This window comes from Dryobates pubescens, chromosome 1 (assembly GCF_014839835.1).
Source record: "Dryobates pubescens isolate bDryPub1 chromosome 1, bDryPub1.pri, whole genome shotgun sequence".
Taxonomy (NCBI): Eukaryota; Metazoa; Chordata; class Aves; order Piciformes; family Picidae; genus Dryobates; species Dryobates pubescens.
The window spans coordinates 60,359,665-60,503,843 of record NC_071612.1 but is presented as its reverse complement, the minus strand read 5'-3'; the positions used below and the strand labels follow the sequence as shown (position 1 = coordinate 60,503,843).

Here is a 144,179-nt window from a genome sequence, read left to right as displayed (position 1 = left end):
ACCACAGGTTGCCAGGTTGGAAGGGACCCCAAGGATATAATTTCCAGGCAGTAGTATCTGAAACAGGATGGCCCAGCACCCTGTCAACCTGAGTCTTGAAACTGGCCAGTGTAGGGGAATCCACTGCTTCCCTTGGGAGATGATCCCAATGTCTAACTGTTCTCATTCTGAATCTTCTGGAGTCCAATCAGAACCTTTCAAGGAGTAACTTGTACTCATTACACCTTGTCTTCTCCATGTGAAACACTTTCTATCTGATTGATCTACCTATATATCTACAAAGCTTGCTTTGTGGTCTTGCTGTCCTCCGCAATACTTTGGTCTCTCAGCGTATTTGATAGGTAGCTATGTATGGAATATCTTTGTCTTCAGTACAGCCAAACCAGCTAAAAGCTAAGTGACCTGTCTAGCCACTTGTGACAATGGGAACTTGGATAAGGGACTTGCAAAAACTAAATCTTGCAAACTTTATTTATGTGAGTAACTCTAACTGGTCTGGATCCTAATTTCATGCCTTACTGCTTTAATCACAAAATGAGCCTTTCTCTGGGCAACAAAGAGGCTCTGGAGAGAAGAGAGAAACATAAAGCCTCTTCACAGCAGCCATAATGTGCATGCTTACTGCCCTCCAAGGGAGAGGGATTTCAGCCTCACTGTCCTGAGGAGCCATTTTGGGTCTATAGTAGGCATTCATTCAGACAGCCTTCTCCAGACTTCCAGTGGGGAATGTTTTATCTTCTGGCCATTTGTTTGGCTGTGATTGTGCACAGTTTGTTTTCAAATGAAGTTTACAATGTAGAATTAAAATACAGTGTGTTCAGAATGTAGGACAGAATGGTAATTTAAAGGCAAGAAAAGGTCTGGAAAGCCTGTAAGGGATATCAGAGAGGAAAAGTGGTTGCCATGACAACAAATCCACCAAAATCTTTGCATTCATATTGATTCTAGTGATGGATGAGCCAAACTGGGGGCAGGGAAGCTAAAAAGGAGAAAAATATTTAACCCTGATGAAGAATGCAGCTTCCTGGAGTGAGGGGGGAGGGCGGGGGGAGGGGGAGCAGAATAAAACTACAGAAGTCTTTCTTCCTGAATACTTAACTCAGCTCCAAGCTACGGTAACACAAAGCCTGGCTAGCCTGGCTGATTTCTCTGGTACAGGTTGTAAGGTATTTTGTTAGTTGTGCCCTGCAGCTGAGCTAGGCAAGGCAGAATGATGGTGTACATAGAGGGACTAAAACAGACTGAATAGAACCACAGAGGATGAGAGAGATCTGTCCATGTGACAGGACTCAATGCTGTGTGACTCCTCTGAGCAGCAGGGACTGGGGCAGGAAAGGAGCAGGGCAGGGAGGAGCTGTTTGTGCTGCAGCCAAGCAGCCTAAGGACAGCTCTCTGCTGTGCTCTCTTCAGAGAGGATTTTCTTCCTTCATCTGCGTCGTTTTGCAGTTCATGCCAGGCAGGGAGTGACACACTTGCCCCTATGCCAGCATTTCTGTGGCTTTTGTGGTGCTCCATGAGATAGGTGCTCTATGAGACAGGTAATCAGAAGTGCTTCAGGAGCACAGGCTCAGCTGGTGTAATATCTCTTCATTCTTGCATTGTGATGCCATTGGAAATTAGCCCCTTGTAGACTACATAGTTCTGGGCTTTTTTAAATCTTCACTGCTCGTGCCTTTTAAAAAAGTGTGCTGCTGTAGGTCATGGTTGTCATGTGAGGAGAAGGAAACAAAGAGAAATGAATCAATGGGTCTCAAGCCTTTAATAAAAAAAACAAAACAAAACATATCAAGGGACAGAAAAGGTATTTTGTGCTGTGTGATCTCATGTGGATACCATGTGTGCTTCACATAACACACTGTGCAGTCACTGACAGAAACCAGCCTGAGTTTCTTTAACCTGTATACAAGTTCAGAAAGAATCCTTTCATTATGACCATTTGCTCTCCAACATTTTGCACTCTGTACATGTCTCCACCACCACTGCTCTTTTAAAGCAACAGCCACCTTATCTTTTCAGTGTGTGACCTGAAACAGCCACGTCATCTTTTCAATGTGTGACCTGCTGTGGCAAGGGGACTGAAGTCAGTGGAGCTTTAGGGAAGGCTGCCTGGCTTATCATTCCTACTCCATAAAGAAAAGGCAGGAAGAGCTTTATTGTGCCATAGTACTGAAAGCAAAAGCAGGAAAGCAGAAAATAGTGCTACTATTGCTCAAGGCAACCAGCAAAAGCTCAGTGAACATACAGCAGTTCATTGCTGAGATCTCTGAAAACTCCTAGAGACACCATAGAATCATAGGGTTGGAAGGCACCTCATGGATCATCTAGTTCCAACCTCCCTGCCATTGGGCATGCACATCTCACACTACATCAGGTTGCTCACAGCCACATCCAGCCTTGCCATAAAACCCTCCAGGGATGAGGCTTCTGCCACCTCCCTGGGCAACCTGTGCCAGTGCCTCACCACCCTCATGGGGAAGAATTTCTCCCTAACATCCAATTTGAATCTACACACTTCTATTTTTTTTCCATTCCCCCTAGTCCTATCATTAGCTGATACCCTAAAACCGGCTTTCTTGTAGCCCCCTTCAGATACTGGATGGCCACAATAAGCCCCAGCTCTCTCAGTCTGTCCTCATAGCCCAGCCTGTGCTCCAGCCCTCTGCTCATCCTTGTTACCCTTTTCTGGACACCTTCCAGCACCTCCAGATTCTTCTTGTAATAGGGGCTCTGGAACTGGACGCAGTAATCCAGGTGGGGTCTCACCAGAGTGGAGTAGAGGGGGAGAATCACCTCCCTCAGCCTGCTGGTTATGCTTTTCTTGATGCAGCCCAGGATGTGATTTCCAGAAATCAATGCCTGGGTTGTAATCTTATTCTGCATGCTAACACCCATTTCTTTAGCAGCCCAGTAACCAGGTGATATAGGTACAGATTAAGGGAGCTATATGGTGGCTAAGGACTGTTAAGTCAGTAAGAAAAGGCATAGGTGTAAACATAAATGTTGATGCACAAAGCTAGCATTCAGTGAAGCACTGGGCTGAGAGAAGGGTCACTTTCTGGAAGGCTTTTTGAGTTCAAAACACTCACCAGATTTCTCAAGGGTGAGAGTAAGGGAGAGACAGAAGAGCTGCTGACAAGTGATTTGCTGAAGACTGGCTTACCAGGAACTGAGTAGCTAGAAATTGTAGGGACAGTGCAGAAGCTTTGTTTTCAGAGAGGCATGGGAGATGAAAGATCTGGTAAAACATTTTGTTTGCAAGGTAGGCAGTTCATAAACCCTACTGTCCAAAGGCTTTTGATTTCCAGGTTGAATTAATATCAGTCCTTAAACAGATAATAAGCTGAGACACCAACACATCTTGTATTAAAGATATTGCTTCTAGATGCTGTTGAAAACAATATGGGGACATGAAAAGTCTTTAATGTAGTGTTTGTCATTTTTGTCACCATAACCTATGTTGGCATGTTTGTTACCAAGACTGGAGCTGTAGAAAGAACCTCTTTAGTCCAATAATTTCCATGGAACATGTTTTAAGTAGCTCTTTGCTATATTCTTACTGTCTGCCTGCAATATTCTTCCAAACCTCTTTCTGTGGATTAACTGACAGAGTTTCACATCATCTCCTATTCTAATAACACAAAGGAAACAAAGCAGGTAGATGAGGGGACTTACAGAAAACCTCAGTGACAAGTCAACATCAGTGCCCTGCTTGCACCATTTAATTAAGTTTTAGGAGGAAAAATCTTCCCTTTCACAGAGAGAGAAAGTGAGAGAGAAATGGAAAGGAATTCAGGTCTGAGGTAAAATCCCTGGGCATCTGATGTCTAAGTAGTGAATAGGTTTTTACTGTCTCTTTGCATATAGAGATGTTCACCTTTATGTAACAATTTCTCAGAAAGTTTCTGATCAAACAGAGCAGAGATCTCATCTGCTCTAATGACACAGTTTCCCTGAAGTCAGTGGATTTAACTAGGGGAGAATCTAAATCACAGTGGTTAGCACTGCTTTGAAATTCACAAATTATGCTCTTGAAATGGATACAGAAATCACAGCTATCCCTCAGGAGAATAAACAAGGGCTCTCAAAACTCAGCAGGCATTAGGCAGTGCGGCAGAGTGGTTTCAAGCACACTGTTGAACCTAGCAATGGACTGACTCCAAGTCATTCTTCACAGCAGCTCTAGAAAAAACTTCTGTCATTTTGTCAGGTTTGTCTCATAGATAACCTGGGCAGGTTGTTTAGCAGCAGTGTAGTGACCTGATAGTGAAGCTGACTCTAGGAAGTGATCAATTCCTGCTTCCAAGAATTAATTTTTTGTAGCACGCTTTACATCTTAAAGCACTCTGGGAAATGAAGAATCCTCTAACTTCCCTGTGAGGCAGGTGACAAGTATTAAATCTTCTTTTTACAGCTCTGAGAACTGGGTCACAACCAATCTGTCAAAGCCTCTCAGTTGACTAATGGCAGAGCTCTGCAGAACTGAGAGCAGTAGCTGACTGCTGGCCCCAAGCACAACACATGGGTCACATTACAGAAAAGTATTCTCCCCTTGTTTGGGGTCCAGAGTGGGAATGAGTCTTCCATTCATAATCAAGCATACCATCAGCATATTATGTCAATACCATAGGGATCTGGACAGGCTGGCTTGATGGGCTGACATTAGTTGCATGAGGTTTAACAAAACCAAGTGCTGGGTCATGCACATGGGTCACAACAACCCCATTTGATGCAGAGGCAGGGTGAGGCAGAATGGCTGGAAAGTTGACCAGCGCCAGGGGGAGAGGAGGGTGTTGACAGCAGTCTGAACATGAGCCATCAGAGTGTTCAGGTGGCCAAGAAGTTCAACTGCATCCTGGCCAGAATCAGCAATAGTGTGGCCAGCAGAAGTAGGAAGTGGTCATGCCCTTGTACTCAGTACCAGTGACGCTGCATCTCAAATACTGGGTACAGGTTTTGGGTCTCACACTACAAGAAGAACATCGAGTTGCTAGTGTGTGTATAGAGAAGGGCAACAGAGCTGGTGAAGGGCCTGCAGAACAGGTTTGGTGAGGAGCAGCTGAGGGAACTGGGATTTTTTATTCTGGAGGAGACTGAGGGAAACCTACCTCTACAACTCGTTGAAAGGAGGTTGCAGTGAGGTGGGGGTTGGTCTCTTTTCCCTCATATCAGGTGATAGAATGAGAAGAAATGGTTTGAATTTGTTCCAGAGAAAGTTTAGGTCAGATATTAGGAAAAATATCCTTACCAAAAGAGTGGTCAGGCATTGGAACAGGCTGCCCAGGGAGGTCATGGAGTCAGTGTCCCTGGAGGTGTTAAAAAAACATGTGGACATAGCACTTGGGGATGTGGTTTAGTGGCCATTAGGTTCACAGCTGGACTCTATGATCTTGGAGGTCTTTTCCAAGTGAAATGATTCTATGATTTCTGTCATCCCAATTGGATTTATTCTTTACTAAAACATTCTTCTGCAGACAGAATATATTCTGCTCATTTGTTTATTTATAAATTAGATATATTATAGGAAGCCTAAAGATAAGACTTTGCCTTAATAGTGAATGTGGGAAAAATTTGTCCCTGGGGAATTCTCTGTCCTCATAAGGACAATACAGCTGTGTCCTTCACTAGCTGCTGTGTGGGAAACAGCATCTGAGGGAGGGGAGTTGGGGTAAAGGGAAGGTAAAATAAGAAAAAAATCCAAACAGAATGGTTTAAGACAGTCTTAGTGAAAAACAGAGCACTCTGCCCTGGTGAGTCCTCATCTGGAGTACCGTGCCCAGTTCTGGGCTCCCCAGTTCAGGAAGGGCAGGGATCTGCTTGAGAGGGTACAGCAAAGGGCTACAAAGATGATTTGGGGACTAGAACATCTGTTATGAAGAAAGACTGAGGGACTCGGGGCTGTTTAACCTGGAGAAGAGCAGACTGAGGGGGGAATCTTATCAATGCTTATAAATATTTGAAGGATGGACATCAAAAGGATGAGGCCAGATTGTTTTCAGTGGTGCCCAGCAACAGGACAAAGGGTAATGGAAGTTTCATCTAAACATGACAAGGACCTTTTTTACATTGAGGGCACTGGAACAGGCTGCCCAGAGAGGTGGTGGAGTCTCTGTCTCTGGAGACATTCAAAGCCTGCCTGGATGCCGGTCTGTGCATCCTGGTCTTGGTGAAACTGCTCTGGCAAGAGGTTTGGACTGGATGATCTCCAGAGGTCACTTCCAAACCTACCAGTCTGTGTTTCTGTGAGATTCAGAATCAGGAGCCACAAATCTGACATCCTCCAGTAGTCCTGGAATTAAGCAAGGGATGCATGCAAATTGTTGCCTTTTTTGTAGGGTAAATCATGTATGAGACAGGAGCTCCTATCTCAGGCTTTCAGATGTGTGCTCTTAACTTTCATGAATCAGTGACTCTAGGGAAAATATCCTCATCAGTAACTGCTGCAGGAACACAATGGAGAACCCAGCAGTCACAGACTTTCAAAAGTGTCCAAGTATGTTGAAAACATGTACATAAAGTACCTAAATGAAGGTGCAGCTATGTCAAAGACATGACTTTGAGAGTATAATTTTTTTATCTGTGTTTATAATGCTGACTGACTGTGTGACACAGATGGTAAAATCTTAGATATTAAGCCAATTACTAAATTATATTCCAAAAGGTAAAAGATTGGCCCTGAAGAACCTTGTGGGTTTATAATTTAATGTAGATACAATCACAGAATCACCAAGGTTAGAAGAGACCTCAAAGATCATCAAGTCCAACCTGTCACCACAGACCTCATGACTAGACCATGGCACCAAGTGCCATGTCCAATCCCCTCTTGAACACCTCCAGGGATGGTGACTCCACCACCTCCCTGGGCAGCACATTCCAATGGCAAACAACTCTCTCAGTGAAGAACTTTCTCCTCATCTTGAGCCTAAACTTCCCCTGGCACAGCTTGAGACTGTGTTTCTAAGACAGTCTCAATGTTTCTAACAATGTTTCAGCTGATATTTAGTAAGTTCTACTTTTCTATACAGAAGCTGGACACTGTGCAAAGACCTCCCACAGTATCACACAGTATCACAGTATAACTAAGGTTGGAAGAGACCCCAAGGATCATCAAGTCCAACCTGTCCCAACAGACCTCACGACTAGATCATGGCACCAAGTGCCACGTCCAATCTCCCCTTGAACACCTCCAGGGATGGCGACTCCACCACCTCCCTGGGCAGCACATTCCAGTGACGAATGACTCGCTCAGAGAAGAACTTTTTCCTCACTTTGAGTCTAAACCTCCCCTGGCACAGATTGAGACTGTGTCCAAAAGGTAAGCACAAAGCCAAGTCCATCCTAATTAAAACAAATCAAGTATTAAGCCACGTTTTCCAAGCTGAGTGCTAGTGGATTTTGGAACTTTGCTAGTGGATAGTGCTAACTGGATTGTAGTCCTCTATGCTTGCTGTTTGTGTCTCGGTCCGGAGAGGGAAGGACACTAAGTTCTTTTTATTCTTCCCGTGTTGTGAAATTAAAGGCACAAGCGAGGCCAAAATATCAACAGCTAGACTATTTATTACATAAATAAAATGGAAATAAGAAGGGGAGAGGGTGGAGAAAATAGAAAGGGAGAGAGAGAAGAGGAAAGGAGTTAGGAAAGGGATTATATTACCAACGGTCAGAGGTGGAGAGAAGGTTTTCAGAGTCCAAGATCCGTTGTCTTGCCCTGTGATGTTTCCAGCGTGTGGTGCCGTCTTCTTTCTTCTATCTTGATAGTGTTGTTCAGGTCTTTTTATACAGTTTTTTAGTCCTTAGGCAAGTGTCCAGGTGTTGGTCCCCAGGACATTGTTCTGGGAAATCATCCTTAGGTAAGTATCCAGGTATTGTCCCCCATCAAATCTCTCCAGGAAATCATAAGTATCCAGGTATCGTTCCCCAGGAAGTCTTTTTACACATTCATGTGAGTTTGGACAGTGGTCTGGATGGGGGGGGGGGGGGGGGGGGGGGGGGGGCCTCCGCCTCCTTCCTCTCCATCTGCCTGCCTACCCACTTATCACACATCAGGAGACAGGTGGAGAGTCCATTGTCTCATCACCCTCCCTTCCTGGGGGTATCTGATAGCTAGGAATGATCTTGTCCTGAAGGTGTGATGGCTGGGTCCTTGGGCCATTGTTGTAGGCCACCTGCAGTCCAGTTATCCTTTGTTGGGGCACCTCTTGATCCATGATGCAATCACAAGGTGATTTGCATCTAGGATTGGTAGACAGGATTCCTACAGGTTGCTGTTTCAGTAGAGAAACATCTGGCTGAGCCAGGCACCAGTGAGATGGCCATGGTGGTTTTAGGTTGATGGTTGGACTTGATGGTATTAGAGGTCTTTTCCAACCAAAACAATTCTATGATTCTATGTGCTCTGCGTAGATGACTGTTCCTGCTTCATGTTAACCACAGTGTACTGGGAATTTTGCCCAAATAGTCACACCTGATGCCAGCTCATAGCCTAGGGAATGCCCCCAATGTTATGAAAGGAACGGGAGGTAGAATACTGACCATACTGCACTACCAAAAGTACTGCACATGAGAAATATAAATTTGATGCATAAAGTTATATTTAAAAGGTTTAAATCTACAGAAGAAAAGGCCTCAATATTAGTAGTGATAATGAGAAGTTGTCAGATGAGGAAAAATTGGAATCACTGTATTTATCAATACTTGGCACGTCCCTTAAAAAGTGGGATTTGATTTTATCTGGTTGTTTTGTTATCTCTTTTTTTCTGGTTTGTTGGTTGGTTGCTTGGTTGGGTTTGGGTTTGGGTTGGGGTTTTTTTCATGTTACCACTGGTATGTTTCTGAATCCCTCATCAGGTGATGCAATGATTATATTTCTGGCTTTGATGAAGTCATTTGGAGCAAAGTGCATCTGTTGATGCACGCATTGATTGGATTAGCACAGAGGATAATGGATTTAGGGGAGAAGTAACCAGGATTTATGTTATTTTTAAGTCTATGCAAATCACTTACAGTAAAGGGAAAGAACATACTAAGTCAAGACATTTCATAGAGCGCTGAGCTCAGAAGCTGATAACACTATCAGGGCTGGTAGCTTTCAGGGCACGGCTGGCAAGCAGCGTGCTTTGCAGCTTTCTGCAGCAATGAAGTCTGAGAGCCCCGAGCAATGAGCACCCTGTGAGGGTATGTAATTGCTACCTTCTGTGGTCCCTGAGGTTTTGATATCAGCTGAGCAGTTATGTGTGTGGCTCAGCCTACTGCCAGGGACTCAGATTTGCATTACAGGCTCAGAAATGTGCAGCACTTAGAGTCAATCCACACCCAAACCCCGGAAGACTATTTGAGTGCAAAGTCATTTCCAGATGGGAATTTAAATGCTAAATTTCATCTCATGTTATTTAGCAGGTTAGCTTATCCCTCATTTGTTTGCCATCTGTCATTATGCCAGAAAAAAATAAAAATGCTTGCAACCCATCAGAGAAGATTGCTACCTCAAACCAAAGATGATCACTATAAGGTCAAGTTACGACATCCAGCTCTGGTGCCTCCAGCATATGAAGGGCATCAAACTGCCAGAGAGGCTCCAGAGGAGAACATGAAGATGATCAGAGGCCTGGAGCACCTCTGCTGTGGGGACAGGCTGCAAGAGTTGGGGCTGGTCATCCTGGAGAAAACAAGGCTCCAGGGACACCTTATAGTGGCCTTCCAGTACCTGAAGGAGGCCTATGAGAAAGCTTTGAAGTGACTTTTTACAAGGGCTTGTGGTGATAGGATGAGAGGCAATGGATTGAAAATTGAGGAGGGAAGATTACACTGGATATTTGGAGGAAATTCTTTACATTGAGGGTGGTGAGACAGAGGAACAGGTTGCACAGGGCAGTTGTGGATGCCCCCTCCCTAGAAATGCCCAATATGTTTATTTTATTTTAGTCACAAAATCTTAAATACTGGAAGAACTATCCCAAAAGGATGCCCTTCACATATAGGAGCATGCAAATGACACCTGAAGAAATCCAGTTGTGGATGCCCCCTCCCTAGAAGTGTTCTAGACCAGTTTGGATGAGGCCTTGAGCACCCTGGCCTAGTGGAATGTGTCCTTGCCCATGGCATGGGGATTGGAAATAGATTTTAAGGTCCCTTCCCTTCCAACACAAACGATTCTATGAATCCATGAATAATTACAAATTATGACACATTCTGGGAACATTTTGCTTTGCAGTTGCTGTGGTTAGTAAAGTCAGGACCACTACTCCAACCTTGATTATCTTTTTTTGGTTTGTTAGGGCTTTTTTGTTTGTTTCTGCACACACAAGTGATGAACTGTGAGGTTGGGTACATCTGTCTGGCAAGTCCATTCTGAACAGATCGTAACCAACAGGCACAAAAGTGGAGCAAGTGGACAATAAACTGGCTCCGTTGGCAAAGAGTGTTTCCAGCCACTTTTATGGTTTGGCTTCTCTTGCTGCCAGTCAGGCAGTGATATTCTGTACACAAAACCTGAGCGTGTCTGAAAAGAGAGCAGCTGTTTATCTGCCAAAGAATAATGAACTGCTCTTTCCTCACCTGAATTTAATTAGGAAGGAAAAAGATGGTGCCTTTTCCACACAGAAAAAGAATGCAAAAGCCCCCCAAAGCACTCTAAAAGAAATGCAGTGGAACAGAGTGTACCTCCTATTTATAGGTATCCCTCTACTACATGTTGAAAATTTAGGTAAATGAAATAAACATTATTTTTTTTTACTTTCCCTGTTTTCTTGTGGAATAGGCATAGGAAAAGAGTTTCTTAGACATTGAGGTCTTACAACATCTTTTATTCATTATTTTGTCCAGTTCTGGGCCCCTCAGTTTAGGAAAGATGTTGAGATGTTGGAATGTGTCCAGAATAGGGCAACAAAGCTGGGGAGGGGTTTGGAGCACAAACCCTATGAGGAGAGGCTGAGGGAGCTGGGGTTGCTTAGCCTGGAGAAGAGGAGGCTCAGGGCAGACCTTATTGCTGTCTACAACTACCTGAAGGGAGGTTGTGACCAGGTGGGGGTTGGTCTTTTCTCCCAGGCAACCAGCACCAGAAAAAGAGGACACAGTCTCAAGATGTGCCAGGGGAGGTTTAGGCTACACGTTAGGAAGAAGTTCTTCATATAAAGAGTGATTTTCCATTGGAATGTGCTGCCCAGGGAGGTGGTGGAGTCACCATCACTGGAGGTGATTAGGAAGAGACTGGATGGGGTGCTTGGTGCCATGGTTTAGTTGATTAGATGGTGTTGGGTGATAGGTTGAACTCGATCGTGAAGGTCTCTTCCAACCTGGTCTATTCTATTCTATTCTACTCTACTCTACTCTCTACTCTATTCCACCACTCAGATGTGAGAATCCTGCTGCACTGAATTATATCTTGTCAGAAAATTCCTTTAAATTTCTAGGACCAGAGAGACTGTTATGATAATCTCCAATGTAGTTCAATATTTGATTAGTTGATTCTTATTATTTTCTGGTCTGCTAGATTAAACTGCTCAAAACAGGCCATGGTCAAACTGTCAGCATCACTATGATAATCGTGTGGTAGCATTGGTGCTTCATGACACACAAAACAACACACAAAAATGTTTTGAGGTTGGCTTTTTTGTTGTTGTTTTGTCTGTTTGTTTTATTACTTTTTCTTTTTTTTGCCCTTTTTTGCAGTCACTTGTGCATGTTCACAATGAGTAAATACTAAAGCTACCAGGAGTAGTATTTGATGCCAATAGAGAAACATATGAATTGAGTCATCAGGGGTGACCTCATTGCCCTCTACAACTACCTGAAAGGTGGTTGTAGCCAGGAAGGGGTTGGTCTCTTCTCCCAGGCAACCAGCACCAGAACAAGGGGACACAGTCTCAAGCTGCGCCAGGGGAGGTTTAGACTCGAGGTGAGGAGAAAGTTCTTCACTGAGCAAGTCGTTTGTCATTGGAATGTGCTGCCCAGGGAGGTGGTGGAGTCACCGTCCCTGGAGGTATTCAAGAGGAGATTGGATGTGGCACTTGGTGCCATGGTCTGGTCATGAGGTCTGTGGAGACAGGTTGGACTCGATGATCCTTGGGGTCTCTTCCAACCTTAGTTATACTGTGATACTGTGACCATATAATAAAGCTGCCTTTAGAAAACTGAGAGATTTTAGAAGTGCACGTGCTTTAGAAAAGCCTTTGATACCATGTCTCACCTCATCTTCCTGGAGAAACTGGCTGCACATGACTTGGATGGGTGGATGCTTTGCTGGGCACAAGGGAGTGCACCCTCAGTAAGTTTGCAGATGACAGCAAGCTGGATAGGAGTGTTGGGTGCCGCTTGAAGGCAGGAAGGCTCTACAGTGGGTTATGTACAAGCTGGGGGTCAATTGTAGGATGTTCAACAAAGCCAAGTGCTGTGTCTTGCATTTGAATCACAACAACCCTATACAACTTGACAGGCTTGGGGAAGAGGGGAAGGGAAGCTGCCTAGGGGAAAAGCACCTTGGGTTATTGGTCAACAGGTGGTTGAATATAAGTTAGCAGTGTGGCTAAGAGGGCAAACAGCTTCCTTGCCCGTGTCAGCAATAGTGTGGTCAGTCAGACTAGGGCAGTGCTCACCTCTCTGTAGTCAGCACTGGTGAGGGTCTACCTCAAATGTTGAGTTCAGTTTTGGGGTCTTCACTACAAGAAGGACATGCAGGTATTTGAGTGTGTCCAGAGTTAGGGAATGAAGCTGCTAAAGAGTCTAAAGCACAAGTCTTCTGAGGAGTGGCTCAGGGAACTGGGGTTGTTCAGCCTGGAGAAAAGAAGGCTCAGGGGAGACATTTTCACCTTCTACAACTCCCTGAAAAGAGATTGGAGCTATGTGAGTACTGGTCTGTTCTTCCAAGTAAAAAGTGATAGGATGAGAGGAAATGGCCTCAATCTGCACCAGGGGAGGGTTAGAGTGAACATCAGGAAAAAATTATTCCCTGAGTCATCAAGTCCCAGAACAGGCTACCCAGAGACATGGTGGAGTCCCATTGCTGGAAGGGTTTAAAAGACATAGATTTGGTGCTGAGAGACATGCTTTAGTGGTGGACTTGGCAGTGCTGGATTAATGGTTGGACCCAATGACCTAAATGCTTCTGTTGTTGTAATTGGGAGAACATATTGCAAGTGGCAAAAATGAACTCAAAACTGTTAAAAGAATGCAGCTGTAGGGAAAAAAAAAAAGAAGCAGAAAATGAAAGAAGCAGTGAGACTGCATGAGTTGTATGTGTGGGAACACATGTAGGAATTGATCCCTTGAGGAGATATGTATCTTCAACGCTACTAGCTGAATACAAGAGCTTCATGCAAAGTGCACTACTTTGAGGTATAAATGATCTTTGCTCTTCTCTGCCCTAGCTTACTCTGGCTGACTTTATTTCCCTTTCCAGTCTGGGAGAATTATGTTGTCTAACCTCTGCATTTCTGACCTGTACTTTGAATAGCAGTAATTTACCTCGGGTTGTAAAGCCCATGCGTATTCATCAGCCCCACAAAGCTCCTGCTGTTCAAACTGAGGGAAGTCAAATGCTGGGTTTAGAATGAAAACCTGACTCTAGCACTGTCTGCAAGAGGTGAAGATCTCGTGCATCGGTCTATGCCTGTGTCAAATATACAGAGACTTACTGCTTCCAGAGGAATTAATGGATAGGACTAATTCAGCCCCTTTATACTGATGACCATTTCAGGAAAGAGTAGAACATGACCTCAGGAATCAGAATTTCACAGTATCATAGTATTGCCAAGGTTGGAAGAGACCTTGAGGATCATCGAGTCCAACCTGTCACCAGAAACCTCATGACTAGACCATGGCACCAAGTGCCACATTCAATCTCCTCTTGGAGAGGATATCTTCTTATTTAACAGAACTGCTTTACTCACTTTTCTCTTCTTTGAGTCATCTATTTTGACACTGGGGGTTCAAAAGGAAATGGAGGAAAGAACTTTCATACATGAAGAGCAGATCTTTGGATCTCAGACCTGCAGATATGTGTTGGGCTATGTGTTAGAGCAGAGTACATGTACACCTGGGGGTTATGGCCTTCCTGGCTCAGGAACTCTCTGGTGTACACCCACGGTGATTCCTGTGATGTACCCATACCCTGGCAGACACTGGTGTTTGTCATTACCCTCACTGTTTAGCAGCCAGCACAGGCTAATGTAGAGCTGACTCTCCTATGTAGAATATGCTACATAGCAGGGCCTTATGCTTGATGATAGATTCTTCCCTGCTTACCAGCTGTGCCCAGAACCAAGCTTCTCTCCCATGAAGATGCTTAAACTTCATAGAATGGTTTGGGTTGAAAGGGATCTTTAAGATCATCTTGTTCTAACCCCCACATAGGCACAGGCAGCTCATACTAAACCAGGTTGCTCGAGGCTCCATCCAGCCTGGCTTTCAACACTTCCAGGTTGGAGCCTCCACAAGTTCTCTGAGCAACCTGTTCCAGTTCCTCACAACACTTATGGGGACAAATGCCTTCTTGATGTGTAATCTAAATTGACCTCCTTCCAGTCTGAAGCCATTATGCCTTGTCCTGTCACTACATGCCTTTATAGAAGGTCCCTCCCCATCTTTCCTGTAGCCTCCTTCACATAATGTAAGGCTGCTACCACCTGGAGCTTTCTCTTCTTCAGGACAAACAACCCCAACTCTCTCAGGCTGTCTTTAGGAAAAGTGCTCCAGCCCTCTCATTGTCTTTGTGTCCTGCTCTAACAGTAGGACTTCTAGAAAGGTTATTTATATTTTATACTTTGTAAAAATAATAAACAGCATAACAAGGCAGAGTTCATATTACATTTCCTGAAGAACTTATGTAAGGATATGTTAATTCTGCCATTCCTATCAAAGCAGAACTCAAATGTGACCTGATGCCCCTGAGGAAGGAGAAATGGCTCTGAGGATAGAGTCTGAACAAGAACTAAGAAACAGAGATTCTGCTTATAGACTTTCTCAAGTCTTTTTGATTCCTCAGTGCCTCATGTTCCCAACCTGTACAAACACAGGGTTACAAAATTCAGATGGATTAAGGAATGGGATTTGATCATACTAAAACAAGCAGAATAGAAACCTCTTCCTTGGGATTTTCATCTACCTAGTCATATACATTACAGTCATTTCTACATTAGGTTCAGAAAGTAGTTGATAACACTAAGGCATAATAAAAGAAAGGAAAAATAAAAGAAAGGACTGGAGGACTGGGTAGAACATAAAGTGATTGTGGTTTCCTGAGACTAAGATATTGCACAGAGGGATGCAGAATGAGGGTGTTGTGTTATTGTGTAAATAAAAAGGCAAAGAGGGGGGTCTAAGTTGTAATGGAAACAGTGCTTCAGGGCCAAGGACTGCTGCGACTCCAGATGTCAGGAGTTTGTTAAACATAATACAAAACAACATAAAATGTAAAAAATGCAACTGGAACAAAAGGTTAGGCTGTCTCTCTCCATGCCTCAGTGACAAGAATGAGAAGAAAAACAAAGTCACTTGGCAGCTGGGGTTTCTCAAACCGTGCTGGAGCTCTGTGATCTTCTCCATTGCCAAAGTCAATGTATCACTACACAAGCAACAACCTACCACTAAGCAAATAAGGTCTCTCTTATCCCAACACTACATAAACAGTCCCCTACCATGGCACAAGCCTCTTCTCATTGCTGTGCAGCATCTTGCTCTTTCCAGCACAGCATCCCACCATTGCAATGCCATTACACAACAACCTGCCAGCAAACTCTCCTTAAGTGGTAAGTTTAGGAAAGCATTACTGAACTAGATGCAGGCCTCTCTTTGAAAGCTTCTCCAACTTTCTTTCAGCTTCATATCCTCCATCAAAGGGCTAGACTGACTTTGTACACCACCACTGATGGGGGAGCAACATTATGGATGATCTTGGGTAACTATGTTCATAGATCTTATAGAAGCATAGAATTATTTTGGTTAGAAAAGACCTCTAAGATAATGGAGTCCTATCATCAACCTAAGATAACCGTGGCCATTAAACTGTGTTCTGAAATGTCCACATTTGTTGAAAACCTCCAGGGATGGTGACTCCACTGTCTGCTGTCTTGGGAGAACACAGACTTCATGGCCTAACTGTCCACTTTGCTTTCCCTAGCACACACCTGAGGCCACTCTAAGTAAGAACATTCCTTCCAGGAGAATTAGGGTCATCAGATGAGTCATTGGACTCAGCTATTTTAATGGAGCTGACACGGTTATTTGTTGCCTGGACTGTTTGTGTAGACCTAGTTTGCAGTAAATATATATACATCAAAGACAGTCTTAGAGATGCTCTCACTAAAAAATCAGGCAACAAGGTAAAAGGATCAGGACTTGTATTCTTACAGCACTCAAACAAGCATTTCATTCTTGGTCTTTGCTGATGCTGTTTTTGCAGTCTGCTCTCACAGCCATTTATTTGGTTTCAAACATTTTTTTATCTGCCAGCCTATTTATATCATGCCTCCAACTGCCAGCACACCTGGAGAGGAATTCACAAAGTTCTGACATCCAGTGAAAACACTCTCGACCTTGACAATGTGGGGGTTTTGGGGGTTGTTTTGCTTTTTAAACTACCACCTTCCCACATTTGTTTTTCCATCACACAAGCATGTATGAGTGCATTTGTGTGTGCAGCTGCTGAGGTCAGAGAAGGGGGAACAGGCTTTTTTTAATAACTAAATATCTCCAGTTCCAAATCCTTTAACTAAAGAAAGCCAATCAATATGACGGCAAAACGAAGGAAGACAAAACAGAGTCTAATAGAAGCATTAGGACAACTTGGATTCACCAACTGACCTAGTGGGGACTGCCCCTCCTTATCACAGATGGAGGACTTGGATGGATCTAGCCTCAGGATAATTTTCCCTGGGGAGAGGCCTTACCTAAAGGCAGGTGATTTCTTTCATGAGGAGAGTCCTTACCTAAAGGCAGGTGTGATTTATTTCATCAAGTTGTTTTGATTTTTTCTTTAATGAAACCTAGGGTTTCGATCATCCAAAATGACTCCTTACTCCGGGGTGAACTTGGGATATTTTCTACAAAATGAAGTTATATATGAAAAAAAATGAAAGTAGTGCTTTGACTTTCCTATCATGAATCTTATTTGACACTGGAAATTGTGTAGTGCATAAGAAAAAATGCAGAAGTACATGCACCCAAGTCTGAGGGAACTGGGGTTCTACAGTCTGGAGAAAAGGAGGTGGCTGAGGGGAGACCTTATTGCTCTCTACAATTCCTTGAAAGGAGGCTGGAGCCAGGTGGGAGTCAGTCTCCTCTCCCAGGTAACAAGTGATAGGACAAAAAGAAATGGTGTCAGGTTGCACCAGGGGAGGTTTAGGCTGGACACTGGGAAAAATTTCTTCCCCACAAGGGTTGTCAAACCCTGGAACAGGCTGCACAGGGAAGTGATGGAGTCACCACCCCGGAGGGATTTAAAAGCTGTGCTGCTGAGAGACATGGTTTAGTGGTGACCTGGCCATGCTGGGTTAATGGTTGGCCTAAATAATCCTGGAGGTCTTTTTTTAGCTTGATTCTATGATTTCATAAAGAATTAGCACAGTACTTCTTTAGTCTTCTTCTGATCCTACATCTCATAAAAATTAAAGTTAGGTTCACAGGTTGCCCTCAGGAAAAGGGGAGTCTGGCTCATTTGTTTGATTTTAGAGAGAGGTGAATATTATTTGTCATTATTATGTTATAAGGCTAGATTTCTTGTCAGCTGGTGCTACACTTCCTTCATCAGAAACACACTGAAGTCTTTTTAGACAGAAACTCCTGCAGACAGTAACCAAGAGGAATGAATGCTTAACATTACTTAATCTTATCGGAGAGCACATGCATTTGCCAAGTCTTACTTTTATGACTGATAAAGAGGTAAACAAGCAGGAGAAGGGATGAAAGTGACTACAAAAGTATGATAATGTCAAACCAAGAACATTTTAAAAGAGCCAAACTGAACTCCAAACATCACTGGATGGCAGATGTTAGACTATGTGTAATGTAATTCATGTTTGGTTTGAATCTCTTTTTATGCTGCCACATGAAACCAGAACGCATTAGCAGGAACAGCTCTGCTGCCTTCCTTCCTTCACTCACCCTCACAAGGAAATACTTGGAGCTAGAGGAACTTTTGGAGTTACAAGTTAGAGTTTAGAAGACTTCCTGCACACTGGTAAAGCCATAAACTATTACAGTGTAAGAGATACCAGGTTTGCCTATCTGAGGGATAAGATCAATCCCAAACTATGTGACTTTCAAAACCAGAAGCGCATTGGTCATTTTTGTCTTAGTTATCAGTCTTCAAACAAACTGGTCTCATGAGAATGCCATGGCTGCCCATCAAAACCTGGAAATAGTCTGGAATCTCAAACATACTTTTGTATTATTCTTTTTCCACATGAATAGCTAATTAATGTTATCAGCATAGGTTTCAACTTATCTCCTACCTACAGGACATTTATTTTAAATGCCCTTATCAGAGCAAACCAGAACTTATCTTTACATTGGCAAGCACTTTAGTATAGTAACAGCATTTATATTTTCTTGCTATAAATTACTTTTTTAAAGCTGCTCTTTGACTTCCTCTAATAATTCCTAACAATTACCTTGAATCTGAACTTGATCAGCCATCAAACAAATCAGTTTGAAAGTCATGGAACTCCTGTCCTTCTTCAAGAAAGGCATAACTGCATACTCTACAGCTGTGTGTCACACAGCCTGCAAGCCTTTCCAGCCCTTTGTAAAACAACATGGGAAATCTTTTCAAAAGAACATAGCAATTTTGGAGATCTAATAGGTTTTCATAGCACTGCTAGAGAGCAGTCCTTTTCTGATCTCTTGAGGATAGACTCTTGAGATCACAAATCCCTTTTAACAATCTTAGCTTACTTTATATCTCACTAACGAACCCAGTCTGTATTACAGTAAGTGTCCCACTGATGCTTCTCTGGCTAGAATTAGAATAAACATCCATTACTGTTTGAAATTGCTTAGTGGTTTTGTCAAGGGTTTGGCCTGGGCTGGCCACTAGACAAGTAACAGACACATTATGAATCCCTCTGCCTTCCCAAAGGGAAAGAGAAAGGAAGTAAGAGAGAAAGACTTGTGGGCTGGAAAAGAAAACTAAACCTACTTCAATGAAAATAATAACAATAAAATGTAATAGATACAGATATATACAAAACCAATATAGAATCCCATCCCTGATGGCAATGACCTTACCATCACTGCTGATGCTGTGACAGACACCGAAGGAGTCCCAGACTGGACTCAGCAGCAGATGGGAACCAGATTCAGGAGCTGGATTCAAGAACTGGATTCAGGAACACAGGGATAAGGGTCGGAGGCAGAAGGGACAGCGTACTTCTTAGACACTGGCCATTGAAAAGGCTTGACCCTGGTGATCCCCCAGTTTTATCCTGAAGATAGCATCCACGGGGTGGAATCTCTTGTTGGTCAGTGTAGGGTCACCTGTCCTGTCCTCTCCTCTCTTCCCCATAGGTGCCACCTCTTACTTACCACACCCCCAAAGCAGTACACAAGATTTAGCAATGGCCCTGGTCTGCACCCTGTCCTTGACAGTAACTCAAAACATGAGATATAATCACTTCTAGAAGCAGGCAGTGTCTGCAAAAATATGCTGTTCATTTCAGAAAGTGTCCTCACAGACTGATCTGAAAAGTCACATCACTGAACAGAAATGGTTCTGCATTAACTCAAACCAGGACAGGTTTAAAAGAGGAGTAAGTACAGAGTTTTAAGGCAAAATTATATTAAGTGCAGTGTAACCAAGTAGCCAAGCTGGCAAACAAGACTGAGCAGTCCCAGTGTGTCCCATGCCACATGGACTTCCCAGAAACAACAGCAGGGCTGCTAGCTGATGTGGATGGTGGAGAAGGCAGCTAACCAGGTAATGACTGCATTTTCTACGGCCCAGCCAAAGTCATGTGGCGGTGGATAGCTTTAACTGCTGGAAAGCAGTGCTGCTCCTCAAATGTGACAGCCTCCTGGCATCTCCTTCCATACAGCTGTCAAAATATCTGGTAGCTGCTGGTGATAATCTGTGGCTGCTGCGCATGTAAAGACCAGTACCAGGGATCAGTGCTGGGCCCCATCCTGTTCAGTACCTTTACTGATGATCTGGACAAGGGGATTGAGTCCATCATCAGTAAATTTGCAGATGACACCAAGTTGGGGGCAGGTATGGATGTGCTAGAGGATAGGAGTTGACAGGCTGGACAGATGGGCAAAGTCCAAGAGCATGAGATTTAACACATCTAAGTGCTGGGTTCTGCACATTGGCCACAACAACCCCATACAGTGCTACAAGCTGGGGTCAGAGTGGCTGGAGAGTGGCCAGGCATAGAGGACATGGGGGTACCGGTTGATAGCAGCTGAATATGAGCCAGCAGTGTGCCCAGGTGGCCAAGAAGGCCAGTGGCCTCCTGGCCTGTATCAGGAAGAGTGTGGCCAGCAGGAGCAAGGAAGTCATTGTGCCCTGTACTCAGCATTGGTTAGGCCACACCTTGAGTCCCATGTCCAGTTCTGGGCCCCTCAGTTTAGGAAAGATGTTGAGTTGCTGGCACATGACCAGGGAAGGGCAACAAAGCTGGGGAGGGGTTTGGAACACATCCCTGTGAGGAGAGGCTGAAAGAGCTGGGGTTGCTTAGACTGGAGAAGAGGAGGCTCAGAGGAGACCTTATTGCTGTCTACAGCTGCCTGAAGGAAGGTTGTAGCCAGGTGGGGGGTGGTCTCTTCTCTCAGGCAACCAGCATCAGAACAAGAAGACACAGTCTCAAGCTGCACCAGGGGAGGTTTAGGAAAAAGTTCTTCACAGAAAGAGTGACTGGCCAATGGAATGGGCTGCCCATTGAGGTGGTGGAGTCACCATCACTGGAGGTGTTTACGAGGAGACTGGATGGGGTGCTTGGTGCCATGGTTTGGTTGATTGGATAGCGTTGGGTGATAGGTTGGACTCAATGATCTCAAAGGTCTTTTCCAGCCTGGTTAATTCTATTCTATTCTGCATGAGGATCCTGGGTACGTTTGTCAGTTCTACTTGAACAAGCTACCTTGGCTGGGATTCCAGAACTCTCCCAATTTTGAATGAGATTTCTGAGCTGTTGTTACAGTTCCTTCCACCCTGAGCCCCTCACTCATCTGGAGGGTACACAGAGATGCATGTGGGCATAGGCTGTCCATAGACAGTCCACGTTCCACAAAGTCTGCACAGGCACAGACCCATACATTTCTGTCTGCAAGTTTCATCCCCAAGTACACTTGCCCTAGATACTAGATACCGGTACCAATTTGGAAGTGTTACTCACACATCTGTCCTGGACATTTGCCTTGCTCTTTATAAGCACTAGCTTGTTGTTGAGTTAGAATGACAAAGTGGCAGAGGAAAGAGTGATTTCCTTTTCCAAATTGCTGCTTTTCTAGCTACTGCTATGGGACTGGAGTCTGTAGCAACCAGGAAATTATAGGGTAAGGTCTGAAGAGACTTTTAAAAAACGATTTTCTTAGCACACATCACAAAAGATTGCTGGCATCCAATGTGTGTCTGAGTGTGTGCATGTATGGTGTTTGTTTTGGTTTGGGTTTTTTCAGCATATGAAATTCTTTTTTAAATAACTTTATATAAGCATTAATAAACAGAATGTCAGACACTGTGCTAATAGGACCACATGATCACTCAGAGCAGGAGTACCTAATACCTGCTTATTCTTCCAGTGAAAATCAATTATCTTGTTGCTGCTTAATTGCTTTCCTCTTCTTCTTCCTGTTCTGCCAGCTAAAACTGTTTTTAGAACTGCTCTTTCAAGGGGTCTCCCATTTACCATGCACCCCTGTCAATCAGCAGAACAGTCAGGCTGCTTATAAAATGGTGGTCTGCAAATAACACATTTGGGGTTAGCATTAGGTCTCAGAATAAATTGAAACTGAAAATTCAGTATGAAAAACTTCAATGTCTTTGCAAGGATACAGCTTTGAAAACTTCAGAAGAGGACAGAAAAATAGTCTGGCACATTTTTGCAAAATGATAGTGTCTCACCCTCTCCCCAGGAAATTAATCAGAGTGCAATCAAAATATACTTCCAGCTGCTCAAGTTCACTTCCTCCCTTGTAGATTTTTTTTCCTCACAGAAATTGAACCTCAAATTCAAAGTCATGGCAACTGGACAGCTCTTCTCATAAGCTGCATGAAGTGGTAGTATCTGCTCTTACCTCTATAGTGCTTTCTGTAGCCTTGCTTGGTGGGACTTCCTTATACAAAACTACACTTATGGGAGAGAAAAAACCAACCCAAACCAACCAAATAAACAAACAAAATCAAGACAAAGCCCACTGTAGCTGATATTTAGTAGAAGTCAAGCAGAAACCAAGTAGGTGACAGTGGAATAGATATGATACTTACTTGCTCAGTGTGGTGGGTTGAGAGAGAAGGCCCAGCTTTCCCTCCCCCACTAAGAAGGAATTAAAAAAACCCCACAGCTAACTCAGGTGGAAAAGCAAAGGGAATGCTGTATTTCACAAGCAATATGGAAATGCAGGGTATGTACACACAATATATACAGTATTTACAATAGATATACAGAAATATACAGCAAAGAAAGATACAGGAACAAAACCCCCGGACAGAGGGGGGTTCCCCCCCCATACCCCCTTCTCTCCCTCTACTTCCCTTTTTTCCCAAAGAGGGTTAGAGAGAGAAAAGGCAGTTACAAGACAGAAGAATTTTAGTAGGCCTTCAATATTAGTGCAGGAGGATTAATGCTTATCTGTTATCTGCGATCGTACTGGCTAGATGCCCAGAAGCAGACAGGCTGGAAGGGGTGAGCAAAGAGGAACACCCCCACACACACCGAACAGGATTCTAACTGCACTAAAACTTAAAGCTGCATTCTACCAATCTACCAATGAAATTCATTTAGAATATCAATATTTACAAAATATTCAGCCAGAGTGTCCCAGCACTGTCCCTTTCTTAAAGGCACAGCCTCAAATGGTCACACTCAGAATTGTGACTTTTGCTGTGATATTCACAAATTCGCAGATTGCTTGAGGGACCCCCAAAGGTCACCTTGTCCAACAGCCCTGCAGTCAGCAAAGACACCTCCACATCCAGTCTGATCTTGAATGGCTCCAGGGACAGGGCTTCAACCACATCCCTGGGCAACTTGTTCCAGTATTTTACCAGTCTCATTGTAAAGAACTTCCTCTTTACATCCAACCTAAATCTACCCCACTCCAGTTTCAAATCATTGCCCCTCATATTGTTGCTACAAGGCCTTCTAAACAGTCTTTCCCCAGCCTTCCTGCAGGTTCCCTTCCCACCCTGCAAACTGAGCTTACAAATCTATACTGGGAAAATCAATGGATTTAGATAAAGTCTGTTTCATAGGTAAAGTAACAGCTGTGTGCACATGCAAAACAAACCAAGGAATTCCTTCACTGTGTCCCATTGGTAGGCAGATGTTCAGCCCTTTCTAGGAGAGCAAGGCTTCCTCATGTGAAGACAAACACCATAGCTCTGAATATCTTCCACTGCCCCTAACCCTTTCCCCCAGCTTTTATTGCTGAGTATGGCATCAGATGGTTACAGAACGTCCCTCTGGCCAGCTGGGAACTGCTGTCCTGCTTGTGTCCCCTCCCAACTCATTCAGCACCCCAACCTACTTGCTAGTGAGGTAAGAAACAGAAAAGGCTGTGATGCTGTTCAGCAGTAACTGAACCATCCCTACATTATCAAAACTTCCTTGGTCACAAATCCAAACCCCGGCACCATACCAGGCACTATGAAGAAAATTAACTCTAGCTCAGCCAAGACCAGCACAGTAGGAAATAAAGAACAATTATAGCTGAAAGGAAAGGCAAGTAGAGTGTAATTACCCAGGCTGGAATACAGCCAGAACACCAGGGCTTAATGTTCCTGTGAAAGGAACAACAGAAAATACTTGCACCGCAGCTACCAAGCTCTCCAGTTTGGCTTTGTTTGAACCACAGCATCTCCCATGGCAGTAGTCCCACCACTGTAGTAGTCACAGGCTAGTATTGCTCCTAGGGGACTGGTCCCCATTGCTTTTGATGTGTATTGCCTTAGGTAATAAAGACCTGAGGAAGACTGAGGAAAGAGCCAAATCAATTCAGAGACAAAACCAAACCCATCTAGGTAATTTAAAGGGTCATGTTGTTGAACAGCAATGCACAGGGTCATTGAAACAGGTGACTGCTGGGAATCCAGGTTCTTCAGGTGACTTTAAAAAGGGGGTTGAACATCCTACTGGTGGAAAAAATACACTAGAGAAACAAAGGCAAAAAGAAGCACCCAAATATTGAAAACACTTCATTACTGAGCTAGAACTAATGAACTCTCCTAACTATCCTGAACACGTATTACAAACACCCCACTGAATACAGTCACAGTGCCAGCAGAAAACACTAAATGTCTCCTGACACTATAGGCTCCTAAAACAGCACTGAGTCTGTTCTGTTACATGGGTCTGCAGGCTAACATCATAGATGAGATTTTAATATTTGTATTTTTCAAGCTGATGTTAATTCCTGACATGAAGATGAGGGTGTCCCACCTCTACAAACAGTATATTCCATTAGCAGAAGGATGTGGCAGAACTCCCACTGTGAAAGATTTTGTCCTGATGATTCAAATTGAAAGCCTGAATCAAATCACCAATAGTTTTTAATCTCTTTCAAAACAGATACATTTGTATGCTTGATTTCTTGCTGTGAATATTTGTGTTGTTCATATGAATGTCTAGTATTGCTCTAAAGGCCAGCTGTGCACCCAGGTGGCTAAAGCCAACAGCATTCTGCCCTTTATTGGAAATAGTGTGGCCAACAGGACTAGGGAAGTGAATACATACATAGAATACATACATAGAATAAACCAGGTTGGAAGAGACCTTCAAGAATGTCTCTCTGTACTGGCACTGGTAAGGATACACCTTGAATATTGGGTTGTTTTGGGTCTCTCACCTCAAGAAGGACATTAAGGTGCTGGAGCATGTCCAAAGAAGGGCAATGAAGCTGGTGAAGGGTCTGAAGAACAGGTCTTGAGGGGAGCAGCTGAGGGAACTGGGGTTGTTTAGTCTGGAGAAAAGGCAGCTGAAGGGAGACCTTCCAGCTCTCTACAATGCCCTGAAAAGGAGGTGGAAGCCAGGTGGGGGTCAGTCAGTTTTAGCCTGGAGAAGAGGAGCCTCAGGGGAGACCTTATTGCTGTCTACAACAACCTGAAGGGTGGTTGTAGCCAGGTGGGAGTTGGTCTCCTCCCAGACAACCTGTGACAGAACAAGAGAACACAGTCCCAAGCTGCACCAGGGGAGGTTTAAGCTGGATGTTAGGGAGAATTTCTTCACAGAAAGAGAGATTGGCCATTGGAATGGGCTACCCAGGGAGGTGGTGGAGACACCATCACTAGAAGTGTTTAAAAAGAGACTTGATGAGGCACTTAGTTCCATGGTTTAGTTGATTAAATGGTGTTGGGTGATAGTTGAACTTGATGATTTTGAAGGTCTTTTCCAACCTGGTTAATTCTGTATTCCAAGAGCAGTCACTTTGTCCAAGTAACAAGTGACAGGAGACGAGGAGATGTCCTCAAGTTGCACCAGGGGAGGTTTAGGTTGGACATGAGGAATGATTTCTTGCCCAGTAGATGTGGTGCTGAGGGACATGGTTTACCAGTGACCTTGTAGTCCTGGGTTAATGGTTGGACTTGAAGATCTTGAAGGTCTTTTCCAACTAAAACTATTTTGTAATAGCCTGACTCAGTTCTTCACCTCAACAAGTTTGCACAGCACATCATGTGTCCTTTGGTGAAGATTGCCCTTTTATAGATTTGAGGACTGCCTTATTAAAGTTCCTTGAAAAACACCTTTATATGAGTGATGATGTTAAGTTAGTAGCTTACTAGGAGATAAATAGAGAATGACATTACCTTGTAGCACCCTTTCTTTGTAAAAACACAGAACTCAAGAGATTCCATTTCTTGTTCTGCTTTTAGCTGTATTGTGCTTTCTAGAATGTCCCCTCTAAGCTGATAACAGAAATGTTCCTTCTCATTTCTTTTACTCACACAGTCCCACCAAACAATGCCATAATCTCTTGAACTGAGTCCCTAGAAAATTTTCCTGGCTCAGAAAATCAGATCCTATGCATAGGCAGGTAGTTGACGATGGATCCCCTACTTTCAGCAAACTAGCTGGAAATAGAACCTCTTACATTTAACTTCAAAGGCAATAAGCTTTTGCATCACTTGCACTTCATCTTAAAAAACAACCAAACCAAACCAAAGCTACAGATGATGCATTGACAGAACTTGAATTCTTTTCTGTAGTGATGTCTAACTCCTTGAGATGTGAAATCTGGAGGCAGATTTGTCAGGTGATATTCATGCACTGGTCAAATACTGCCTTTTCTTCAAGGTAGAAGCTGGTGTGAGACCTTGAGCCACAAGCCCTATGAGGAGAAGTTGAGGGAGCTGGGATTGTTTAGCCTGGAGAAGAGGAGGCTCAGGGGAGACCTTATTGCTGTCTACAACTACCTGAAGGGTGGTTGTAGCCAGGAGGGGGTTCGTCTCTTCTCCCAGGCAACCAGCACCAGAACAAGAGGACACAGTCTCAAGCTGTGCCAGGGGAGGTTTAGGCTGGAGATGAGGAGAAAGTTCTTCACTGAGAGAGTTGTTAGCCATTGGAATGTGCTGCCCAGGGAGGTTGTGGAGTCACCATCCCTGGAGGTGTTCAAGAGGGGATGGCACTTGGTGTCATGGTTTAGTCATGAGGTCTGTGGTGACAGGTTGGACTTGATGATCTTTGAGGTCTCTTTCAACCTTGGTGATTCTGTGATTCTGTACACAATAAACTGAACATATGGAAGTGTTTGAAGAATGATGTTTAGTTTCCTTTCATAAGGAAGAAGGTGCTTCTTGACAGAGGAAAGGACGAGGTTGTTACTGGAACTCTTTAAACCTGTTCAACAGCATGTGAAGGATGGGAGTTGTGCTTATACAGTCATCTTTTCAGGGTTTAATTCCCCTATTGTATGAGCTAGAAATCAAACCTCACTCACATATATATATACATATATATATCTCACAGAATCATAAGCCTTGTAAGTATATACATATATACACAAGGCTTATGATTCTGCTCAGCAAGTGCCACTGCCTCAACATAGCAAGATTTTAGCTAAACAAACAGGAGAAACATGGTGATGAGAATCAATTAAGCAGTATACAAGAACCCAATTGACTGAATGCATTTCCAAGCACATTTCCTACAGATGAGATCCAGTAACCCCCAGCAATCAATGTTGGACTCGATGATCTTTGAGGTCTATTCCAACCTTGGTGATACTGTGAACTCAGTCCTCTGGATTTCTCAAGATCTCACAACCTGAGAGAATCAATTCTGAAAGATTTTAATCTGCAAAGGGAAAAAAAAAATTTGCTGTAGACTAGAATGGTTGCAGAAGGCCAAGTCCTGTTACAAGTGCCCTGCAAGCAGAAAATGATGTATTGAAATAACATAGCAAAGCATTGTGTCTCTACTAAGGAGAAAGGTATGAGGTCTTACTAAGTCTTTTGTGCTGTCCATTGATAACTGAAGAAGCAGTTTAAAGGAAAACAAAAGAAATGAAAACTAAACTAAAAAAAAAATGAACCACCACCCCACCCCCCCAAAACAACCCTCTGAGGAATTGCTCTCTTCTTCCCATGATATACAGGAGTGAGTTCATTCAGTGCTGCATCCATAAATTTTGTGAACCAACTTCTTTTTCCAGGATTTGTGGTGCTGAGGCCACATGAAACATTGCCATGCAGCAAGGCTGTGTGAGATAAAGTGTTTTGTGTAATAAGATGTCTTCCTAGACAGCAAGGTGCTCTTCTTTCCAGAAAAGCTGGACTGGGCAATTGGTCAGCTGCTCATACATGGTTGTTTGGTAACACCTGTAGTATTTAGGCTGGGGTCAGAGTGGCTGGAGAGCAGCCCGGTAGAGATGGACCTGGGGGTACTGGTCGATGGTAGGCTGAACATGAGCCTGCAATATGCCCAGGCAGCCAAGAGGGCCAATGGCATCCTGGCCTGCATCAGGAACAGTGTGGTCAGCAGGAGCAGGGAGGTCATTCTGCCCCTGTATGCTGCACTGGTTAGGCCACACCTTGAGTCCTGTGTCCAGTTCTGGGCCCCTCAGTTTAGAAAGGAGATACACTTGCTGGAACAAGTCCAGAGAAGGGCAACAAAGTTGGTGAGGGGTTTGGAACACAAGCCTTATGAGGAGAGACTGAGGGAGCTGGGGTTGCTTAGCCTGGAGAGGAGGAGACTCAGGGGTGACCTTATTGCTTTCTACAACTACCTGAAGGGAAGTTGTAGACGGGCGGAGGTTGGTCTCTTCTTCCAGGCAGCCAGTACCAGAACAAGAGGACACAGTCTCAGGCTGCACCAGGGGAGGTTTAGGCTGGATGTTAGGAAGAAATTTTATACAGAGGGAGTGATTGCCCATTGGAATGGGCTGCCCAGGGAGGTGGTGGAGTCATCATCATTGGAGGTATTCAGGAGACTTGATGGGGTGCTTGGTGCCATGGGTTAGTTGTTTAGGTGGGTTGGATTGGTTGATGGGTTGGATGCGATGATCTTGAAGGTCTCTTCCAACCCAGTTTATTCTAGTCTAGTCTAGTCTAGTCTACTCTATTCTAATTCTATTCTACTCTATTCTTATTCTACTCTATTCTTATTCTACTCTATTCTTATTCTATTCTTATTCTATTCTATTCTCTTCTATTCTATTCTCTTCTATTCTATTCTATTCTATTCTATTCTATTCTATTCTATTCTATTCTATTCTATTCTATTCTATTCTATTCTATTCCATTCCATTCCATTCCAATTTGTGCCAAAACCAAAAAATGAAGCAAAAAACCACAACCCAAACCAAACCCACAAAAAAAGAAAAAAAAAAAAGTAAAAAAAAAGGGATTGGGTGGTTTGGTAAAAGCCCAACACTGCTAATGCTTTATTTCTGTATTTTCTGTAAATAAAAGTGCAGTAAAACTGACCTAAGGCGAACTTCAAGTGAAAGACCACAGTGACTAAGCTGGGGTTGATGCCCAGTTCTGACATTGCTGGGGTCAGGTAGCAGCAGGAGAGCAAACACCACAGACCTCCCCAGGTGGCAGGGTACTGCAGTCACCTTCCTGGGCGTGTTGTGTGTTTGCATCTGAAGTGCATTAAAATGCATGTGGTTAAGCCAAAAGTGTAGGGTGTCCCTGCCTCTGGCAGGGGGGTTGGAGCTAGATGATCTTTAAGGTCCCTTCAAACCCAAACCATTCTATGAATCTATGAAAAGCACCCAACACACTGTTCTGGTAGGAAGGAAAACATGGCTAGTCCCTGACTGACTTGACATATTTTGCAGTATGAAAACAACATTAATTGCATTTTTAAAATAACCTTTTTAACTAGTATCAATAAACTGTGAAAATCAGTCTTAACACTCACTTTCCTGTTGGTGTGAAGCACAGTGGGCTGAAAAAAGGAACTTCTGGAAACTTTTTTGGGTGTCAGAAAATGTTGGCACTGCCACCATCTTCACAGCTATTGTCCCTGATTAATCTGGCTTTTGCTACTTCCTCAGCCATACAAGGTCCTCTATAGTCTCCTTTCTCCTTTAGCTGAATGCTGTGATGAGAGGCTCAAATCTTTTGTCACAGCTATACTTAGTATCTGGCCTTGTATGCAATAGTTTTCTTTCCCTTCCAGATGTTATCAAAGTCCAATAACTGCTCTTGAGAGCCAAGACAGATGTAAGCTATTTTTTAAAACACAATTCACGCCAACTTTCTTTCTTTGAGATGTAAAAATACAGCAAAATGTTATGAATGCCTTTTAATGCTATAGAAATACAAAAATAAATGTTATAATACTCATTAAGTCATTTATCATCATCTGTCAAGGCCAAATCCTAGCTCTAACACCATGGCTAGGCTCCAGTGTAATTATCATCAGGGACCTGCTCCAAAGACCATTGTCAAAGTCAACAAGAAACTTTTCCCACTGAGTTCAGGGTAATTTGGTCAGGCTCCAAACTGCCTAAGCTTGAAGAAGCTACCTTTGCTCCGCCAAAAGCCAACATTCACAAGACAAAGGTTGCTGTTGGTGGAGATACTTCAAGACAGTAACGTTCACAGCATGACCTGGGAGAGTTTGGCCAATGTTCTCTAAAAAATAGCTAAGTCCTTTCCTTTGCTCCTTACTGTCACATTAACAGTTGAGGTGGTGCTGGTCAGTCTCAGTATTGTCATTTGTGCTTGAGGAACCCTCAAACAGACAATGACTATTAATTGCCCTGTATTGAATTGGCCAGTCAGAAATGAATTGCAGTTTGGATGGCAACTTACCAAAATATGTCAGCAAGACCTTTTATTTTCTCAGCTTCCCCACTTCATGCTTGAATAAGATGAGGCACAAGGGGCACAGGCTGAACTGTAACTGCTAGATCACCCCAAATCAGAACCAAGGTTGCCAAAGTGATACAGAGTTTTCATTGCTGTTTGACCCTGTGAAAAGGGAGATAAGGGTAGCTTTAGTGGTGACACACATTCCTGCTGGTTTTAATCAACAGATAATTAAGAGCAAATTATAATCATAATAGCATATTTCATCCCAAAGGCTCCAAGAGCTCTTGATAAAGTTGGCCAAGTGCTGTGCTTAATTATACTCAGGCAATCGAGTTCAAACAAGGGTGGATGTTCTTTAACCTTTACAATGCAGCCACTTCCAAGAGGGGACCTTGCACCTGCTCATCAGAACACACTCCTCCTTGCAATGAGTAAAGACTCTCAGCTAAAACACTGGTGAATACCTAGCAATTATTGCTTATATTGGAACTGGGTGAGGGAAAAATTAGTCTGAGGATAGCTAGTACAGATAGAGTGCTACAGAATCTTGCTGAACCCAAGGATTCATTGATGAAGCAGTTCCAATGCTCCACACAAGTGCCTCTCTGCTCAGTAAGTAACATCACCATGCACCAGGTCACATTCCTTATCTAAGTCCTGTCTGGCCATAACCTTGCTGGCCTCTTGAGATCTGATGACCTATAACCAAAAGGGTAATGGCCATAAGTCTTGACAATGTAGCAAATAATTGCCAACAAAGGCTAATCGCTGCTGGAGGATATGGTGCTTATATATGGAGTGTTACTCAGCACAAGATCTTTATTTGCTGTGAGTTACTTCCTGTCTGATATCTGACCATCAAAAGCTGTAATATCAAAAGAACAAAAAAAAACCCAACAGTGACTGGGGGTTGTGTTTTCCTTTTAAAACAAAACCAACCAAAACCAACCAAAACCAGATACCTTTTGGAAAGATTATGCTCTGGAATTGTTTATTAAAAATTGACAAATAGAATGAGACTGGGAGAGCTGGAATTGTTTAGCCTGAAGAAGAGGAAGCTGAGATGTGACCTTATCACTCTTTCTAGCTACCTTGAAAGAAGGTTGTAGTGAGGCCAGCATTGGCCTTTTCTCCCAAGTAAGTAACAACAGGACAGGAGGAAATGGCCTCAAGCTGTGCCAGGGGAGGTTTAGGTTGGATATCAGGAAGAATTTCTTTCCTGCAAGAGTAGTCAGGCATTGAGACAGGCTGCCCAGGGAGGCAGTGGAGTCACCATCCCTGGAGGTGCTAAAGAAACAAGCAGATGTGGCACTTTGGGTCACGGTCTAGTGCTCATGGAGATATTATTACGTAGAAGGTTGGACCTGATAATCTTAAAGGTCTTTTGCAACCTCTGTGACTCTATATGATCAGAGCAACATTCTGTTTATCATTTCATCTAGGACAGCATTAAAACCACAGCACTGTACCTTGTGAGATTAGCAGTATTAAAATGGGTGCAAACACAATGACAGCAATACTTCTTAAACCTGCCAAAACAAGCACTGAGTTGCTTTGTACTGATCAGTGCAACTGTCGTCTTCTGTCATACCTTCAGATAACGGCTTCCAGTTTCCACTTGTTTTTACATTCCTCAAGGCGACTACCACACTTAGGGTTTCAGCCCACAAACCCCTTAATACATCCCCTCTCAGACTGCTGTGACAGTGCCTCAGTACTAACCTTTGCCAACTGCACAAACTCTCCAGACTCTCCAGATTAGCCAGGTTACATTAAGTTCCTGGGAGTGGCAATTCAGACCCACTGGCAAGCTTATCCCACATGGAAATCTTAGGTCCCTTTTCAGAACTGACCAGATGGTGGGATGCTCCAGACTCACACCTTTCTTCCTCCCAGCCCATGCCCACTCAATATGTCCTTCAGGGCAGCCAGCACATGGTCACATCCCTAGGGAGACAGGTCTGTGCACTCAGGAACCACACATTCAACAGATTTCCCAAGATATGTGCTTCTGAGTCATCAGCTTGCCAACACAGCAGGCAAAGCCTAGCACATTTATAAATAATCTGTGGGAAACTCGAGGGAAACCGTGGGTATCGTGTGCACCCTCACAGGAGCTTCTTTGAACAGGAGCTCCCCTTTCTTAGATGTTTCTGAGGAATTCAGCAGCATACGACAGCATTAGGAATCAGATGCTCAGTCACTTAAATAGACAGAGATCTTTACATGCAGGTACCAAGAGCAGTGCAATTGTCAAGAGCACTACAAGCCATTGCCATCTGTGCTGAAATCCACACTCTATTCTCACGGGTTTTAGTTTGAAGTTAAGCTTGGGCACATCTGTGTGGTTTGTAAGTCAGTGTAACCGCAGCCCCTCAAAACTGAGTTATGATGGAATAGTAGCAGATCTTTTTCAAGTCAATGAACTGTAGTGTGACATCCAATTTTAAGCTGAACTTCCACTGCACCCTGTCACAATTCTCCTAGCAGCTAAAGCTTAAAGAGTTAGAGATTATGACTTCTCCCTTTCAAGGGTTGCAGTCAGGAAACTGCTGTAGGTAGGAAGGAAGGTTGGGAGGGAGAGTTAGCATTTTGGCTCTGTAATACTACAGTATGTAATTCAAGCATACTGGATCAGTACAGGAATTTTAACTTTCCATATCTCTCAGATCAGATCAAAATATTCTGAATCAAGGTGTTCTTGAAATCTACCAGGTTAATACAGGTTCACAGCTGAAATGCAAGTCACACACAGTGACCAGCAACTCATGAGCAACAATTTGTGAACTGCTGTGTTAGGGTTTGCTCTGCACAGTATTGGCTGTTAATGGAATTTGCCAGAGAATTTATTCTCTTGATGTCAAGTAACTCTGCAAAATTGGAGCTTTCAAGTAAATAGAACCACATTTAGGCTAAAGCACCTCATTCAAAAAACATGAGGAGAAAGGGCACTGGATATACCCACAGCTGCAGATGACTGGTCTATGTAGCTACTTTTCAGATGGTAATTTTGACCTGTCACAGCAATTAACCTCAGCACTGCTTTGTAACCACTGCAGAGGAAACCTAGACAGTCACACGGCCCCAGAATGGCAGGTAGCCCACAGGTGTTTTACTGGACAATGCCAATGTAGCAGGGAGGGCTGTAAGCCTCTTCTGTACTCATTGGACCTCCACACCCAGAGACAGGCAGCTCTCTTGTTTAAGTTCCTCAAATGAACTGGAAGCAGGTCTCAGTAACTGAATATATCCCACATTTTCAAAAATCTAAGTCAATCAGAACCAATGCTTAGTCTAAACACAAGAACAATGGGGCTATGATGAAGACAAGGGCTAATCAAGTGCTATCAGTAGAAAAAAATCTATAACCCTGAAGTAATAGTAGAGGTGCCAGAGCACTTGTGGACACCGTATGAATTAGACAGCTACAATGTCATTAGCTATTACCTTTTCAAGCCACACAGGCAAGGAAAATTCCTGATTATTATGGTGGATTACAGGACAATCCAATTATTACTGTCAGCATAAATACTCCTTGTAATTAATGGGCAACAGTGTTAAACTCCACTAACATATTTTCCATATTAAAACTCACAAGCAAGTCATTGAAGATTTGGAACAATCTGGCAACCCCTGCACAGTTAGCAGGGTTTCAAAATGGCAATGAGCCCATTTCATGAGGTGTATCCTCTCTATCTGCATGTTCTCCTAGTGAACATCAGTGTTCGTGTTTCTGTTGCTCTGTGATTATCAGGTGTTAAGCATCAGTTCACATATCACCCTTAAATTCACACAGAACAATGTGGACATGAAGAAGACAGGCAAAAATTTGGAGTGGGTTCATAATCCACCAAGAGGATAAATAACCAAAGATCCCCTCCAGAGCTGTTTGGGAGGAAAAGGAGAGCACTAGGTGTTCCTGACTGGACAGGTGGATGACACTGCTGAGGTTCTTACCCATTTTGCAACAGATGTTAGCATTGGTAATGGTGAATGGTTTTTCATCAACAGACACTGTGTTTTAATGAAGTGAAGCATGTGGAGAAAGGCATGGTGATGACTGCTTTAATCCCACCATAAATAAAACCAGTGTACCTTGAAAAACTCCTTAGAATTTGTTCTTCTGGTTCAGTCCTCTGGCCAGCTGTCACTGCCATTCACTCCTTTCATGAAGTCACCTGGGCAGTCAAAGGTGCCAGTGTTTTCTCTTCTAGCTGTTAATCAGCTCTTTGGGATGCAGCTGTCCATGGTGGAACACTGTGACATGGGAGAGCATCTGCTCTGCCATCTCTGGGACCAGGCAATGTGGCTTCAAGTTGTCACCCCTGTGGTGACCTCAGCCAGCTCCTGCCTCTTCTAGGGAATCACAGAATGCCAGGTTGGAAGGGGCCCCAAGGATCATGTGGTCCAGTCTTCCTAGGTAACAGTAGAGTTGAGATCGGATGGCCCAGCACCCTGTCAAGCTGAGTCTTAAAACTGACCAGCGTAGGGGGATCCACTGCTTCCCTTGGGAGATGATTCCAATGTCTAACTGTTTTCATGGTGAACATTCTTCTTCTGGAGTCCAATCAGAATCTGCCCAGGAGTAACTTGTACCTATTTCTCCTTGTTTTTTCCACATGCCCTTAGAGCTGGGGATTTCTGACTGAAAATCTTGGACTGAAGAAACCTCCAACTGAAAAGGCTCCTGGAAAGGGGCAGTTCTGACCATTTCTTTTCCTACACTGAGCCATTTTTTGAGGAAGTTTGGAAACCTAGTGATGCTTCAGCACTTTTACAGCACAGTTCTAAGCTTTCGTGTTTAAAGCAACTTTCCACTTGGCCACACACACAGCTCACACTGGGTCAGAAAGCTGATAATTTTACTGTCAGGCTCTTAACTTTGTTCAACTTTGTTAATTCGAGGGAAATTGGCATCCACTTGACTGCTCAAGGGGACGGATCTTCGTTACGGGTCTACCTGAGACGGCCTTGGTGCCTACCCAGAGACGGACGAAGAGGATGGGGTGAGGCGGTGAGAACCACGAGAGCTCGGTCTGCGGTGCGGCTGGGTGGGCCACGCCTGGGGGTGACCCACGGCGGCCAGTCGCCCGAGGCCGGTCCCTCTCCGGAGGGGCGGGCTGGAGGCGGGCCGGGGCGGGGTGGCGCACGTCCGGCCCCGCTGCTGCGAGGCCGCTGCTGCGTGGGGAGGGCGCGGCGGAGCGGCGGGCGCCGAGCTTTAAATGAACATAACTGTCGCTCGGGGAGGGCAGCGCCGGTGGCTCGGGCCGGTTAGCAGCGGCAATAGCAGCACGTCTTCATCATCATCCTCCTCTTCCTTCTCCTCCGCCGCGGTGGCAGGTAGGGTGTGCGCATCTGACCGCAAACTTCAGTCCTTCCCGGCGCCCGCTCCGCGGCACCCTGAGGCGAGACGGAGGGGAGTGGAGCTAGTGGCGTTCTCCTACCCCGCGGGGCACACCGCGGTGCCCGCGCCTTCTCTGACCCGGCTGGCGGATGGGTGGGCGGGCTGCTGCCGGTCTTGGGGGGGAAGAGGCTGAGGCAGCGCCGGCGGCGTCTCCTCGGAGGGCGACGGAGCCCTTTAGGAAAAGGGGAGCCGACCCCACGAAGGAGCCCTCTTGGGAGAGGGGAGCGGGCGGCGGCGCGTGAGCCGCTGCGGGAAATCGCCCGGGAAACGGCCGCGGGCGGCCGCCTGTTGCCCGTCGCGCTGGTGGCGATCTGGGCGCTGAGGAGGTTGGAGGTGACACCTCGTTTCGATCGGTAGAAGCCTTCGTCTGTTATGTGTGCGTTGGTGAAGGCGCAGCCACCTCTGCAAGCGGAGAGCGGGGTCTATGTGAGCTGCCGGGCATTCCCCGGCTCTCTCGGGGAACACGGGGCTCTCGGTTCAGTGGAAATCTTCTACAGCCTCATCCGAATAAAAGTTATTTCCAGAAGATGGAGTGGTTTATTTTCTTTCGTTTAACGTTAAATGTGCTCCAGCGCTCTGTTAGACCGAGGCAGAGCATGGCTTAGGGAAGGCAAAGTGTCAGCCTAGTGCTCTGTTTCTAGCTTGTTGATAATGGAATTAAAGATTGAGTTACACAGCTTATGTATTCCCTTTGCTCAGTTGCTTTAGAACTCGTTTAAACTGTATTTTCGAGAGAGATGAGTGAACTTTAAAGAAAATCAGGTCAGGCATAGATTCCGGGCATCAAACCCTTTTCAGGTCCCAGAAATAGCCACAGAAGTAGCGTGACCAATTCTTCTTTCATGCTCAAAGCTTTTTCTTTTCGTATTTCCGTTGGAATTCCTGACAGATACTGGATCTCATCAACTGACGTTTTCAGCTTAGTTTACTGAAATAAACATGGAAATAAACTAGCATTCTGATGCAATTATATTAGCTTCCCTTGTCTGTATGAGGCTTGAGTTTTTCATGGAGATTGTAGTTCTTAAATTAAGAGAGTATGCTTAGCACAAGCTTTTTGTTTGTTTCTTTCTTTTTTTTTTTTTTTTTTTTCTTTTTTTTCCCCTAGGATTCAGATCCTCTGAGAAGGTGAAAAAGAAGATGTCTCTGAGGGAATGTGCATATTAGCAGTTATGTGGTAGAAAATAATTTACTTGGGTATTAACAAAAAAGAATCCAAGATAATGTTTCATTTCCAGTGTTCTGTACTTGAAACAATGAGGTTCTTAAGTTATTGTATATCTTATGAAGTCTTAAACAAGAATTGACATTTATCTGGTAGTAAATGGGTCAGATGATAACATCTTCCACTGGATCTCTTACTTCTGTATTGGACAGCTTTGGTTGCTAAGTAGATATGAATTTCTAATCCCAAAGTAAATGATGTCATAATGACATCACCACGTCCTTTCACTTGATTGATTCTCATAAGAGAACAGTAATGAGATTTGATATACATGTCCCATCTCTTTAATATTCTTCCTCTGCTTCAGGGGATTTCCTGACCTGCCTGGCAAATTCCAGTGAATCACACTGAGCTCTAGTAGAAAGACATTTCTTTTGGAGATGAGGTGGAATATTAAAGGGACAGTGGCTGATTCTGGTCTCTTCATAATCTGAGGAACTGGCACCTTATGTTTTAAATGTGGAGATCTAGATATGAAGAGTCATGATTTACAACCTGGAGTTACTAAATTCGCATGCAGGTGTGACAGTGGGTTGAATTTCAGTGACACTCAGCTTGAGTTGTTCAAACTGGCTTTAATTTGGTGTGTGGAACTTGGAACACTGGTGAGGACCAAGTCACTTAATGTGCTTGAATCTAAATGCTTCAGGTTGGGCAGAGGGAACCGAGAAAGCACAGGTGATCCCTTCCTTCAGTTGCCAGGTTAAATTTCAGTCCTAATGGTAAATGGATGAAATCTGTTAGAAATCGCCATGTTCAAAGTGTGCTAAGAATTGACAGCTGAATTTCTTATGATTTTCTAACCAGGTGGCATAATTTAACCATTGATAAGTTTGAAGCATGGTTGTGTTATAGGCAACTCCTTGTAAGAGAGTTCTAGATCTTCGGCGTTTATAGAATGTGTAAGATATTGATATTTTTTGTTTCTTCTGAGGTTAAAGATACAAGTGATGCCATTCAATGATGATCAGTGTGGACTGCTACATTTTACAGTTTATGATCTGTATGTGTTCATAGGAGTGTGAGTTTACTTAAATTTTAGACAGTCATTTTCATCATGTGATCATGAATTTCTTCATACCCAGTGAGTTTGAAATACTCTGGACAGGGCTGTGGGTATTTTATGTACATGAACCTTACCACTTAACATGCATGTGGAAAAGGGGAGAAGTGAAGCCATTTTCATGCCTGTGTTATTGAACGTGTACTTTGGTTGGGTGAAGTTAAAAACTGAGGCTGTCTCATAACACTCAGAGGCTGTATACACCAACCTCGCTCAATTCATTAGCGTCGTGGGTTACTACAATGTGTTTCAAAAGTAAACAATGATTTGTTGGTGTGGATGAGTTGGTGGTTAATGTATTTACTGAAGATACTGACTGCAGGTGTGGTGCTTCTAAAGGACTGCAGCGTTGATGGCACTATTAAATATAACAGAGTAGTAATTGAGCATGAGGACTGGGAACAAGTAGGGAGGTGGTGGGGGAAGATGTTTTTCACTGTATATTTGAATCTGTTCCCCACACATAAGTGCAGTCTGAGCTACAGATGCAAAAAGGAAATTTCTAAACAATTTGTAAGAATTCTGCACTCATCATCCTATATGCAGTGACAAATTTCCACAAGCTTTAGTTGATTTCTGGGATGACTCAACTATGAACAAGTGATTTGGAAAAAAAATACTATCTCTGAAGAGAATCTTTGGTGACAATTTCTTTTCAAGTTATCTTAGGATTTTCTGCTTCCCATGCTAACTTGTGTTTGCCTTGAATTTTGGAAATAAGCAATGAATTTGGACTTGGGGATATATCTGTGCCTTTCGACTGCATGTTAGATGGTCATCTGTGACATTTACGTGGTTGTGCTTTTAATATGGTGACACATTTGGTTACATAAAATGCAGAAAGCAGTGCACCTCAAAGCCTTTCTGAATGCCTGTAATGGAAGGTTGATGCTGCAGTCCTGACCTCTTTGAACAGGTGATGACAGCACAGATGTGGCCAAATAGAGAAAGACACTGAACGCTTTCCTAGTTGTGACAGATCTCACTTAAAAGACAAGGTCAGAAACAACGGACAAGGCAACCAGGTCTTCTTGTACAAACGGCAATAAGAAATGCAGTCTTTAGATTTTTGTTATCTACTGCAAGACTAAGCTGCCTTCAGATCACGGGGGAATTACTTTATATCTGATTTAGAACCCCCACAACTGATATGCTTCAGAACTTCTGTTGACAGGTATTTTATTCCCCTGATCTCAGTAGCATGTCCTTTGGCTGGCTGTAGGAGAATAGCCTGTGAGAATAGCCAGCATTTCAGCCCCAGCTTCTGCTTTTGCCATAAGCTCTGTGTGAGAATAGGATGAAATACCAAGTGGATTATTGGATTTACTTTTTTAAGTTTAGATTTTTAAGGGGATGATACTGTCTATAAAATCTGAGACTTTCTCAGCACGCTTGTGTGAGCCTTTTATAAGGGTGACACCAGCAGCTGGATATTTGAAATGTGTTTTTTTGTCCACTCAGGTTGAAAAGTAAGCTGGTGAGTAAATTCATCTACACCTGGATCTTCTTTATTGATGGGGAAATAAACCCTAAAAACCACCAGCTGCATAAAGAGTGCTACTTAGAGGATGCAGACAGGATTTGGTCCCTCATATACTAGGAAGTAAAATAATTAAGGAATGTATTTTTGTATACATGCTCTGCCCTCCTTTTCATTACAGAAGAATTTGAAGGAGTCATATGGCGTAATGGGATCAGCAAATTGTTACTCTCCAAGAAACCCTTTGGGGTTTGTATTTTATTTATGCACAAATGTATTTTGCAATAACTTTAATTGTTCAAGATCTGTTCAACATGCAAGGCTGTGAACGCAGAAGATGCCGACCATGTCCACTGTAGCACTGATGTCATCTGCGAGCCAGGGACTAAAAGCTGCTGTCAGTTGCACTAGGGTAGCTGGACCAATATCAGCTTGAGAGGTCACGCTTTGGCTTTTCCCCAAGGAAACAGACACAAACCATTGACATTAACATTTTGTTATTTCCATGCTGCTACTCTGATCAGACTTAAATGTGCAGAAAATGTCACTCTTTTGACAATAATCCTTTGTATTGGGTTAATGATTGCTCTGTTACAGAAGAACCCTGTGGGTTACAAGGAAACCACAAGGTGTAACAGGTACAAGCCCTTTGACTTCAGCTCTAATTGATGCAGTGCATGGAGTAAGCACTTCGGCATCTTAGGAGTCATGTGTTTGTCTTGCTTTGTAGGAAATCTGATGTGCCACTCTTGGCTGTTAAACCCTGCTCCCCTGCAAACAACCAAGAAAATCTAGAAGTAATAAATCAGATCCAGATGTGGGACTGGTAGCCAACATTATCTATATATACAAAATTGCTTTCTAGTTAACATTTAAATTAAGCATATTTTAGGTACCAGTTGTTCCAAAATCACTTCTCCACTGAATATCAATTTTAAAGAGCTCATCAGCCAAAAATAGAAGTTATTTAAGAATAATTGAGTTAGGCTGGCAATTCTAACTTTAAAATATGAAGATCAAAACTGTAATAAAAGATGCAATGTGATGTTAGCAAACTTGATGTTGATTTTAGTCTAAAGCACTGCCTTAGAATAATCTTTGTGTAAATGGAGCCTTTTCTGTGTTAACATGACAATTATTTTAAAGTTTAATTAGAATGATGTCATAATGAAAAGCACACAGTGAAAAATCAGTTCTTTTGATACCTTTTGTATTCATATGCTCCTCAAGCAATGCCTACACAGTCGAGGTTCATTTTGTACCTTTTCAAATCATGAAAAAGAACTAAAATCTCTGGCAGAAGAAAGGAAGAAAAAGTCATTTTGGCGGTGAAGAAATGCATCACAACATTTTCTTTTGAAACATACTTGCTTTCACTTGCCAGTCAGAGTTTTCCTTTCAGTGCAAACTAAAAATTTCTGAGTAAATTGTCCCAGTCTGCATCCGGAATTCTGCTTGTGCCACAAAGTCTGATTTTATTTCATCTTTTTCCTCCTTGCGAGGTAAAAAGCACAAAGCTAAGCTCAAGATGCAAACTCTACTCCCAGAGAAGTTGTCTCAGCATTTTCATCCCTTTTGAGCAATGGGTATTGAGGGGAGGGGGATTTTGCACAGTTTGTGCAGTCACCTTTCTTCTGAAACAAGTATGCCAGGAATAAAACATGGCCTCCAGTTGTGGATACAACAAGGGGAGCTCTGTTTAGTGTTCTTTTCATCCTCAATTGTTTCTAAAGGCTTTCTTCTGAATGGCGACTTACCCATTACCTTTGAGGGCATGTTGTACATACTACCTGGTAAAGATTTCAGCATTAGCTTCACCAGGCTGAACCCTAGAATTAGCCAGTTTGGGGTTTTGCTTGGCCCTTGTGTTTGGTTTTGATTTTTTTTTTTTTCCTGGCTGAAATGTGGTGAAGACTCAACCTGACAACTAATTCAGAGCTCAGAGAGGAAGTCTTTATCAAGGTGATATTGCTGTTTAACATCTCTTCTTAATTTCAGGCTACAACAACTGTTTCCCCACTGTTTTCTCACTGAAGCTGAGATGAAATGAGGCAGCTGTTCTAAAAACAAGTATCCCAGGAATAAAACATGGCCTCCAGTTGTGTATACAACAAGGGGGTACTGTTTAGTATTCTTCTCATCCTCAATTGTTTCTAAAGGCTAATGAAAGCCTAAGGAGACACTCAGACAGTCACACTAGCACAAATCCCTATTATTGCTCTGATGATGAGCCTTGATGCTGGAAATTTTACATGCTGCATCTTTGTTGCCTTCTGTAAAAGCTACAAATAGCAGGAAGGGATAGATAAAATGACACAGATGCTTTAATTATGATTTGATTACAGAGCAACCAGAGGAGTCTATTCTGAGGAATATGCAATTAGAACAAATTCTGAGGACTATCTAACCTTCTGAAATTAAAATTAGCTGGGATTATTTGAGCAGGGCTTGAACATTTCTGAAGAATATCATTCCTTAAGGATCTTGCTGCTCTTGTGTGATAAATTCTCTCTAGCTTAGCAGATGGATTTCAGGGTAACACAATGTCAGATTCCTCAGCTGCGTCTCCAGGTTTGCTTGCCCTCACAGTCCCATCTTAGTATCCCTTGCTGGTCACATACCAGGATGGCACAGAACCTGCATTTAAACCGGAAGGAAGAAGCCGTCCTTGGGTTGAAGCACAAAACCAGGAAGAGCAGTTTCAGCATTCCTGCATCATCTCTCCATATCTCTCTGTGAAGAGAATTTTTCAGTCTCATGAGCAAGACAATTACGAGTTTGGCTAACTTATTATACAGGCTCCAAAGGAAAAGCATAGATGGAATTTTTTCATGCCTCTTCCTCTCTTTCAAACTATTTAAGAGCTGTATGATTAAAATATGTTAAGCTTCTTTGTGAGCTTAAGTGGCACAAATGACTTGAATTTAATTGCATTGATTTTGCTGGCTGTCAAACATGAGCAGAATTCAGTATCTGTCCTGGAGCTGAACAGCAACGTACCTTCAGTCTCAAATGTAGACACTTAAACCTTATGGCAGTTACATTCTTGGATAGTAATCATATTTTCTTCACTTTCCTGAAATGAGTTCACATCTTTGAACAGGCAGCATCAGTCTGGAGACTGATACCAGGCACAGAGTTGATCAAACGGTGGTCTGGACCTGCCAGCTGCAAGAGCAGCAAGGTAAGGGTGCAGGCAAGCTAGGAGGTGCTCAGATTGCAAACAGCCCCATGCATTTATAATGATGACAGTAGTAAGTGTGACTAAATAATGGTTAATTTGCTTTCCCTCGATGCTTAGCATGTTCATTTACTGGTAGCAACAGTTTTATATCTTATTTTCTGTAGAACCTAATATTTAAAACGTGCATCTACTAATGCTTGAAAACCATTCTCCAAGTATGTTGTCAGTGAATGACCCTAAACTCCTACTCTGCAGCCCAAAAGAACAGGACCTGCCAGGGCCCTCCTGAGCTCTAGTCTGGGATGCAGTGTTTTCTTTGGAACTGGAGGGTGGCAGCTGTGGAAGGGAGAAAGTCTCCTGCTCCAGTGAGTTTCAGGAGACCTGCTGTCCCAGCTGTTCCCAGAAGCCATGTGGAACTGGGCTTTGTGGATCCTGATGCCTGGATGCTTTGTGAAGGGACAGAAGGTTATGAGAGTAGCACCAGCTGCTTTCATTCACCTCCCTGATGGGTCTGTTCTGAAGTCTGACCTTGCTTTTGACCTTGCGTACCTTCACCAGCCATGGATACACCTGACCTGAGAGTGATTGTGGCCAGTGTAGCTGAGGATAGATGTTTTGGACACTTAAAGAATTACTGGGCTTTCTGAGCAGGTGCTGAGCACAATTAAGCTTAAGTGTAGCCAAAGATCAGTTGGGGTCAGCAGCCTGCCAGTCCCCTTTCTCAGCTATAAGAGCATGTTCTAGTGTAGTGTCTTTGTTGTTTATTTTAACATTGCCTTTTAAGAGCCTTCAAACCCTGCAACTTCAAAGCATTTCTCTTCCTACTGACCCATGTGTATTTCACAGGGATAAAACCTCAAGCTAGCAACTTAAGGATGATTTGTCAAGGGCCACTTTAATCAATTAGGTTATTTATTTTCTGCCTGAAATTCCCTGGGTGGTGACTAAGAGAAACTTGGTTTTAAGCCATGCAAAGCATAATGAGGCTGCTGTAATGCTTTGATGTGGAAATGCTTAAATGCCTCCTCCCAAAAAAAAAGAGGTGTCATTGATAGAGCTTAAAGCACCTAGGATAGTTCATATAAACCAAATATAGATTACACCATAGAGATTATAGATTTTGGTAATAGCCCTTCAAGAATTTAATAGCAGACATTATAAAGAGGTCAAAATCAAACTGGTTTCTCTAACTGCTCAGTCCAAACAAAGTTACATATTTTGACAACAATGATAGAAATTAATATTGCAATGGATGTAAAGGAAGGTCTTTGTTTCCTCATAGCTCTTACAAAGTCATTCTACATCACCAGCCTTAGTGGGCTGCCTGTTAATCTTTCTGGAATTAAAAGGCCATAGTGAATTTGCACTACGTTCATCTCGCCTAATGAAGGCGGTTATGTAAGAGCCACTTCCCCTCAGCTGATCAAATTGTATTTCCCATGCCACTTCTTCCTTTCCATGTTGCTCACAGATTAGCAGCACAGAGTTTGCTGCATTTTCTTCTTTTCTTCTTGTATCTGTTCTTGAGGCTTATTAGCACAAAGTAGCTCTGAGCCATGGCTTGGACACCAGAGATTCTGAAAGCCTCAAATAGCCATAATAATGGAGTTGGATGAAGGATGCTGGTTGCCATGGGAACAGTGCATGTGCCACACAAGATAATGTAACTGCTGTAGTGCAGAGATCTGTGCTGCATATTGATTGCAAGATTTCTGGAGTTCCTTGTAAATCTTGTGCTTTGTGCTGTGTGTTCCACCTAGCAAGTGTGAGAAGCTTATCAGCTGGGCTAAACCCAGGGGGATTTTGTTAATTTGAGAAAAGTTGACTTTTGCCTGTGAGGGGACAGGGGTTAGGGATACTGAGTAGTTCTTGAGAGCTTTGTTAGGTTCACAGCCTTTCCTTGTTGAGTTGACAGTGTTTTAACTGGTGTGGTAAATCAGAGTTAATGAAGTATTGGAACTGAGGCACTATGGGTGAGTGCCCTGAGTTGTGATGTTAGAATGCCTTAGGAAACTGAACCTTCACCTATATAATGTTCTATAGAGTGGAGATCTGCACAGTATCATAGCTCCCCAGTGTACCTCATCATTGCTCTTGTTTATGTTCTGCTGAAGATTTCATTTTCACGCTAGCTTGCAAGATGAATGTAATTAGTGGCATAGCTGTGTGAAATACTGTGATTAAGGAATATCACACTCATTGTCAACCAAGAGGATGAGTGCAGTATTGGTCATTTCACCAAGCTGAGGGAAGGTAACAAGTGCAGTTTGTAATATGGAGGGATTCTCTGTGAGCAGGACCACACTTGCCTCTGTTTTTCATTGAGCCTGGGCTTCTTTTTTCTTTAAATGTATGAAAATCACACCTGTCAGAATGGCAGCATCTACCAGGTCAGCGGTAGTACTCATGAACTGCTTAAACTCTCTGTAATTGGATATTAAAATGAATCAAGCAAGACTGCTTTTGCAGTAAGAAGAGACTTTCTCACTCTCTACAACTACCTGAAAGGAGGCTGTCGTGAGGTGAGTTGGTCTCATCTTCCTAGTAACAAGGGATGGGACTTGAGTAAATGGATTCAAATTGCATGAGGGGAAGTTTAGGTTTGATATTAGAAGAAACATCTTTCCTGAAAGGATTCTCAAACACTGGAACAGGCTTCCTAGGGAGGTGCTTGAATCTCCATCCCTGGAGGTATTTAAAAGCCGTGTAGATGTGGTGCTGAGGGACATGGTTTAGCACCAGCCTTGGCAGAGTTAGATCTTATAGATCTTTTCTAACTGAAACAGTTCTATGACTATAATTCTTCAGCTTAAGTTTTCTGGGTCCTGCAGTAACAACGTAGAAACTCTAGTGACTCTCCCAGTAGCCCAGATCCTAGATGGCATAAACCAGCAAAGGTCTATTGGTCATCTACTTGAAGAACTGCTTGGCCACAGGTGAGCCTTGGTATGTGAGCTTGAGAGGTTCATATTCTCCTTTGGGAACCTGCTTCCTTGACATCTCCAGGTGAATGAGATCTCTAGGCCACATTTGTTTCTTGGTGAAAGGCAGTTGGGTCCACTACTGCTCAGATGTTTGTGCAGAGTAGATAATCCTTCTGATGTTACTTGCCCTGTGAAGGGTGATGCCAGAGATTCTTGCTTGCCTTCAGCAGGATTTCTGGCAGCTGGCCACTCATCCTCTCTCTAAAGGTAAAGGTTGTAACCTCCCCAGTGCTCGTGCTACTCAACCAAACCGGCCCCTTTCCTCCTCCCAGATTATATCTGGGGATATGTACCCTTTAGATCTGCTTTCCTCAGTTTTTCTCTAGGAGGACTTTGTGTCAGAGCACGAATTTCTGGCAGCTGGTTAAAGGAAGAAAAAACAAAACAAAAACCAACCCAACAAAAACATGTGGTTAAGACCTGACTCTTACTGGAAAGTCTCTGCTTTTTGGTTTTGTTCTTATGCTTTTATTTTAATTCTTGAAAAGCCTTATGTTAGAGAAGGTACTGTGTAATTATTGATCTTGCAAGGTGTTTGGAGGTCATAGTTACTGTTTCCTACCTACCTCATGCTGTCTGAGTCTCAAATGTATGAGAACTTCAGGAACTGTGAGTCAGTGAGGTTTTCTATGTCTGCTCTAATAAGAAACTCCTCTTGAGGGAGTGATGGGTAACTGAAAATATACCTGAGGTGTTATTTGTCAGAAATGTGTCTGAGAGGACATATTTACAAATGCCAGGCTGTCATACCCTCTGGATGTTACTTGCAGGGTTGTGTGACTTTCTTCATCAGTATGGGTCATCTCAAATGTGATGGTGATGTTCAGATATCCATTCAGTTTATTCTTGACTGGCATTTCTAGCCTCAGATCCTGCCACCACATCCCAGCAGAATACCTGGGTTTATTGCCAGTTCCAAAAAAATCATTGTACCACATCAGCTTCTCTGGAGTGCTAGGTTGTTTGTTTGGGCTGGGTTTGGTGTTGTGTTTTGGTTGTTTGGGTTTTTTTGTACAAACAAGACAAGCCAAGATCTCATCTAAAATGCCTCTTTATAACCAAGACATGTGCTTTGTAATATATGGACATTACATTTTAGGCCACTTAAACATGGTGAGGGAGTACTGCCACTGTACTCCGATATATTTCATTCAGGCCATTACTTGGGCATTTCTTCCATAAACCTGTAACATTTTCTAGGCTGAAAGAATTGGGGCTGTTCAGCCTGGAGAAGAGAAGACTCTGGGAGACCTTACAGCTGCATTTCAATGTCTGAAGGGGACCTACAGAAAGGCTGGCGAACGACTGTTTAGAAGGGCTTGTAGCAATGAGACAAGGGGGAATGGCTTGAAACTGAAGCAGGGTCGATTTATGTTGGACATAAGAAGGAAGCTCTTCACCAAGAGGGTGGTGAAATACTAGAACAGATTGCCCAGGGATGTGGTTGAGGCCCCATCCCTGGAGACATTCAAGATCAGACTTGATCTAGTTGGAGGTGTCCCTGCTGCCTGCAAGGGGGTTGGACAAGATGACCTTTGAGGGTCCCATCCAACCTGATGTAATCTGTGAACCTGTAATCATTCATGGGTGAAATCCATAGGGGTTTTTTTAGACAAAATGTATGTTGAAGTTAATAAGTGAACTAAATAGTTAATTTGGACATGAGAAATCACCTTCGATATTAGACTCCTTGAGTGAAACCCAACTCTAGGGGTGTCAGTGACTCACCAGTTTGGCTACGCCCTTCCTGCTGCACCACACAAATGCCAATTGTCCAGGGATTTGTGGTGAGGTCTGCATATGTCTGTGTATGTACACCTATAAACACATACACATCACACGGTGGTTTTGTGGGTTTAGATGAATAAATAAATATATGGATGGATATACATGTAACAGAATCACAACGTGGTGGGGATTGGAAGTGGCTTCTAGGTTCCAGTTTGTGCCTGTTGCCCCTTGTCCTGTCACTGAAAAGAGTCTGGCCTGCAACTCTTTAGCTCTTGCTGAGCATTGATCAGATCCCCTCTCAGCTGCTCTTCTGCAGGCTCAACAGCCCCAGGGCTCTCGGCCTTTCCTCCTCACAGAGATGCTCCAGGCCCCTCAGAATCTTTGTAACCTCTGTTGTGCTCTCTCCAGTAGTTCCCTGTCTCTCTTGAACCAGGAAGCCCAGAACTGGTCCCAGTACTCCAGATGTGGCCTTGCTAGGGCATGTATATCTCCATGTGTGTATATGCTCTACAGTCCTTATCTTTTCCTACTGTCAGTTATACTCCCACTGTCATTTGACAATGTTTAAGATGATTGCTTGGATTAAAAAGTGCTTCAGTTAGGACAAAAGTGAACAGACTGGAACTGGATTTTTATGGTGTTGATGCCTATCAATCTATTGCATTTCCTCCCCCCTGGAATTTTCAGTGTCAAAATGGTGCTGAAGTATGGTTTATAGTACAGTATCTTTTCAATTTATGGGGTTTTTTTCTGAGCAAAGTAGAGTTTGAGGGAATAGGTAACACAACAAAGAATCTGCTGCTGTCATTCTATGGGAAGCCATCCAGGTTACCACAGGTAGCAGCTTCCATATTATCCCTTAGGTGACTTTTTTTGATTGAACTCCACTGACTCTGAAAGCTGCTGCCAATTGCTAAGGTCTTGTGCAGCATCGAGTGTACAACACTCTGTAAATCTGTCTTGTTTACTGTTCCAGGTCTGTAGGAATTGAGTGATTATAAATTAATGATCAACACCCTGTAGCTGGGTAGACTTTAGGAGGGAAGGTCTGACAAGAAATGCCACTGCCACCCCTTCCATATCCTGCCTAATCCCCAAACCCCACTGAAACTAAGATGGTTGCTGGACTGAGTACAACAATCAGCATGTGGAGTTGAGAAGGGAATAAGAATGAGTATTTGAGAAGAAAACAGCAGGAAAGTGAACCAAATGCTTACTTTGGAAAGGTCAATGGCTTGAATGGATCAGCAGTAATTTTTACTAGCTGCAATTCTGGCTCTGGCATCTGGGTTCCCTGAGGAGCAGAGGAAGGGGTTTGCAGGTTTTTGGAATAAAAACATTCAGAAGTCCCCTTTTCAAATGCTCAGAGCAGCCTTTAAGCCTTCAAGAGAAAGCAGCAATACATGACAGCGCAGAGATACATGTGGTGGAGTTTCATCCTCATGGCTGGCTGAAAAAGGAGATTGATGGTTCTGCTTTGCAGAGACACTCGGAGGACTGCGAGGAAGACTGTTTCCTTACATTTGCATTCAGCTACTCCAGGCATATCAATTTCCGCTGAGAAGAAGGATGATTTTGATTTTACACAACAAGAGTTTCCAAGGAGAGGTGCTAGTTTTACAAAAGCAGTTGCCACGGGTCTCCAAGGGACTTGACAGATTTACAGTCTGATGACATACTACTAGTCTAGTCCCAATGGAAATTGGATTTGATACAAATAATAAAGAATGGGAGGTGCTCAAGGACTACGTTCAGAAGCAATTTGGAGAAGCTGTGGAACATTTTCGTTTGTCTCAGTATAGTTCCCCCTCCCACAAAAAGGGAGTTGAACTGTGACATTTGTTTATGGCTTTATACTTTTATCATTTTTGGTTTTTAATATTGAAAATTAAGCTTCAACATCCTCATCCACTTCTGTCTTTATGCAGATTACATAGAAATAAATGAGGAGTTTATGAAGGTAAAACCTTCAGGGCAGGGAAGGTTTAAATTAACATTATCAACACCATGCTTTTAACTTTAAAAGATTCTTCATATCCTAGCCAAAGCAGTTTAGCAATGGACAAATGTGGGCTTGGGAAATGCTTAGGTGGACCTTTGAAAAACTTCCTGAATTTCCTAGATAATTGTATTTTAAAGACTATCTTTAAGAAACCACACATTATTATTTGCAGATCACATCTGTGCCAGCACTGACAGTATTAGAAAGGCAACCCTATTTAGTTTCTTCTTTTGTTCTTCCTGGGAGAACTTGCTGCCTTGTCTTCTGAGTAGCACAAAAGCTATTTTATTTCAGAGCAACAAATGCTTTCTGAGTGAATCTTGTAAGATATTGGTTTTCCTTCAAGAGGCCACTATATTTTCCTTTTGCTGCTCTTTTTGAAGTTGTAGAAAATTGCACCAGAATTGCATTCCAAGGACAGAGCTGCTTAGGTGGTGATTTGTTTCGAGTGGGTAAAGAAAAGAATTGCTGAGAGGTGCCTAAGATATCACAGCTAAATATGTGAATGGCCACATACCTAGTAGTTAAAAGCCATGTGTATTGTGGTCGTGGGTGAATTCTTTTCATTTCTGGATGTGCTGATGTTAGAGGTGAGATGGAAAGGCAGGGGGATAATCTTCCTTCTTTAGAGGTAATATGGATGTTGTCTGGAAATGCTTTGTATTCAAGTTCCCTCAAAACCGACAGCAGTTTACTTTTGTCACAACCTTTTGTGGGGATTAATCACATCCATTTATTTGCAGTTGAGATTGGCTGCATTCTCGCTCCATACAACCTAAAAATCCCATTAATGATGGGTAATGCTGATAAACTTACAGTAAACCAAACAAAAATAGTGTGCAGATTTCTAGGCAGTTTTCTTCCTAGGAGGTGTCAAAGGTGTGCAGGCTGAGGACACCTAAGCTGGTAGCAAACCCACTCCTATTGTTGAAGCACAGGATGAGGACAAATAGCTGTAATTGCACAAAGATCTGTTGTACTTCCCTTCTGGAGAGAAAGGCATGTCAGTGATGAGCACTACAAAGGAATGGCCACAATGAAAAGAGTCTGGTGTTATTCTCTGGTGTCCTCTTTGGAAAGCAGTTGAGAACTTGCAAGGCTCAACTCCCTTCCTGCCTTGCTGCACATAGACTTTTGGCAGCAGTAAGAAGAGCAGTGCTGAAATGATTGCTGCCTGGTGCTGCAGGACTGGTTGCTCCTGCTTGGACCCTTTGGGATTAAAGAATGGATTCTGTGATAGTGAGCATATGGAATGTTAGGCATCAAAATGGACCTCTGGAGATCATCAAGTGCAACCCCCCTGCCAAAGCAGGATCAGCTAGGGCAGGTCACACAGGAACACATACAGACAGGTCTTGAAAGTCTCCAGAGAAGGAGACTCCACCGCCTCTCTGCACAGCCTGTTCCATGCTCCATCACCCTTACAGCAAAGAATTTGACTGTGGGCATTTTCCTGTCCTTCATGCACCATCTTATTCCACTTGGGCTGCTCGTTTTTTGTCTGGATGGTTCCAAGCCGGTTTGCTCTATGTGATTCAGTTTTCCCCAGCAGGTATGGGCATTGGCACTAGGCCTCTCGTGGGTAGAAATGAGAGAAGAACTTGCAGCTGAAAAGCTGCAGGTAACAACCTCAAATTTGTCAGTACCTCAGATTTGTCACTTTCTTGCTCCCTTCTGGATTAGGAGTGTAAACAAGCAAAAGACTCTGAGGAATGCTATTGCCATTTAAATAAACAAAACAACAACAAACCTCCAAAGAGGAGTTGTTTAAGAGCTGACCCTGGGTCAGAATGAAGACCACAAGTGATAGCCGCACTTAGCCTCTGGCTTTGTGTCAGCCTGTCTTGTATCTGAAAGCTGCATGTATGGCTGCACCAGGTAGTTGTGTTCATCATTTTCTTCAGTAGGGAATGGCTGCTGTAAGGTGATGTACACAGAAACCATACTTTCTGCTATACTGGGATTATCAGTGAGCATACTGACATGGTGTCTTATGTAAAACACACTGTTAACTATCTGTACATTCACTACATTCACAGAATGTTAGGGTTTGGAAGGGACCTCCGGACATCATGTAGTCAAACCTCCCTGCCAAAGCAGCATCACCTAGGGCAGGTCACACAGGAATGCATCCAGGTGGATTTTGAAAGCCTCCAGAGGAGGAGACTCCACAACCTCTCTGGGCAGCCTGCTCTGGTGCTTTGTCTCCTTCACAGTAAGGAAGTTTCTTCTTGTGTTGAGATGGAACCTCCTGTGTTCTAGCTTGTACCCATTGTTCCATGTCCTATCACTGGCACCTTTATCCTGGCACCCACCCCTCAGATATTTATAGATGTTAATAAGACTCCCCACTTCTCATCCTTCTCTTCTCAAGACTAAACAGCCCAAGGTCTCTCAGTATGTCCTCACAGGAGAGATGCTCAAGTCCCCCATCCTTGCAGGTGTACATTGGACTCTCTTCAGTAGACCACTCTCTCTCTTGAACTGGGGAGCCCAAAATTTGACACAGTATTCCAGGTGTGGTCTCTACCAGGCTGGGCTGGTTGAGATCACAGTGCTTTTTATTTTTGATATGTTTTTTAAAGGCATTTGCTGTGTTTGTGTGTGAAGTTGTTTATCTTCTGCAAGTGTTTGCAACAAGGTTTATTCTGTAGCCCTAGCTGAGAACATTAGCTGCACAGCAGTGTTTCTCCATGATGTTCCTATCTTCATGATGGAGGATTTACACATTAGAAATGAGTGATGCTTTTCCAGCAGGATGCTCTTGTAGTGCAAAGTGAGGAGTTGGAAGAGAGTTTGGAAATGTAATGACAAATCCTAGGGATCTTTACAGAAAGCCATCGCTCCACTGACCTTGATACAGTGACAGTAGTGGATAATGCAGGAGCATAAAACAGCGACTGGATGGCATCTGGGCTGTTGTGCCATTTGGCAGGGGAGGATACTTATTTTGATCCTTCTTTTTCCCTGCCAGAGGGGTTGGAACTAGATGATCCTTGAGGTCCCTTCCAACCCTGACAATTCTATGACTGCAAAGGCTGAATCTGTTCTTGTTCTGTCTGGAGGATGGGTATTGCAAAAAAAAATGCTCCTTCTGTTTACTTTTTACTTGGATTAGTTCCACAAACTGTTTCAAAATCTGGAACAGCAAACTAAAATCAGGCCAATTCAGTTTGAAACAAAACTTTGTATTTTGGTGGAATAGTCATGACTGCTTGCTTAAAATCAGTGGTGAAATTCCATCCCTGGCTGAATGTGCAGAGGAATCTGAAATGCACAATACACCGTTGGGTAAGCAGTGTTTGAGGCTGTCTAAACTGTCTTGCAACTGAATGTCTCCAACATCATGACTTATTTCTAGGGAGCTTTATTTAGCAGGAGCATGAGTTCTCTCTGCCATGTAGCAGTAAAGACTCACAGTTTTCATGAAAGATCTACTACTGCAGGAATAAAGGCTTCCTTTGTTTACTGGAGAGGGGGAGAAACAGCTCCCTTCAGGCTGTTGTTTATAGCTGCTGACATGTGATAGAACATGAACATGCCTTTGCTCGTGGAATCTCAGATTGGCATCTTTACAGGGAGGGGAAAATCTTCAAGGGTAGCTTAAAGCTGACACTTTGCCATCTTGCAGTGATAAGCCCTAAAAAGAGCTGTTGTATTCACTGGAGTATGCTATGCATGATAAAAAGTGAATACTGGAAGAGCTAGAAATGGTGGTTTGTATTCAGTATGGAATTATGCAAGGTATGGAGAGCTGTCTTGTGTGGAACATTGGCAGTTAATGGGAGTTTCTTTGCTCATAATAAAAGGCATCAAGATTTGGTCCAATGGATCTTAAATGGTAGTGCTATTTGTGGATATGACTGGCAGGTGTAATCTCTTTCCTGCACTCATCTACATCTTCCCTTTCCAGCCTTTAGACCAAAACAGAATTAAATCTAGTATTTCAGAACCAGAGTAGACATCAATCATTCAGAGAGGGTTTTTTTTCCCCTTCTTTCTTTTTCTTAGAAGTCCATGGTGGTAGGGTTGGGTTGATGACTGGACTCCATGACCTTAGAGGACTTTACCAACCAAAACAATTCTATGATTCTATAAAGATAGACATTTTAATCCCACTGAAATGCATGGTTTTTTGTCTCCTATGAAATATTCAGCCACATTATTTGGTATACTCCAGCAGTGCTCTTTTATCAACACTCTTGATTACATTCAACTCCTTGGCATTCCTGCTGCAAATATTATGATTGAACTGGGAAAATCGTGCATTGTTTTAAAAAGAATGCTACCATAACTGAGTTGTCTAGCTTATTAGTTAAAAGAAATAGACAAGTTTTAGTCTGCTGAAGGGTCAACTCCAAGCCATATCCCTAAGCACCAGGTCCACACAATGCTTGAACGCTCCCAAGGATAGTGAATCCACCACTGCCCTGGGCAGACCATTCCAATGTTTGAGAACCCTTTCAGTGAAGAAGCATTTTCTAACATCCAGCCTAAAACTCCCATGGTGCAGCTTGTAACCATTTCTTCTAGTCCTGTTGCTTGCCACTAAGGAGAAGAGGCTGCCCCCTCCTCAAATGCCTCCATAGCAAAAGAGAATCCAGCTGTCCTCTGTTTACGCTTATTTTTCACTGAGGTAAGTGATGACTTGTTGGTAGCCATTGTACAAGTTTTGTTTTTCTGAACAAACCTTCCTAAAGTGTCACAAGCAAGTAGAAAATTTGCCTTCCTAAGCAATGTGCCAGCCTTGCCCTGGACGTGGCTCTCCCGTGAGGTTTGGTACGTGTGCTAGTGTGTCCCCTTGGAAAAGGCCATACATAGTTTGATGTTAGGAAGGATGGAAGGCTAAATCTGGTGGTATCTTAATATAGCTACCCTCTACTGGTTGGGGGCACTTCAGTTTACACAAATAGGAAGCAATATTTGGAGTTTATTTGCACTGCTTTAAAATAAACAGACAAAACCTTCAAAAAATAACAACAAAAGAAAGCCACAATCCATACCAAAACCAAAACAAGCCACAACAAAAAATGAGGAAAAAAGGGAGGAGAATTTCTGCCTTTCTTGATGGAAAATTTCGATCCCAGGTGTGTTCTCTTAGTACAAACAATTAAGCAACAGAAGCAGCAGTCCATGGGACTAAAACTTCTTCCTCCTTATCCCAGGGTCTGCAGGCAATGTGCAACCTTTAGAGCTGTGGTGGGCAGTGTGAAAACTCATTGTGGGCAGACATGTGAAATGTAGATAGGGAAGCACCTCTGGAGGCCATCAGATCCATGCATATGCACTGTGTGAGTTGATGACTACCACAATTTTGTTATTTGTCTACACTTGAACAGCTTATAGAAATTAAAAAAAAAAAAAGCCCAACAAGAAACAAAAACCACACATCAAGAAATTCAGTGTATGGCACACAGGTTGCTCACTTGCTGCTTTGCTTCTTCCAAGTTGATCGTTGAAAGTACATTTTTATAGCTCTAAGAGATGAATATTTCACACCTTACTGCAATAACTTTACAGCATGGAGAGCTGTGTGTTTGTTTCAGCTTGGTAAAATTTGTTCCATTTAGCCAAATACCCTTTTCCTTCAGAATAAGCTGAGCTCCCAGTGGAAGCTGAGAATATTCACCACTTACCAGAATAAGTCCCTGCAGGCTGGCAGCATATTTGGAGTCAGTTCATTTTGACTGCTTTAGACTGGCTTAGACCTAAATCAGAGGAGAGAACACTTCAGTCTATCTGTGCTGTGGTGATAAGAACTAACATTTGATGCAGAATCACCAAGGTTGGAAGAGACCTCAAAGATCATCAAGTCCAACCTGTCACCACAGACCTCATGACTAAACCATGGCACCAAGTGCCACATCCAATCCCCTCTTGAACACCTCCAGGGATGGTGACTCCACCACCTCCCTGGGCAGCACATTCCAATGGTGAATGACTCTCTCAGTGAAGAACTTTCTCCTCACCGCCAGCCTAAACTTCCCCTGGTGCAGCTTGAGACTGTGTACTCTTGTTCTGGTGCTGGTTGCTTGGGAGAAGAGACCAACCCCCTCCTGGCTACAACCACTCTTCAGGTAGTTGTAGACAGCTATAAGGTCTCCCCTGAGCCTCCTCTTCTCTAGGCTAAACAATCCCATCTCCCTCAGCCTCTCCTCATAGGGCTTGTGCTTGAGGCCTCTCCCCAGCCTCATTGCCCTTCTCTGGACACATTCAAGTGTCTCAATGTCCTTCTTAAACTGAGGGGCCCAGAACTGGACACAGGACTCAAGGTATGGCCTAACCAGTCGATGAAGAAAAATCTGTTTGGTTATTTTATTACACTCAAAGGGGTATACACTTCTGTGCATTATTCTTTAGGAGTCCACATTACCTGGAAGATAGGGCTTCAGAGGAGCCAGGATATGCTGCTCATGTGCAGCACTGTGCAGTACAGAAGATGCAAGGAATCACTTATTGTCTAACAGCAGAAACAGATTCCTTTTTCTGTTTTTTGCTTGAGGAAAATGAATGTGTTATTTTACAAAGCAGGTGATTAGCGAAGAAAAAAGAAGTGTGTAGGATTATAAATCATAGCTTAATTATTTCAATCCAGGTTTTATGATGCTGGGTCCTGGGAGAAATAAAAGAACAAAATGTGTGTGTGTGTTGGTATGAACAGGTGCAGCAATTGCTTTTGAACTGAGTCCAAGCAAGTAACATTAAGTCCTCATTTTACACCCCACTGAATGCTGTGCAAAGAGCAGAACTTCCCAGCAGCGTAAGCAGATACACTCCCATTGATAGCTTTGGCACTGAGCCTATTCACTTAAATCAGTGAAGTAGTATCTGCTCATGCTTCAGTAAACAAAACCTATTATATTATATAGGTCAGTATTTGTTTTGGGACAGTTCTCCGTCTTTTCAATGCTTTCCCTTCCAAGGCTAGTGCTGTATTCCCCACCCCCCCAAAAAAATGAGCTTGTATGTCTCCATCCTCCTATTTTTGAGGCTGAGAGAACTGTAGGACCGATATTGTCATCTTTTGGTTCAGGCTTTTGAGGGTTCTATAAAGGGAACAGTGTTTTACTTCCAAACTTTAGCAGATTGGAATGCCAAATGTTTCCAGTGCCTCTGGTGAGGCATTGGAACAGGTTGCCCAGGGAAGTGGTGCAGTCATCATCCCTGGAGAGGTGTTCAAAAAAACCAAGTAGATGTGGCACTTTGGGGCATGGTCATTGAGGTGTTGGGCAGAAGATTGGACTTGATGGCCTTAGAAGTCTTTTCCAATCTTAATGGTTCTGTGAATTTCAGCAAGATCTTGATGTGAGGACAAGGGCTCACAAATGGCCAAGCCTGAGACGCAGTCTTAGCTGCTTTAGAAATACTGCAATGCTGTAGGACCACATTGTTCCCAGCTTGAAATTTAGGAACAAAGTGGTTAGGGAAACTTCATAAAGCTGAAGGTTGCTATGGTGAAGTTCAGACAGCTTTACTTCTGTCTTGGTGGATGACTAGAGAGTCACTAGAAAATTGTCTGTGTAGTTACCTTTAATTGGTAAATAGAGAAGTAATTTTAAAAGACATCAATGCTGAGTTCTCCAAACTCATTTTTTCATGGTGTGAGGTGCTGGTTTGGTCATCTAGTTACTACAGCCTTTTGTGAATGAAGACCTACCTTGGCATTCTTTGTGGCAGGTATGGAGATACTCTGCCTGCTGGCTACTTCTTCCTGTCCTCCTCTTGCCATCCAGGTACCAGGGACTGTGGAGGGAGCAAAAGGGGGTTTTCTGCTGTGTTCCCTATGTTATTACCTGGAAGCTGTGCAGTGACTGGTGTGCTCCTGCTCAGTTGTCTTGTGTTAGGCTCAGTGTTTTGGGTGTTTTTTAAGACATATCGATCTTGAACATTATCCCTTGGTGTGGTTTATTTTAAAATTCATTGAAGTATCATAGTACTAGTTAGGGTTGGAAGGGACCACAAGGATCATCTACTTCCAACCCCCCTGCCATGGGCAGGGACACCCCACACCAAATCAGGCTGGCCAGAGCCTCATCCAGCCTGGGCTTAAACAACTCCAGGGACGGCACCTGAACCACCTCCCTGGACAACCCATTCCAGGGCTTCACCACTCTCATGGGGAAGAACTTCCTCCTCACCTCCAGCCTGAATCTCCCCACCTCCGGCTTCATTCCATTCCCCCTAGTCCTATCACTACCTGAGATCCTGAGAAGTCCCTCCCCAGCCTTCTTGTAGCCCCCTTTCAGATACTGGAAGGCCACAATTAGGTCACCTCAGAGCCTTCTCTTCTCCAGACTGAATAGCCCCAACTCCTTCAGTCTGTCCTCATAGGAGAGGTGCTCCAGCCCTCTGATCATCCTCGTGGCCCTTCTCTGGACACCTTCCAGCACCTCCATATCCCTCTTGTAATAGGGGCTCCAGAACTGGTCACAGTACTCCAGGTGGGGTCTCGACAGAGCTGAGTAGAGGGGGAGAATCACCTCCCTTGACCTGCTGGCCACACTTCTCTTGATGCAGCCCAGGCTCTGATTGGCTTTCCAGGCTGCAAGTGCACACTGCACCCCCAAGTCTCTCTCCTGAGGGCTGCTTTCCAGCCAGTCACTGCCTAGCCTGGATTTGTGCCTGGGATTGCCTCAACCCAGATTGAAGGACCCTGCACTTGGTCTTGTTGAAGCTCATGAGGTTGGCTTGTGCCCACCTCTCCAGCCTGTCAAGGTCCCTCTGGATGGATCCTTCCCAGCTGTCTGCTGCACCACACAGCTTGGTGTCATCAGCAAACTTGCTGAGGGTGCACTCAATGCCACTGTCCATGGCACCTACAAAGATGTTGAACAAGCCTGGTCCCAGGACTGATCCCTGAGGGACTCTGCTTGTCCCTGGCCTCCACTGGGACATGGACCCATTGACAGCCACTCTTTGGGTGTGGCCATCAAACCAGTTCTTTATCTATCTAGTGGTCCACCTATCAAACCCCTGTGTCACCATCTTGGAGACCAGGATGTGGTGTGGGACAGTGTTGAAGGCTTTGCTCAGGTCCAGGTAAACAACATCAGTTGCTACCCCTCATCTATTGATGTTGTCAGCTGTTCAGAGAAGGCCACCAGGTTGGTCAGGCAGGATTTGCCCTTGGCAAAGCCATGCTGACTGTTCCCAGTCACCTCTTCACTATTCTTCTGAGTCAGTAGTGCCTCCAGGAGGATCTGCTCCATGATCTTTCCAGGCACAGAGGTGAGACTGACTGGCCTGGAGTTCCCTGGTTCCTCCTCCTCACCCTTTTTGAAAATGGGGGTAATGTTTCCCCTTTTCCAGTCTGTGGGGACTTCCCTAGACTGCCAGGACTTTTGGAATAGAATAGAGAGGGGTTTAGCAACCTCATCTGCCAGTTCCCTCCATACCCATGGGTGTATCCCATCAGGTCCCCTGGGCTTGAACACTTTCAGGTTCTTCAGATGATCACCTACCTGATCTTCACTTACAATGGGCAGTTCTTCCTCCCCGTCCCTGGCATTGTCTTCCATGACATCAGGAGTGTGGCTAGAGGCCCTTGCAGTGAAGACTGAGGTAAAGAAGTTATCGAGTACCTCAGCCTTTTCCTCATCACTTGTGGCCATTTCACCAGTTTCCTTTCTGAGGGGGCCCACACCTTCCCTAGTCATCTTCTTCCCATTAATATACCTGTAGAAGTTCTTAGTGTTCCCTTTAACCTCCCTGGCTAGATTCAATTCAAACTCTGCTTTGGCTTTCCTAACCAGGTCTCTTGCTGCTCGAGCAGCTTCCTTATATCCCCCCTGTTCTAGCTGTCCTTCCCTCCACTTCCTGTAGAGTTTCTTTTTAAGTAATAGTGTGTCCAGCAGCTCCTTGCTCATCCAGGCAGGCCTCCTAGCATTCTTACCTGCTTTTCTCTTTGTTGGTATACATAGCTCCTGGACACAGAGGAGGTGGTTCTTGAATACTGACCAGCTGCCCTGGGTCCCTCTTCCCTCCAGGGCTTTGTCCTATGACACTTTGGCTATCAGATCCCTGAAGCAATCAAAGTCTGCACATCTAGAGTCTAGGGTTGTAAGCTTAGAATAATTCCTCCTGATTGCCCTGAGGATATTAAATTCAACTGCTTCATGGTCACTGCAGCCAAAGCTGTCTCTGAGACTCACATTGCTTACCAGCCCTTCCCTGTTGGTGAGAACAAGGTCCAGCATAGCACCTGTTCTTGTTGGTTCCTCTACCATTTGGAGGAGGAAGTTGTCTTCTATGCAGTCCAGGAACATCCTGGATTGCTGGTGCCTTGCTGTGTTGTCCCTCCAGCAGATGTCAGGGTGGTTCTTAGCCTTTCCACCTCTTCTTTTAGTTCAGCCACCATGCTCATCAGATCACTGATCTGCTCACACCTCACGCAGGAGTTGTTCCTTCCATCCTCCATATCGATTGCCAGGCTCCAGCACTCACTGCAGCCACCTACCTGAACATCTGCATGCTTGTGAGTGGTCTCTGTTTGGGTGCCCACTGTTCTTCTACTAGTCTTTGCTCCAGTAGTAACCATCTTGCAGTAACCACCCTCTACACTTGGCTTTTTTTTTCCCCTGTCAATGAGCAGGCTGAGCTGAGCTCCTCGCGCTGCCTCCTCTCTCCTCAGCCACGAGCTGGGTTCTGTTTGGTTGGCATGCGGTTTCCGTGGCAACCCCTCCCCCAGCTACGTCACTGCCCTCGGGTACATAGGCAACCCGAGCCCGTTGCCCCTCCTCCCCTCTTCAGGAGGTCCCGGACCACCAGTAAGTAAGATTATGTTTTGACTATTTTTGTTGGTTTTCCTAGTCATAGAAACCAGAAAAGCTGAGTTCATACTGGGGTTATCTCCTTTAATTGCTCTGAAGCCTCGAAGCAGGCATTAAGATCTTGGTGTTGGGGGGGGGGTTTGATTGGATCATTTGCAGTGAGGCCGAAACAATAAAGGACATTTAGCCCTCCCCTGTAAATAATAATAATAATAAACTGGGTTGGAAGAGACCTCCAAGATCATCATGTCCAACCCCTCAACCAATCCAACCCACCTAAACAACTAACCCATGGCACCAAGCACCCCATCAAGTCTTCTCCTGAACACCTCCAATGATGGTGACTCCACCACCTCCCCGGGCAGCCCATTCCAATGGGCAATCACTCTCTCTGTAGAGAACTTCTTCCTAACATGCAACCTAAACCTCCCCTGGTGCAGCCTGAGACTATGTCCTCTTGTTCTGGTACTGGCTGCCTGGGAGAAGAGACCAACCTCCGCCTGTCTACAACTTCCCTTCAGGTAGTTGTAGAGAGCAATAAGGTCACCCCTGAGCCTCCTCTTCTCCAGGCTAAGCAACCCCAGCTCCCTCAGCCTCTCCTCGTAGGGCTTGTGCTCCAAACCCCTCACCACTTTTGTTGCCCTTCTCTGAACTCGTTCCAGCAAGTCAACATCCTTCCTAAACTGAGGGGCCCAGAACTGGATACAGGACTCAAGGTGTGGCCTAACCAGTGCAGTGTACAGGGGCACAATGACCTCTCTGCTCCTGCTGGCCACACTGTTCTTGATACAGGCCAGGATGCCATTGGCCCTCTTGGCTGCCTAGGCACACTGCAGGCTCATGTTCAGCCTACCATCAACCAGCACCCCCAGGTCCCTCTCTGCCTGGCTGCTCTCCAGCCACTCTGACCCCAGCCTGTAGCTCTGCATGGGGTTGCTGTGGCCAATGTGCAGAACCCAGCACTTGGATGTGTTCAATCTCATGCCCTTGGACTCTGCCCATCTGTCCAGCCTGTCGAGGTCCCTCTGCAGAGCCTCTCTACCCTCCAGCAGATCAACTCCTGTCCCCAGCTTGGTGTTGTCTGCAAATTTACTGATGATGGACTCAATGCCCTCATCCAGATCATCAATAAAGATGTTGAAGAGCATGGGGCCTAGCACTGATCCTTGGGGCACACCACTGGTGACTGGCTGCCAGCGGGATGTGGCACCATTCACCACCACTCTCTGGGCTCAGCCCTCCAGCCAGTTCCTAACCCAATGCAGTGTGGTCCCATCCAAGCCATGGGCTGACAGCTTAGCCAGGAGTTTGCTATGGGGGACGGTGTCAAAGGCCTTGCTGAGGTCCAGGTAGAGTACATCGACTGGCCTCTCCACATCCACCAGGCTGGTCACCTGATCATAGAAGGAGATCAGGTTGGTCAGGCAGGACCTGCCCTTCCTAAATCCATGCTGACTGGGCCTGATCCCTTGGCCATCCTGTAAGGGCTATGTGATTGCACTCAGGATGACCTGTTCCACAATCTTTCCTGGCACTGAGGTCAGGCTGACAGGTCTGTAATTCCCTGGCTCATCCAACCGGCCCTTCTTGTGGATGGGTACCACGCTGGCCAGCTTCCAGTCTTCTGGGACCTCTCCAGTGAGCCAGGACTGCTGAAAAATGATGGAGAGTGGCTTAGCCAGCTCATCTGCCAGTTCCCTCAGAACCCTAGGATGGATCCCATCTGGTCCCATGGACTTGTGGGGATTCAAGCAGCTGAGGAGAGCTCCAGTCTCCTGCTCATGGAACATAGAGAAACTATGCAGCTCCCTGGCTCTTTCTGCCAGCTCTGCAGGCTAGTTGTCTGGAAGACGTTCTGTCCTGCTAATAAAAATTGAGGCAAAGAAGGTGTTAAGTACCTCTGCCTTTTCCTCATGCTTTGATACAACGTTTCCCTCCATGTCCACTAAGGAGTGGAGATTGTCCTTGCCCTTCCTCTTGCTATTCATGTATTTATAGAAGGACTTTTTGTTGTCCTTCACAGCAGAGGCCAGTTTAAGCTCCAAATGTGCTTTTACCTCCCTAATTTTCTTCCCACCTCATCTCACAACATCCTTAAACTTTCCATGGGTTGCCTCACCTTTCTTCCAAAGATGATACACCCTCTTTTTTTCCCTTAGTTCTATTAAAAGATGGCACCAGCCAAATGGAACTATTTCTTCCCTCACAGGTCTCTGCTGGAACCAGGCTTCTTTGCTTTCATGAACACTTTCCTCCTGGTATCAGCATAGAAATTTGAGTGAAGTTTTGTCTTGCTCATGAGCAACAGAATGGTTAAGCAATTTGCATGCAGATCCAGGTAAAATGAGCAACACAAACAGTTCCTAGTTAGTATAACTTTTCGGCTATACCACATAAGTAATAGAGCTGTGAAGAGAAAAACTGAAGGACCACACTTGCCCTTTTTACAGTCTTGCTCAAGTACACAGCTTTTTGTTTGCTGTGATCAGATCAGACAGCTAATAACACATAAGAAATAACCCTGAGGGACATGATGACATCTCTGACCTATCTTAGGAGAGATGTAGCAGGGATGACCATCTAGCCCACATCTCCTGGAACTCACTTTTACTGGCCAGAGCACCTTTGCCTTGTACATAGCCTGGATTCAGCTATGTTGAGCTTCTTGGTTGTTCCTTTGGTTTCAAGCATATGCTTAAGTCTTACTTCTTAAAATTAAAAGTGTGTATGTATACATATGTGTGTGTGTATATATATGTGTAGAACCAGATGTCAAGAGGGAAAATATGTAATCCTCATCAAATACTGAAGTTGTGAAAAAAGGCCTTCTTTTGCCTGTGCCATCACAGTCGTGTGTATTTAATAGAAAGAAAAGTAATGCCCTGCTAGAGAAAGCTGTGTTCTCTCACTGCTTGAGAAGGCAGCAGTTATTTGCTTCACATTTGGAAGGTCACATTCCCAGCTAGATGCCCTAGAAAACTGTTTTCAAAAAGCAAGGAAAATTAGTTCAGGAGGGCTATTGAATATCCAGTGCTCTCCTCCAACAATTTGCCAAGTACCAGGCACTACATGGCACTGTGACGAGGGTTCAGCCTGAGGGGTGGTGACAAGTGATGAGCTGTTCAGAACACCTCTTCCCCTGCAGATCTCAGGGGAGTTTGCAGAGCTGCCACCATAAAATTCGGGTTTGGGGTTGTTTTGGAAATGGTTCAAGTGATTCCATTGGCATACACTAAACATGGTGCCCCACAGCACTGATGGTTTTAAAGAAGTGCTTCCATAGTGTGTTATCCTCATTTCCAAAGTGTTTGAAGTTAATGGAACCTGAGACATAACCCAAGAACAGAAAGGTGTTTATGTCATTTGGGAGGCTTTTGTGTTGCACTTTTCTTGTGTGTCAGTTTCTTCAGTTTCTTTTCTTTTTTTTTCTTTTTTTACCCTTTTCCTAGAGGTAGCTGCTTTGTAGATGACTCTTACAAATCAGTGGGGTTTGTTTTACTTTTGCTCTTAAACATGAGAATGTGCTTTATGAAAACAGTGCAGAGGGAAGCGGTGCCAAATTCATCATTCCAAAATGCATAGGACATCTGCTTCCCTTTAGATTTGTTTGTTGGAAGCTAATGTTTGGCACTATTACCTGTGTAGCTGTGGGACTTCCTTTTCAGCTAAGGGTTGGAAACTTTTCAGTGGGAGGTAACTAAACATTACCAAGTTGCTGCTGTGGGCTGAGGGGAAAGAGTTTTAATGTGCTGTTGGTATTCTCCCTGGACTTCTGACCAGCATTTCAAAGAGAAAATGTCCTGAGAGTGAGTCCAGTGATTGTTGTGATGGGATCCTGGGAGCTGAAAAAGAGCATTAAAAAATACCTGTTGAGCAGATGCAGGAGAAATAAGGTTCATAATTATGTTTCTCATTATTGAGTCTGGCCTTTTGATTTAACAGCTTCCTGGAACCTGGGATGTGCTTCTGGTCACATCTGGGCTGGGATTCATGAGCTGTTTCAAAAAAGAGCTCCAGAGAGACAGAATGCAATTACCAAAGCTGAAATTTTGCCAGGATTCTGGATTTACTTTTCAGAAAGTGCCAAGGCATCTTTCACAGTCCCAAATTATGACACTTACCTTTTGGATGGGACACAAGGATAGGCTTGATGTGGAAAATATGGCTGCAGAAATAATTTGCCTAGCATGTAAATAGTGTCTGCATGTGGTGGTATTCCTCAAGAGGAGGAGGAGAGAGACAGTTGAGCTGCCAAGCAGTACAGATAAACTGTAGCTGAAAAGAAAAACTACTGGTTGACTGATTGCAGGGGAATAAAAGTAATTGGTGCCATATGTTGTTCCAAGCTTCTTTCTTCAACTGAGCAGTCATGTATTACAACTGAAAGCGCTTCAGACTCCTCTATGAGTTATTTTGAATGCTCAATGATAGCCTGGAGTTCCTTGGGACTGGGAAGGCCTTCATCCAAAAATCTTCTTTACTTTTTGGAAGAAATTGCCCAGAGAGGTCTTAGAGGGCCCCATGCCTGGAGACATTCAAGGTCAGACTTGATGGGTCCTGAGCAACCTAATCTAGTTAAAGAGGTCTGGGGTCAATACAGGAGGGTGGACTAGACCTTTGAGGATCCCTTCCAATCCCGTGCATGCTATGATTCTCAGGTAGAACCAGTAGCATTGACTAAACTCCACTTGTAAGGCTGTTACTTTGAATGCTGATACCAAATACTTTTTTCATAAGTAGGTGGTAACTGTAAGAGAAGATTGTGATGGAGAAAGGAGCTTCCTTCAGTTCAACAGGAATGTATGCTGCTCCAAGATCTGTGAAACTGGGGTAAGAGGCAGAAAGGAGGAATGCTAGAAGCAGCACAGGAGTGTGTGTAGTGCATAAGGGATGGACTGTTAAACTGAAAAATAACTTCTGAAGGCCAGTGGAACAGGACTGTGCAAATCTCAGAAGGTATATTAGCAGTGAACAGCAACCAAATGACATTTCAAACACTCACTCTTCTTTATATCCCATACTATCAGTCTTCTATCTGTCTAGCCAATTTACTGGAGTCTTGTCATGTTACTCATCCTCACCGCAGACTTACTTCACCTAACTAAGATTTCTGCTTTGGCTGAGTGAAGGAATATTGCTGCAGTGTAATTCTCCACTGTGTAAGAGAGGAGCTTCTAAAAGCTCGAGATGTTAGGGTCTCACTTAGAAATCTATTCTTGACTCTGTGCCTTATCATTAAAAGCCAAAAATCATATTCAGGATTTGAAAACTGATAGGAGAGGCTCTACCTTGCTAATTTTGATATCTGCATACCTCTAATTCTGCTAAAGTATCATTCTTTGATGGTCATTGCACATGATCTCCTACATTACTTTTGTTCCCTTTCCATAATTCTCTGGTTTGTCTCATGAGTGCTTCTTGTAAACTTTGCCTACTTGGCATACCATAAAATGAGCATTTTCTCAGGCTTCACAAGGGGCTAATGTGATCCTTACAGCCTGGGGAGAGCATGGTCAGTGTGTGACCTGCCAGGAGATAAGCTGTTGTTTCTGTTGCATTATCTACTACCACACTCAGACACTGCTTGCTCTTTGTTTGGAGATCCTCCCAAATCCAGCAAGAAACAGGGACAGTTTAGCATGTTTGGAACAGCACATACATACAGGCTCTGGAAATTCAGAAACTAAGGAGTTCCCTACACCACAAAACACCAGCTCGCTCTTATTACATCATATAGTCATCTCTTGCCATTGCCATGGCTGTCCTATCCAAACAGGGAGAGGATATCTATGCCTCTTAGTATTGTTCTTGATCACTTTCCCCCCATCCTTTCAGGATTCAGATTCCCAAAAAGCAAGAGGGTGAGAAATTGCAACCCCAGCTCTCACAAGTAGGAGTTAATATTCTCCTACCAGGGTGTGTTTCAGAAGCATAAAGTGGGAGAAGGGAAGAAAAGGAGCTGAGCTGCATGTGAGAAGTGCTTGTTCTTTCGACTTCTATCAATGATGGAGGGGGTTTCTATTGTGGTTGGTTGATGGGGGAGAGGGGGAGGGGGTTATCCTTTTCTTCCCCCAGTACCACAGGCAGTTGAAACATGACTGCCCCTGGGAGTCTTTGCAAGCTTAGGATTGGAGCTGCTCTCCCTGAACTGCTTCATCATGTTATAATTACCTGGATTTCTGTTGGGGTCTGTAACCTCTCAGCTTGTGAATGGAAACTTTGTGTTCAAAGTGCAGCTGGCAGTAGCCTTTCCTCCATAAATAACGAACATTTGCTGTGATAAAGTTTGAAGAGAGTGGGTGCTGGTGAGGTTTTGGATCAGGGTGAGGAGGTGTGTGTGTGGTTTTTTCCTTCTTTGCTGCTTCAAAGAACTGCGCTCCCTAGCTGGAAGATATAATGGCTGTATGAATTGCTATTTAATCGGGGATGCTAATTAAGTCTTAGCTCTTTAATGCTTTCATGGGAGAGCTGAATATGATTTGCAGTGGCTGGAATTGCAATTGCAGGCAATTAAGCTGCTCTGAGCTTGGTGCAGTTTTATGAGGGATATTCAGGATTTGGACAGATGCTGCCTTCTTCAACATTTTCCTTAGTCTGAAGATAGCTGTTGTTGTTTTTGAAAGGAAACCATCTAAATCAGTGGAGCAGTTAAGAAATGCATCCATTTCAGGTTTTCAGTAGCCATTTTTTATGTGGATAATTACATCCATGTTTATGACACAGTTTATGCAATTGTTGCTTAAATACAAAGCCCATTGTTAAGAGAATTCTCACCCAGCTTTTCAGCAGTGATTGTGTAGTTTTATAATGCAGTTAAGAAAGTAAGGTTCTTAGCTGTGGCTACCTGCTAACTTCTCAGATGCCAACAGAGGTTTCCTTACTTAGGGGCTTTGGCAACACTTTTCAATCCATTGGGTTGGACTTCAAAGAGTGGATGGGCTTGAATGAGACATTTTGCAATGATGGTCCTGAAGAACTCTTAAGATCTGTGAGCTAAGGTGGGAGAAAATGTGTAGAATACTTGTCAGGCTTATGTAGTACAGACAAAACTAAACCAGGAACTAAATACTGCCACAAATAGCATGCAGATCTGATGAATAATAAGCTGGGACTTTTAGGCTTTGAGTTGTTTTTCTTTTATCTCCCAATCATTATGTCTTGTAAGCTGATATCAGTGATGCTTTGTGGTGGTCACCATAATTGAGTGACTGCTCCTCTAGGAGCTGGTTCAGTAGTCATGCCATAGCCTTGCACTCTGTAATATACCATTTCTACAGGGCATAAGGCACAGAGGGAAAAGAAAAATGTTCTTCATGTTTCTTTTTCTTTATCTGAGTGCTGCTTGGGAAGACAGACCTTTTGCGGGGAAAAATAATTGGAAGAAGTTTCAGATACTTGAGGCAGGAAAAAGAGAATACAAAGTGGACTTAGGTTTTAGATAAGAATCATGGTACATAATCATAGCCTGTGAGACCAGAGGAGATTTGTTTTTACTTAGTTTTCAGCAGTCAGCTCCTTTCTTCCCCCTCTCTGCCTACTGTGGCAGTCACTTCTCTGCAAGACACAGTAGCATCATAAGGAACAATATCAGATCTTGCTGAGCAAAACTCAGACAGTTGGTCTTTATCCACCCCATGAAAGCAGGTAGGGGAGCTTACTTTTCCTTTGGCTCAGTGTATTAATGTAGTGCCCTGTGTGGTTTGTCAGCTCTGTACCGCTCAGTTATGTGGCTGAAGGATGCTAAACTGTGGCACTGGGATGATAAAGTGACAAATATCAGTTGAAGGCAACAGAAGCCACATGCTGCAGCAATGTAAAGAGTGCTGAAATTACCAACATAGTCAAGCAAAAAAACCTAACTCAGCAAATTAGCCTGGGTACTAGAAATGCTACAGTGGGTAAGCTGATGAGCTTATTCAAGCAGGCTGCATACAGTAGCTGAGCTAGCTTTTCAGAGCCATTTTAACTGTCTTGGTGCTGGACTGTGTTACTTAGTGTAGATGAACACTTTCTGTAGCTTGGGCAGATTTGTTGCATGATACATGGAATCTTTACCACTAGCACCTGGGTTTTCCTTGTCTGTGCTTAACCACAGGGGTCTTAAGTGGTACCATCCTGACCAGTCTACTCTGAACTACTTTCAGTCAGTTTAATACATGTTAGAAAAGCAGGAATAATGATTAATAATCATAGAATGTTTGGGGTTGGAAGGGCCCTTTAAAGGTCAACTAGTCCAACACCCCTGCAGTGAACAGGCTTATCCTTCACTAGATCAGGTTGCTCAGAGTGTTGTCAAACCTGACCTTGAATGTCTTCAGGGATGGGGCCTCAGCTACCTGCCTGGGCAATAATAAATGGAGTCTCTTTCTGTTTTGTGTTTGAAAGCAGTTTGGGAGCTGGGTTTAGTTGACTTTGTTGTAGAATCACTGAGTTGTTTCATTTGGATAAAACCTTTAAGATCATCATGTCCAACCATTAGCCCAGCATTGCCAAGTCCACCACTAAACCATGTCCCTCAGCACCACATCTACATGGGTGGGGATGGGAATGAGGACTCCACTACTGCCCTGGGCAGGCTTGAAAACCCTTTCAGGCAAGACATTTTTCCCAATGTCCAACCTAAACCTCCCCTGGTGCAACTCAAGGCCATTTCCTCTTGTCCAGTCATTACTTGGGAGAAGAGACTGACCCCCACCTGACTCCAACCTCTGTTCAGGGAGTTGTAGAGAGCAATGAGGTCTGTCCTCAGCCTCCTTATCTCCAGAGTAAACAACCCCAGTTCTCTCAGTCACTCCTCACAAGACTTGTGCTTTAGACCCTTCACCATCTTCACTGTCCTTCTTTAGAGCTGCTCCAGCACCTCAGTGTTCTTCCTGATTCTTTGAGGTTTACTTTATTCCAAACTTTAACTAGATACCAGTTTGATGTTTGGCTTAATATTATCCTGCCCCCTTTGCAATCAAATGCCATGGGGGAAGAGGCAGAGGTAGTTGGACTTCTGATGCTGAAAATTCACTGAGAATTTAGATACCCATTTGCTACTGAAGTGCTCATTCAAAGCCATGGGAATTGGTGAGACAAATCTCCTGACTACTGTGAATTGCACTCTTATTTGGAGAGAGGAAAATGACAGGCAGTATGTAAGCTATTTTTTTGAAGTTTATAGTCAGCAAAATCGGTGACTTTTGAATGTTATCCATCACCCACTGCTATAGTGACCTCTCTATGGGAAGGGGATGCACTTTGAATTGCTTACAGACACTCAACCATCTGATCATCTAATTCCAGAGAAGGTGTGTTTTGAATCACGTGGAAATCTTGGTGCTATGGAGTGAGATGTGGTCTTCCTGGATCACAGGATGGCAGGATGTTAGGGGTTGGAAGGGACATCTAGAGATCATTGAGTCCCACCTCCCTGCCAGAGCAGGACCGTAGAATCCAGCACAGGTCACACAGGAACACATCCAGACAGAGCTTGAAAGTCTCCAGAGAAGGAGACTCCACAACTTCTCTGGGGAGCCTGTTCCAGTGCTCTGTGACCCCTACAGTAAAGTTCTTCTTCATGTTGAGGTGGAACTTCCTGTGCTGTAGTTTACTTCCATTGCCCCTTGTCCCCTTGTCCTATCACAGGGTGCAACTGAGAAGAGGCTGTCCCTGTCTTCCCACACCCATCCCTCAGATATTTGTATGTGTTTATTAGATCCCCTCTCAATCTTCTTTTCTCCAGACTAAACAGCCCCAGGTCTCTCAACCTGTCCTCATAGGGCAATGCTCCAGTCCCTTCAGCATCCTTGTAACCCTCCGTTGGCCTCTCTCAAGATCTCAGGGATCTCCCTGTCCCTTTTGGACTGGCTTGCCCAGAATTGAATGCAATATTCCAGGTGGGGCCTCACCAGAGCAGAGTAGAGGGGGAGGAGAACCTCCCTGGATCTGTTGGCCACAGTCCTCTTAATGCACCCCAGGATCCCATTGTCCTTCTTGGCCACAAGGGCACATTGCTGGCCTGTGGATAACTTGTTATTCTCCAGGACGCCCAGGTCTTTCTCCACAGGGCTGCTCCCTAGCAGATCACCTCCTAACCTGTACTGGTGCAGTTTTTTCTTCCTTCCCAGGTGCAAGACTCTGCACTTATCCTCCTTATTAGGAGGAGGATTGAACCTCATTAGTTTCCTCTCTGTCCAGGTCTCACTGAGTGGTGTCTCAGCCATGCCTCTCAGTTTGGTACTGTCAGCAAGCTTGCTGAGCAGACACTCTGTCTGTCTGTCCCCTCATCAATGTCACTGATAAAGATGAACAGGACTGGACCCAACACTGATCCCTGGGGGTCTCCACTTGTTACAGGTCTCCAGCTGGACTTGGCACCGCTGATCACCAAAAGCAGCACTTCATAATCCCTCTCACTGTCTGTTCTGAAGAGGACTGGGCTCCAACTCCAGGTTAATTGGTTCCTGTTAGATATTTGTGGCCATTTCACCTTTCAGAGCCTCAGTTTCAATTTGCTGTAAAAGAGACAAATGAACCCATATTGATCTTTCAGTTTGAAAAGCTGTTACATGCAACAACCTCACATCAAGGAGTTACTGCTGGTGAGACACCTCCTAGGCATCATGCATGATCAATATTTCCCTAATTTGTTCCAGGGTGAAAATGTATACTTTTCTAGGATCTATTCCACATATTTAGCTAGAAATTTGCTCCTGCTTTGAAGGGTTGTCTGGGCAGTACTAAGATACTCACTGAAGTAGAATGCACTGCTCCTGAAGAGCCCCTGTGGTAGGATTAAGTGAAACCTTTGAAGGGAAAAGCATGGAGCAGAACATGCACTGTGGTGTGGCAGCAGAGGAATAAATGCTAATCCAGCCTAAATAACACTGGGAGACTGGAAGCCTGCTGATGAATAACATTGCTCATCTATTATCCATAAGCAGCTGAGAATACAGATTTTCTTGATTGGCAAGGAAATATGATTGTCCTAATTTTCAGGCTGCTTTCTCAAATAAATTAAGAGAGAATATTATTGCATCTGTGATTGCCTGAGGACACTTTTCTCAGAGCTCCACTTGAGAACTTCTGGCACAATAATCTAATTTGGACACACTGAAAATAGAGGGCATTTGATAATACTTGAATGCTAGAAGTGTGCTCTGTAGTGTCTGTATGCATGGCTTTTTCCACTGAAGATCCTCTCCACCATCTCAGAGTAGGGCAGGTGGTTAAGGGCTGGATTTCCAGATGTGCTTCAGGATCACACCTCAAACTGAATTCTTGCTGATTTTGGAGGCTTATTGGCTTAAATATCAGTTAGAGCCATCACCCAAAGCAGTGTGAAAACACAGAACTGCATGCTATAGAACTGTTGCTGTTGGGTCACATTGTTTATTTCCCTTACAACACATGTCTCGTCCCCATATGTGCTTTTATCTCAGTTGGAATTCAGGGGGCTTGTGGAATTTTAAAGAGAAATACTAAAAATGATGATTCCTTGAGCAAATCTGAAGCAGCTTCCACTGACTGAGAAGTGGATGCTTTATTACTCCTCCTGTACTAAGGGAAGACTTGAGTAGTTGCTGCCTCAGACCAAAAGTTAGGCTCCAGTGGAGTTCTTGGAGCAGTCCAGTGAGGAGAAAGGTTCAAGCTGTGTTTTTATTACTGTTAATTTTATCAATAATAGAGCTGGTGTCCAGGAAGAGACTGAATTCTTGAACCAGAAGTATGCATAGGCTTTAAGTGCTTCAGTTGAAAGGTGCTTTTCTTTACTCTGCAAATCTATCCATCAACATAGCTTCTGTTTCAGATGTTTTAATGTCATTTTTATACATGCCTACAGACATCAGTTTGCAAATGATGATTGAATTAGCAAATTGGATTCCTTCACCCTTGGTGAGTGCCACAAACCTTGCAATTGGAAGGCTATAAAAGTCTGAGGGGGAGAAAAAAGCCGTTTCCAAAAAGGGGGAGGAAAAGGAAAAAAAAAGCCATACCAAATTATTTGCTGCAGCAAATAAGGTTTTGTCTGATGCAATTAGATACATGCAACTGTGGGGATTATTATTTTTTTTTCTAGACAGCCAAATGGGATTGAAGTGGTAGCAGTGTGAATGTTCAAATCCCCATGCGTCGATCTGGAGAAATGTTTTCTGATGTGCTGTTGTTGAGGTCAGGCAGATGGAAATAAAGCTGTCAGCCTTGCAGACTGGTGCAGGCTCACCCATTTTGAGAACAAGGTAAGCCATAGGTGCCCTCTTGCCTGATATGACAACACATTTCTCCTTTTTAAACTTCTTCCTGATGAACTGTGTACCTTTTAGCAAAGGGCAAGCTTAGCTTAATCTTCTCCAGGGAAAAATCAGCAAAATCCTATCTCCCACGTATAATGTTTTTGCTCAGGTGGCTTCCTACTCAAACAAAAGAAATGAAGGGAATAATCCTTTCCTTTACCTCCCTGAGAAAGGCATTTGCTTTCTAAGGCTTCAGGTTGAACTTCATACTGAAAAATACGCCCCTTGAGATCAAGGAAAATTGTGTCTTGTAGGTATTAAATAATTACATTTCTGCCCTTGAAGGAACAACTTTCCTCTGAGGACAGAAATGGTCAGCAAGCTGAAACTGAAGATTTAACACTTGCCTTTTGACAAGGCGTGACAGTTTACTAACAAGGTTTCTCAACACCTCTGCTCTCTCCCCAAACAGCGTATTTGCTTGCTTCTCGTGAGCTTTCCTTATCCAGATGGTGTGTTTTATCTGGGACTTGCAGATTTTCTACTTCTCCTGCTTCTTGGTCTGGATTCTGGGCCCATCAGTTTAAGAAGGACATTGAGACTCTTGAACATGTTCAGAGAAGGGCAATGAGGCTGGGGAGAGGCCTCGAGCACAAGCCCTGTGAGGAGAGGCTGAGGGAGCTGGGGTTGCTTAGCCTGGAAAAGAGGAGGCTCAGGGGAGACCTCATTGCTGTCTACAACTACCTGGAGGGAGATTGTAGCCAGGAGGGGGGTTGGTCTCTTCTCCCAGGCAACCAGCACCAGAACAAGAGGACACAGTCTTAAGCTGCACCAGGGGAAGTTTAGGCTGGAGGTGAGGAGAAAGTTCTTCACAGAGAGAGTTGTTAGCTGTTGGAATGTGCTGCCCAGGGAGGTGGTGGAGTCACCATCCCTAGAGGTGTTCAAGAGGGGATTGAACGTGGCACTTGGTGCCATGGATCTAGTCATGAGGTCTGTGGTGACAGGTCGAACTTGATGATCTTTGAGGTCTTTTCTGACCTTATTGATTCTATGATTCCTGTTTAGCTTAGTTATCCTAGTTGAGTCCTGGGATAGTATGGCACCAGTGTCACTGACAGCGATCTTCCAGAACTTGTGCTTGCCAGTACTGGGGCATAGACTTTGAGTGGAAAATTGTTGCAGATGTTAATTGTGGTTTTGTAGCAGCATCAGCCTTTGGTTCCAAATAGTCCTATGTTCTCCTTTGTGTTTTTATGTTCACCAGATGGTGTCTTGTCTTTCTGTTTGATGAAAGTAGCAGACAGAAACCAACATTTGATGGTGTTTGGCTTCATGACCCTGTTAGTTGTCTTTCAGCTGGGAGTAATGTCAGTGTAGGTATGTGGATGTCTTCTGGTAAGTTTACTGTAAATAAACACCCCCCCAAATCAGTTTCTTCATGAGGCAGAAAATGTCTAGCCTATGCTTATACTGCAGTAAGCAGTTGTCTACTTTTTAAAATGAATGGCTTTGAGAGCTAACCATTCTTGTGGGCTAAGCAGGGGATACCCAAGGAGATTGTTCAGTCTGCTTCTCTGGAGCAAATCAGCAAGGCTTTCAAGCTCTTTAGTAGCTTCTAGCTAGAGACAGGTGAAACCAAAATTGAAGTGATTAGTTTACAATGCATGTCCTCCATACTGGAAAGCTTTGTACTGTATTTCAATGTACTCAAAACAAACCTATGCTAAAAGCTGGTTAGAACCATCACTGTAGTCAGAAGGTAAAAATGCCCCAGTACACTATAAGCTTTGTAAACAAAATGCCACACCACACAGCTATGACTGCTCCACACCAAGGCAGCCCACGTTCTCTCAGCACAGGACTTGTAGCTCACAGCAAAGATGCCCAAGGAATGTGTGAGAGCAGGGGCTGCACCCAGAGCCTCAGATTTGGTACTGTGCCAAATTCAAACATGAGCCCCATAGATAAGTGGAGAAGACTTACTACCATGAGAATATGAGAAGATTGCACTCTCTTAAAGGATGTTTAGATTGGATATTAAGAGCCATTTCATTACTGAGGGCATAGTCAGGCATTGGAACAGGCTGCCTGGGGAGGTGGTGGAGTCACCGTCTCTGGAAGTATTCAAGAAAGGTGTGGACATGCCACTCCGGGACATGGTTTAGTGGCCGTGGTGGTGTTAGGTTGATGGATGGACTCAATCTTAGAGGACTTTCCCAACCAAAACTATTCTATGATTCTATTTAGTTACAGAAAGTTGAGTCTGAGTTGCTACTGAATTGTCAAGGGAGCTAGGGGTTAGATACATAGCTGCATAGCTGCCAAACATACAGCATACATTTGTGCGTTGTTGAGAGTGATGACAACATTTTAGAGCGTATTAATAGAATCACCTGGGTTGGAAGGGACCTCTAAAGCTCATCTAGTCCAGCCTCCCTGCAGTGAGCAGGGATCTCTCAGATTGCCCAAAGCCTCATCAAGCCTCACCTGGAATCTCTCCAGAGATGAGGGCTCAACCACCTCCCTGTGCAACCTGTTCCAGTGCTCAACCACCCTCATTTCAAATAACTTGCTTGTAACATCCAGCCTAAATCTACTCTTCTCTAATTTAAAACCATTGTCCCTCCTCCTATCACAAGGCCTCCAGCCTTCTTGCAGGCCCTCTTCAGGTACTGGAAGGTGGCAATTAGGTCTCCCTGGAGCCTTCTCTTCTTCAGGCTGAACACCCCCAGCTCCCTCAGCCTGTCCTCGTAGCAGAGGTGCTCCAGCCCCGTGGTCATTTTCATGGCCCCACTCTGAACCCACTCCATCAAGTCCGTGTCCTTCCTGTACTGAGGGCTCTCACCCCACTGCTTGTCTTGAGACAGGCTTTCAATGTAGGCTTTAAATCACTTGGGACAGGGGTGAAACCTTGACCTCATGGTATTGTAATGCAGTTGAGCCATCAGTGAAATCAACGATTGGGCTTCAAAAATTGACCACTTGAAAAATTGTCAAATTTATCTTGAGCTTTTTTTTTCTTTTTTTTTTTTTTTTTTTAGTTAAATGGAAGCAAATTGTGCTACTTTATCTCCCACCTTCAGAGTGAGCTTCTCTATTGTTTGTCCTTATCACTCCCAGCCAGAAAGTTTTATAGATTTGCTAAGCACCTCAATATTACAGCTTCAAATTCATGATTTGGCAGGAGGGGAGAATTTCTTGTTTCCATTTAAACTGCTTTTAGTTCAAAATAAAATCCAATTTAAACTTAAAGGTTTGGATTGAAGTTTGAAGATCAAAGAGAAGAGAACAGAAAGAGAATATGGCTTTAGCTTGGAGCTGTATCTGAAAAGGGTAACCTCAGATTCAGGGCTTTTCTTTCTCTCTGGTCTGCACACCACCCCCCCACCACCACCACCAAAATGGTATGTTTCTGTTAGTTTCTGCTGAAAGAGGCTTAACTGCATTAACATGTGCCTGTGCCTGCAGCCTTTTTTTGTTTGCTTGGGTTTGCAGTATATGATAACTTCATGTAAAGATCACAGATGTAAAGTCTTCTCTTATTCAGAAAGCAGGGCTATTTAAAATAATCCCTGCTCAAAAAATGTAGAGGCAGCACCCAAATTAGGATCGTTTGGAATTAGCAGCGTTGGCAGCTGCTATTGTCAGTCCAAAGGCTTGTAAGCCAGGAAAGGGAGCATTTGCTATGGCTGCTTCCTCTCTACCAAGCTGGGGATTTTGGGGGAGTTGTAGAGGAGGGGGAAATGAACTTGGAAAGAGAGGAATGCAGCATTATTTCATGTAAACATATCAGCTTGGTCCTCACTCTAGTGGTGAGACCAGGAGAGACGAAGTGTTGGCAAGGAACACTTAGAAATTCTTCACAGTGAGTGTGCTGAGACACTGGAACAGGTTGCAAAGGGAGGTTGTGGATGCCTCCTCGCCCAGAAGTGTTCAAGGCCAGGTTGGGCAAGGCCTTGAGCAACCTGGTCTAGCAGAAGGTGTCCCAGCCTATGGCAGCAGGTTTGAAACTAGATCATCTTTAGGGTCCCTACCAGCCCAAACCATGCTGTGACTCTGTGACTCTGCAACACTAAAGGAAACTGAAGGAAATTTGTCTTGCATGAAGGCTGCATACCCAGCCTCTAAAAATGTGGACCATTGCCTCTGTCTGTCGCAGTGTATTTCGTCCCTGAATCTGATGCATGGAGCTTTGTGGATCGTGTCTGTTGGGTGGGTCTCTAAGCTTTAGACAGCATCCCACTCCAGATGTCATCCAAAGTGACTTGCCCAGTCACACAGACAAAATCTGAACCCAGATATGCCAAGATGTCATCCTGTGAAGAGTAATGTGGCCATGGCATTTTTAGGCAGTGCTTCCAGATTTAGGACAAACCCAAATGTCCCCCAGTTTAACAGCCGGAGGTGGCAGGAGTTGCACATTGAACCAAGGGAAATATTCAGCACAAATATACTCTCTTTTTATTGCCCAAGTTCTGTTTTTATTAAACCCCAGCTTTTGCAGCTTTGTGACTTGCAAGTTTCCTTCATCATTTTTACAGAAATTGTTTTTCTGGTCCTTTTAGGCTCCACAATGAACCATAAAATTGAAACCTGTGGATCTTTTAAGGCTATAAAAAGAATGCTGAACACTGTTTAAGTTTTCTTTCTTTGTCTCCACCACCCCCGCCCTCCCACTGAAGATGTGCCTTTTCAACCATTAATAACACTTTTCAGGCTAGGCATCCATTTTTAAGACAGTATCTGGTCTAAATTTGGCCTGATTGGACTTACGTGGGAAACACTGTGCATTTAGTGAAATTCTGCGTGTTTGGATCAGAGCCTCTGAATTCTGGCTCTGAAAGCTTGATTGGGGCATACAGCTTGCAACAGGTAGTACTGCCCTTGCTGCAGCTTCCCCTTTCAACACTGGGCTTCTCCTAGCAGCTCAGTGCTGTGAGTGTTGATGCAAAACAGGAGTCATTCACAGGTTGGTGATCAATAGTCAGCACCTGCATTAAATACAGGAAGCTTCAGAGTGGAGTGATGCTCTTCCTGAGGTATTCTGACATGTGGAGTACCATATTTCAAACTACTCTTCCCAAGACAGTAACACTTAAAAAAAGAAAAAAGTACACAGTGACAGATGGGAGATGCTTACAGCCCCCAGACAACCCCAAATCCCAGGAGACTCCCTCAGCACTTACAGAAGGAAGGCAGAGTGTTTTATATCATGTTTTCACCAAAGGAAATGTGTAGGTCTTTGTGGACACATCAGCCCCCCCTGAATTAGGCAGTGTGCCAGGTTTCATAGGCTTCTAACAACATGAGTAACCCCAATATGATAGCTGCCCCAGGACTGGCTGTGCCAGATGTAGCCTGAGCTATGGGTCACTGGCCTCATAGGCCAGTTTCATACAGTTAGTTCCTCCCTCCTATGTTCACCAGACTGCAAACTGCAGACCCCCAGCTGTCTTTGAAGAGCTATTTGAGCAGCATTATAGCCTCACTAAGATGGGTGCTGCCATGCTCCGGTCCATCTCACACAGTGACACCCTTCTAGCAGCATGGCAGGACCATCTTCTCCATCTCTTTTCCCTCATGGAAGGCTACCAGCAGATGTGGCTATAGCAAATCATGATATTCTCTTCTTTGGGAAGAGAAATAACATGCAACTTGTCAGAGTGATGAAAATTCAATAATAAACACACAGACTGAGATTTTTATTTCTTTTTCTTGCACAGAGAGGGACAGTGGCCTTTGGAGCCTTCATTTGCCTTTGCAGGGCAAACAGTCTTTCATACCTAATCATTTGTGCATGCTGGAAATTAAAAGAAGCTATTAGAGAAGTGTAGCAATATTGAAGGTTAGGGGATTGCTCTGGCACTCAAAGAAACTTTGCTCTAAATTCTGCCCTAGCCTACTACTTGGGCACATTGCTTTGCCTTTCTGTTATACTTGCTGCTTCCTTTTTCTGTCCTGGCTTCCTGCGTTGGTGTGTCTCCAAGGCCTTGTCTTTGTGCAGCGCTCTGAGCCAGCAGAAGCTCAATGCCCCTAAGACACCAAGTCAGAACTGCCCAGCTCCTGCCTGCAGCAGCTCTGTGGGACTGTGCTGGCCGAGGGGCAGCCGTTTCACAAGTACCATGTAAGGATGCAAAACAGGCTGGGGAGGGGGGGAAATCAGATGGATAGGCTGTTGATCTCTTCCCAGTCAAAGGGGAGAGGAGTGGATGGGAGAAAGGTGTTTGTCAGGGAAGCAAATCATGGATTGTGTATGATCTATTGTATATATTCGGGTAATTAGCAAAAAAGCCCAAAAAACCTAAAATCAAATCCTAATGTGTTGGTATTTCAAGAAAAAGCCAAGGACGAAAAAAAAGAGACTAATTCCCAAGAGTGTTTGCTTAAAAAATTAATGCAATACATTAGCTTTTCATCTAGGCCATGGTTTGAAATAATTTCTTTATTTTATGTATTTTATATATAGCTTGCACTGTGTTTCCTGTTGCAAGTACCATATATCTTAAACAGTTTTTTATATTGCGGTAGTTGTAACTGTGGAGCAGTGAACTGAGAAATACACCAGAGCTAAGCCTGCAACAAAGATGAGGGAACATGGCTGGATAATGTCCTGCATTATTTAGTAAAATCGTAAGTCATGTACTAGTTCCCAGAGTCTAGGATGTTGGCTTGCTGGAACGAGTCCAGAGAAGGGCAACGAAGTTGGTGAGGGGTTTGGAGCACAAGCCCTATGAGGAGAGACTGAGGGAGCTGGGGTTGCTTAGCCTGGAGAGGAGGAGACTCAGGGGTGACCTTATTACTGTCTACAACTACCTGAAGGGAGGTTGTAGACAGACGGATGTTGGTCTCTTCTCCCAGGCAGCCAGCACCAGAACAGGAGGACACAGTCTCAGGCTGCACCAGGGGAGGTTTGGGCTGTAGGTTAGGAAGAAGTTCTATACAGAGAGAGTGACTGCCCATTGGAATGGGCTGCCTGGGGAGGTGGTGGAATCACCATCATTGGAGGTGTTCAGGAGGACACTTGATGGGGTGCTTGGTGCCATGGTTTAGTTGTTTAGGTAGTTTGGATTGGTTGATGGGCTGGACACGATGATCTTGAAGGTCTCTTCCAACCTGGTTTATTCTATTCTATTCTAATCTGCAGTATCTGTAAGTTAAAACTGTTTGCTTTCTGCAGCTCAGAGCAGAATGGTAACTCCACTGCTTCAGTAAGCTTGGACTTGCCTTCTGTGGCCAGGAGAGACATGGTACATTGAGTTATTTCCTGCATGTCAGCAAGGGGATGCTGGAACCTGTCAGGGTGCTGACTCTCACCTGTCATGACCTTATTTGAACCTTTCTGTTCCCTAGCAGTTGTGTTACAGTGCAAAGCATTGTGGACTTGGAGGGAAGGCTCTGGGTTTGCACAACACAGATGCTTACTAATACCAGTTAGGGTTTGGGTTTGCACAACATAGATGCTTACTAATACCAGTGAGGGCTAAAGAGTAACATCCAACTGATGTGAAGCATGATGCCATTTTTATGCAGCACTAAGTTTGATTATTACTCTGCTCTGTACAGTTTCAGAGGGATAGGAGTACAGGCAGAAGACAGGAGTCAAAATAAGTATGGGGATGTTCCTGGCACTCTCAGAGCAAAGAAGTTTTCCCTCCTGTTCAGATGGAACTCCTGGGTTTCCTTATCCTGTCACTGGGCACCACTGAGTAGAGCCTGGACACATTTTCTTGCTGCTCACCCTTTAGCTCTTGCTGAACAGTGAGAAGATCCCCTCTGGGGCTGCTCTTCTCCAGGCTCAACAGCCCCAGAGCTCTCAGCCTTTCCTCTTCACAGAGATGCTCCAGGCCCCTCAGCATCTTTGTAGCCCTCCATTGGACTCTTTCCAGTAGTTCTCTGTCTCTCTTGAACTGGGGAGCCCAGAACTCCAGATGTGGCCTCAGTAGAGCAGAATAGAGAGGGAGGAGAACCTCTGTCACTTTGCTGGACACACTGTTAATACACCCCAGGAGACCATTCAACTTCTCGGCCACAAGAGCACATTGCTGGCACCAGCACTTCCAGGTCCTTACCAGCAGAGGCACCTTTCAGCAGGTCAACCCCTCACCAGTACTGGTGCAGGGGGTAATTCCTCCCCAGGTGCTGGGTTCTACTCATGCCAATGTTGAACTTCATGAGGTTCCCCTCTGCCTAACTGCCCAAACAGTGTGGAACTAACCACTGTCTTGTTAAAATTATCAGGGCTGGTTGTGAAGCAACATTAGTCGATATTAAAGCCTTGTAAGGGACTTATTAGTTAATCAGTTTTGATATATTTCCATGATGAGTGGAAAAAGCTTCACTGTCCTGCATTTCCCTCCACGATCAATTGTTTATTGTAAATGAAAATGGTTCAGTGTCCAGAAAGGAAAGTCATTGCTGACTTATAATTAAATATAGCCTGTTTTGCAAGAGGCTTCAAGCAGTCTCCCAAGATTGTCAGGGTAATTTTACGCTTGTGGAGTGAGTGTGTTTTGCCAAATATTTACTCTTATGTTAACAAAAAGAACAAAAATCCATGTCTTTCAAAACTAACTCTGCTCCAGGCTATATGGCCACTGCTTTTCATGATACTGCTTCTTGCATTTCTGATTTGTTTCTCTTCTTTTTCGTATGATGCTATGGATTATGGGTAATTACAGAATATCTTGTACTTTCAAACATATACCTTGGCTAGTAAGTTCTATGAATTATTCTTGTGGAGGGCTAAGTGATGAATATTTATTTAAGGATCTGACCATAGGATGTTCTGAGAGCAATATTGTAGAAGAGACAAGCTCTTTCTGCAGGCCAGACCTTCCTATCTTTTATATCAGCATTGAATTTCACATCAAGAACGCTTTACAGAAGATGAATCATAGAATTGTTAGGGTTGGAAGGGACCTCAAGTATCATGTAGTTCCAACCCCCCTGCCATGGGCAGGGGCACCTCACACTACAGCAGGTTGCTCACAGCCACATCCAGCCTGGCCTTAAAAACCTCCAGGGATGAGGCTTCTACCACTTCCCTGGGCAGCCTGTGCCAGTCTCTCACCACCCTAATGGTGAAGAACTTCTTCCTAACACCCAATCTGAATCTACCCATTTTTGGTTTTGTTCCATTCCCCCCAGTCCTAGCATTACCCGACACCCTAAAAAGTCCCTCCCCAGCTTTCTCATGGGCCCCCTTCAGATACTGGAAGGCCACAATTTGGTCTCCTCTGAGCCTTCTCCAGACTGAACAATGCAAGTCTCATTACTGAACTGAAGCTGGACATAAGGAGTAAAAGCTTGTGGTTTGGGCTCAAAATTGCACAAGTATCTCAGCTGGGATCTCTGTATTCCACAGGAGATGTAAGCAATTCTGCAGCTGATGTCTGGCTTTTGTTTTCCAGCTTTGTTTCTGAAGTACTGAGTTATTATTGCATATGAAACTTGGAAAATGGAAATGCTTTCCTTCTTGGTAGTGGTGTAACTATCTTCAAGCCACAGTTATGCATGCCATCGTTAGCATCCTTGGAGTTTTGAACAGCTTCTGCATCCCGTGAGAGACTGTGTTCAAAAACTGTGTAGGCCTAACACTTTTGGGCATGGTCTAATGGCCATGGTGGTATTAGGTTGATGGTTGATGGTTGACTTGATGATCTTGGAGGTCTTTGCCAACTGAAATGATTCTGTGACTCAATAGATGAATGCTACAGAAGTGCTAGTACACCTTCAGGAAAGGCAGGGCTAAGTATTTTTAGGAAACTATTTCATTTCTTTCCTTCACATGCAGGCTCTACTGGGTAGCTAGAGAAAAAATGGGTTCCTTTAATGATGGCTGGATCTGCAAACAAGCAAATGAGGTTTTATGTCATGTCTTAGTGCCTGAAGGACTGAAGGACACTGAAGGGTATCAGTGTGTTTCTTCAGTGTGGGTGAAATCTGCCTGTAAACGTTTACGAATGTGCAAGGGAGTGGAACTCCTACCACTTCCATTTCCCCTTCCCCCTGAAGGGATATCTTCCAGGGATGCATTCTGCTCTGAGAGATTGGTATTTTAGTGACACTTGATATTTTAGAGACACTTGTGGTTGCATCTGTATTGTCATCTGACTCCCTCAAGGAGTCTTCATTTGGCAGCTGCTTTGCTCGCAGTAATTTCTGAGCGTGTGATCAGGGCCAGCCATGTTTGACAGAGAAGAACTGAACATCTTAAAGACTTCTATTTGTAAGCTTCATAAAATCAATTAGAGCCAAGAGATGAAAGTTAATCCATTCCCTGAAAAGCTGAAGTTTAGAGGCTTGTGTTAAACAACAGAGAAGTCATAGAAGAGCATGCTCCTGTGCATGTCCCAAGAGAAAAAATCAGCATCAGTCATGTTGGATCCTACTGCATGCTACAAACTCATCCAGTTGTTACCTGCTTCAGAAGCATTCAAAACTCCTTCCTTTAGCTATAGTTTTTAAGATACCTGCTTGTTGATTTGAACAAAGCCACTTTATTTTCATTTTTTTTTTTTGACCTCTTGTTACTGGAGTGATTGTTCTTCTTACATCAAATCTGTGACAAATCAGTTGTGTTACTGTATTTTTTAAACATCTCCAGTCTAAATAGCACTGTGGGGGAACTTTTTCAAAGCAGAGGTGACTGTGGAGGTGAGGGAGGGATGTCAGTATACAGGACATGTTCAGAAGCCCTAAGTACATCCTAGTGAAGATTGTTTTGTAATTCTTATTCAACCAAGCATTCAAACTTTTTCCCCATCCAAGACAGAGCACTGTTCACAAAATAAGTGCTTTGTAGTGCAGCATGAAGGTTTTTAATGCATCTCTTACACTTTCATATAGAATCATAGAATTGTTTTGGCTGGAAAAGACCTCCAAGGTCAAGTCCAATCATCAACCAAACACCACAGCAGCTATTAAAATCATATCCCAAAGTGCCATGTCCACACAAAGGTTTTCCAGTGCATAGCTCTCAGCTGGCAATGACACAGCGGTTCATACCACCTGCAGAGGTGGCAGCTTTTGTGGATTACTGTTTCATTTTTAAGCATGCAGAGCTTTCCAAAATCTGTCAGGAAAGTAAATAGATGGTATACAAATAGTTATGAGGAAAAAGAGAAGAGAGATTCATAGATTGATAGAATAGTTTGAATTGGAAGGGACCAGTTTCAACTCCCCATGCCATGGGCAGGGGCACCTTCCACTAGACAAGGCTCCTCATCCAACCTGGCCTTGAACACCTCCAGGCAGGGGGCATTCACAGCCTCCTTAGGCAATCTATTCCATTATCTCACCACCCTCACTGTAAAGAATTTCTTCCTAATTGCCATCCTAAATCCATCCTCCTCGTGGTTCAATACATTGCCTCTCCTCCTATCACTACAAGCCCTTGTAAAAAGACTATCCCCAGCTTTGTTGCAGCCCCCCTCAGGAACTGGAAGGCTGCTTTAAGGTGTCCCTGGAGCCTTCTCTCCTCCAGGCTGAAAAGCCCTAATTCTTGAAGCCTGACCTCATAGGGGAGGTGCTGCAGCCCTCTGATCATCTTCATGGCCCTCTTCTGGACCCACTGCAGCAGTTTCATGTCTCTCTTATGCTGGGGGCACCAGAACGGACATAGTACTCCAGGTGGGATCTCACCAGAGATGAGTAGAAAGTCTGTGGACAACCAGGTGTTCAGAGGATTTCCTCCTGCAAGTATCAATAGTGAAAGAAATGTAGTTGGCTGTATAAATGTAATCAAGCAGTTGCTTAGATCTGTGCCACTCTTATTTCTGTATATCTGATTATTTATTTATTAGTCAGAGGGAAGATGATGCTTAGGTCAAAATGTAGGCTTGTGTAGGGTAAAAAGAAGCTTTTAAATTGAAAATAAGAAGTTGCTATGCACAAGCAACCAACCTAACTTAGATACACACATCCTGTGTTTTGAGCCAGCTCCAGAAGTACTGGGATCCAACTAAGGTCCTTCATCTATTGCTATATTGTCTTTGGAACACCTACTGTGCTTCACTGACTGCACCTGGGAATTTTGGGTGAAATCATGTGATGTTTTATTACACAGTAAAAATATCATTAAGACCCACTATTTATTTCATGCAAGCTAAACACAAGAAAGCCATCACAGAAGGGCTCATGCATATTAAATTCACCTAAAACCCAACAGTATTTTTCCAGATAAAGCCCTGGATAAAGTTCTACCAAGCTTTTCTCCCCAATAGTCATTTGCACAAAACCTAAACCTAAATCTTTATTGATGATCTGGATGAGGGCATTGAGTCCATCATCAGTAAATTTGCAGATGACACCAATCTGGGGGCAGGAGTTGATCTGCTGGAGGGTAGAGAGGCTCTGCAGAGGGACCTCAACAGGCTGGACAGATGGGCAGAGTCCAAGGGCATGAGATTGAACACATCCAAGTGCTGCTGGGTTCTGCACATTGGCCACAGCAACCCCAGGCAGTGCTACAGGCTGGGGTCAGAGTGGCTGGAGAGCGGCCAGGCAGAGAGGGACCTGGGGATACTGGTCGATGGTAGGCTGAACATGAGCCTGCAGTGTGCCCAGGTGGCCAAGAGGGCCAATGGCATCCTGGCCTGTATCAGGAACAGTGTGGCCAGCAGGGAATTCATTTTGCCCCTGTACACTGCACTGGTTAGGGTACATGTCGAGTCCTGTGTCCAGTTCTGGGCCCCTCAGTTTAGGAAGGAGGTTGACTTGCTGGAACGAGTCCAGAGAAGGGCAACAAAGTTGGTGAGGGGTTTGGAACACAAGCCCTATGAGGAGAAGCTGAGGGAGCTGGAGTTGCTTAGGCTGGAGAAGAGGAAGCTCAGGGGAGACCTTATTGCTCTCTACAACTACCTGAAGGGACGTTGTAGACAGGCGGAGGTTGGTCTCTTCTCTCAGGCAGCCAGCATCAGAACAAGAGGACACAGTCTCAAGCTGCACCAAGGGAGGTTTAGGCTGGAGGTTAGGAAGAAATTCTACACAGAGAAAGTGATTGCCCATTGGAATGGGCTGCCTGGGGAGGTGGTGGAGTCACCATCATTGGAGGTGTTTAGGAGAAGACTTGATGGGGTGCTTGGTGCCATGGGTTAGTTCATTAGGTGGTGTTGGATGCGATGATCTTGGAGGTCTCTTCCAACCTGGTCTATTCTATTCTATTCTAACCCCTCTGTAATTCTGTTAGGTAAAATCAGGGTGAAAATATAGGAAGTGGTATTTAGAATTTGCACAGTTTTGTGGTGAAAATAAAATTGCCTGTCATTGATCTTCTGGAATAGTTATGCTTTTCCTGCCTGTGTTTGTTGTGCCTCCAAGCACTCTTGCTGCAGTTCTTATTTCGTGTTGCAATAGACCGAGTCAGCTTCAGTTCCTGTTGGCTCCCTGTGGTTTGCCAGGGCTCTCTGGAGCACTCAGCTGGGGAATTAGAGGCTGGTGTAGATGCCACTGGCATCAGTGACTTTGTTACAGTGGTGCCAGATTCGACATATCCAGCCTAAGAAATTAAATAGATGGCCAAGCACTGTGAAACACTTCAAAGATTGTGATGGTTGTTCCTGAACAGCGGAGACTACAAGGAAGTTCAGAAGAGGTGAAGCAGAAGAAAAATGAATTAGTCTGGTTTGTGGTTGGGGTTTTATTGGTTCTTGTGGTTTTGTTTTGTGATTTGTGCCTTTGCTTTTTGTTTGGGAGTTTTGTTGGGGTTTGGTTTTGGTTGGGGGGGGAAGGGGGGTGTTTGTTTGTTTTTGTTTTTTTAGGTGACCAGTGTCAATATGTAATTTAGGAATTGTGCATAAGGGAAAATTCTTCTCTCATTCAGAAACCCAAGGTGCCACCATGGCTGGCTGGGCATTGTACAAAGTGTTGAATCAAAACAGTTTGGGGATGTCCAAGTAAATGAGGCAGATTTTTCAGGAGAGATCTGAAGTACCAGTAGGATAAGTTAGTAGCAGCATTCTTCAGTGCCTAGTGGGTTCTGCTCTGTGTGTGTGGTGTGGTGTGGTGGGGCAGTGTATGAGATCACCTGGTGTGCGCTACCTGTGTGCACAGTATTTGGCAGTAGGCTTCCTGTCAAAGAATAATAAAGCTCTCCTTGTGGGTCAGAAAATTTGAAAAAGACCTCCAAGATCAAGTCCAACAGTTAACCCAGCACTGCCAAGTCCACCACTGAACCATGTCCCTCAGCACCACATCTACATGTGTTTTGAACACTTCTATGGATGGTGACTCCATCATTTCCCTGCACAGTCTGTTCCAATGCTTAACTACTCTTTCAGTGAAGAAATTTTCCCTAATGTCCAACCTCAACCTCCCCTGGCACAGCTTGAGGCCATTTTCTCTCTTGTTACCTTGGAGAAGAGACTGATGATCCACTTCCCCGAGCCTTGCTCCATCCTCCTTTCAGATGATTATAGAAAGTGAGAAGATCTCCCCTGAGCCTCCTTTTCTCCAGACTGAACAACCCCAGTTCCCTCAGCCACTCCTCACCAGATCTGTTCTTCAGACCCTTCACCAGGTTCATTGCCCTCCTTTGGACATGCCCTAGCACCTCAATGTCCTTGTAGTGAAGGGTCCGGAACCAAAAACTGCACTCAAGGTGCGGCCTCAGCATTGCCCAGTCCAGGGAGACAATTGTTTCCCTATTCCTGCTCATCATACTATTGCTGATGTAGGCCAGGATGCTGTTGCCCTTCATGGCCACCTGAGCACCTGCTGGCTCATGTTCAGCCGGATGTTGATCAGCATCCCCAGCTCCTTTTCCACTGGACTCTCAGAGAGGAAGTCCAATGAGCTCAGTAATCCTTGTACTTTCTGGATTTCAATGCCATCTCATATGCTCCAGGACTCTGCTGCCATGGGGTATATATTTTGTGGTGGAACTTGATTGTCCAATCCAAATGCAGTCCTATGGGAAAATAGCCCATGGCCACAGTGAGCCCAGATGAAGTCCCACCAGGTTAGAGGAATAATACCTTCTAGGCAGCCAATGTGGTGTTTGATATAGCATCAATTCTTTAGCACTTCTGGAATGGAGCTGCTGTTGTCTTGCCTTGTGCGGAGCCCTTGGAGCTGCTGCCTTCTGGGGAGGGAGGAACACAATGGACTGGAGAGGAGGGAGTAATGAACTTTGAACATAACAGAGGTTCATCAGTTAAAGGAGTTGGGGTTTCCTGCTGGCTGGGTGTGCTTCTGAGCTGTTCTTCACTGCCTTTTGATATCACTTGTGAGAGATGATAGTAATATTGCTGTTCACTTGCATTTTATGCAGCCTGTTCTGAACTCTTTTAATCCACTTTTATGCAGACCAGGAGAGAGAAAAATGCTTTTATTAATTAAGTGGCACTCTCTTTGTTCCAGTTTCCCTGGCTGTGCTTATTACCTTGGCTGCTATGTGTGCTTGGCTCTCACAGGTCATTCTTCTCTAATGTGGTGGTGATGCAGGACAACCAGATGGTATCCAAAACCCTGTTTCAGAGGGCTTTCTCCTCTTGGCTGAGCAACCTTAGTAACTGAAGTCAAGGAAGCTCTATTGTGCACTGAAGAATGTGGTGGGAAGCTGCTGTGCCCTTCCTAGCACACTCAGTGTTGGCATGAAGGAACTGGGAGAGCAAAGAAGGGCTTATTTAAAAAGATTTCTCCATCTTCTTCCCACAAAGCATCACGCTGCATAGTGAGCATCATACCTGCTCTGCTGGCTGGAAGCTACAATTTGTATTTCCTTTTGCCCAAGCCAAACCACAGAGCTTACATAAGTGTCTTTTCTGTCCCATTCCATGTCACAGCAATTTTAAATGTAAATCCCAGAGCTGTGGGATATTGCCTAATCAGATTAGAGAGCATGTCCAAGTATCTTTGCTGCTGTATCGCCAGTTCTTCTAGAGGCTTGTACTTAAGTCATAGTTTCTGAAGTACTACTGGCTATGGAGAGTGTGGATTGGAGATAGAGGTGACTTCTGTTGTTGTAATTTGCTGTTATTGTTTCTTAGGCTTGGGGAACATTTTTCATAGAATGGGAACCCCTCTACTTTGAAGCCTGTAAAATGAAAGCATTTTTTCATTCCAATGTTAATTTCCTGTGTCACCGTGGATGCACAAAGGTCCATGCCCTGACACCACTGCCAGAGAAACCTCTAGCCTGGTCTCCAAATAGACTAATTGTATCAGTAGTAAAGGGCCAGATGGGTGCAAACTGGTTAGCCCCCACCTCCATCCTCTCAAAATTAATCTCTGCTGGGTCTCTGGTCTCTCTGGGCTTGCCACTGCTTGAGGATGCTGAATACTTCTGGTGTGTGTGCAATGGGACGTTTGCCCAAGGCTGTTGTGTGCCATAAAGGTGAGCACATCTCCACATGTGATTGTTTGAACTACTACTGTTACTCTTTTAATATTAAAAGCACTAAGGCTGCCTGCCAAATCCCCCTCACCCTTGACATAGACGTGCACACTCGTTGGTGTCTCATCTGAAGTTTCAGCCTTACATTCAGCATTGCAGTAGCCCAGAAACAGGTCTAGGCAACTTCCTCCAGGAGGACTCACAAAATCCCAGGTGCTTTGTTTTATCCATGAAGATGTTCTAGCTAACCCTCCAATCTGTCTTTGTCATGGATTCTGAACTGCAGTGTTCACTGTATTCAACAGAGGCTTTGATTCATACCCAGACCTCTCCAGAGTCTGAGGAGGCTGGAAGAGCAAGGGCAGGCTAAATGCCCAGCACTCAGCACGAGACTCTTTGTAGGTATGAGAGGGCAAATCCACCTTACTGTTGGCTTGCTTGTTCAGGTCTAACATTCAGCAGGATCTGGATGTGTTTCTCCCTCATTATAAACCAAACAAGCAGAATCTCATTGGAGATCTGGAGATCATGGTGTTCCCAAGAGGGTCAGTATTTGGCCCAGTCCTGTTCAATATCTTCTTCAATGACCTGGCTCAAGGGACAGAGTGGACCCTCAGCAAGTTTGCTGTTGATACCAAACTGGGAGGAGTGTCTGATACCCTGTCAAGCTGTGCTGCCATTGAATGGGACCTGGACAGGCTGGAGAGTTGGGTAGAGGGGAACCTCATGTCATGCAACAAGGACAAGTGCAGAGTCCTGACCCTGGAGAGGAATAACCTCCTGCACCAGTACAGGTCAGAGGTTTACCTGCTGGTACGTGGGTCTGTGCAGTATTGTCTCTAGTTTTGGCCTCTCTAGCTCAAGAGAGACAGGAAACTACTGGAGAGAGTCCAGTGGAGGCTACAAAGATGCTGAGGGGCCTGGAGCATCTCTGTGGGGAGGAAAGGCTGAGAGCTCTGGAGCTGTTGAGCCTGGAGAAGAGCAGGCTGAGAGGGGATCTCATCAGGGCTCAGCAAGAGCTAAAGGATGGGAGTAAGAAAATGTGTCCAGACTCTTTTCAGTGGTGCCCAGTGGTAGGACAAGGGATAAGTAGAAAGTGGAACCCAGGAGGTTCCTTCTGAACAGGAAGAGAAACTTCCTTGCTGTGAGGGTGCTGAAGCCATGGAACAGGCTGCCTAGAGATGTTGTGGAATCTCCTCTGGATAGATTTCAAAGCTGCTTGGACACAACCCTGGGCAACCTGCTGTGGGTGACCCTGCTTTAGCATATGATCTCCAGAGGTCATTTCCACCTCCCACCATTCTGTGATATACCTACATATACACATACCTGTGTAGGATTGGGGGGCTGGAGGGGTTTTTTTATGTTGTTTTGAGTTTCTTTTCCTACACATTCTCAATGCACTCAGTCTCTTCCAGTGCTTGGATGCTCCTGCTGATGGTAAAGCACAGGCCAAGTGTGTACAGCAGCAACCACCATCTAACGTAGTACAAGACCTGGTTGTAAAAGCACTGGAACCCTGTGATGATCCTTCACTTTGCAAAGCCCGGGCTGGCTCAGAAGCAGCACTTCCAGTTCTGTCTCTTCATCAGTAGGTGGTGCTGGCAAACTGCACATTTGTAAGAGCATCCTTGGAGCTGTCTGTGCCACAGTCCCACAGGGATGTGGGTGAGGAGTTCAGACTTTCACCATTTTGCCAATATATTGATCTGTTTCCTTGTGTGCAAGGAAATGAGTTACCTGCAGTGCCTACAACCAGAAGTGGTGCTTATTGGTACACAATATTGGACAGGCTTTCATGGAAGTGTGGAAAACAAAGCCCCCAGGATTATGAAGGGGAGATAGCTGTACATAGAAGGACTTGAAAGGATGTGAAAGCACAGAGATGTAGTATACCTCTTTGAGTCCCAGCTCCAAGAGGAACAGGCATGATTCTTGTTTCTCTCCTTACCCAAGCATGCCTACAGCTGATTCTTCTGAAGCCTCCAACTGAACCCTTTTTCCTTCTTTAGTGTTAGATGTGGCCTTAAAATAAGCATTAGAATGGTGCCGTGATCTGAAATGAGATGCTGAAGAAAAACATTGGTTATGGCATGCTTCACATGGATATTTTTATACCACTTTTAGCATAAACATAACATCATATAATGCTTAGGTGGAAGGGATGGCTCTCATCTAGATTTGGTTGCTCAAGGCCTCATCCAACCTGGCCTTGAACACCTCCAGGAAGGGCACATCTGCAAGCTTTCTGGGCAACCTACTCCAGAGTATCACCACCCTCATACCAAAGAACTTCTTCCTAAGATCCAATCTAACCCTGCTCTCCATCACCTTAAAACAATTTCCCCTTGTCCTATTGCTAGACACCCTTATGGAAAGTCCCTCTCCAGCCTTCCTGTAGGTTCCCTTCAGGTATTGGAAAGCAGCTCCAAGGTTCCCCAACACTCCTCTCTTCTCCAGGGAGAACAATGCCAGCTCCCTCAGCATATGCTCACAGCAGAGGTGCTCCAACCCTTACAATTAGTGGCTAATAATCTTGATTGTCCTTTGTGCAAATCTGTAAGTTAAATGGTCACTGACCTTTGCAAGACCTCATGGCCAGTGTTGCCATCATTGCCATAAGGTGCAGCGTCACCCTGGCAAGTGTTTCATTTGCTGCCATCCCTGGCTTGAGGACCGGTGACTGGCATATGGCTAAAGACATTAACAAGAGGACCTAGACAATCATTAATGGGCAGGCAGGCACCATCCAGTAGACACAAGCTCACTGGGGTTTTTTTCTAGTTCCAGTGGAAACCTACAGGAGTCACACAAACTTCAGAGGTGACTGAAATATTTCAGGGCATTTTTCCTTACACATATTTGCTTCCTGGATTTTTCCTTTCCTTGTTTAGATTCTTTTTAGTAGCAGTAATGGTTTTTGGAAAGGTGCAGGAACGCAGCCCAGGAACTGAGGAGTGATTATTGCAGCCTGTTGTCTTACAGTGCTTATCAGGTATGCTTAGTGAAACATTTGATTATATTAACAGCTAATTATAACCACATGTAAAACGGAACATCATTACCCAGGATTATGTCCTGCTGCTTGATCTCCTTTATTGTTTAATTCCTCTGGGAGTGTTTTAGAGAAAGGTGCTTTAGATAAGTGCTGCTGTGCAGAACTTTTCAAGTTCAGTATTAAGGGTGGTGAGTGCTGTTGCCTGATAAACACAACTTCTTGTCAATGAAGGGACTTTGCAGACATGGGACTTCCCTTTTAAATTTTTTAATGGAATAGTTTCATTGTCCAAGTTCTGGACTGTTCTATAGATTATTTACTGGGCTTGTAAATAGAAATCCTGTTACTGAGACATCTTTTGGTTACATATATATTTATAAAAGTCATGCTGCACACCATGCACAAGACAGTGCTGCAGTTTAAAATTATTTTGTTTCTATAGACTCAGAAGAGATCTATAGGAAAGAAAACAAATTAGTAGCTGTGGCTGTGTTATTTCTGCCCTACTTCCTACAGAGTCACTAATAAAAAATCCAAAGAATGGAGCCAAGCTCTTTGAGATACCTGAGCTGCGAAGCTCTTTCAGTGGTGAGGTCTCTGACCACTCTAAATGTCACCAAAGAAGGACAACAAAGCTGGAAAAAAGTCTTGAGCATGTCTTACAATGAGCAGTTTGAGGGACTTCATTTATTGGACGTGGCACTTGGTGACATGGTTTAGTAGTCATGAGGTCTTGGGTGACAGGTTGGACTTGATGATCTTTGAGGTCTCTTCCAACCTTATTGATTCTATGACCTGGGGTTGTTTAATCGGGAGGAAAGGAGGCTGGGGAGAGACCTTCTCCCTCTCCACAACTCCCTGAAAGGAGATTGGAGTGGGGAGAGGGTCAGTCTCTTCTCCCAAGTATCAGGCAACAGGACAAATGGAAATGACCTTGAGGTTTAGGTTGGACATGAAGAAAAATTTCTTCACTGACAGAGTGGCCAAGCCCAGGGCAGTGGTGCTGTCCCCATCCTTGGAGGAATTTAAAAGCCTTGTAGATGTGGTGCTGAGGGATACAGTTTAGTGGTGACCTGGCAGTGCTGGGTTAATGGTTGGACTTGGTGATCTTCAAGGTTTCTTCCAACCAAAGCGCTCTGATGATTTTATGACTCTCAGTGCTGCTGAAGCAAAGCTGAATTGTAATCTTTTGTTTTGCAGGTCAATCCAGAAGCTGGTACCATCTTGTGGACTAGCTCACGCTGTGTTCTGGCACTGAGGGCCTGGGGGTTTTGGGGTGCTGTGTTTCTGTGCTGAAGCCGAGCCTCCCCAGCTGGGTGACCGCCAGCCGCAAAGCTGCTGTCCACGTGGACTGGTGCTGAGGTCTCCCGCCCGGCTGCTGCCAGAGCCTCTCCAGCCAAACCCAGAGACATGGCCACCAATGGCACCAAAGTGGCAGATGGACAGATCTCCACTGAAGTGGATGCTTCCATCACCAATGACAAGCCTAAAACCTTGGTAGTAAAAGTGCAGAAGAAGAAGACGGACCTGCCAGACCGAGACACTTGGAAAGGGAAATTTGACTTTCTTATGTCCTGTGTAGGGTATGCTATTGGCTTAGGGAATGTGTGGCGATTTCCATACCTTTGTGGCAAGAATGGTGGAGGTATGTTTGCTGCTTCGTTCTTACTACCTCTGATATAAAAATTACCAGTAAAGCAGCGCTTGGTTTTGACAGCTGTTTCATCCCTATAGGTGTGGTTTGGTTTGCTTTGGAGGTTTGGGGTTTTTTTTTGCTTTACATTTGTCCTGGAGGGTCAGTGCCACTTTAGATGTGGTGCTCAGCTTTGAGGTCTGCTCTGGAGTTTATTCTGACTTCTAGTTGGCAGGTGCTCTTAAAAGACCATAAGGAATTAGAGCAGAACTAAAGCACATTGCCCTCCAACCCTCCAGAGCCCTCCCTTTTGGTCTGAGGTTTTTGAGAGGATTGAGTTTTTGAGAGGCTTGTAATGCTGGCTCTGAGCTTAACATAAAAGGCTAACTTCAGCTGGAGAGCAGCCAGTTCTGGTTTAAAGCCTTTATGCTATCTGCATGCTCCTCTGATAGATGAAGCCAACAAAATGCATAGTCTTCTGGATTTTAGCTTTTTACTTCAACAGAAAATATTTAAAAGATGAGGAGATATGTTTCCCCTCTTCCTTTCACCCCTTGTGATACTGGTTCTGAAGTGTACTTGTGCTTTCTTTTTAAAGTTACACTGAAAAGTTAAAAAAAAAGTGTGTCTTTTCATGTGTAATAGGAATGGAAACAGTGGAAGCTCAGTAGTGCCCCTCACCACTTAACAGACTTTTTCTTGTCTCATTTTAGGTGCATTCCTCATTCCCTATTTCCTTACTTTAATTTTTGCTGGCGTGCCACTTTTTCTTTTGGAGTGCTCCCTTGGTCAGTATACATCTATAGGTGGCCTTGGAGTGTGGAAGCTTGCCCCAATGTTCAAAGGTACAGTATACATTTGGATTGCTTTCCAGTGACTTCCAAGTTGCACAAAGTAACAGGGCAAGAGCATTTCTTTATGCCTTCATACTTTTATCCAAGCCATGATTTTCCACAGAAAACCCTGACTTTCTGAGAAGGAAGCAACAATTTTGAAGCACACTGGGATGGTATTCATTCCCCATTAAGAATAGCAAGCTTTAGGCATTGGGATCTCAACAAATTCACTTTTGAACTTCAGAAATCTTTGGGAGGTTTGTTGTAAACATGTAAAGGCAATTGAAAGTAGCATTATAAACCTAGCAATATTTGCCTGAGCAGGTATGGAACTCTGTTCACAGCAATCTGGTGAACACTGTTTATAGTTGCAGAGGTTTGTATCTCCTGTTGAAATTCAAAGGCCAGACACTTAAAAAGTGATGTTTTCGTACTGCACTGCTTAAGACAGGCTCACTCCATGCTTAGATTTTTAGCTAGTTTAAAGTTTTGGACTTGATCTCCGAGGTCTTTTCCAACCTTAACAATTCTAGTCTCAAGGTTTTGGTCTAGAGTCTGCACATGCAATCCTCACAAGCTGTGCTTTTCATGCTCTAGTCCTAAATCCTTTGAAACTTAAGAAGTCTTAATCTGACTCCAGTTCCAGAAGAGAAGCAAGTTAAACACAGGCTTATAAATTACTTCACACAGCAGAATTGACAGTATAGGGTGAACTAAAAGTTTGGTTAGAGTAGATTTTGTTCTAGGAAAATTTGTCCTTGTGAAAACCCAAAGAGGTGAAAATGTCTCTCACAGGTAAGTATTGTAACTTTGGAGTTACTGATGTTGGTAGGAGGCACAGTGCAGAGTACAGATCCTGCTTTGCATTGTGTAGATTGTTTTGAACACTTGCTCCTGTTTGGTGTCATGTGGCAACTGCCATCAGCCTGGTTGTTTTCCAGTGCCCCTGAGGTAAAAGACAAGGTATTCTCATCATGGAGCCTCTGGAGAGTTCTTTAATCTGAAATGATATAATAGCATTATACTAACCATCAAGCACTTAGCCCAGTGTATTCAGTGGATAGCTGGTCTGGTACTCAACAGCTGCCAGAAGTTGCTGTGGCACTGCTCTTTTGGGGAACAAGCTGATTTAGCTCTTCTCCCTGAAAGTAAGAACTGCCTGTAAAACCTCACCAGCAGCAAATGGGACTGCTTACTGCAGCACCAGAGAACCAGACACTGCTTAAATTTCTAGATGACTGAGCTATCACTCAATGTAGTCACCATTTCATAATGGTACTTTGAAAACTTTAACTTTGCTTCTACAAAATTCAGTACACAGTTCCTGCCCCATGTGTTGTATTTGTCCCTCTGAACAGCAGCTCTTCAGCTGACACTGTTTCCCTTTTTTGTTTCTCTTTGCTTTCCTTACAGGTGTGGGATTAGCTGCTGCAGTCCTTTCCTTCTGGCTAAATATTTACTACATTGTGATTATTTCCTGGGCCATATACTACCTGTATAATTCCTTTACCGCTGTAAGTGTGCATGTGGAATTGTTTGACTGTAAAGCAATGTGCTATTGTAGATCACTGATTAATCTGTCTCACTGTAAAGGGACTTGTTTGTTGAATGTAAAGGCAGGTGTGAGCACACCTGGAATACTGTGTCCAGTTTGGGGCTCCACAGTTCAAGAGAGACAGGGATCTGCTAGATAGAGTCCAATTGAGAGCCACGAGGATGATTAGGGGACTTGAGCATCTCCCCTATGAAGAGAGACTGAGAGCCCTGGAGCTGTTAAGTCTGGAGAAGAGAAGACTGAGAAGAGATCGGATCAATGTCTATCAATATCTGAGGGGTGTCTGTCAAGTGGAGTGGGCCAAGCTCTTTTTGGTGGTGTGTAGTAATAAGACAAGGAACAATAGATACAAACTTGAAAACAGAAGGTTTCACCTCAAAACAAGGAGAAACTTCTTTACAGTGAGGGTGACAGAGCCCAGAGAGGTTGTGGACTCTCCTTCTCTGGAGACTTTCAAAACCTGCCTGGATGCTTTCCTCTGTGACTTGCTCTGGGTGATCCTGCTTTGGCAGGGGGGGTGGACTTGATGATCTCTGGAGGTCCCTTCCAACTGCTAACATTCTATGATTCTATGGTAGATTACTGATTAATCTGTCTCACTGTAAAGGTGTAAGGTTAAAAGAAAATGTGCATAAATCAGGATAAGCCATTTCTTACTAAAGGAAAACTATTTTGTAAAAATCCCTCAATTCTTTTTTTTTCACAAGCAATGTGGAACAGAAAACTGTGAGGAAAACATTCCATTCCAAGAACAGCAGCTAGTCCAATAATTGATTATTTTGGAGCCACAGGCTTCTCTTTCTTACCAATTTGTTTGTTACCAGTTTCTTCATCTTAACTATCAGAGCCACACTTCATCCATCTGTATCCTTTTAACTTACCCTATCACCTGGCTCTGCCCTTTAATCACAAGCATGCCTGCTGCTTCTCTGCTCACCCTGCCAGGCAACTGCAGGTCATACTCAGCCTTTTGACACCTTGTCCTGACAATGCTACAGCAAATCCTAGAAACCCTTTGTCTTTGAGCCTACAGGCCAGCCATTCCCCTGGGAAAAATTCTAGTGTATCACTAATGGCCATTGGTATTGGCCATTGGAATGGGCTCCCCAGGGAGATGGTGGAGTCACCATCACTGGAGGAGTTTAGGAAGATATTTGATGGGGTGCTTGGTACCATGGTTTAGTTGATTAGGTAGTGTTGGATGATAGGTTAGACTCGATGATCTCAAAGGTCACTTCCAAACTGGTCTGATCTGATCTATTCCATTCCATTCCATTCCATTCCATTCCATTTGTTTGTTTTTTTCCTTCAATAGCAGCCACACAGATGTTAGTTCTCTGGGAATTAGCTTCATTGCAATGTGGTTTGATTGTGGAGGGTTTATTAAAGAGACCCTCATGGAATGGAAGATCTATGATTTGATTAGCTCTGAACATCCATTCATTGCTGTTATTTTCACTTTGTTTTCTTTCCTTTTAACTTTATTTTTAGCTGCCCTTTTTTTCCCCCCTCAAGAGTGACTCATCAGCTGACAGGGTCTTGTTGATTTGTGGATTTTGGCTGTCTGAGGAAGCATTCTTACATAAGGCTCAATAATTACTATGTTATTGTTCAGTTGTTTTCTCTTCTTCCTTGCTTATTCTCAGCCTTAAGGACTTGTCCCTTGACCAAATATGCATTAATTACTGTCTGGAGGTGACAAGATAATTTCTTTTTCCTTTTTTCTTTTTTTTTTGGTGATCCTTAGATGATGTGAAAGGTCAGTTATAGTCTGGAAGTGGTGCACAGGCCTGTATTAGATGAATATTGAGTTCTAATTCCCTTGAAGCTTCTTATCCCTGTATTTAAAACATGAAGTACCCCTGATACAAGATTTCCTGTGTGGAGAGTTTCCAAAATTGGCCATCAGAAGATTATCTAAGTTGTATCTAAATGAGATTCATTCTAATAGACATCCTGTGGAAAGAGGTTCTGCTTCTCAGAGCTTCTGAAAGATACTTAATATGACAGACACATGTAGAAAATAGAAAGTTTATGGATTTATTTTTTTCTTGCTGTCCCCTGACCTGAGGGGAAAATGTAAATCTCTGATCAATAACCATCCCACCATTATTACCTCTAGTGCAGTAAGTGATTGCCCAGTGGAATGGGCTGCCCGGGGAGGTGGTGGAGTCGCCATCACTGGAGGTGTTTAGGAGGAGAATTGATGGGGTGCTTGGTGCTGTGGTTTAGTTGATTAGATGGTGTGGGATTATGTGCTGGACACAATGATCTCAAAGGTCTCTTCCAACCTGGTCTGGTCTGGTCTATTCCATTCTATTCTATTCTATTATATCCTATCCTATTCTATTCTAAGAGGTAACAAGACCTTCAGGAGGTCCTTTCTACTGCACGTTTTTGTTGTGGCTTGCTCAATACACTCTCACATGCCAAGAGGTGTATCAGACTCCAAAGTGTTTGGGCTGATATGGTAAAGAAAGGGAGAAATATTTTCACATCTGATTCACACAATTGATAGGAAGTTAAATAACTTCAATGGCAAACATGCACCCCAGGGAGATGAGTGAGCTGCAGAACTTGAAATTTGTTAGTTTTCCACTCAGCTGTCATTTCAAGTGAAGAGGTACCTGAGGTAATCAGAAGTGTTTGGTTGTTTAGGTTTCTCTCTCTCTCTCTCTCTTTTTACCTAGACTCTTCCTTGGAAACACTGTGAGAACCCATGGAACACTGACCGCTGCTTCTCCAATTATACCTTAGCAAACACCACCAACATGACAAGTGCTGTGGTTGAGTTCTGGGAGTAAGCTGCTCATTTTATTCTGTATCATTCCTGTGCATATGCAAGGATCAGCTTGTTTGCATTCATACACCACCTTCTGAACTAGTTGTCAAATGCACCATTCTGTTGCCTTATTCCAGACGCAACATGCACCAAATGACTGATGGCTTGGAAAAACCAGGGCAAATCCGATGGCCACTAGCAATTACTCTAGCAATTGCCTGGATTCTGGTGTATTTTTGTATCTGGAAGGGGGTAGGCTGGACTGGAAAGGTAAGATTAAAAAGTACTGCAAATACCTTTCAATTAGAAATGCCCATTTTGCTCAAATGAAAATTCTTGAGGTAAGAGGCACGGGGGACAGTTTTGCTGGAATAGCTCTGTGAAGTGTTTAATTTCTACCTTGAATGGACACAGCACCATGTTCTTTGAAAGAGCTGGCTCCACTCTAACTAGTTCTGACCACAGGCTTAGAGGTAGGTTCACCTACAGACTTGGCTTTGCCAGGTATAAAATTGCCTGAAAATGTGTCTGCTTGTTCCCCAGATGAATATTCTAGCTAGTTTGGACAGCAGTAGAGTGAAGATGCAATGTTCTGGCTTCAGGGAGAAGCCTGCTTTTATGGCACAGCTCTTGCTGGACTTAGCCCTGTAAGTTGAGTATCTCTAACATGCAACACAGTTGAAGTTGAGTTTCATGTAAGAGCTGCTCCCTCCTCTCCTTGTGCCAAAAGAGAGCTGTAGGTAGTTCCTGCCGCAGGCATGCTTGCACACTGTGCTTCTTGGAGTCCGGTTGGTTTCTGAGTGCAAAATAGAATTAAACTAATTAATTAAAGGAAATTATATTATTGACAAATCTTTCTCCAGGAATGAAAGGGCAGCAGCATCTGACATGGGCATATCCCTTGCCCTCTCCTCAAAATGGCAGGAAGAAATTCTAGAGAAATAAAAAGCCATAACCACAAGGCTAGATGACAGCTGAAGGCCTGGGTTATAAGACCTCAGGTCTGGTGTAGAGCACTGGGATTTTTTCACACTGGAAGAATGACTTAAGTTGTGACAAGGTGGTTGTAACTGTGACCCACTTCAAGCTGCATGTTGAACATAGACTACTTAAGCCCAGTTCATTTTATTTCTCCTATCTGCAAAGAAGGTGGAAAAAAAGAGGACTAACTTTGTCTCTTTAGAGTCTGACTTCATAGTGGCTTTTTTATGGGGCTTTTGAAAAGGCAAGAGAGCAGGACATAACATAGGTGAAGAGAGAGCGTGGAAAATACAAGAGCAGCTGTTCTGCAAGCAGGGTACTGGTGCCAAGAATCTTGTGCTTTTGGGGAGCTCCCTTTGTTGAATATTAAAAAGAAATAATAATAAAAGCATGAGCCCCTCATGCCAAAATATCCTAGTTCACCATCTTCCACCTTCAGGAAGACCAGCAGCAGCCACCTGCCTTGTAGACACAATGTTCGGGAATTCTGTAGTGGGCACTCCTGTTTCCACACCAAGCTTTTCCATTGCTAAGTCCTTCAGTTTTAAAAGCCAGCCTCAGTTGCTGCTGTAGTATTTTTAGGAAGCAAATATTTTCTGAAGTGTTAACAAGCACTTCCTTCCACACTTACCATGTCTTGTTTCTTCACATCAGGTGGTCTATTTCTCTGCTACTTATCCCTACGTTATGCTGCTTATCTTGTTCTTCCGTGGTGTAACACTGCCTGGAGCTAAGGAAGGCATTTTATTCTATATAACTCCCAACTTCAGTAAGCTTTCAGACTCTGAGGTAAATATTCAGTCCTTGTAAACAGAAGTTGCACTGCTAGCTGTTCACCTTTCAGACCTATGACCTGCTCCTCAAGTGCAGAAAGAGATATTTTTTTTAAAAATTATTTCCTGCCATCAGGTTTGGCTGGATGCTGCCACACAGATTTTCTTCTCCTATGGTCTGGGTCTTGGTTCACTGATTGCCCTTGGAAGTTACAACCCTTTCCACAACAATGTTTACAGGTAAGCAGATGACTGCATGTCTAACAGTGACACTTTCCTGTCTCTGCAGGAGCTGGATTCTGGTTTTCTGCATACTGTATCACTGGAATGAAGTGTAGTCTTCGATCTGTAGGTGTTAGATCTAGCTGGGAGGGAGATGTATAACTGCATTTACAGTAATGGGAGATACAGTGTGGCTTGTGTTCAGCCTGAAATGGAATCCAATGTGAAATCCTGAATCATGACATCTCTTGTCAGGAGAAAGGGGTAATATACTGATGAACAGTAGCATTGCTTTGCCTACTGCTTAAAGCATCTTACCTTTTTTTCAGGGACTCCATCATAGTGTGCTGCATAAACTCATGCACAAGCATGTTTGCTGGCTTTGTCATCTTCTCCATTGTTGGATTCATGGCTAATGTCACAAAGAGGCCTATTGCAGATGTTGCAGCATCAGGTATCAAATATGTTTTTCTCTAAGCTGTTCAGTGGCATCAGTTATTTTCTGTTTGTGCGTTGGACCAACTGCTTCATGTAATTGTTCACAGTCCTTCCCTCAAAGCATTCCTCAGCCCCCTGTCATTCCAGTCACCCTTACTGACTGCAGAAGGGAGAGCATCATTTCAAACCTCTCAAGGCAGCACCAGAAAAACCATTTCATGTCAAGCAGACTGCCTGCCTGCCGAATGCTCTCAAACCTTTGGTGTGGAGAGTGGTCAGCCAGAGACTCATCTGGGGCTGACGCAATGAATACTAATGAGTGCTGCTTACTGGGAACGTGTTTACAAGAACTGGCAGCACAGCTTGCTGCTTCAGTGCTTAGCTGTGACATCAGATTATGGCATTTTGCAACTGAAATTCTTCAAAGCAAACTGAAAGGAGGAGTGAGGTCATTATGGGTTGGGAGGCTCTATTCTTAAATTCAATTTTAATTCCTTTTGCTACTTCTTGAGGTTAAGCCCTTTGAGGCAGATCCATTTCTCACCTGTTCAGACCTACTAGTTTTGTGGGACCATCTAGTAGGAAAGTCATTTTACATAGGGCAGTAAGCTGTCCATGGAAGGATTCTGCTGTTCTTTGCAGTTCCTTGTCTTTCTTCCAGATGAAAAAGCTTGAAGTAGCAGAGCAGATGGCTGCCCTGACCCAGCTGGTGTACCAGATACTCATTTAGCAGTTCTGGCCACAGGGAGGGATCTGATAACTGAAAGCTTGGTTGGAAGTCACTGGTGGACAAAATATTTCTGACTATACTAGCAAACATATTTCACTGAGGAGATATTTTCTTGGTTGGAAAAGTAGAGAATTTAAACCCTAAAAATAATCTTCAACACACTACACCTACAAAGAAATTAGGAAAAGAATTATGGTGGCATACACTGTTGTCAAAAACTGCTCAGGAGAGTCAGTGGTGTGTGAAATAAGCTTCTTTTTGATACAGATAGAACAATATAAAGACTACACCTGCAAACAGAACAATATTTTTCTATCATATTACACTCCTAAATGCCTTTTAAGGTACCTAAGACTTCTGGCCACTAATAGCAAAGAATATTTATAAATCTGACCTTTTAATTAAGGCTCAGAAGCTGATGCTTTCTTTTAGCACCACAAGAGATGTGGGGGTTTTTGTGACCCTCCATACAGCTTTGTAAAACAAAGACTATTATTAAAAACCAGTGCTGCCTGTTGGTGTAATGAAGGAAAATTATGAATATATTTATTATCTTAAGCTTATTTTGCTTTTCCTGCTGCCATTTGGAAGGCATTCCAATCATACCTGCAATTGCTAGCAAACAATTGTTTCCAAATCTGCCCTTGCATTTACTTTGACAGTTCAGGTGTCCACTGCCAATCCATGCTTCACTGGTTTCAAAGCTATATATGTCCAACCAGTTGTCACAGCCAGCTGGCGGCCAGTCACCAGTGGCATCCCCCAGGGATCAGTGCTGGGACCCATCCTCTTTAATATCTTCATTGATGATCTGGATGAGGGGATTGAGTCAGTCATCAGCAAATTTGCAGATGACACCAAATTAGGAGCAGATGTTGCTCAGTTAGAGGGCAGAAGGTCTCTGCAGAGGGACCTCGACCGACTGGACAGATGGGCGGAGTCCAATGGGATGGCATTTAACAAGTCCAAGTGCCAGGTGCTGCACTTTGGCCATGGCAACCCCATGCAGAGCTACAGGCTGGGGTCAGAGTGGCTGGAGAGCTGCCAAACAGAGAGGGACCTGGGGGTGCTGATTGACAGCCACCTAAACATGAGCCAGCAGTGTGCCCAGGTGGCCAAGAAGGCCAACGGCATCCTGGCCTGTATTAGGAATAGTGTGGCCAACAGGAGCAGGGAGGTCATTGTGCCCCTGTACTCTGCATTGGTTAGGCCACACCTTGAGTACTGTGTTCAGTTCTGGGCCCCTCAGTTTAAGAAGGACATCGAGACACTTGAAGGTGTCCAGAGAAGGGCAACAAGGCTGGGGAGAGGCCTTGAGCACAGCCCTGTGAGGAGAGGCTGAGGGAGCTGGGATTGTTTAGCCTGGAGAAGAGAAGGATCAGGGGTGACCTCATTGCTCTCTACAACTACCTGAAAGGTGGTTGTAGCCAGGAAGGGGTTGGTCTCTTCTCCCAGGCAACCAGCAGCAGAACAAGAGCACACAGTCTCAAGCTGTGCCAGGGGAGGTTTAGGCTGGAGGTGAGGAGAAAGTTCTTCACCGAGAGAGTTGTTCGTCATTGGAATGTGCTGCCCAGGGAGGTGGTGGAGTCATCATCCCTGGAGGTGTTCAAGAGGGGATTGGATGTGGCACTTGGTGCCATGGTCTAGTCATGAGGTCTGTGGTGATAGGTCAGACTTGATGATCTTTGAGGTCTCTTCCAACCTTAGTGATACTATGATACTGTAAGTTATTAGACTTGTTTTTAATGACAACTGAAAAACAAGATACCTCCCCTAAGCAAGGGCACACTAATTTTATTTCTGTGATTATTTAGTTTGCTACAGGTTTCCCTTGGAATCTGACAGCTGCCTTGCAGCTATGCTGTGACAACAAAAAAAGAGCTCCTTCTTGTTGAATAGAAATTAGTGTTCTCTTTCCAACGCTATGCCCCACGTCAGCAGTTAGCATGAATATCAATGAAAAGGGTTTTCCTTTCACAGCTACACAAATGTGTAATTTAAGACAACTAATTAAACAGAATAGAAAATGGGAATACCATAAATGCTGGAAAGTCGCTTCTCCATTTTTAAGCTGTCTTCAGTTCTCTTCTGAACTACCTGGTTCAAAGCAAATGATTACAGCTGTCAGTAACCCCTTAAGAGGGAGACAGTCAGTACCTGAAGATGTTGTCCCAGCCAAGGTTAACATTCCCTACTTTTGCTTTGCAAAGGTGTCTCTCAAGAGTAGCTCCTGAGCTGCATCCAGTGGTTTAGAATCATAGAAGTGTCAGGGTTGGAAGGGACCTCAGGGATCATTTAGTTCCAACTCCCTGCTGTGGGCAGGGACACCTCACACTAGGTCACCCAGAGCTACATCCAGCCTGGCCTTAAAAAGTTTCAGGGATGGGGCTTCCACCAGGTCCCTGGGCAACCTGTTCCAGTGCCTCACCAGCCTTTATGGGTGCTTGGTTGGGTTGGTTTGGCCATTTTGGGGGTTGCTTTTCTATTTTTGTTTTGGTTGGTTCATTTTGAAAGCAAGATATATGCACTAACTTCTTGGTCCGTGAGCACTGATGAAGCTGAAACCCCTAGTCAGATAATGCATCTGTGGATGACTTATACAAATTAACCTAAAATCATCAACAGGAAAAATAATCACAGCACTCAGTCTATCACATTGACATTTTCTCTCCTGTTTCTCCTCCCAGGCCCTGGACTGGCATTTCTAGCTTATCCAGAAGCAGTGACACAGCTACCAGTTTCTCCTTTGTGGGCAATACTGTTCTTCTCCATGTTGCTTATGCTTGGGATTGACAGTCAGGTAAAACTGGTGTAAAAATCCATAACAAAGACTAATACTTTTTTTTTGCAGCCCCTCTCTCTGTATGCATTCTGCCCTGCCAGCTGTAAGTAGTGCAAAACGGTTTTTGCAATAATCTGATAAATAACAGGACTTGGTAAGGAAAGACCAAGAGGTTCAAGGAACCTGGGAGAGTAAAAAAACTGATAAAAAACACCTTGGCAATCTTTGTCAGTGTAGGAGACACTGGGAAATGCTTTACAAGATTCAGATGCCACAAATATTTCTGACAGGCAACTTCAGAAGCTACCACATGGTGCAAAACCATGCAGCACACATTTCATTTTAAGCATAGGAATGTCAGAAGCGAATTGAGAAGGTAAGAGGCTCTTTACTGAGGACATTCTGCACCTTAGCTTGTTCTGAAATCAAGTCCCAGCAGTGAGGACCAAAGCTTTACTTTTTCAGCCTTAGGTAAGAGTTGTAGATGGTGTTTGACAACTGGAAATGAATGGGAAGGCACAACCTAGATGTTTTGCACATCCAAATAAGGTATTCTGCAGAGTTACTGACTAGACCAAATAAAGAAATACTGAGGTCTTGCATTCATTACATAAGTGACCAAACCAGCACATAGAACAAGAAAAAGCTCTTTACACACTAGAAAGGACTGTGTTGAACAAAAGCATTCATTAATTAGTGATGTTAATACAAATAACAACTCCTTTGTAAACACTTAAGAAAGCAACTGTCTCATTTTGCAAAGCATGCTTTGAGGATTTGATAAAGTCCCTGCTGCCTGCTGAAATGTTTTGGTCATTTCTATGTGACCAGTCACAGGCAGATGTGTTGCTTTCTTTGCAGCCAGTTGCAGATGTCAAGCCACCACATTACAGGCTTCATGGCACCTCAAGGAATGTGAGAATTACTGGCTTAGTACTGTACTAGCCTTCCAGTAGAGAATATCCATCATTTTCTATAAATCCAAGTTGACTTCAGCCTATGAACTAAAATACAGAAAGACCAAGAGTGCATTTTATCCTACAACATGAAAGGAAGCTGAAAATTCATGGGATTTATCATTCTGTTTTTCAGTAAGCTTCAGGCTTGACATTAAAACCTATTGCTCCGTGTTGGGGGAGGGGGGCAGGGGGTGAAGCTACTGTGAAATTAATTGGGTCAAAAATGTTCTTGAAAGAACTTGTCTCTAGGCAACTAACAGCTGAGAAAGGTAGTCTAATAATATTTAAAAGACTATATATCTCCAGGCTGTCATGCTTTCTTCATTTGCTGTCTGTCAGTGAAACATTCCATACACTATCATTTATAGGAACTGTAACTATTGGTTCACTTCTGATTGCACTGCTGGAAATTACTACAATTTCACATGCATCCTGTTTTTTCATTATTTCAGCCATTTTAATGATGGCATTGATTTGGAGTATACACACAGAGAAACAAAAATACTGCACCATGGGCGTGCTTTCCATTTGAGGGCCACAGCCTCAGCAAAAGTATTCTCTGGGGCTACCAAAAGTAGTGGATTTCTTACATATGAGAATCAATCTTGTGCCTTTAACCTTCACCCCAAAACACTAATCTGATTGGACTTTTTATGCCTACTGGCCTCTGTGTGAGTAAATCACAGAAGGCAGAAGTGCAGAAGTTTTTGAAGGATCTAGGGGTGAAAGCCTTCAGTTGTAGGTGTATCACCTTCTATCACAAGAACACTTTATATTCATGAAGCTCATGCTATAGTTCACAGTTTGGAATGTTGAATGTTGTTTGTTTGGGTTTTTTTTTTTTGTTTTCTCTACCTAGAAGTCTTTTTGCACAGATCCTTTTAGACAGAAACAAGGATATTCAGCAGCACTGCTTCCACTGAAGTCAAGTGAATTTTCATTTATCATTTAACAGATATGCCGCCTTAGGCTAGTGATGGGTACTGTTGAAAACTCCCCTGCATGTAATCCTGCTGCTGTAGTGCCTTGTGCTGTACTTTGTTTCTGACTTGCCTTGCAGTTCTGCACTGTGGAAGGATTCATAACCGCTTTGGTGGATGAATTTCCCAAGTTACTGCGCAACCGAAGAGAACTCTTCATTGCCGTTGTATGCATTGTTTCCTATCTGATAGGGCTGTCCAATATTACTCAGGTATGTTCAGCAGAAGTGTGTGACCTTATGTCTTGCAAACAGCATCTGTTTTATTTCTTCATTCCCCTGCTCCAACCAGGAATCATTGCAAACCATCAAAGTGGCCAGGATCTATTATCAAGGCAATCTAGAGCCTTTAGGCAGCAGACATTATCATAGAATCACGAAATGGTTTGGGTTGGAAGGGACCTTTCAATGTCATTTAGTCCAACCCCCACTGCAGGTACATCTGCAACTAGATCATTAATTTACATTGTAAAAAGTGTCCCACTTCATGGTTCAGGTGACAAAAAAGTACACACATCTCTGCAGCCTATCTTGCAGGCCATGAAAGGGTAGCTAGGGAATGTTCTCCATTGCTCCCTGTGATCTAGCACATTGCACACTGTTTGAGGGAAATGATTGAATTATCGAGCAACAAAGAAATAAGTTAAACTAAACCACTTAATTGAATTCTAGCAGTAATCTCATTTTTGTCAGTGTTGACCTCACGTGCACTTTAATTACTTCACTTTAAGATGTCCCTAACCTATTTGCCACTGTTAGTTTGTAGCTTACGTTTTAATCTCTCTTAACATCAGAGTCCTTACTACTTATTTTAACATTTCTTTCTGATGTATTTTAGGGTGGAATCTATGTGTTTAAACTTTTTGACTACTACTCTGCCAGTGGAATGAGTCTCTTGTTCCTTGTCTTCTTTGAGTGCATCTCAATATCCTGGTGCTATGGTAAACAATACATAATATTTTTTTCCCCTAAGTTTTGCACCTCATAAAGATACTTCACTTACTGGTTTGTTCTTTTGGGTGTGCACATGCTGAGGGTGGAACTGAAATTGGCTCTGTTAAAACACGCATAGAATTCCACAGAGGACTCAAAGTTGACTGTGGCAAGTACTTCTGCCTCTTTAAAGTGCCCAGTGTATAAATCTGGAAGTCACTAGATGCTGAGTATGTCAGGAATATTAGATAGGTTACTTTTCCCTATTTTTTTTCCCTTGGGAAGTCTGGATCTTCACAGTTGCTGCTGCTCTAAACATGATGACTTACACCTTTTGGACTTTGTAATGTTTGGTTTCCAGAGATGGCTCTGTCACACTAGGATCTTGTAGTGAAAGCCAGGCTTCTTGGTCAGTGGTGTCTTGCATAACTGCCCTAAACCATCCTGAAGTCTGGACTGACAAACTCTGGGTATAAAAACTGATGAATACGCATCGTATTCTTGCCAGAGTATTTGTGCATTTGACCTTAGTTCTGTGATGGCTACTCCAAGGACCTGCTCCCATGATTACTGAGGTGCTTCAGCTTATATTACTAAATTGATTCTGAGCTAGATAACAGAAGTCTTTTACTAGCTTTTCATGGGCCTAAGAGGGTGAAACACCATTTTCTAGGGGAGAGATACTGAATATGGATCCAGCAAATGCCAATGGAAAAACACACCAGCTAAACAAAAGGAAATCCAAGTTATAAACAGCATGATAGCCATACCTTTTAGCTGATGGAGTGCTGGTGGGTAACAACTGCAGTAGATGGGCTGCTCTTAGATTTCATATGCAGTTCTCTCTGTACATGGTGTGTATATATCCACACAGAGTGAAGCTGCCTAATTTAAAATGGGGTTTTGGGGTTTTCTTATTTAATTTGTAAAATATCATTTAGAAGCTCTCATTCCAAACATACTTCATGTTGAAATTAACCAAGGGCATTTGTTGCATCTGACCTTTAGATGCATAGATTTCCTCAGCCTTTGCATGGGAATACATTTTGTGGTCACTAATTAATTAATTAGGATGTAGAAGAATGAGAACAAACAATTCGTGGCGCTTCTGCATGTGCACATTTCCTTCCCATTCAGACAGGTGTAAAGTTATGTTGGGGTTTGTATTGAGCTTCCAACTGTATCATATATACCTCCCAAATATACCTCACCATGTATGACAGTGCCTCTCAAAACCACTGAGCTTTCAACTTCGTCAATTCTCTGACCTGTTTCTATGCTGTTTCTTATTTCTGTATTTAGGTGTTAATAGATTTTATGACAACATCCAAGAGATGGTGGGATACAGACCCTGCATCTGGTGGAAACTCTGCTGGTCGTTTTTCACTCCTATCATTGTGGCAGTAAGGAACAAACTTTTATGATATAATTGAAAGGGTGTAAATGAGGTGATCTGTGTACTACAGCGTTGTCATTTCCACCCCCACAGGTTCACATTAACTCTGACCTCACTCCTTTTTTAAGGATTTAAGCAATTCCATAGAAGGCAAAAAGCAGTGTGATTAGATGAAGCCTGTGCCCTAGGAAAAGCAGCCTTGAGCAATTTCTAGATTTGTATTAGCCCTCTGGAAATGGTAACCAGTCAAGAGTTTGATTGGCAGAGATGGAAAAATGAAAGAAACCAGTTTTGACCATTCCTGGTATTCTTAGATAAGATTTAGCAATCTCTCTGAAGTCTAAATTTCCCACATAGACAAAAATGCCCACATTTTGTTAACTGAATTCCTTCACAAGCACTGTTCTGGTAACAGTCTTGGATTATAAATTGATGTTCTATTCTCCTGGGATTCTTGGCACGTATCACCCAGTTTATACAACATTGCTACCACTTATTCTGGCAAATCTTGCAAGGATTTTGTGCACTGGAAAGCACAGTGCACTCTTCTCCTGATTCCTACCTAGCCAGCTTCTCGTGAGGTATAGTTTGAAATAATGAGCAAAGAAATGTAAATGTACTACACATCATGTCATCAGCTCAGATGGAACATGAACACCTGGAATCAGGTGTGTACTCTTACACATGTCAGAATGCTTCTCACTCACTGACACTTCTCTGGTATTCCCACATAGGTAGCTGTGGAAAAGCAAAGAAAGAGCATTAAAGAGGGGCACAGAAATGTGTTTATATTGAGGGTTCCTTGAGTCATCTCTACCCAGACAAAAGTAGTTTTAAATGTTCTGAAAACAAGCGTTCAGGAAGGCATAAAAGAATGCATTTTGCTGATTTTAGTGGTTCAGCAGGAAGGTGACCAATATTGTGTGTAAAACTTAAGCAGATTTCTCCTGTCTTCTAAAGTTTTCCACAGAATTTGTTGTCCAATGCAACTTCAGAGGTGGTGACGATGTGCTAACAGTCTCTTCCTCTCTGCGTTCTCCTCTCTGAGACTATGTTCTGCATGAGGCATGAACCTGGGATCAGAATGAACTCCCTTCTTTGCAGTTTCACTTTAGCAGCTTTCCCTGGTGTGGGCTAGTTTAGACACTGGAAACAGGCCAGGATAGGAGTCTACCTTGGGCCTGTTTGCAGGCCATCTCTTTGAAAACAACACAAAAGAAATCCACAAGCTCTGCACATGTGTGCAGGTTTATTCCCCAGGACTGTCACCTTTCCCAATAGCCCCCTTCTCTCTGATTTTTGGGCTGGTTATCTGAGGACTCTACTGGTGCCTGTGGATTCCCCCTACCAACATACCTAGATAACCTAAGATGCAGGCTATGTATGTGAAAATATATTGCTACCTTGAAATATTAAGATTAATTTTGGTAAGAATTTTCTTGGGAAACTATCTCATCATTTCTTGATACTGAAGAAAATTCAAAGTGATTTTTGAATTTATTAGGAGAAGATTTTTTTTTTTAGCCAGGCAAAGCTGTGGCTGCTTACTGAATAGCAGGTTCCATTATGACTGCTCTCATTTTCCACTACCAGTTTGTTTGGAGGATCTGCTTCCAGGCCAGGCATTCTTAGATGGTGATATTGGAGAGGCCAATACAGACCCAGGCTTTAAAGAGTATTTCTTGTTAAGATCTTCTACAAGTCTGTTGCTGACCAGTACAGTACAGCTGTACTGATGCTATTATTCCAATGAGAACATAGTGAAAACAAACTACTTCACCATTTCAGAATTAGAATTTCATGACTTACACATCCCCACACTAGAGGTTAAGGTAGCAAAGAATCAGGCTGAGCAGTGAGCTGACACATGCCTGTTTTCTGCACCTCCACAATGAAGACTGACCTGCAGGCCCCATCTACAAGCCAGTGCCCAGCAGCCATCATCAGGAATCAAAGGAATCCTCTTCTCCTTGCTGGGATGTGAAGGCAGGCTTGAGGTCCAAGTCAACCTAGAAAAACTCCTGACCATGGAACACCCTGAAAATCTCATCCAAACCTTTTCTGCTGTGTTTTGCAGGGAGTGTTTCTCTTCAGTGCTGTCCAAATGACTCCACTCACAATGGGAAGCTACGTTTTCCCAAAATGGGGCCAGGGGGTTGGCTGGTTCATGGCTTTGTCTTCTATGGTGCTGATACCAGGCTATATGGCATATATGTTTCTAACCCTGAAAGGCTCCTTAAAACAGGTAAGTCCTACCTACCTCTACCTCTTTCTGCTGACTGACTGCACAATTTTGTCCTGCAAGAGCTGTACACACTGATAGAGGCTTGCTGGGCACTTCCTGTCTACTTTATTTCCTGTGGCCTCACTTGTTCAGTCCAGTTATTATGCACTAGGATAAAAAACATTAGAAAGTCACCAAACAGAGAAGACAAGACAGTGTCTATGCCATCTGTTGTAAAACATAGTTCACTGCATTAAATGTGATCCATTTCTCTGGGATATGACAGTTCCAACTTGCATCCCAGCTCCTCACACCTAGAAACAAAGCAGCTCTTTATGAAAGAAGTAAATGTATCCTATTAACACAAGAAGGCTGTCATCTTGTCAAGGCAGGTGATGCTCTAAGGAATTGGAATCAAACTCTTAGGAGTAAACCCATATAATTCTGTGAATCTGCTCACAATGACCAGATTGAGCATCTTCCTGTGATGTGGTCAAAGATTTTTGAGAGGAAGGTCCCATCTGAACAGGAGGGAAAACTTCTTTGCTGTGAGGGTGCCAGAATCCTGGAGCAGGCTGCCCAGAGAGGTTGTGGATTCTCCTCTCTGGAGAGATTCCAGACCCACCCAGACATTGTGATCCTGGGCAAGCTGCCGTGGGTGACCTTGCTTTAGCAGGGGGGTTGGACTGCATGATCCCTAGAGGTCCCTTCTGATTCTGTGATGTGAGCTCCTGTTGTCCATTACTCCTTTATAAATTGCAATGCCAGCTTTGTTCTGCTGCAGCTGCAAGAAGGTAGCTGTAGCATCTTGGGAGCAGACCTTATGATTATGCTGCACTTCCCTTCCATCTTTACGTAAGGGGCTTCTGTGAACAGCTACTTCACAAAGAACTTTAGAGGCCATTTCTCATTCTACTGTGCCCTTAGCCTCTCCCTGATTCATTATTCATTTGTTAAAAGGAGGTGACACTTCCCACGTGACAGAGGCATTGTGTGACTTAAATTCATTTTAAGATCCTCAGGGAAGTGCTGCTAAAGGCATGTGAACTGCTGATGAGGTTCTTGAGCAGTACAGTGTTTAGTAATCACATACACTTGCCATAGTTAATAGACTTTTTAATTAGTTTTTTTTAATCTGGGTACATCCTCAGTTTCCCTCTCCAGCCAATAATCTCATTCTGTGCACATCAGACCCTTCTTCAGCACAAGGACTGAAACACGTTTCCCTGTCCTCTGTGAATGTGGGAACCAAAGGCTGTCAAAAGGAATTGGTCAGAGTCTCTGGAATGTTCTAAAACCAGGCTGACAGAGCCGTCTTTGCAAAGGGGCAGATGATCTTAAGCAGAATTGACGAGTAATGCCTCACGAATTGCTCAGATCTTGATCCAAATATTTGTCTTCAGCAAATTTTAAGAGACTCAGTGATGCTTCAAAGGAGTCTGCATAAAACCCAGAATTCTTGTGGTGGGTTTTTGGGGGATTTTTTTTTTGGTGGTGGTGTTTTTTTACCTCTGCTTCTTCTCAGCTCCTGCATTTTGAATGCCTTTCCCTTGGCCTTGTGGAAACATTTACATGCAAACGGAGAATTGTTGCCCTAAACCAGAGCTGTGTAAAACCACAGTAAAAGTTCCTCATCTCAATCTTGCTGTGCATTAAGGTCTCATTTTTGAAAGTATTGATAAATGATCATTAGGTAATAGGAGGATCCTATACCACTTACAGGCTTAGACACTCAAAACTGGTCTCCTGGACATGAATGTGAGCTAGGCAGTTAAGCATCATGAACAGGGAACACAAAAAAATACTGGGAAAGAGTAGAAATAAAATGATCTTAAATTCAAATCTACTTTACTTGTTGGGCTCTTGGAAGTGATAACTCCTGAAGCTGCAGCCAATGCTCTCTAGTCCCTTCTGCTCCCTGTGGAGGTCACCATTACATCTGGGATCCACCTTTGAGTCTCTGCTGGCCACTGCAAACTTGCAGCCTCTCTGGTGATCAGGGGACTAAAACATCTGTTTATGAAGGAAGGACTTGGGGGTTATTAGCCTGGAGAAGAGAAGACTGAGGGGGATCTTATGAATGCTTATAAATACTTAAAGGGTGGGTGTCAGCAGAATGGAACCACTCTTCTTTCAGTGGAGCCCAGTGACAGGACAAAAGGTAACTGGCACAAACTTAAACACACAAGTTCCATCTAAACTTGAGAAGGAACTTCTTTACTTTGGGGGTGTAGGAGCCCTGAACCAGACTGCCCAGAGAGATTGTGGAGTCTCCATCTCTGGAGTCATGCAAAACTTGCCTGGGTGCTCTTCTGTGCAACCTGTCCTAGGTGAACCTGTTCTGGCAGCGGAGTTGAACTCTCATCTCCAGAGGTCTTTTCCAGCCCCTGCCACTCTGTGAATTTGTGATTCACTGTGCCTGGCATGTGGACTCAGTAAAATCTCTCCTCATTTCTTTTCCCTAGGCATGTTCAATGCCTGGTGGCACCTACCATTTCCAGGAAGGTGGTGGAGTCACCGTCCCTGGAGGTGTTCAAGAGGGGATTGGACGTGGCACTTGGTGCCATGGTCTAGTTATGAGGTCTGTGGTGACAGGTTGGACTTGATGATCTTTGAGGTCTCTTCCAACCTTGGTGATACTGTGATACTGTATGTGATCTTTCAACTCCTATTGTCACGTTCGAAGCACAGCTAGAACTGTGCCTTTTCAGTGCCTTGGGAGATAGACAGTTATTCATTTTAGCTCTGATGCCTAGAGAGAAGCCTTTAGGATTGCCTTTGAAGGAGAAAAATAAACCAAACAAAACACCAAGCAAGCTTAGAAACAGCTTTTTGACCCCATCACATTTATTGTTGTTCTTTAAACAGCGCATCCAAGTGATGATTCAGCCAAGTGAAGACATCACTCACCCTGAAAACGCCCCTGACCAGGCCCAACAGAGCAACTCTGCAAACAAAGAAGCCTACATCTAAACGTCTGTCTTGTAAGTGTACTGATACTGCTCCGGAAAAACAAAAAAAAAACCCCACGGTTGAATATGACCACAAATTCATGTCTGAGAATATAATTACCTACCTCTAGTGGCAAACAAACAAACAAAACCAACAATAAAAGCAAACAAACAAACAAAAAGGGGGTTAAAAAAAAAAAAAAAAAGAAAAAAAAGAAAGAAAGAAAGAAAGAGAGAAAATGGTCATCCCCACTCTAAGGGAATCGCCATGGGTACGACCCAACCATTGCGCGAGCTCAGATGTTGGCAGTGTTTTGTGTCCTCTGGCAATCCACAGACTGTTAATGTTTTTATCCTTTTGCAACAATAGTTGCATACCTTGGAATTTGTAAATTGCTGTGCCAAGACCTTTTTAATCTACCTTTTAGCACGACTATTTGAAGTTTTGTGCTGCTGATTTTTAGTAGTCGCTCCATTCTTTCTTACCACTGAATCCCAAGACTGTTATTTCTGACTCTGCAGGAGTGCAATTAAGTTTGGAATTGTTTTGTACTAAAAGAGCGAAGTATTTTGTAACCAAGTGATTTCCAGTCAAAAAGTCTGCCCTTAAAATTTGCTCCAGTCGAGGCTGTTTGAGGGGGGAGAAACTCCCTTCCAATAACAGTAGGCACAGGCTTCATAAACATTCCTAGTACAAATTACGTAATGAGGTAATGGCTGTTGGTGGCAATAAGGCATAGAGTAGCTGTGAAGAGGATCTGTACGTAGCCTTTTGGGATGACTTTCAATTAGGATCATAAATTTCTCTACAAGTCTATAAATTGTGTATCTTAGGAAAGGAGCATGGCTGTATGAATCGATATGACACGAGTTGCAGCTGTTAGAGGCAAAACTATGACTCCTGAAGTTTTTAGCAGGATGAGCAGTAATAGCCAAGAGCTTTTAAGCATTCCCAGGAGCAAAAGAAATACAAAGTATTTGCAATTCAAGCCGTTATTATTCTACCACTATTGCATTGCCACCGAAATAGAAACCAAAACAATGGCTTAAAGATTGAAGCTTGTCCTTGTACTTGGATTTGAGGGTTTAATTCACAACTGTTCTTTTTAATCTCTTCAAGGACTTTTAACAGTTTCTAACAAGCAAACAGACGACAAACTATGGATCCTTAGCACTTTGGGGGGGGGGGGGGTGGGAACGGGGAGTTTTCTTTTTATTGACACATTATTTGTGGTGGTGAAGGCATGAGGGAAAGCTATTTCAGTAATAAAGGATCTCCAGCCTGGGCTGGGGCTGCGTTTGCCACACAGGCAGGAAGCCCAATTCAGCTGCTGGTGGTTTTCCCTGTGTGGAAAAGGCAGCGGTTAGCCCCGCTCGGCGCTTCTCGTTTGGCAGCTATACGACGGGAACAAAGGAGTATGGAAAAACGAAAACATTAAAAAACAAAAGCAGTAGTTGCTGTTTGATTGTAAATGACTGTGACAGAACTGTGCAATGAAACACGCTTTTCGGCAGACCTTGGGTTGGTTGGGTTTTTTTTCTCCTTTTTTTGTGCAACGTACAATGTTTAGCTAGCACAATTTTCTGTAGAACTACTCCGTGAGAAACCTGTTAACTGTGAATGTTGGGTTTTTCGTTGTTTCTTTGTCTGAAGGTGACAAACATGTTCTTGCAATAAGGTATTATTCTCAGAATGTCAAGCACATCAGTGTAGAAATAATATATATATATATAATCCACACGTACACTTTGGAAACCCATCCTCGAAATCTCCCGCTATGTTTGGTAGGTTCTAAACTGTTCATCATACATAGATCAGCTGTAAAAATACTCCGAGATCCTACGCTACGTCCTTAAACGGCTAGAGCTGGAATGCAAAAGCCCTGTGAGTCTTTGGGATTTAGAGGAGACCCCCGTCCGCCCTACGCCATCACGCGTCATCGGTGTGAATTTCATTAGACTAAGGATTAACAGCTCCCACTTTTCTCTTCCTTGTTTAATGTACTCGAGTCCCCTGTTGTTCTAAGAGAAATGCAGTATTTAATGTTTGATTGTAAACAAATTGACAGATGTTTGACAGACCTGCTCTTTAGCAAAAAAAGCTGTACAAACGTTATCACATAGCACAAAAATAGTGTTGTAGGACTACTGTGTGTAAACTGTGAATAGCTGTATCTTTCTTTTTTTTTTTCCTATTTCTTTTTCTTTTCTCCTTTTTTTTTTGGGGGGGGGGGGGTTGGTTTGGTTTGGGTTTGGGGTTTTTTTTGGTAGTATTTGCCCTGGAATTAAAAAAAAAAAAAAAAAAAAAAAAGGGGGAAAAAAAAAAAAGATTATTGTATGATCATATATTCTTTTTGCAATAAGGAAATATCTGAACACCAAGCAAATCTTATCTCTATATAAATAATAATAATAAATAAATATATATGTAATATATACATATTCAAAACTATATACAGAGCCTGTTTAAAAGAGTACAGTATTATTTAGGCAATTGCAACCTGTTCTATGGACCAAATGTAAAATATTTATAAATTAAGATGCATTTTAAATGTCTATAAATGGTGTCATAATTAAAGCACGATTGTTATGTAAGTTTCCAAGAGTTTAGAGGAAAAAGAATAAAGGTTATATTATACATTAAATTCAGACTCCTGCGGCCTTTCCTTGTACCCAACCGACTTGTGTTATCTTTTCACTTGTAAAGCTGTATCCTGTATGATATTGTGGAGGTGTGAAAGTTCAATCCTCCCACCACATAAACCACAGCTAGCTCAGCCAGAGAAGCAAATGAAAAAAGCTGTATTTTACCAGCAGAATGAAATGCAATGAATATATACAAAATATACATATTTACAGCATATGCGAAAATATGCAGTAAAGGAAGTAATACAGAAACTATTTCCGGAGGAGAATTCCCCCTCCAGGTTCCCCCAAAACCCCTTTTGCCCCTTCCTCCCCTTTTCCCAAAAAGGATTAAAGACAGAAAACGGGTATTAAGGGAAATTTGGTTAGCTCAAAGCAGTTGTTAAGGAAAAAAGTTAGTTTTCTTATCTCATAAGTCTAAGGTCAGCACCAGCCAAGAACAGAAGACAAAAGCAGCACTGACTGAATTGAGACTGAGTTCTTAGAGCCACATTTCTCTACTGAGCTACCAATGACATTTGTTTAGAATTGTCTTTGTTTTCCTTTGTCACACCTAAACTTTTCAGCTAAAGGTTTTAGGCTTTTCAGCACAGCCTAAAACTGTCACGTGTATATAAATATGTATGGTAGGTAGTGTATATATAGCAGAGGGTTTGGAGCAGCTCTGCTATGAGGACAGGCTGAGGCAGCTAGTGGGGTTCAACCTGGAGAAGAGAAGGCTCTGGGGAGACCCAAGGGCAGCCTGCCGGTATCTGAAGGGGCCTACAAGAAGGATGCAGAGAGACTGTTTGCAAAGGCCTGCAGGGACAGGACCAGGGGCAATGGTTTCAAACTAGAGAAGAGCAGATTTAGATTGGATGTTAGGAGAAAGCTTTTTACTCTGGGGTTCGTGGAACACTGGAACAGGCTGCCCAGGGAGGTGGTTGAAGCCCCATCCCTGGAGATATTCAAAGTGAAGCTTGATGAGGTCCTGGGCAACCTGGTCTAGTTGGGGATGTCCCTGCTGACTGGATGACCTTTGGAGGTCCCTTCTGGCCTGGACCATTCTATGATCCTATAATATGGCAAATATATAATATAGGAAATACATATTGTATTAGTATATAAAAATGGTATAAACTTAAATAAATATATATTTTAAATTTATATACCTTATATTAAATAGAATATAAAAAGATAAAAGGATATAAAAATATTTTTAAATATGTCCTTTATTAAAAAAATTAACAATGTAGCCTGCAGGAGAGCTGGAGTGGGACCTTTTACAAAGGTGTGGAGTGATGGCTTCACACTGAAAGTCACTGGATTTAGAGAAGACATTAGGAGGAAATTCTTCCCCTTGGGGGTGGTGAGGTGAAGTGGAAGCTCCAAACCTGGAAGCCAGGTCAGATGGGGCCTTGAGCAAGCTGGTCTAGGAGGAGGTGAAACTGCCCATGGCAGGGGGATTGGAACTGGGTGATCTTTGAGATCCCTTCAAACCCAAACTGTTCTATGAGTCTTTAAACATGAACGTGTTATTATCATACTTGGGATGTGTGTAATTAATCCATACAGCTTTTTCTATAGCTGAGTGCATACATTACACAGAAAGCTTAAAAGGTGACAATAGCCCTACCTGGTCTCCTGCTGCTTCATTGCTCCTGGGGAAAGATGGCAGGCCAAGAGCTTGTGCAGCCTGGATCTTGACATAAAAGTTCCCCAGGCACATTTCTTTTGATACCTGGGGCCAGCAACTGAAGCCACTTATTTCTCAGCCATTACCATCCCCAGGTGAAGTCAATGGGGTGGTGAAGCAGTGGTCATGTACTGAATGGACAGATGAGACATTTCTAACCCAAAAAGTCCTTGTTCTTTCTATCAGCTGCCACTAAAGTGTGAGAAGATGCCAAGGAAGTTGCACAGCAGTCTGCCTTACATCTGTGTCTCTGCTGAGGAGCTGAATGCTCCTGTGCACGGAATTTAATTATCTAACTATAAAACTGGAGCAGGACATCACGCTGGGAAATAGTCTAAGCAATTTAGAAAGCGTGATTAGAATTGAAAATGCTCCTGCTAGAAGCGTCTAAAATCATAGACTTCAAACTCAAAATGCTGACCTTAGAAAGGGGCACTCAGATGTGCCAGCACAAGGCGAGGGCAGATCATTCTTCTGCTTTTAGAAGGGCTACAAAATGGGATTGGGGAAGAAGGAGGATCACGGATTGTTCTGGAAAGGGGGGGCGGAAAAGCAATTTTGAGGCTTTTGAAATGCAGAGGAAAAATTAACCCAAGCCTTAATGGTTAGTTCCTGGGCTGCTTTCACATTCTGCTGTAAGCAGAAGTGGGGGAGTGGCATGGAGCAAAGCGCAGACGTGGTTTAGTGCTGGGTGGCTGTGCGAGGGGTGAAGGATGGATGAGGAAAAAGAACCTAGTTGAAGGATATTGCGTTAGTGCTGTGATATTTCCATGTGCTCCTGGAGGAATTTTCTCTTGCCGTGCTGCAGAAATCCCATCAGCGATTCAACTAGAAAAATGCAAATAAGGTCACTTCTTCCCTACAGGACTGCAGGATGCCCTGGGAGAAAGCCATGTCCTTGCTCGTCAGGAGTATTAGTTCAGCTACATGTGCCTTTGTTCTAAAATAACATGATCTTGCTTTTGGGTTTTGTTGTTTGTTTTAAGCCTGATTGTTGCTGTTTTGTTCTGCTCAGGCTACAATAGCATTACAATTAACATGACTCAGCTCCTGCTCCTGGCTGGTTGCTGGGGGCTAGGTTGTAACCCCCAAGGCATGGCCGTGCATTCAGGTGTAGACCATGTGCTGCTTGCTCTGGGCTGGAAGGAAGTACGGGGGTGGCGTCTGCTGCCTGCCCACACCGTGTCAGAGTCAGAACCATAGCTGGTAGCTGGCTGAACTGGGAGGAGAGAAAATGAGTTGCACTAAAACCATTTGGACAGACACACCTTGGTTCCTTCCACTTCCCAGTTTGTAAAATGGGATGTCACATTAACATCAGTGGCAAACAGTCAGTTGCTATTTTTTGGACTCTTCAACAGGCTGAAATAATCCTGTGAGTTATTCGTGAGTCATAAGTCCACCATGGTGCTAAATGTGTCCAACAGTGCCTAAGAGCAGGACAGGATGGATCAGGCATTGTCACAAGGATGAAAATTAATGTGTTTTGCCAGCAATGGTGATTTAGTCAGCTTGAAATAGCTGTCCAACGTGTCTGTAGAGATCAGTAGCTGAGAGGTGTTTATAACCATTTTAAAGTAGCAGTGGGTAGGAAAAAGCCAAAATATGCATCTGAAGTTTGTGTCTGAATTCTCCTCTACACTTGACCAAACTAGGTACCCACTTAGTGCTGAAAGGAGGGAATAAAACGTTTACTGCCTTGTTACATCAATGCAATTTCTGATCTTTATTCTAAAGCAACTTGGGAACGCCTAAATATGAGTCAGAGTGCACGCAGGTGGCCAAGAAGGCCAACAGCATGCTGGCCTTGATGAGCAATAATGTGGTCAGCAGGACCAGGGAAGTCACTGTCCTCAGCGCTGTTGAGGCCACATCTTGAGTACAGAGTTCAGTTACACTACACTCCAAGAAGGACATTGAGGTGCTGGAGCATGTCCAAAGACCAACAAAGCTGGTCAAGGGTCTGAAGAGCAGGTCTGGTGAGGGGGAGCTGGGGTTGTTCAGCCTGGAGCAAAGGGGGCTGAGGGGAGATCTCCTGGCTCTCAACAACTCCTTGAAAGGAGGTTGAGGCAAGGTGGGGGTTGGTCTCTTCTCCCTAGTGACAAGTGATAGGATAAGAGGAAGTGGCCCTAACTTACACCAGGGGAGGTTTAGGTTGGACATGAGGAAAAATTTCTTCACAAAAAGGGTTGTCAAGCCTTGGAATAGGCTGCCCAGGGAAGCGGTGGAGTCACCATCCACAGAGATTTAAAAGCTGTGTAGATGTGGTGCTGAGGAACACAGTTTAGTAGTGACCTGACTGTGCTGGGTAATGGTTGGACTTGATGATATTAAGGGCCTCTTCCAACTGAAATGATTTGATGATTTTTATACAACAAAAAGCCTCAGAGGCTTTTTAGCCTACAAGACATCACTGGCACTGCCACTTGCTGGCACTGCCACATGCAAGTGTACAGCTGCTTTTACATCCCAGTCCTCCCTGCAGATGAATAACTATCCAAATTCACTGCAGCCAATACAATCAGGATTGTGACCCCTGCTCCACCACCTGGTGGAGCGCAGTGGCAGGAGCAATAACGCCAGTTAAATGCAGAATCCCAGACTGATGGGGGTTGGAAGGCACCTCTGAGGATCATCACATCCAACTCCCCTGCTAAAGCAGGGTCACCCACAGAAGGTTGCCCAGGATCACAATGCCCAGGGTGGGTTGGAATCTCTTCAGAGAAGGAGGCTCTCTGGGCAGCCTGTTCCAGGGCTGCAGGACCTTCACAGCAAAGAAGCTTCTAACCAGCCAGCACTCCCCAAATAACAAATCACTCAGAGCAGCACTGTGAGTGCTCAGCATCAGTGCATTGCAGCAGAACGTTGGTGGTGCCAGGACTGAGTCCCGTAAAAGCAGCTGCGGTTCCTGTAGCTGGGGCTGCACCTCTGGGCAACAGCCTGCAGGTCTCCTATGGAGCTCCTCATGCAACATTTCTGTCCCAACACAGTCACCATCTGAGGCAGGAAGCACTAAATGCAACTTTGTGTCTCTAAAGCTCTCTGGTATTGCAGGAATGGAAGCAGCTACCCTGGAATGACTAAGGAGCGGTTTGGTGAAGATCTTCTGTGAGTAAACCAATAAATCTCTCTCTGAATATAAGCCAGAGCGTCAGGTTGTGTTAGGGAATTATTTCTGGGTCATTTCAGTTCACTGCACTGCGCTGCAAATATTGCACTGAATGAATGACCAAAACAATTACTCAAAACACTGGAGAGAAACAACCAACTCACACTGCAGGCAACCAGCCCTGCCCTAAAAGTGACAGAGCTCAGCGGGCTTTAACCTGCTCTTTACCAACTGTCACACAGCAGCAGCACACAACCTTTGCTGCTGATCTTTCCCCAGACTTCTTCTTGGTCCACCAGGGATAAAGGTGACCTTTCCCAGCTCGTGGGTCCTGCTGTTAGTAAGCTGTATGGTGACAGAACTTGCCTGTCCAGATCTACTTCAAAGTTACAAAGTTTGGCTTGGATTTTGGTTAAAAACCACTCTCCTTTGAGCCTCCTGCACAAATGAGAACGTGTTCAACAAAGCTGTGCCCCTGGAGCTAGTCAGGCTCCAGCAGCAATTCAAGCAGGGGGATGAAGGACTGCAGAGTAGCCCTGCAGGGAAGGGTATGGGGGTGCTGGTGGTTGGAAAGCTGGACGTGAGCCACCACCAGGCACTGCCAGCCCATGGCCAAGCTTGTCCTGGGCTAATCCCCAGCAGCATGGGCAGCAAGCAGAGGGAAGAGAGTCTGCCTCTCTGCTGAGACCCACCTGCAATGCTGGGCCCAACTCTGGACTCCTCAGCACAGCAGAGACAGGGACCTGTTGGAGTGGGGCCAGAGGAGGCCACAGCAATGATGGGAGGGCTGGAAGCCCTCTGCTGTGAGGCCAGGCTAAGAGCTGGGGTTGTTCAGCATGGAGAATAAAAGGATCTGGGAAGATTTTCTGATGGACTTTAGTACTTAAAGGGACAACATGAGCCAGCAATACGTCCACCTGGCCAAGAATGGTATTCTGCATTAAAAAGAGTGTGACCAGCAGTTTGGGGGAGGTTTTCCTCACCCTCTGCTCTTCCACGGTGAGGCCACATCTGTAATATTGGTTCCAGTTCTGGGCTCCTCATTTCAAAACAAACAGAGAACTACTGGAGAGAGTCCTGTGGAGGCCACAAAAGATCTGAGGGGCCTGGAGCATCTCTGTGAGAAGAAAAGACCTGGAGCTGTTTAGCCTGGAGAAGAGCAGCCTGAGAGGGGATCTGCTTGATGCCCAGCAAGAGCTAAAGGGTGGGGGGCAAGAGAATGGGGGCAGACTCTTCTCAGTGGTGCCCAGTGACAGGACAAGGGGCAATGGGCACAAACTGGAACACACGGGGTTCCATCTGAACATGAGGAAAAATTTCTTTGCCATGAGGTTGCTGGAGCTCTGGAGCAGGCTGCCCAGAGGGGTTGTGGTGTGTCCGTAGCTGAGAGATTCCAAACCCACCTGGGCATCAAGATCCTGGGCAAGCTGCTGTAGGTCACCCAGCTCCAGAAGGGGAGTTGAACTAGATAATCTCTAGAGGTCTGGGGATGATGCCTGGTCAGATCTTCAAGCTCCTGCCATTCTGTGATTCTGTGAGTGAGAAAAAATCAGTTTCTAACCCAAACCACCCCACCCTGTGCTGATTCTATAATTCCTGTAAAAGCCAAATTTTTTCTTCTCACCCTGTGCACTGCCACACGCAGATCTCTCCTGGCAAAGCAGGCTCTGAAGCACTCAGAGCTCTTTCCCACACCATTGCAGCTGGAGGGATCGCAGCCGGGGTGCTCCTGGCTGCACGGAGCCAGCGCCAGGCACGTGTGCTGGCAGCAAGCAGCTCCCAGGGCCGCGGCATCAGCAATGGAGTCGAGAGGAGGAGGGAGCAGACTGAGCCCATGGTACATTAACCAGGAAAGTTTGGAACTGTAAAACTCAATGGGCTGTCAGAACAATGTTCCTCCAATGCTCTGCACAGACCAGCATTTTGTCAGGGTAAGTACAAATGCCAGAACTGGCTAACTCTTCAAACAAGCCCTGGACATTTCTTTAGTGACTGATGTAAGTAAAGGGAGACAGAAGAGGAGGAAAATTCATTTTCCTTAAAATCACTAATAAGTACATATGCTGGAAAGCTGGGTGGCCACAGCCTGTAGCTCCCATCTGAGGGCCAGCTTGTCTCTGCAGAGAAATGACATGAACAGTCCCAGCTCACGCCCTGTGGACAGTGTTCACCATCTAAACTGGCCTCACTCAGACCTTTTGAGCAGATTCTGCCCTCACCAGCCCTGGCAACAGACTCAGGGCTTTTAAAGGGAGAAGAATCCTCACTGATGTGGTTGTGTCAGAGCACAATCAGCTGTACACATCCCAGCTCTGCAGCCCTGTCCTGTTCCTGAGGCAGTTATCTTGAGTGGCTCAGTGCAGTTTATAGTTATTTCCCACCCTTACTGCTGCTACCTTGAGGGGCTTGGCTAGCCCCAAAAGTCATCGTTTTGAGCATGGCACAAACATCAAGTCACAAGCAGCACTCTCTGTATTACTTTCTCTTTCAAGACAAGGCAAAGAAGAGGTGCTCAGCATCTATTCAAAATGGGCCTCACCGGGTCCAGCCTCCAATTCTATTCTCCATTGGAATATCCCCCACAGCTTTTTGAGTGGTGCAACTTGCAGCCAAGAAATCCTCTTCACACTCACACATGCACACACACAGACACACACACACAAAATCTTGTAAAATCCATTGGATTTCTGCCAGCCACGTGTGGCAAATAATACTACTGCACATCTCCCACATTCAAGGTGGTTAGGCCACACCTTGAGTTCTGCATCCAGTTCTGGGCCCCTCAGTTTAGGAAAGATGTTGAGTTGCTGGAAGGTGTGCAGAGAAGGGTGCTTCACTTAGAGATCTCCTCAGCCAGTTGGATCCCCACAAGTCCATGGGACCAGATGGGATCCATCCCAGGGTGCTGAGAGAGCTGGCAGATGAGCTGACCAAGCCGCTCTCCATCATTGTTCAGCAGTCCTGGCTCACTGGAGAGGTCCCAGAAGACTGGAACCTGGCCAACGTGGTGCCCATCCACAAGAAGGGCCGGTTGGATGAGCCAGGGAATTACAGAGCTGTCAGCCTGACCTCAGTGCCAGGCAAGATTATGGAACAAGTCATCCTGAGTGCAATCACACAGCACTTACAGGATGGCCAAGGGATCAGGCCCAGCCAGCATGGGTTTAGGAAGGGCAGGTCCTGCCTGACCAACCTGATCTCCTTCTATGATCAGGTGACCCGCCTGGTGGATGTGGGGAGGCCTGTGGATGTAGTCTACCTGGACCTCAGCAAGGCCTTTGACACCGTCCCCCACAGCAAACTCCTGGCCAAGCTGTCAGCCCATGGCTTGGATGGGAGCACACTGCGATGGGTTAGGAACTGGCTGGAGGGCCGAGTCCAGAGAGTGGTGGTGAATGGTGCCACATCCAGCTGGCAGCCAGTCACTAGTGGTGTGCCCCAGGGATCAGTACTGGGCCCCGTGCTCTTTAACATCTTTATTGATGATCTGGATGAAGGCATCGAGTCCATCATCAGTAAATTTGCTGACGACACCAAGCTGGGGGCAGGAGTTGATCTGCTGGAGGGTAGAGAGGCTCTGCAGAGGGACCTCGACAGGCTGGACAGATGGGCAGAGTCCAACGGCATGAGATTGAACACATCCAAGTGCCGGGTTCCACACATTGGCCACAGCAACCCCATGCAGAGCTACAGGCTGGGGTCAGAGTGGCTGGAGGGCAGCCAGGCAGAGAGGGACCTGGGGGTGCTGGTTGGTGGTAGGCTGAACATGAGCCTGTAGTGTGCCCAGGCAGCCAGTAGGGCCAATGGCATCCTGGCCTGCATCAGGAACAGTGTGGCCAGCAGGAGCAGGGAGGTCATTCTGCCCCTGTACACTGCACTGGTTAGGCCGCACCTCGAGTACTGTGTCCAGTTCTGGGCCACTCAGTTTGGGAAGGATGTTGACTTGCTGGAGCATGTCCAGAGAAGGGCAACAAAGTTGGTGAGGGACTTGGAACACAAGCCCTGTGAGGAGAGGCTGAGGGAGCTGGGGTTGCTTAGCCTGGACAAGAGGAGGCTCAGGGGAGACCTTATTGCTCTCTACAACTACCTGAAGGGAGGTTGTAGGCAGGCGGGGGCTGGTCTCTTCTCCCAGGCAGCCAGTACCAGAATAAGAGGACACAGTCTCAAGCTGTGCCAGGGGAGGTTCAGACTGGATGTTAGGAAGAAGTTCTTCATAGAAAGAGTTATTGGTAGCACCTGAAGATGCCTTCATTTTTAAGACAGATAAAGCTTTGTTTATAGGGAATGACTGAATCATGGAATGGTAGGAGTTGGAATGGGTCTCTGGAGATCATCTAATCCAACATCCCCACCAAAACAGGATCACCTAGGGCAAGCCACACAGAAATCTCTTTTTGGTGGTGCACAGCAACAAGAGAAGAAACAATGGATACATATTTGAAGATAGACAGTTTCATCTGAACATGAGGAGAAACTTCTTTACAGTGACTTTACAAACCCACCTGGATGCATTCCTGCACAGACTACCCTGAGTGATGCTGCTTTGGCAGGAGGGTTGGACTGGATGGTCTCTGGAGGTCCCTTCCTGCCTCTGACATTCTGTGATCCTGTGAATGTTTCCTGGTGGGTTTGGAATCTCTCAAGAGACAGAGACTCCACAACCTCTCTGGGCAGCCTGGGCTCCAGAACCCACATGGCAAAGATTTTTTTCCTCATGTTGAGTAAGAACTTCCTGTGTTCCAGGTTTTATCTCTTGTCCCTTGTCCTGTCACTGGGCACCACTGGGAAGAGACCAGCTCCATCTTCCTGTCCCCACCTTCCTGACCCTCACCCTTAAGGTATTTGTAAACACTGATCAGATGCCCTGGAAGCCTTCTCCAGGCTAAACAGCCCCAGGTCTGCTCAGCTTGTCCTCCTAAGAATGAAAAACAGAAACTGAGAAACAGAAGCAAAGAAAGAATCTGTAGCAGAAATGGTCAACAAACCTACAACAGATGAACTCGGAGCCTGCTGCTCTCCCATCAAACCAATAGCTAAACCTTATTAGATATTAAGACACAATAACAATGTTACTGCGACTCTGAGCATGTCTTGTGCTGTGTCCCATCTGTCACAAGCCAGGCTTACCTGGTTAGGCTCTGGTGTTCACACATGAAATTAACTGCTGACTGATAAAGGTGATTGCTTTGGGACAGGAGAGAGGTTGTGTTCAAAGAAAGGTGATGTAGTCATTAGACAAGTTAACGGGCTAAAGGAAGGCTGTCTAGAGGTGAAAGACATCAGCTTGTCTGCCTTGCTAGAGTCCAACACTCTCTGGCTTTGGAGCAGAGTGCTACTTCATGGTAAGAATAGGTTAGGAATGATTTACTCAGATTGCAGTGGGTATTTTTCAGAAGCCAAGTTGCTCTGATGTACCTCCATGTATAAATATTTAAGGCAAATCAGCCTGGCTGTTCTGTCTGCACACCACAGCTGCTGGAGCCCCAGTCTCTCACCTCCTCATCACCAGGCTACAGCCTGGAGATACTCGAGGCAGACCAGCAGTTTATACTGTTCTGTCTGTTGCCCACAGGCTGATGAGACAATCACCCTCTGAGTTACACTGAAACCATCCTAACTGCCCCTTGGAAGGTACATGAGGATGCATTTTCTTGTGAGAAGCTCATGGCAGTGAGCTGCCTGGGTGCTTCCCAGCAGAGATGCTGGCAATGCTGATTTGCAGCCAAGCAATGAGAACTGAAGGGGAGGTAACCACAAGTAATGCCACCATGCATGAGCAGTTGCCCACTTGATAGGATTCACTTTCAAGACAAAGTTGCTTTAGGGCCATGTGAGAGCCCAGAAACAAATAACATAAGGCAAAAGCTGAGCTCTGTCAAGACCAGTAAATGCATGCCTACATCACACCAGAGGTGTTGTCCCTTTAATGCACTAGCACTGGTGGGAACTGTACAAAAGTGGTGAGAATCTCAGATCTCAGTAGCTGAGTTTTCCTTGGAGAGTTGCAGAAACCCAGAACAGGGGGGGGCTGGGTTGGAAGGAACCTTAAAAATCACCATCTTGTTCCAACCCCTGTGCCATGGGCAGGGCTACTTCCTACTAGACCATCTTGCCCAAGGCCCCATCCAACCTGCCTTTGAACACTTTCAGGCTTGCAGCCTCCACAACTTCCCTGGGCAACCTGTTCCACTGCTTCACCACCCCCATGGGGAAGAATTTGTTCCTAATTTCTGATCTAAACCCAGCTTTTTCCAGTTTGAAGCCATCACACATCCTCTTGTCACTCCATGCCTTTGTAAACTGTCCCTCTCTAGCTCTCCTGTAGCCCACTTCAAATCCTGGAATGCTGCTCTGAGGTTTCGTTGGAGCCTTCTCTTCTCCAGGCTTAAAAGCCCCAACTCTCTCAGCCTATCATCACAGCATAGATGTTCCAGTCCTCTGCTCACATTCATGGTCTCCTTTGGACCTGCTCTAGAAGTTCCATGTCCTTCCTGTGCTGGGAGTTCCAGAGATGGCCCACACAATGTAGGTGGGGTCTCAGTAGAGTGGAGTAGAGAGGCAGAATCTCCTTCCTCCACCTGCTGCCCACACTGCTGGGGATCAGCCCAGGACATGTCTGAGTCTGCACTGTAAGCACAGGTTGCTCATGCTGAGCTTCTCCTCACCCAGTGCCCCACGTTCTTCCCCTTGGCACTGCTCTCTATCAGTTCTATACCCAGCCTGCATTTGTGCTTGGCATTGCCCCAATCCAGCTGCAGGACCTTGCACTTGGCTTTGTTGAACTTCATGAGGCTGGCATGGGCTCACCTCTCCAGCCTGCCCAGGTTCCTCTGGATGACATCCCTTCCCTCCAGCACGGTGACTGGACCACACAGCTTGGTGTCATCAGCAAACTTGCTGAAGGTGCTGTGATCCCACTGCCCATCTTCCCAACAGAGATGTTCAGCAGCACTGGTCCCAGGACCAAGCCCTCATGGGGCTCATGGGGGAGTGGAACACCACTCATCTGCTTGTCTCCACTTTGAGTCATTGGCTCTTTGAGTGTGATCATCAAGCAAATTCCTTCTCGGTCTACCCACTTGCCACAGAAGGCTGCAAAGCAGCAGTGCCAAAGGCACAGGGCGAAGCACTGCTTCATTTCTGTGATGAGCTTCTCAACACCTTTCCTACTGTGAGTGCAAGAGTTTTGGTCTGGTCTTTGAAAGGAGAACAAAGAAGTGATGTGTGTTCCTTCTCCCAAGGCTGAGAACATCCCCTAGGCAGCTTGATGTAAAGGGTAATTATTCAAGAGCTAAGAATGGCAGCATTTATGATGAAAAATGAAAGCCAGTTTGATACAGAAGAATGGGCATTAGATCTCTTTGTACTTCTTACTAATTATTACATCATGAACAGGGGATTTTAGTTTTAAAGAAGTCAAAACTCCACAGATTTTTTTCTTATGCAAATATTTCCTAACACTTTAGGAATTCATTAGAATTAAAATACTCTGAATAAATTATCATGGATGACATACTTTGGGTTCAGACGTAGTCCTGGTTTAAGAAAACAAAAGGATTTCTTTTTCCTTGAAGAACTCATCCAGATGAACTCATTGCCAAGTTGAAAGTGACTTCAGGTACAGGGGAACCCTCTGATTGCTGGACTCACTGCTGAGATTCGGGCTGTGACAAAGCTTTGCTGTCTGATTCCCTTCTTTGAGAGGAAAGTGCTTGGGGGTGCTGGTGGATGAGAAGCTCAACATGAGCCAGTAGTGTGCACTTGCAGCCCAGAAAGCAAATCCCATCCTGGGCTGCAGCAAGAGAAGCATAGCCAGCAGGTTGAGGGAGGTGATTCTTCCCCTCTACTCTGTCTCATGAGACCCCACCTGGAGTACTGCATCCAGTTCTGGAGCCTCTGTTACAGGAAGGATCTGGACATGCTGGAGTGTGTCCAGAGAAGGGCCGTGAAGATGAGCAGAGGGCTGGAGCTCCTCTCCTATGGAGACAGACTGAGAGAGTTGGGGTTGTGCAGTCTGGAGAAGGCTCTGAGGAGACCTTATTGTGACCTTCCAGTACCTTAAGGGAGCCTACAAGAAAGGTGGGGAGGGACTTTTCAGGGTGTCAGGGAGTGATAGGACTAGGGGGAATGGGAAAAAAGCCTAGAAATTGATAGATTCAGATTGGATGTTAGGAAGAAGTTCTTCCCCATGAGGATGGTGAGACACTGGAACAGGTTGCCCAGGGAGGTGGTGGAAGCCTCATCCCTGGAGGTTTTTAAGGCCGGCTGAGCAGCCTGATCTAGTGTGAGGTGTCCCTGCCCATGGCAGGCAGGTTGGAACTGGCTGATCCTTGAGGTCCCTTCCACCCCTAACAGTTCAGTGATTCTATGAAAGGATTGTGCTGGGAGGTGATCATAGATACTAACATTGAACCAATTTTCTTTCAAGCACATCGAACTACTATGGCCTTTATTCATTAATGTTTAATGTTCTGACAACCTGCTAATGCTTTCCAACCATCTCTGCACTCAGACCTAGAGGTGGTTGGTTTCATTTCCAAACCTTTTAGAGGAATTCAAACCCATCATTGACAAAGCACAGTCCATCCCTGTCAAAAGCTCTGTGACTCTAGTGGGCAAAGCCATTCACCATCAGGTGAACACAACCACAGCCACTGGACCAGCAGCCCAGAAGAGCCTCACTTCACATACACCTCTTGGCCATGGGAATGGGCCAGATAGCTTCAGAGAACTGTTTTGGTTGGGAATGACCTCCGAGATCATTGAGTCAAACCATCAACCTAACACCACCATGGCCATTAAACCATGTCCCAAAATGATCTGGAGGTCTGGAGGTGTTCCAGCGCTCCAGTCATGAGTTTGCCAAAGTGCTGGGCTTTTGCATGCCAGCTTCAGTCTGGTGTTGGGAGGGTGCCAAGCACACAGCCAGTGAGCTTGACAGCACTGACTGCAAGAGCATTTTTTATCTCCATTAGACTGTGGATGTGTGTTAGGGACAAAAAGAAAGCTCTGGTAGTATTCAGATATGATGGAGCAGTGGGATTTTCCTCTCCAGTTAGAAAAGAAGAGCGTTATGAAATTGTTAATTAAAAAGCAAACTCTTAATTTCAAGCACTATCTAATAGAGCATGGCATCCTGCTGGGGATACAAAACCAGTGGAGTTCAAAGAGAAGAGGCTGACAGAAAAACACACAGCTACAGAGTGGAGAGAAAGAGGCAGGGTTTCATTTGGAAGTCTGTGGCAACTTTCCTCTTCACAAAACTGAAACCCGAAAGCTGGGGAGGGACTGTTTACAAGGTCATGCAGCAACAGGACAAGGGAAAATGGTTTTGAACTAGAGCAGGGTAGGTTTAGATTGGACATTAGGAAGAAGTTCTGTGTTGTGTGGTTGGTGGAATATTGGAACAGGCTGGTGGAGGCCTCATCCTTGGAGACGTTCAAGGTCAGGCTCGGTGAGGCTCTGATCTAATTGGGGATGTCCCTGCTTACTGCAGGGGGGTTGGAATAGATGACCCATAAAGGTCCTTTCCTACCCAATGAATTCTGTGATTGTCACCTGTGCTAAACAGAGCTCTTGAGGGTAGAGGAGGAAGCAGCAATCCAAATGGGCCTTCATCCAAAAATCAGCCTGTTCAGGGTAGGAGTTATTTCTGTGCAGAATTAAAAGATCCATTCTGTGGGCAGGTGATGACAGTTAAATACAAACAGAGGGGAGCAGCATCTCCTAGAAAGTCAATTGAAAAACAAGCAAGCAATGGAGTAGGAGGAAAATCTGTTCAAGGATTTTCCTGTCTAGCCATAACACTGAGGAAATGTTCCTCATTCATATACAGTCTTATACCTAGAGTCCAGTGCTGCACTTCAGGTTCCCTTAGGTTGAGTTTTGTCTAATTAAAGATTGCTCTCAACTTTTACCCTTGTTCCATGTTTCCTCTAAATTGTGAAAGAAACAGTTTTGTTTCAGGCTTGTCTCAGGTCACACCAGAAGTATCATTGATTAACTGCACCCTTCAAATCTCTTCCTCCTGAGCATATGATGGGACGGTACTTGTTCAAACACACAAGCAGTAGTCAAGAGTTTGCTTGAGGTCTCTGGGGGTTTCTTTGTTGAAATCAACATATGCATGGTCCAGTTTTGATCATTAATGGTGAGACCACACCTGTGATAGAATGATGGCAGAGCTCTGGTTGAACAGAGTCCTAAAAGGGCACTGGTGGCAAGGACTCATTTGGTCAAAAATCTTTTGCTGTTTGACACACTGGAGCATAGTGCTGCAAGTTACCATCATGTACAGACTGTCGCCTCAGGGCAGGGGTGTGCAGCTCTTTTGGAGTCCTTCTGATTGGAAGAAAGCCTGAGGATCAAGTCCAACCATTAACCCAGTACTGCCAGGTCACCACTAAACCATGTCCTTCAGCACCACATCTACACAGATTTTAAATCCCTCCAAGGGATGGGGGTTCCACCTCCCTGGGCAGCCTGTCCCAGGGATTAGCAACCATTTGGGGGAAGAAATTTTTCATAATACCCGATCTAAACCTCCCCTGGTGCAACCTGAGACCATTTCCTCTTGTCCCGTTGCTTGTTCTTTGGGAGAAGAGGGCAACCTCAGCCTTCTTTTCTCCAGGATAAACAACCCCAGTTCCCTCAGCTGCTCCTCACCAGACCTGCTCTCCAGACCCTTTGCCAGCTTCTTTGCCTTTCTTTGGACACTCTCCAGCACCTCACTGTCCATCTTGTGGTAGCTCAACTAATGTGCTTCTTACAGGGACTGAGTAAGGTTCAATGCTCCAGTTGGACATCTTTAGGAGTTAGGGAGTTCTTCTTCAGAGAACTACACTGTTTGATGCGTCTCGTTGAATAACCCAAACCCACACATATAAATGCACAGTGGTTATGAGGAATATGAGGAAGATGTGAATAAAAAGCTACCTATGTACAAAAAGACTCTTTTAGGCCTGATTTTAAAGGAAACTGGGAAAATGCAGTGGCCTTTTACCAGTGTCAACAGTGGTCATCTGCACCAGCACGAAGAGGGCTTAGGAAGTAGGATTTGGATAGTTAGCTGTGCCAGTAACAGGTCAGGAGCTTTGTACAGGTGTGCAAGCTCTCAGAGCTGTGGTCTGGCAAGGCTCCTCTGCATGAACTTCTCTTGACCTGCGCATAGCTTTGTTTTATTTGGTTTAACTGTGACATCAGTTTCTGTAAATGACAAGTTATCTGTGGGTAATCTAGTTTGCTTTTGTTATCTTGGTATGCTATAGCTACAGCTTTGCAGAGGCAGCAGCGACAAGCAGTAAATTCCCTATAAAATGGGATTTTCACTGGCTGTAGCACAATGATACAATGTAGAGAAATACAGGGCTGGTAAAGTAGCAGAGGCCTTGAGAAATGGAGCCACAGAGTGCTGGCTGCGGCGCTTTGGCCGCAACAACAGAGTGGCTGGAGAGCTGCCAAACAGAAAGGGACCTGGAGGTACTGATTGACAGCCAGCTGAACACAAGCTAGCAGTGTGCCCAGGTGGCCAAGAAGGCCAATGGCATCCTGGCCTGTATCAAGAATAGTGTGGCCAGCAGAAGCAAGGAAGTCATTGTGCCCCTGTACTCAGCACTGGTTAGGCCACACCTTGAGTACTGTGTCCAGCTCTGGGCCCCTCAGTTTAAGAAGGACATTGAGACACTTGAATGTGTCCAGAGAAGGGCAACGAGGCTGGGGAGAGGCCTTGAGCACAAGCCCTACGAAGAGCTGGGATTGTTTAGCCTGGAGAAGAGGAGGCTCAGGGGAGACCTGATTGCTGTCTACAACTACCTGAAGGGAGGTTGTAGCCAGGAAGGGGTTGGTCTCTTCTCCCAGGCAAGCAGCACCAGAACAAGAGGACACAGTCTCAAGCTGCACCAGGGAAGTTTAGGCTGGAGGTGAAGAGAAAGTTCTTCACCGAGCAAGTCGTTCGTCATTGGGATGTGCTGCCCAGGGAGGTGGTGGAGTCACCATCCCTGGAGGTGTTCAAGAGGGGATTGGATGTGGCACTTGAAGCCATGGTCTAGTAGTCATGAGGTCTGTGGTGACAGGTTGGACTTGATGACCTTTGAGGTCTTTTCCAACTGTATTGATTCTATGATTCCATGTGCAGGAACACAAACTTGGGATGGTAAATTGGGACCCAGAGAAATGCAGACCTAGAGATGGACAAAACTGGTTTTAAGGGAAATAAAGAAACACTATTCAAAACACATGCAAGGCACCATAGATAGTACATTCAGATGTAATGTGGAGCTGCATAACATTGAAGGAAGGAAGAAAGCAAACAGAAATGTAATAGCATGTCAGCAAACAGATAAAACATGACCACAAATGAATCCTGCAGTGCAAAGGAAGAAACCATCAACTCCATCTAGACAACTAATGAATCTTGAATGGGATCATTAAGATTCCAATTATGCTAACAGTACATTCTTGGCTTTATATACAAGGTATATTTATGTGCCCATGAGCAAGATGCAACAGTTCCAACCGTTCCCTCTCACCACTGCAAAATGGGAAACCAAGGCCAGTACTTCACTGACATTAACTTCCCTGAGGACCATGTTAAGCTTTATGATGCCCTTCTCTGTTCACACTGAAGTATGGTCACCACCTGAAAGACATAAGTGAAAAAATCGTTTCCCTAAACTGCAGTGAGCAGATGAAGGACCAAGATACTCCTTGCCATGTTCACCTTTCCTAATGAAAAATGAATCACAGGATCCCAGCATGATAGGGGTTGGAAGGGTTCTCTGGGGATCCTCCAGTTCAATCCCTCTGCTAAAGCAGGGTTACCCACAGTAGCTTGCCCAAGATCACAATGTCTGGGTGTGTTTGGAATCTCTCCAGAGAGGGAGACTCCACAACCTCGCTGGGCAGACTACTCCATAGCTCCAGCACCCTCACAGCAAAGTTTTTATTTATGTGTAAGTGGAACCTTCTGGGTTCCAGTTTGTGCTTGTTGACCTTTGCATTGTCACTGGACACCACTGAGGAGAGTCTGTCCCCATTCTCTTGCCCCTGTAGCTCTTGCTGAGCATTGAGCCAATCCCCTCTCAGGTTGCTCTTCTCCAGGCTAACATCCCCAGGGCTCTCAGCCTTTCCTCCTCACAGAGATGCTCCAGGCCCCTCAGCATCTTTGTATCCTCTCTGTACTCTCTCCAGTAGTTCCCTGTCTCTCTTGAACTGGGGAGTCCAAAGCTGGACCCAGTACACAAAGAAGTGTGCCTGGATTGTATTATTTCAAAGTGTATTATGAATCCCAATGGAATTAAGCTTCAGAATTCATTCTTGAAGGTGAGGGGTGAGACTTTAAGGACAGTGTGGATCTTTTCACAGCTCAGTCCTTTCCAAATGCTGAGTGAATCCATTTCCCACAAAGTATTAAACTGCCCCCTGCAGCATCATAATTTCCTCATTAACCTGTCTTAGAGTCATCTTGTTTTCCCTACCATCACAGTTAATAACCACATCATGTGAGATTTGCAGCTGGGACTCATCTGAGGTCTTGGGAACCAGCTGAAGTTCAAACCAAACACTACAAAAGTTTCCATAGAGTATATGCCTCCATCAGTTTTGCCCTGGAGTTTAAAAGAAGTCCAAAGGGTGAAGAATTTCCATTTCCTCATAATTTCTCCCAGCCTGCTGCAGCAGTTACTATAAGCAGCTGTATCCATCCACTTCCCTTTCGAGGGGAAGAGAGAATTCTGCTTTGACCATCAGATACTTTCTGGAGTCCCAGTAAGTCATAGAGTAGTTCTCCGTAGTCCTTTCTGCCTGAGATCAAAGACAAGAGGCAGGAGTTAAGATACCTGCTGAGGAAGGTATGATAATAGACTCCAGCAGTGCATCTGGACTTCAGAAGCTTGCCCACAGTTCAAACAAGTAACTGCAGTACTTCAGTGAGCAGCTACTCAGTTCATTTGGCTCAATCTTCCTCTGTCAAAAGCTGTCACATGTTTCTCATCTCAGTTAGGAAGTCTCTGGACTCTCCCTGGTGCAGCTGCAGTTATTCAGATGGATAACAGTGCTTTCCTGTGCTGCCTTGCATTTCACAGAATCCCAGAATCCCAGCGTAGTGAGGGCAGGACGGGACCTGTGGAGATCATCAAGTCCAACCCTCCTACAAATACAGGTACACGTAGATCAGGTTTATGAAGCTGAACGATGTGCAATGCAAATAGGAAAGAAAAACCATTGTCTAAGAAAGATCAAGACTATTGAGGTGCTCAAGGACTAGCTTTTAAACCTAGTTACATAAAGCAAGACTTCTATCTATATGAATGGGTGTTGGAAATGAGTTCTGAAAGCACATATGAAATGAGGCCACCACTGAAGATAAGCAGTGGCAGTTATTTGGCTTGCATAAATATCTTCTTGACTGTTTCTCATAGAGGACCTCCCTCTTCTCATGCAAGCATGGTCACGAGGACTTGGGAATCCCACTCCTCTTTAGAAATTCTTTTTGCTTCTCTTTAGAGATTTTTGACTTGCTGGGCTTGACACAGAAAGTAGAAACAAGCACTTGGCATTACATTTCATGCTGAATCCAAAAAACTCCATTAATTTCACTCTGTCTGAAATACAGCTCAGGTTTGAAATTACCATTCCTGTCCAGGAAAGCACAGAATGCTTTGAAAAAGTCATAATCCCTGTTAAAATCTGAACATTTCACTCATTCCTGATGCATATGAACCAGCAAGGGTTCAGGTGACCAAGAAGGCCAGCATCATCCTGGCCTGGATCAACAGTAGCATGACAAGCAAGACCAGGCAGTGATTGGCATCCTGTACTCAGCACCGGTGAGGCCATGCCTGTGCTCAGTTTTGGGGCCTTCACACCAAGAAAGACATTGAGGTCCTGGAGCATGTATAAAGAAGGGCAGAGAAGCTGGTGAAACTGGAAAACAGGGCTTATGAGGAGCAGCTGAGGTAACTGGGGTTGTTCAGCCTGGAGAAAAGAAGGCTGAGGGGAGACCTCATTGCTCTCTACAACTCCCTGAAAGGATGTTGAGGTCAGGTTGAGGTTGGTCTCTTTTCCCTAGTATCAGATGATAGAATGAGGGAAAATGTCCTGAAAATGTGCCAGGGGGAGTTTAGGTTGAATATTAGGGAATATTTTCAGCACCTCAATGTCATTCTTGCAGTGAGGGACCCAAAACCCAGAACTCAAGGTACAATTTTACCCATGCAAAGTACAGGAATACCATCCCTTCCCTACTCCTGCCTGCCACACCATTGCTGATCTATGCCAGGATTTTGTTGGCCTTCTTGGCCACCTGAGTACACACTGACTCTTCTTCAGCCAGCTGTCAGCCAGCAACCCCCAAGTCCTTTCCAGCAACTCTGCCCCAAGCCTGGAACGTTCCTGGGGTCGATATGACCCAAGTGTAGGAGGCTGCACTTGGCTTTGTTAAACCTCAGATTTCGGACTGGTGTTAGCACAGTGCTAACCAAAGCTCTTTATTGGAGCATGTGGGTAGGTGTAGCAACCCAGCTACTATCCTACCAGAGCACTGTCCATTTATATGACACATTTAAAACCAGTACAAAGTGCATTACCATCCCAACGAGTGGGAAGTAGACTGTAGAATGGATTTCATGGAAAATAACCTTACAAAGCAGCATTTGGCACACACAGCCCAGGTCCCAGGGCTTCAGTTTGAAAAGAACCTTCCCTTCCAGGGTATGGGTTTCTGCTTCAGTAAGAAAAAATGACTTCAAATCATACATGTCCTGAGTTTCTGTGTAAATCCCTGCACTGTGCTCTGAGTACCCTTTTTCTGTTTGTTTGTGTGCAAAAGCCCTGGAATTACAGCAATTTAACTGACTGTGTTTGCTTATGCTGGCATCTAGGGCAGCAAAAGCACATGGTGCAAAGCCACTTGTTTGCTGTTCAGTTTGCTGCTCTTGCCAGCTCTGCAAAATTCAGACACAAGAACTCTTTTCTCACTGACATTTGCGGTCTTGCTCGTGAAGAGGCAACTCCACATGGTTCAGCACAAATTAACATCTTCCCGGTATCAGAACTCGCCTGGCTGTTGCAAGGAGAGGAATGTGGTTATTTAGCAGAAGCTCAGCAGAACTGATTCCGTGAAGTCAAGCATTAATGAGCACAACCTTCAGCCAAACTAAAATTTGAAAGTCCCTAAAAATTTCCTGGAGAGCTTAGGGACAAGATGCTGCCCATGGAACTGATCTCGAAGGGCTGACAAATGCCACCTTGATCATAGACCACAGGCAGCCTTCATGTGGAATTTATAAAATCTGCTTATCTTCAAAGCCTTTGATTTTAAACCAAGTTGGTTTGGGTGTGTTATTCTTTCCCCTGACAACCCTTTTGTTTTAGGTAGGAAACTTAATATGCCAGTGTGGTAGGTATTTAAATAAATGACAGATTAAATTAATCCCAGATAGGTTTATGAACAGAGCAGATCACAGTTTTCAGCTCTCATTATTTGATCAGTCAACTTAATCTCCAATAATAAGGCTGCCAGCTTCTTACTGCCTCTCTTTTCATCTTTGTTTTACATTAAATCACAAGCTTTTTGTGTTTTATTTCCTCCTCTGCCAAGCAAATCATAAATACATAGGAGAGTCATTTCAAATCCTTCCTTACCAACCTTTTCTCTCTTTGTTCCCATTTATTTCCTCCTTCCTCTCTGAAAAATCTCAACAAGATCCAAAAGGCATTAACAGGAACATGAAGATTTGCTCTTTTAGAGCAAAATACAGTAAAGTGTTCTTCACCTTAGGAGCCTTCTGGCAGGGAGCTGACACTGTACATACATGGTGCTCTTCGCTGAGACTCAGCCTCTGAGCAATTCAACAGCAGTGGCAGCAAAGCTTAAGGACACACCAAGGTCACAAGAAAGAAGTGAAAAAACCAACAAAATCATACCAGTGAGGCCCTCTCTCTCTCTCTGTTAGAACATTTAGCTCTAGACAGAGAATTCTAAAGCCTGGATAAAAAATCAAATATATCTAGATATTATCAGACGCAGGATGCCCTCTGAGAAAAAAAATAATTGATGCTTAGAAGTGGCTGTCAATGGGTCCATGTCCCAGTGGAGGCCAGGGACAAGCAGAGTCCCTCAGGGATCAGTCCTGGGACCAGGCTTGTTCAACATCTTTGTAGGTGCCATGGACAGTGGCATTGAGTGCACCCCCAGCAAGTTTGCTGATGACACCAAGCTGTGTGGTGCAGCAGACAGCTGGAGGGAAGGGATGCCATCCAGAGGGACCTTGGCAGGTTGGAGAGGTAAGCACAAGCCAACCTCATGAGGTTCAACAAGACCAAGAGCAGGGTCCTACAACTGGGTCAAGGTAATCCCAGGCACAAATCCAGGCTGGGCAGTGACTGGCTGGAAAGCAGCCCAGAGGAGAGAGACTTGGGGGTGCTGGTGGAGAAGCTCAACAGGAGCTCTCAATGTGTACTTGCAGCCCGGAAAGCCAATCAGAGCCTGGGCTGCATCAGGAGAAGTGTGGCCAGCAGGTCAAGGGAGGTGATTCTCCCCCTCTACTCAGCTCTGCCGAGACCCCACCTGGAGTACTGTGACCAGTTCTGGAGCCCCTGTTACAAGAGGGATATGGAGGTGCTGGAAGGTGTCCAGAAAAGGGCCAGGAGGATGAGGAGAGGGCTGGAGCACCTCTCCTATGAGGACAGACTGAAGGAGTTGGGGCTGTTCAGTCTGGAGAAGAGAAGGCTCTGAGGTGACCTAATTGTGGCTTTCCAGTATCTGAAGGGGCCTACAAGAAGGCTGGGGAGGGACTTCTCAGGATGTCAGGTAGTGATAGGACTAGGGGGAATGGAATGAAGCTGGAGGTGGGGAGATTCAGGCTGGAGGTGAGGAGGAAGTTCTTCCCCATGAGAGTGGTGAAGCCCTGGAATGGGTTGTCCAGGGAGGTGCTTAAGGCCCCATTCCTGGGGGTATTTAAGCCCAGGCTGGATGAGGCTCTGGCCAGCCTGATCTAGTGTGGGGTGTCCCTGCCCATGGCACGGGGGTTGGAACTAGATGATCCTTGTGGTCCCTTCCAACCCTGACTGATACCATGATACTATGAAATTAAAAAGGCTGTTTGGATAAAGCAGAGAACAACATCACCCATCTAAATCTTTTAATCTTCAACTTGAAAAACAACCCCAAATAAACAATAACATTGTCTTTTGAAACAGAACCTACAAAACTTTTCAAACAGAACCTACAAAATTTATCTTTTCAAACAGAACCTACTGGGGATTAAGCTGGTATACTGAAATTACTCCTGAAAATGCACTGGTTAAACCTAAACATAAATAGTTCATATGTAAATCTAGAAAGAATAGCTGAACAACAAACATTTGTAACATTAAATGCTAATAACATTTGGTAGCCTTGGGTTAGTGACTCTGTGCCCCTATGCATGCGCTGCTTTGTGATCTCACGTTGAGATAACAGGATTGTAAAACAAAATCCCACATGTGACAAAGCAAAATATTCAGGCAAAGCTCTGGAAATGACAGGCGGAATTTAAACTCCCTACAGCTTCTCAAAGCTCTGGCACTGCCTCAGCTCAGAGCTCCCAGGCAGACAGTGACTCAAATGGTGGCTAACCACATGTCCTTTTCTGCTTCTTGCACCTTTGCTGTTCCTCATCACGAACAGACAGACACAGCAACCTCCTTTAAAGTCTTCAAATGATGCCAAAATGCCAGTAAAGAATGAAATACCACTGGCTTCATATTTTCCCCGTAGCAATCCCCGGATCACAGAATCACACACAGGTGGGGGTTGGAAGGGACTTCTGGAGATCATTTAGCCCTGCTAAAGCAGGGTCACCTAGTTCAGGTTGCACAGGAATGTGTCCAAGTGGGTTTTTAAAGTCTCCAGAGAAGGAGACTCTACAGCTTCTCTGGGTGGTCTGCTCCAGAGCTCCATTACCCTAAAGTAAAGTTTATTCCTAAGTGCAACTGAACCTCCTGTGCTCTAGTTTGCACCTCTTGCTTCTTGGCCTATCACTGGGCACCTCTGAAAAGAGTCTGGCCCCATCCCCATCACCTCCACCCTTGAGATATTCAAATGGAGCTCAGCAGTGAGAATTTCCTGTTGTAAATGGGTTTCAAAAACAAGTCTGTAGGAGAAAGACAAGGGAGAAGAGAGGAGAAAATGGCTTAGTGTTGATGTCTGTTTGGCATGCTGCTCTGGTGCCCTGGCACAGCCCTCCCAGAAAGAAGTTTCTTTAATCCCACCAATTTCCTCTCCAGTCCCTCAACACCGAAGCAGAGGCTGGGTTCCTCAGCAAGGTCTAGATTCAGCACAATACCATCTTAATCTTCCCTGTAGTTGTTAGGCATTGTTTACAATGTTGGAATTCCGCTCCCCTCCCTCTCCTTTGTGTTTAGAAGCCCTTCTAAGCTTCTCACAAAAACTGTTCTTTTGAAGTAAACGAATGGACTTCAGCATTTCTGCTTAGCAAGGGGCACTGCCTCATTACACCTCATAGCAGACAGCAGCACAAACACTTCATACACACAGCTTGCCATCAATCTTCATTTGCTCATCCCCACTTAGCTGCTCCTGTGTTGCTACACCAGTGACTTAACCACTTTCTGGGAGCAAAAGAGAACTGGAAACTCACTGGCTTCTGCAGCTGCTCTGGAAGGCTCTTGCCATTTCCCTACAAGTCAGCAACCAAGTCGGCACTGCTCGCACTATTTCATGATACAGGGGAAAAAGCTCTCCCCAAATGGCAGAGTCAGTTTAACCACAGCCACTTTCAGTCATGCTATACACTGAATATATGGTTTAGAAGGAGCTCTAAGAATAGCTACTGGTCATTTAAAATACCAGCATTGAAAATACCAAGAGTCACAAAATTCCCCCAGTAACCAATAACTGTCGTAAGGTTTCCATATGTCTTTGGCAGAGCTGCCAGCAGAATACTCAGAGCACGAGAATTATGTAGATGCCCAGTCTCTGCTGAAGTCAAGGGGAGCTAGGCATTGACCTATTTTTGTGGACTTAAAGCTTGACAATTTGGTGGGAGAAAAACTCATCAGGCTGCTTACTTGGCAGTGATCCCTGCATAAAACACCTGATACAAGCAGGTTACCACTTTGCTCTGTGCTTGATATAATGTTTTGGTGTCATTTCATTTCCAATTTGGTTTAAAAAGCCACCATAAGAATCTACCTCAGGAACCATCCCCTCCAAGGTCACACCCGAACAGTGGAGTTCAGCAAGGACTTCAGGGAGCCAAGGCTGCAGTACCTCATCTGAGGAGCATGCATGCCTGACCTCTCCTATTGCTCAGACTTGTTACATTTGCCAGATTCACTAGAAAAAGACAAGTCTTTATTCCAACATCTTCTAGCTGGTTGAGTATTTTGATCTCAGCATTAGGTCATCTTGCCCAGTGTAGGCACAGCCAGAGCTAATTGTTAATCTGCTCAGTGCTCTGTCACAAGCTCTGCTGGCAAGCAGTGTTTTGCATACAAATACTATTTGCAGAGTCCTCTTCCATTTCTGCATATCGAGGTAGAGAAGCTGTACTTCAGCATATGAATTTAAATCTGGACATGAATTTCAAAGAGCACTGCATAGCCTGTGCCTCACAGACTGCACTGCCCTCAGAGCCCCCTGGTAGCATTCCATTTTACAGCTATCTCTGAAGTTTTTTCCTACAGTCAGTGGAATTCAGTGAAATCAGAAGCCAACTTAAATCTGTGTTTCTGCTTGCACCTGTAGAAAACAGTTGTAAGTAGGTGGAATTTGTTGCTTCCTGTCCAATTTAGATGGCCTCAGATGTGACTCTCCAGATGAAGTCACATGATGATAAAAAGCCTGCAACAGACATCTTCCCTGGCTTTTCTCCCAAAACTTGTAAGGGGAGAGCCAAACTGTTTCCTCTGCCAAGAGAATCTGGCAGAGTGACACACCATCCCTCCTCTGGGTTCTTAACACAAACCAGAATAGATTGATGAAGATCATTTCACAAAAGCCAGATCCTGAGACCAGACTCTTAATACAGGACTTTGTTAACAAGCTCTGTCTCCTCTAATATCTGCAGGCATGTTCTAAAGTACCTCATCCCACTTTTTGATGGAAGGTTCTCCTTCCTTTATTACCCCAATCCATTCCAGACTTTGCAGAGTTCAGCCCAAGCAACTTAACCTTTTGTATCCCAGCAACTAGAATTCCCTCCAGGACAATGCTGTATTTTAATCACCCTGAGGACCCCAGGGTTTAAAAGTTTCCAGATGGCCAAACTCCTTCATCGCAATAATACATCAACTGGGTGCATCCTGCTCAGTGAGCAAGGCAGGGAAGGCACTTGTCCGGGGAAAGAAATGAAGGGAAAAAGAACCTCAGCAGAAGAAGCCCTATGAGGAGAGGCTGAGGGAGCTGGGGTTGGTTAGCCTGAAGAAGAGGCTCAGGGGAGACCTTATTGCTCTCTACAACTACCTGAAGGGAGGCTGTAGACAGGCAGGGGCTGGTCTCTCCTCCCAGGCAACCAGCACCAGAACAAGAGGACACAGTCTCAAGTTGTGCCAGGGGAGGTTCAGACTGGATGTTAGGAGGAAATTCTATACAGAGAGAGTGATTGCCCATTGGAATGTGCTGCCCAGGGAGGTGGTGGAGTCACCATCACTGGAGGTGTTTAGGAGGAGACTGGATGGGGTGCTTGATTGCATGGTTTAGTTGATTAGGTGGTGTTGGATGATAGGTTGGATGTAATGATCTTGAAGGTCTCTTCCAACCTGTTCTGTTCTATTCTATTCTATTCTGTTCTATTCTATTCTATTCTATTCTATTTCTCAAATGAGCAACTGAAATAATGAATATATATATATGTATATTCCTGCTCCCTCCTCTTCCCCTGCTGTTATTCCTCTGCACAGGTTGTTCAACTCCAGTTGCTAAGCAACATGCTTGTCTCACACACTCTACATCCCAGTGCACAGATAAGGGGGGGGGGGGGGGGGGGGGGGGGGGGGGGGGGGAAGAGGGGGGGCGGATCTTGGGGGGAGGGAAATAAAAGCTCCTGCAGGGGCAAAATCATGCTGACAAGGAGAGAGCGTAAACTTTTCCCTCTCCTCCTTCCCTTTTCTCTCCTGCTCAATGTCTTTCACACTACATTAAATCTCATCTCACCGGTCTCTACTAAAGCAAGCAGCACAAGCCTTGGTTAACCAGAGCATACTCCCTGGATGACTATTAAGAAACAGCAGAAGAATGGAGATCAGTTCATGAACCATATTCTCCTCTGCTGGAAAGTATTGAGATTTCCTCTGAACAAACAGCTAGGCTCCCAAAGGACCGCTGCTGTTAGGAATGTTCAAATCCTGCGCATGCCAGAGTAATCTGGGACAGGTTATAGACACAGAACGCCATGATGTGTTCTGCTGCAATCTAAAAATCCATTTTCTTTACTTTTCTTATTATCAAAGGCTTTAAAATCTGACCATAAAGCATAAATCCTCCAGGCTGCACTTTATTTCTAATGCAAGGTCTTAGGGCTGCCTGAACTCCTTTATTTTATTAATTCCTGTTCTCCACCCCCACAGACGATGAACATTTTCAAGAAATAATAGAAGTAAAATTTGCTTAGGCCAGTCAGTGTATTTGAAGTTAAAATTTCAGCATGCTGCACAATTCCTGTGGAATCCAATCATTTGAGAGGGATCTCACAGGACTACCTTGGGAAAAAACCTAAGTTTACAACCTTATGTGTAGAGATATAGAATCATAGAATGTTAGCAGTTGGAAGGGA

The 144,179-nt window shown here is 44.4% G+C and overlaps 1 protein-coding gene across 1 annotated transcript; it reads left to right on the top strand.

The window, feature by feature from the left end:
- The first annotated feature begins 35,563 nt into the window (after nucleotides 1-35,563).
- On the top strand, nucleotides 35,564-114,183 carry SLC6A1 (solute carrier family 6 member 1). Its single transcript, XM_054166684.1, has 15 exons — nucleotides 35,564-35,746; nucleotides 93,001-93,445; nucleotides 94,147-94,278; nucleotides 95,683-95,783; nucleotides 98,515-98,624; nucleotides 98,744-98,876; nucleotides 100,242-100,376; nucleotides 100,497-100,600; nucleotides 100,912-101,036; nucleotides 104,438-104,550; nucleotides 106,552-106,683; nucleotides 107,309-107,411; nucleotides 108,706-108,806; nucleotides 110,877-111,044; nucleotides 113,892-114,183. Exons 2-15 carry the CDS (start codon nucleotides 93,211-93,213, stop codon nucleotides 113,994-113,996), a joined length of 1,797 nt encoding a protein of 598 aa, XP_054022659.1. The 5' UTR covers nucleotides 35,564-35,746; nucleotides 93,001-93,210; the 3' UTR covers nucleotides 113,997-114,183.
- The last annotated feature ends 29,996 nt before the right edge of the window (nucleotides 114,184-144,179 follow it).

Coding starts and splice junctions, on each gene's coding strand:
- SLC6A1 (XM_054166684.1), top strand. CDS start 93,211: ATGGCCACCAATGGCACCAAAGTGGCAGATGGACAGATCTCCACTGAA. Junction 93,446..94,146: donor TTGTGGCAAGAATGGTGGAG/GTATGTTTGCTG, acceptor GTCTCATTTTAG/GTGCATTCCTCATTCCCTAT. Junction 107,412..108,705: donor CTCAATATCCTGGTGCTATG/GTAAACAATACA, acceptor TTCTGTATTTAG/GTGTTAATAGATTTTATGAC.